General features: G+C 34.1%; 13 protein-coding genes, 1 non-coding gene and 2 pseudogenes across 31 annotated transcripts; 9 read left to right on the top strand and 7 right to left on the bottom strand.

The window, feature by feature from the left end:
• Positions 1–8803: 8803 nt before the first annotated feature.
• LOC146942565 (FBD-associated F-box protein At4g10400-like) lies at positions 8804–11926 on the top strand. Its single transcript, XM_085750047.1, has 5 exons — positions 8804–9394; positions 10698–10847; positions 10941–11108; positions 11193–11573; positions 11786–11926. The coding sequence occupies exons 1-5, from the start codon at positions 8804–8806 to the stop codon at positions 11924–11926; spliced, it is 1431 nt and encodes a 476-aa protein (XP_085606173.1).
• An 11069-nt stretch (positions 11927–22995) lies between these two features.
• LOC146942564 (uncharacterized) lies at positions 22996–26352 on the top strand. 2 transcript variants are annotated; one of them, XM_085756598.1, is made up of 3 exons: positions 22996–23641; positions 25141–25408; positions 25738–26352. In XM_085756598.1, exons 1-3 carry the CDS (start codon positions 23345–23347, stop codon positions 26121–26123), a joined length of 951 nt encoding a protein of 316 aa, XP_085612724.1. In that variant the 5' UTR covers positions 22996–23344; the 3' UTR covers positions 26124–26352. The 2 variants fall into 2 exon arrangements, with proteins under 2 accessions (XP_085612724.1, XP_085612723.1); XM_085756597.1 differs by having other exon boundaries at positions 25735–26352.
• Positions 26353–33418: 7066 nt separating this feature from the next.
• On the top strand, positions 33419–36230 carry LOC146942563 (uncharacterized). Its single transcript, XM_085756596.1, has 3 exons — positions 33419–34081; positions 34973–35243; positions 35576–36230. Exons 1-3 carry the CDS (start codon positions 33782–33784, stop codon positions 35929–35931), a joined length of 927 nt encoding a protein of 308 aa, XP_085612722.1. The 5' UTR covers positions 33419–33781; the 3' UTR covers positions 35932–36230.
• Positions 36231–38027: 1797 nt separating this feature from the next.
• LOC146942562 (protein TIC236, chloroplastic-like) lies at positions 38028–52869 on the top strand. Of its 7 annotated transcripts, none has more exons than XR_015032763.1 (23): positions 38028–39593; positions 40446–40644; positions 40748–40807; positions 41099–41203; positions 41566–41706; positions 42709–42771; positions 43059–43289; positions 43548–43631; positions 44224–44381; positions 44605–45124; positions 45672–45842; positions 45987–46046; positions 46351–46473; positions 47078–47353; positions 47606–47671; positions 47845–47976; positions 48063–48884; positions 48970–49250; positions 49494–49650; positions 50511–50752; positions 50987–51160; positions 51573–51845; positions 52313–52725. XR_015032763.1 is itself a non-coding variant. In XM_085756593.1 (23 exons), exons 1-23 carry the CDS (start codon positions 38149–38151, stop codon positions 52451–52453), a joined length of 6015 nt encoding a protein of 2004 aa, XP_085612719.1. In that variant the 5' UTR covers positions 38033–38148; the 3' UTR covers positions 52454–52869. The 7 variants fall into 7 exon arrangements, 3 of the variants coding, with proteins under 3 accessions (XP_085612720.1, XP_085612719.1, XP_085612718.1); XR_015032764.1 differs by having other exon boundaries at positions 51548–51845; positions 52313–52674; XR_015032762.1 differs by having other exon boundaries at positions 38031–39593; positions 49394–49650; positions 50520–50752; positions 51548–51845.
• Positions 52830–56141, bottom strand: LOC146942561 (Pentatricopeptide repeat (PPR) superfamily protein). The gene is made up of 2 exons (XM_085756595.1): positions 53881–56141; positions 52830–53063 (listed from the first exon to the last, which is right to left on the bottom strand). The coding sequence occupies exon 1, from the start codon at positions 55435–55437 to the stop codon at positions 54112–54114; it is 1326 nt and encodes a 441-aa protein (XP_085612721.1). The 5' UTR covers positions 55438–56141; the 3' UTR covers positions 52830–53063; positions 53881–54111.
• An 8355-nt stretch (positions 56142–64496) lies between these two features.
• On the bottom strand, positions 64497–68625 carry PPD5 (PsbP domain protein (Mog1/PsbP/DUF1795-like photosystem II reaction center PsbP family protein)). 2 transcript variants are annotated; one of them, XM_085756590.1, is made up of 10 exons: positions 68360–68625; positions 68162–68285; positions 67310–67359; positions 66977–67044; positions 66787–66885; positions 66034–66093; positions 65730–65789; positions 65584–65638; positions 65249–65298; positions 64497–64724 (listed from the first exon to the last, which is right to left on the bottom strand). In XM_085756590.1, exons 1-10 carry the CDS (start codon positions 68595–68597, stop codon positions 64626–64628), a joined length of 903 nt encoding a protein of 300 aa, XP_085612716.1. In that variant the 5' UTR covers positions 68598–68625; the 3' UTR covers positions 64497–64625. The 2 variants fall into 2 exon arrangements, with proteins under 2 accessions (XP_085612716.1, XP_085612717.1); XM_085756591.1 differs by lacking the exon at positions 66787–66885.
• Positions 68626–69642: 1017 nt separating this feature from the next.
• TRNAR-UCU (transfer RNA arginine (anticodon UCU)) lies at positions 69643–69715 on the bottom strand. The gene has a single exon. It is a non-coding gene; the product is annotated as a tRNA-Arg (tRNA).
• A 191-nt stretch (positions 69716–69906) lies between these two features.
• Positions 69907–72145, top strand: LOC146942558 (DNAJ heat shock family protein). The gene is made up of 3 exons (XM_085756589.1): positions 69907–70309; positions 70649–71028; positions 71536–72145. Exons 1-3 carry the CDS (start codon positions 70145–70147, stop codon positions 71972–71974), a joined length of 984 nt encoding a protein of 327 aa, XP_085612715.1. The 5' UTR covers positions 69907–70144; the 3' UTR covers positions 71975–72145.
• Positions 72146–72355: 210 nt separating this feature from the next.
• On the bottom strand, positions 72356–78571 carry LOC146942557 (SPOC domain / Transcription elongation factor S-II protein). The gene is made up of 5 exons (XM_085756588.1): positions 78466–78571; positions 75794–78109; positions 74500–74620; positions 73609–73665; positions 72356–73523 (listed from the first exon to the last, which is right to left on the bottom strand). Exons 2-5 carry the CDS (start codon positions 78058–78060, stop codon positions 72567–72569), a joined length of 3402 nt encoding a protein of 1133 aa, XP_085612714.1. The 5' UTR covers positions 78061–78109; positions 78466–78571; the 3' UTR covers positions 72356–72566.
• A 2956-nt stretch (positions 78572–81527) lies between these two features.
• LOC146942556 (E3 ubiquitin-protein ligase At1g12760-like) lies at positions 81528–84916 on the bottom strand. Of its 5 annotated transcripts, none has more exons than XM_085756583.1 (5): positions 84445–84916; positions 83764–84352; positions 83000–83125; positions 82625–82913; positions 81528–82114 (listed from the first exon to the last, which is right to left on the bottom strand). In XM_085756583.1, exons 2-5 carry the CDS (start codon positions 84279–84281, stop codon positions 81881–81883), a joined length of 1167 nt encoding a protein of 388 aa, XP_085612709.1. In that variant the 5' UTR covers positions 84282–84352; positions 84445–84916; the 3' UTR covers positions 81528–81880. The 5 variants fall into 5 exon arrangements, with proteins under 5 accessions (XP_085612709.1, XP_085612711.1, XP_085612707.1 ...); XM_085756585.1 differs by having other exon boundaries at positions 81528–82037; positions 84445–84812; XM_085756581.1 differs by having other exon boundaries at positions 83000–83128; positions 84445–84744.
• A 2791-nt stretch (positions 84917–87707) lies between these two features.
• LOC146942555 (uncharacterized) lies at positions 87708–88967 on the top strand (annotated as a pseudogene).
• Positions 88968–89359: 392 nt separating this feature from the next.
• LOC146942554 (uncharacterized) lies at positions 89360–90629 on the top strand (annotated as a pseudogene).
• An 803-nt stretch (positions 90630–91432) lies between these two features.
• On the top strand, positions 91433–94745 carry LOC146942553 (serine/threonine protein phosphatase 2A 57 kDa regulatory subunit B' kappa isoform-like). The gene is made up of 2 exons (XM_085756580.1): positions 91433–93326; positions 94115–94745. Exons 1-2 carry the CDS (start codon positions 92166–92168, stop codon positions 94451–94453), a joined length of 1500 nt encoding a protein of 499 aa, XP_085612706.1. The 5' UTR covers positions 91433–92165; the 3' UTR covers positions 94454–94745.
• Positions 94746–97764: 3019 nt separating this feature from the next.
• Positions 97765–103592, bottom strand: LOC146942552 (cyclin-A2-1-like). 2 transcript variants are annotated; one of them, XM_085756579.1, is made up of 11 exons: positions 103504–103592; positions 102307–102645; positions 101280–101562; positions 100933–101066; positions 100514–100606; positions 100100–100233; positions 99592–99744; positions 99467–99500; positions 98979–99128; positions 98758–98892; positions 97765–98114 (listed from the first exon to the last, which is right to left on the bottom strand). In XM_085756579.1, exons 2-11 carry the CDS (start codon positions 102571–102573, stop codon positions 98052–98054), a joined length of 1446 nt encoding a protein of 481 aa, XP_085612705.1. In that variant the 5' UTR covers positions 102574–102645; positions 103504–103592; the 3' UTR covers positions 97765–98051. The 2 variants fall into 2 exon arrangements, with proteins under 2 accessions (XP_085612705.1, XP_085612704.1); XM_085756578.1 differs by lacking the exon at positions 103504–103592 and adding an exon at positions 103381–103432.
• A 2417-nt stretch (positions 103593–106009) lies between these two features.
• LOC146942551 (histone acetyltransferase HAC12-like) lies at positions 106010–112451 on the bottom strand. Of its 4 annotated transcripts, none has more exons than XM_085756575.1 (16): positions 112252–112451; positions 111748–111980; positions 111570–111642; positions 111151–111429; positions 110185–110985; positions 109535–109813; positions 109167–109448; positions 108933–109061; positions 108630–108830; positions 108395–108540; positions 107933–108236; positions 107600–107739; positions 107407–107464; positions 106920–107321; positions 106606–106832; positions 106010–106423 (listed from the first exon to the last, which is right to left on the bottom strand). In XM_085756575.1, the coding sequence occupies exons 2-16, from the start codon at positions 111948–111950 to the stop codon at positions 106327–106329; spliced, it is 3621 nt and encodes a 1206-aa protein (XP_085612701.1). In that variant the 5' UTR covers positions 111951–111980; positions 112252–112451; the 3' UTR covers positions 106010–106326. The 4 variants fall into 4 exon arrangements, with proteins under 4 accessions (XP_085612701.1, XP_085612703.1, XP_085612700.1 ...); XM_085756577.1 differs by having other exon boundaries at positions 110185–110984; positions 111186–111429; XM_085756574.1 differs by having other exon boundaries at positions 112387–112451.
• Positions 112452–115900: 3449 nt separating this feature from the next.
• TIFY8 (TIFY domain protein 8) lies at positions 115901–120712 on the top strand. Of its 2 annotated transcripts, none has more exons than XM_085756573.1 (6): positions 115901–116356; positions 116930–117117; positions 117235–117671; positions 117791–117878; positions 119687–119915; positions 120396–120712. In XM_085756573.1, exons 1-6 carry the CDS (start codon positions 116152–116154, stop codon positions 120485–120487), a joined length of 1239 nt encoding a protein of 412 aa, XP_085612699.1. In that variant the 5' UTR covers positions 115901–116151; the 3' UTR covers positions 120488–120712. The 2 variants fall into 2 exon arrangements, with proteins under 2 accessions (XP_085612699.1, XP_085612698.1); XM_085756572.1 differs by having other exon boundaries at positions 117788–117878.
• The last annotated feature ends 3619 nt before the right edge of the window (positions 120713–124331 follow it).

Here is a 124331-nt window from a genome sequence, read left to right as displayed (position 1 = left end):
GAAAGTAAAAATATGATATGGACAATGGACAGTAGCTGGAATCTAATCTGGTTTGTATATTATGTCCACATGATCTCTCTAAAGTACATGTTACATATATATGATTAATAGCCAACGGTAATACACATGATATAAGGAAATATACATTATAAGTAGCTTTATGGCTATTATTTGCTTTTGATAAGCCAACGGTAATAAACCAATATATAAGGAAATATACTTAAGTGCCTCTATTTGGTTTGACTCCATGTATCAAGGCATTGCATTCACACATATTGATTTCCAATGGTTTATCTTGATTTGATTCATTAAGAGAGGAATCTTCATTATTCTTTACACCCCCCTTCAAGGTTGGTAGAGAATGTGAATGAACGCCAAGCTTGTATCGAAAAGTGGAAAAAGAATCTTTTCCTAGTGCTTTGGTGAACACATCTCCAATTTGTTGAGTCGTAGGCACATACTGAAGTTGAAGATGACCGTTAGTAACTTTTTCTCGGATGAAATGACAGTCAAGTGAATTGCACTTTTGTTATCACAAAGGAGGAGGGGACGCCGTTCAAGTTTGATGTCGAGGTCATGAAGAAGATGTTGGAGCCATGTTAATTCAGCAGCTGTGGTTGCTAACGACCTATATTCAGCTTTGGTGCTCGAACGAGAGACCGTGGGTTGCTTCTTTGAGGCCCAAGATATACAATTTGATCCAAGAAAAATGCAATAACCGGTAGTGCTTCTCCGAGTAAGTGGACATCCTGCCCAATCTGCATCACAAAAAGCATTAAGAGTTAGAGAACTTTGAGATAAATACCTAAGACCGTGTGTTAAAGTTCCTTTGATGTAACGCAAAATGCGTTTGACTGCACGCGTGTCCTTTTTTTGTTGGATTTTGAAAATGTTGGCACACAACATTGACTGCATGTGTAATGTCTGGTCTCGTGAATGTAAGATACTAGAGAGAGCCACATAAACGACGATAATCAGTAGAGTCCACAGTGTCATAATCATCAGATAGTTCAATCGCTTTGTGAGCAATAGGTGTGTTGATTTTTGAAGCTTCGACCATTTTGGCTTTTGCTAGAAGATCTCGAGCATATTTTGTTTGGGAGATTGTGATACCACCAGGAAAATATCTAACTTCAAGACCTAAGAAATAATGTAGCTGGCCTAAGTCTTTGAGAGCAAAGTCTTTGCTGAGACGTCGAGTAAGACCAGATATGAAAGATGGATTGTTGCCTGTAATAATAACATCATCTACATAGACAAGCAAAAGAATAAAGTTAGTGTCACAACGATAAATGAAGAGTGAAGAATCAGCTTTACTGCACGTAAATTCAATAGAAAAAAGGCAATTAGATAATTTATCAAACCAAGCACACGGTGCTTGTTTGAGACCGTAAATGGATTTATGGAGAAGGCAGACATGATTAGGATGTTGTGAGTGTACAAATCCTGGAGGTTGTTCCATGTAGACACGTTCATTTAGTGTTCCATGCAAGAATGCATTCTTCACATCTAATTGTTTAAGGGGCCATTTGAAACGCACAGCTAAAGAAAGAATAACACGAATTATAGGAGCTTTGACAACTGGACTGAAAGTTTCCCCAAAATCAAGGCCAGGAATTTGTGTATATCCTTTCGCAACCAATCGAGCTTTAAACCTGTCAACAGTGCCATCTTTTTTCATTTTTGTTCGAAATACCCATTTAGAACCCACAACATTGGCACCAGGAGGTTGAGGGACAAGAGACCAAGTACGGTTGTGATGTAGGGCTTCAATTTCATCGTGCATAGCGGTTCTCCAATTTGTGTATTTAAGTGACAGTTTTAAAAGTCTTAGGTTTTTCAATTGAGATGAGGAGGGCATCGTGAGAATGTGGAGGTTTTTTGATAGTTGGACAATCATATATTTCTAGGTAAGATGGAGGGTGTTTGTCTCGAGTTGGTCGACTAATAGTTGAGGTAGGATTAACATGGTTATTGGATGGAGACGGTACATTATTAACTGAAGGAGGGTCAACCATTGTAGGAGATGAATGAGATGGTGGAGAAGATGTGCTTGCCTCAGAGTTAGAGGTAACATGGTCTTGGTTGGTGGGAGTTAAGGGCGGTGGGGTTGAATTAAGTGAAGAAGGGTCAATTTCATCCAAGATCAGAGGTTTTGATGTTATGATTGATGAGTCTTTGGGTGCTAAGGTATCATCTGTGTTTCCTGAAAACCATTCATCAAAGTTAGGAAAAGTAGTAATAGATGAATCATAAGATTGTGACTGTATGGAATTTGTACGAGATAAATAAGGAAAATCATTTTCATTAAAAACTACATGGCGTGAAATGTAAACACGATGAGTATTTGTATCAAGACAACGATATCCTTTATGAAGTGGACTATATCCTAAAAAAACACAAGAAGCAGTTTTTCTAGAAAACTTATGCATTCCAGGTGTCTTTAAATATGGAAAACATTGACATCCAAAAATTCTAAGTCCAGAATAGTCAGGATGTTTAGCAAAAAGTTTAAAATATGGAGTATCCTTACCAATAGATGAAAGAGGTAGGCGATTAATAAGATAAACAGAAGTCAAGAAAGCATCAACCCAAAATTTTAAAGGAACATTTGCATGAAAAAGTAAAGTTAACCCTATTTCCACGATGTGTCGATGTTTTCGTTCGGCAAGACCATTTTGCTCTGGTGTGTAAGGACAAGATAATTGTTGAGAAATACCACTATAGGCAAGATGATTCACAAACTCATTGGAGGTGAATTCTCCACCACCGTCGCTTTGAAATATTTTGATCTTCCTGTCAAAATGATTCTTAACAAAAACTTGAAATTTAAGAAAACATGTGTAAAAATCAGATTTATTTCTCAAAGGATATAACCATGTATATAGAGTAAAATCATCAATAAAAATTACATAATACTGAAACTTTTGAGAGGAAATTGTGGGGGCTGGTCCCCATAAATCACTATGAATTTTTTCTAAAGGAAAATGTGAAGTTGAATTTGATTTATTAAATGGAAGTTTACAACGTTTTCCAAACTGACAACTGGTACATAAAGTATTTTTTGTTAACCAATTTGAAACGTTGATGACTTGCTTATTGTCTAACGTTTGCAAAAATTTAAAATTTGGGTGTCCTAAGCGAGCATGCCATATCTCAGGAGATGCTTCTTTAACAGTAGAAAGAGCTTCAAAATTTTCCCCCTTTAGAGCATAGAGGTTGCCTTATCTATGTTCTTCGGCTAAGATTCTTTGTTTCTGATCCTTAATAACAAAACCATTAGAGTTAAATTCAAAAATACAATCATTATCATTAGTAAGTTGACTCACTGATAATAAGTTCTTTTTAAGATTAGGCACTACCAAAACATTGTTTAGATGGAGCTTACCTTATGTAGTTTTAAGAAAAAATTTACCTTTATGAGTTATAGGTAAAGCTTGTCCATTTCCAACAAAAACTTTGTCAGTGCAAAAATAAGGTTTAAGGTTTTTGAAGTTACCTCCTTGGTTTGTCATGTGAGTGGTTGCTCCCGAGTCAACGTAGAAATTATTATCATTATCATCATTCAAGTACAATGATGTTAACGCTTCTTGGGAGCTTTCCTCTACATTATTGTATTCATACCTGTAATAGCACTTGGTGGCAATGTGGTTTGTCCTACCACATATTTGGCAAGCTTCCTTGTTTTGTTGCTTTGATGGTGCTTTCCAATTGGTGTTGGAATTTGGTGGAAATCTTGAGTTAGAGGCTTGAAAGTTGTGACTTTTATTCGGACGGCTTTGAGTATAATTATGTGAGGCACGTCCTCTAAAGTTGCCTCTACCTCCACGCATATTACTTCCTTTTCCTCTAAAGCCAAAAAAGGCTTGATTTTGATCAATGGATGGCTTTTCTTCAACGAGATAAACCTGTTCAAAATTTTGCAATGACACAATAAATTGATTAAATGAAGGATATGGTGGTTTTGATAAAACCGCAATGCGAAATTCCTTGTACTTGTTTCCAAGTCCTTTTGAAATTTGAAAAACTTTGTCGACATCTGAAAGTGACTTTCCAATGGCTGAGAGTTTGTCACACAATTCCTTGAATTTTCTGATGTATTCATCCAAGGATAGACTCCCCTTTGTCATAGCATAGAGACTGTCTTTTAGTTGGGCTTCACCATCTTCGGTGTTGGGCAACAGCTGTTCATGGAGTGAACTCCAAATATAGTGGGCTGTATCCCCTCCAAGGATCATGCTAAGAGTTTCCTCTTTCATGTTTGCAAGGAGCCATGAGGTGAGCAATCCATCATTCAATATCCATTGCTCTGCATTTGGATTTTTTGTTTTGGTTCCAGATGAATCAGTGATCTCATCATCTGGTTTGAAAGTGCTAGTAATATGGTGTTCAAGGCCCAAACTTCTAATCAAAGGTAACATTTGGGATTTCCAGAGAAGGAAATTTGAGGTGGAAAGTTTGATAGAAACAAGGCTTGAACATTGGTGAAATGATTGAATAGTGAGTTTAGGTTCAACGGAAGATGAAGATGCAACTGATACCATAATGAAAGTAAAAATATGATATGGACAATGGACAGTAGCTGGAATGTAATCTGGTTTGTATATTATGTCCACATGATCTCTCTAAAGTACATGTTACATATATATGATTAATAGCCAACAGTAATACGCATGATACAAGGAAATATACATTAAGTAGCTTTATGGCTATTATTTGCTTTTTATATAAGGAAATATACTTAAGTGCCTCTATTTGGTTTGACTCCATGTATCAAGGCATTGCATTCACACATATTGATTTCCAATGGTTTATCTTGATCTGATTCATTAAGAGAGGAATCTTCATTATTCTTTACAACTAGAACATCTATAAAATTAATGTGACATAAATTGTATACTGAGTGGAAATTGCAAGCAATACTGTTAATTGACTAGCCCTCAGAACTTATATTCTTATTTCTTATTTTATAATTATACCTAATTATACACATGCAGCTACAATATTAATCACTAAGTTTCTCCTCAATGATATGTCATGCAATTACTACATTTTACGGAGCAGTGTATTTTTGGCAGATTATTTGCCTATGCTTACTGATTATTCCTTTTGTATCTAATAACCTATTGTCATTAAAACCAATTATTCAAAAATATCATACAAGAAAAAACTAAATCAATTAATGATATTTTTTTCTTAATTTGTGCACGGAGAATATGTTTACAATGGCCTACATAACCAGCTCATAGTTCATCAAATCACCAAATCCAACAATTGCAAGGTGGAAGCTAATGAAACAAAAGAGAGAAGAGAGAAACTACTGCTACTTACATAATCATATACTTATCAAAGGAAGGCTAGCAACACTCTCTTTTGAATACTCTGTCAAACACTCACTCTTTTATGGGTAAAATCAATGTATGTCTCACCACTTTATGTGGGTTCCATTTTCAAAACGTAGTTCCCACGTTGATTTGAGCCAATTAGAAAGTGAGTATTAGAGAGAGTGTTCAAAAGAGAGTGTTGCTAGAACTACTCACGTTATCAATTGAAGTTGACATGTTGGAGAAGCCCTTGGACATGAGGATAACTCTTTTTTTATTTCATTCCATTTCCCGTAGCACTGGATTGACATAGTTTCTAAGATTCTTGCATTCTCCAGAATAAATATTGCTAACATAATGTGAGAACTCTGTTGGCCTGCAAATGCAAAGTCCCGCATAGTACAAGTTGTAAGGTTTGATGAAAGGCAACTTGGAACAAATTTTGGAGGAACCCAGTTTTCTTGATCCACCCAGTCTTCTCTTAACAACTTCTCATTTGAAGCTGTTTTTAGATTTTTTTTTTTTAGATTCTAATATTTTTTAAAAGTTGTAACAAACGGATACAATAGTTTTAAAAATGATTTTTTTTAAAAGTTAAAACAAACGAGCTCTAAGACTAACAAAAATAAAGAGGTCTTTGGTGGATCATACTGTAGTTGGTCCACCTTAGACATTAGGGTTAAAAAAGATAATGAAAACATTAATTTGAATGACATAATGTAATGTTAAAGGATATAAACTAAATATTAATTAATTAGGAGACCACCATAAAAACTCTAAATAAATTTTCTTCAAAAAAAAAAAAAGAACTCTAAATATATATTTTTTGGTACTAAAGAGGGCCAAAGGCCCAAAAGAAAACTAAAAAATCAGTCGAACATTCCTAGACATAGAAGCGCCGGAGATGTCATAAAAAAGAAGTCTACGGAGCTCACTGGACAAATTGTCCATACAGTTAAAAAGTCTAGAGAAAAGTTAAAGTTAGCCAACCAATCAGCACATTGATTACCCTTGTAACACCCCGTTTTCCCAACATAAAAATTTCTTAATAAAAATTAGAGTTTAACAACTTAAACGGAATGCTACACTTCTTAAAAATCATAAATGGAATAAATAATAATTTATCCTTCAAAACGTTCAACAACATAATATTTAAAACTTCGCAGCGGAATAGTTTGACAACTTAAATAATCTTTGGCACAAGGGCCTCAATATAAAATCTCATAAAACTTAGTTCAACATCAATTCTTGGAAGATTCATAAAGTAATACGTAAGGAACAGAAAGTAAAGACATAATCCCATCCCGTTACGTATCAGAGCACCTAAGACACACACACTTGTGAGGAGTCCACTCACGACCGCAACTAATCTTGGTTACCTGCAAGTTACCCATACGAAGAGCAACATTTTCAAGCAGAAGGGGTGAGATTTCACAAGCAACAATATTAAGCATATAACTCATCAATTACATTTAACAACATAAACTTCATATAATTCAACAATTATATTCAAATACATCGTTATCATCAATTCATCTTAACAATGTATATCTAACACCTTAACTTCATTGATTAGGATCACTATTCATCATATGACAGTCTTAATCATCATCACATACCATCAATAACATCATCACATATCATCATTATTAATCATAACATCATCACATATCATCATTAATAATCATAACATCATCACATATCATCATTAATAATCATAACACCATCACATATCATCATTAATAATCATAACAACATCACATATCATCATTAATAATCATAACATCATCACAAGGTAATTCGTTAAAACATCACAACTTAACAACTTGACTTGACAATGCATCTAGACTCGACTATGCAACTCTTAACGTCTTAAACCATCTCGAATCATCATGAAATGCAAATGCATGTGGTACCATTCTAGGGCATAAGCCCTCATCGTCGTTGAGCATAAATATACTCATAGGGCATAAGCCCTCATCGTCGTTGAGCAAAAGCTCCTAGGGCATGAGCCCTCGTCGTCGTTGAGCAAAAGCTCCAGGGCATGAGCCCTCATCGTCGTTGAGCAAAAGCTTCAGGGCATGAGCCCTCATCTTTAAATGAGTATGCATGGACTCAACATCTTACGTCTTAGAAACTTCATGAACATCTTACAACTCTTTGACTTAGATCGACATTTACATCTTAATAAAGATTAACAGCAACATATGCAGCACATATTAATTCATATCGTATCAGTATCATGGTACAACAGCATCAAACGATAAACATCAACATCTTAAACATCGCATCAACATAAGCATCATAAATAACACATATAGTGCATATACGATTATATATATCATCAGTAACAACATTAAATCATCTTATAACAACTTCACAGATCATCATTAATATTATATTCAAACATCAACAATTTATCATATAACATTGTATTCAAACATCAACAATTCATCATATATCATCGTATTCAAGTATCAACAATTCATCATGCATCTTTGTAAGAACATAAATAATCATGCACAACATATTTTCATGTCAAACCAAGGCTACTGGAAAGATATCACAATTATCAACAACTTTCATGTTTACAACAAAGATCAATTCAAAACAGAAACATATGAACAAAAAGCAAAAACATGAAACAGAGAATGCTGTCACCGTACAATTTCGCTAAGACCTCCTTGGAGTATTTTCATCATAACTCAAAAACTAAAAATCATATTCACGTCAAACCAAAGCCACTGGAAAGCTAACAAAATTATCTAAAACTTTTATGTTTATGCCTAAGACCAATTCTGTACCGATCAATACCAGTTTTCATTTTAAATTCGGAAAAGTTGTGCTGAAAGTCCATAAAAATTCACTGTGACCTACGTGCAGTAATTTGACCATAACTCAAGTTCTATAAATTCTTTTGAAGTCAAACCAACGGCATTAGAAAGCTAACATTCATACCTACAACTTTCGTGTTTACACCTAAGACCAATTCAAAACTGAAATGTGTGAAAAAGATGCAAAAACATGAAACAGAGAAATATGAATGAATATGGGTGATTAATCAAAATGAAAACAAATCCCCTTAAAAAAATATCAAATCAAATATTTGTTTTCACCTATAGGTGAAAATATAGGTGAAAACAAATATTTTTGTTCTTTTTTTTATATATTGTAAAATAAAAAAACAAATCCCCTTAAAAAAATATCAAATCAAATATTTTAAAAGTTCAATGAAATTATTAAGAGCTCTATTTTGTTTCAGGATCATGTAAAAATATTTACTTTTTAAATATTATACAAATCAAGGAAAGAAGATCCCCTTAAAAAAAAATCAAGGAAAGAATGTAATAGTTGGGCTTTGTCTTTGAATCTACGATGACATGCATGTCTGTGTGTATATATGCGAGACACCAAATTCTAAAATTGTTCTGACCTTTCACTACTAAGTAGGTTTAACTTGTGTTGCAATCCTCCCCACAATGTGGCAGCCGCCGCAGCTTTCAATTCCAAACGAAGACAGAATCAGTGCTTTGCCGGACTCACTTCTTTATCATGTTCTTTCCTTTCTTACTACTAAAGACGGTGCCGCCACAAGCATCCTCTCAAAGAGGTGGAAACCACTTTGGATCTCACAACTCATCCTCCGCTTCGATGACCAACCCTTTCAAGATGCTTTAACCTTTTCCAATTTCGTCAACTCCGTCATCGCCAATCGAGATAAAACCCTACCTATCCGCTCGTTCTACCTTAAGTGCTGCTTCCTTAATAGAGATATCCATGATTTTCTTTATACTGCTGTAAAAAGCGGAGTTGAAAACCTCATCATTGATCTCTGCAACTCAGGATACTCCATAATGACATTGCCTTCTTTCATTCTTAGTACTAAAACCTTGTCAGTCCTCAAATTAGATAGGACCACATTGAATGAAATCCCATACTTTTATCTTCCCTCACTCAAAGTCCTTCACTTGAATATCGTCAAATTCAGATATTATGAATATCTCTTGAAGCTTTTATCTGGCTGCCCGATTCTACAAGATTTGGAAACCGAATTTTTAAGCGTACATCCTGTTGGAACATGTGTGGAAATTGAGTAAAAAGACTAAACACAAATTCCCATGTTGGGTAGAACTAGTGTTGTGTGAATTGAAAAAAGTGGAAGTCCCACATCGGATGGAACACACACATTAGTAGTGTTTATATAGTGGGGGTGTACCTCTAATTAATGGGGGTACATAAGCACTGGAGAAAAAATATATATTGATATATATTTTATTATTTGGAAATGATAAATTAAATAATTAATTTAATCATTATTAGAAAGTGCTTTCTTAGTCCCCAAGTTTTGCTAAAATATTTTGGAACGCAATCTAGAATATTTTGGAACACAATTTAATATATTTTAGTACTCAATTAAGATATTTTTGTACTAGATCTAATATGTGAATTACTTAATCGCAAAGTAATATGTTACTTGTTCCCAAAGTTTCTCATATTACTTGTTCCCAAAGTTTCTCACTTATTAGTTGTGAATTTTCCCTATAAATAGAGAACTCACATAGTGCATTCCACACACCAAAGAGTTTCATTGAGTTGTCGGGAACTCTTTCTCTCTTCTCCCTTTTTTGACTTGTGTTGACGAGTCTTTCATCTCTTCTCCCTCCCTCCCTTTTTTGACTTGTGTTGACGAGTCTTTCATCTCTTCTCCCTCCTTCGACTTGTTTGACAAGTCCTTCACCTTTTTCTACTCCTTTCTGTCCCTTCGGAATTAAGAGTGTTCTTAAGACCATAGTCCTTTTTCGGTTTAATGTCCCTTCGGAATTAAGAATGGTCTTAAGTTCATAGTCCCTTCGATAATATATGTCCCTTCGGAATAAAGAGTACTTTTAAGATCATAGTCCCTATTTGGAATAAACAATGTCCCGTCGGTATCAAGAATGATCTTAACGGTATATAAAAAATTATTCAATATTTTTATTTGAGGAGAAATGGTGGTAACACCATATTTGAGTGGTCGTAGTGCCATATTGATACTTTGGAGAAATTAAGGTTAGAATGGTGGTAACACCATAGTTGAGTGGTCTTAGCACCATAATAGAGTGGTAACAATACCATATTAAAGTGGTTTCAGTATTAAAGAGTGGTCTTAGTACCATATTTGAGGGTGTAATTCTCGAACGGTTTTCTACGGTGCAGTAGTTAACCGCACAGTTGTAGCTGGACTTGTTTTATCCTGGAGGCGGCGTGGTTGATAGTCTACCTTGCACAATTTTGGGTAGTGCCACGAAACGTCTTACAGAGAGCGATCTGGTCGTGACTCAACCTAGTAACAACTTCGGTAGATAATAGAATTTGGAAATCCAAATACAACAGTTTGGAAATCCAAAAACAACATATCCACCGTATTCAAAAGAAGAGAGGAAAATTATAAGTTTATCCAATTTGATCACAGCAAATATTTGTAATGTTTTTATTCCTACCGAGTTTGATTGGTTTCACAACGTGGAGCGTTTGCGTGTGGAGGTATGAATATCAATATACTTATATACACCTCCCCCTTGAATAAGTACTCATAGAAAGAATTGGTGATTAATTTATAATATTTTGTTTTTGTAGCTTATGGTTGATGAGAAGGTTCCCGGTACACTTGACAACATTGTCATGTTTCACAATTTAACCCGCATGGAGCTGATCTTCCGTGCTCAAAATCCTCTATTGACATTTAAGTGTCTCATGAAGTTGCTTCAATATTGTCCCAAACTTCAAATTCTTATCATTGATGAGGTTTGTAATAATGTTAAGTAATTTTTTTTTTAGTTGCATTCCGTATATAATATACATTTGACTGTGTATGTGTATGGTTTTCAGGTTATTACACCAAGTGAACGTTTGCATGACAAAGATTGGGAGGAACCACAAATTGTTCCAAAATGTCTTTTATCCCATCTATCAACATGCTCACTTAGAAATTATAGGGGCATCACTTGTGAGCTACACTTTGCAAAATATATTATGAAGAATTCAAGAGTACTTAGCGCCATGAAAATTCAGAGTGCCAAATTCCTAGATACAACTGCAAAGCTCCAAATGAAAAAGGAATTATCTTTGTGCCTAAAGAATTCAACCACATGTAAACTTTTATTTATTTTGACTGCTACATATGTGCATTATGATATGTTTACACTACAAGTGTTGAACTACTATCTTGATTTGACTGCTTCATGTGTTTGGGTGGCAATGAAATTAATTGTTTGTTCCTCTTCCTCCTCTTTTGAACTGCAATTACTTTTGTCAACTTTTTTTGAATGAAAAATGTTAGTAATTAATTGTTATATTAATCTTTACTCATTCGTCCGAGTTTGAACCAAGCAGGAACCAGTTGAGCTGAATTAAAATCGGTGACATATTGATCGGTAATTGGAACCAAGCTTTATGTAGAGCTGGACAATTCTTAACTTTAGAATGGTGGATTAGATGAAGTTAAATTAGCAAAACTTGATGAGCTTAATAAGAATGCATCGCAAAATCAGTTGCAATTTCCAGCAAAGAAAAAATCTGTTTTACTGACGGACCTAGTTGCAATGGATGAAGTGCGAAAGTAAAATGCTCAGTTGAAGATGCTTCGGCTAATGTTGAATGTTTATATATGATCTTAATCCTGTGAGTTTGTTAAATTTGGATAGTTTATAAATGCTCGTTACTTTTGCCAGGCAAATTACATGGTGGGATTTTTGTTCTTCCCAACCCAATGGCTTAAACTCTAAGATTCTACTTTATGCAACATCTCACCCTTTAATCTTTATGATATATTTATAATCATGTTATAGTTAGCAGAATATATGTTAAAGAATTTGTATATGCGGTTATTGATAGAGAGAGTCTAAGTAGGTATTTATGCTCTAGAATAACAATTATTATACTTGCAAGACAAGTTAGGGATATATTGTTAGGGACCTAGGCCGTGGTATTGATAGGTGAGTTGGGAAAAGAGAGGAACTGAGGTCTAATAGGGAGTTGGAGGAGGGAGTTAACTGACTTGTTTGTAAGGCAGTTGTTGAGAAGGGAGTTGTCGTATGGAAAAGCAATCACACTTTGAATTTGGTCGATTTCATCAGTTCTTTTTCTTCTTATTCTTTTCATCTATCTCCCGCGTATAATTTCAGAACTTATTATCGTTGAAATTGGTGAGAAGTATGCTTGAGTTCTTTTCCCAATACTTTTATTGCAAAATATGCTTGAACTTTTGGGTGAAGAAGTAAAAAGGTAGTTAGAGAATCATCATGTTTGCCTATTTCCTCAATTCAATTATGTTGTGTTATTTTTCTTGTTTGATATATATAGAGTTATTTCGATGCTTTGGAAAAGGATCCTTCTATTTTGGATCACTAAAAAGATGAGGTCTAGCTTGGACCTACCATTGTGACCATAGATATATCATCCTATGACTTATTTCCGCAATACCCTTGTCGTTTAAATTATAATCTAAATATATACATAGCATAAATACCACCACGACAAAATAATAAATCTCTTATTATGTTTCTCCCATATCTCTTCTCTTCTCTCACTCGGTTATCAAAATCGGGACATTATTTAAGTCGAAAGGGAGTAGCAAAATCGGGACTCGTAAAATCGCAATCAAAATCGAAGGATTTTACTCAAGAATTTTTGTAGAATCGATATAGGATAGCAAAGTTGGGACTCGTAAAATCGTAATCAAAATCGAGGATTCTACCAAAACAAAAATAATGCAAAATATATGTTATAAATTGCATATAGTCATAAATGACTAAAATTCAAAATCCACAAAATACATATACACTCAAGCCTAGATACTGTGATAGTTTATAAAGCAGTGAGGACTTAAAAAGATATGAATTATTTGATTTTACGGTGGATTACGTATTGTCTTCTGGGAGTTATCTTTATGGTAGATATAGTGATAGCAATTAAGTTTGTTGACATGTTCAACAGTTTGGAATTTGGTTAGGAACTAGAGTTGAATTAATCACGCGATGATACATATTGTATATGTTTTTTGCATCAAGCTTTATGTAGAATCAGACATGTCCAAACTTTAGAATGGTGAATTAGATGAAGGTAAATTAGCAACACATGAGTTGAATAAGAATGTCATTTTGCTAAAGGAAAAATCTGCTTTAGTGGACAGAGCTAGTTGCAATGAATGAAGTGCAGCAGATGGGAAATATTTTCTGGAAGGTGCTTCAGGTAATGTTGAATGGTTGTGTTCTTATGAGTTCTTTTATCTCGACGTTAAAAATTTCAGTTATTTTTTGTGCAAATTATTTGGTGGGATTTTTTTATTCACTGTAGCCTAAACTATAATGTTCTACTTTATAAATTCATTCTTAATCTTGAGATTGTTTGCGACATATGTGGAACTTGTCTTTTAATTTTTATGATGTATGCATAACCACGTTGTAATTATCAGCAAATGAAGTGTTGTTGCGGGATCATGTTACCCTATTTTTCTCTCTTCTAGTTTTCATCTTTCTCTCACTTCAACAGTGAAAAAATTATAAGGTTGGGCCAAGATTATCCCCCTACGAAGAAGGATGGAGACATTTGTTTTTCAATGCGTCAGCAAAGATCCACAACAAAAATTGATGTTCTAATCAAGTTTTCCATTTCTTTTTCTATAAATACTCAATCAAAACCGCATTTATATGGAACATTGTCCATTTTTTTTTTTTTGATGGAGGAACATTGTCCATTTTGTGTAGCAATTCAATTAAGGTTGTGAAAATTGAAAATTTCGAGACTTTAACAACGAAACAATTGATTGTTTTATTATAATTTGGTTAAACATTTGAAAAGAAAAAGGTTTGAGATTATTGGCTATTTGTATTTGTAATAGATAAATGAGGACAAAAAACGAAGGTTCAAGATAATGAGAATAAAATAGAACAGGAGCTTGTGAATGCTCAAAAAGATCATAAAGAAACCATTCAGAAAATGAGGGAATTTGAACACGTTAGTTCTACAACTCATAAAATGTGAAAAAGTGTTTTTTTTTTCTTTTCTGGCCAATACTTCAGTTTTATAAATTGATTTAGTTTCCCAGTGTCGTCATTGTTAGAGTAAAACAGAAGGGAATTTTTGTCTATCTTATTCAAGTGCAAAAGAGTAGCTATTTAACATAGCTTTACAGAGAGATAAAACAAACTGAAAAATGACTCCACTAACTAAACGTGAATAGTGGAACAACTAAGTCAATCCCACTATCCCTTCCTAACAAATAGGAATTATTAACTACATGATAGGAACAAATACTAACAGCTATCACAACTAATTAAAACACGTTCAACACTCCCTCCCTTAAACTATTTGCACTATTGCAATTAGTTTATGTATCTGGCATAAAACACATTCCAAGCAGTCCACGTAGCTTCTCAAATACTTCCAGCTTTAATGGCTTTGTCATGATATCTGCTATTTGATGCTGAGAGTTACAGTGAACTAGCTCTAATGTTCCATCATTGGAAAGATCACGGAGGAAGTGGAAGCGAACATCAATATGTTTGCTACGACCATGAAGCACCGGGTTCTTTGAAAGCTTTATTGTTGAGCTGTTGTCGCAATACACGGTGATGCTTCCAGATTGAGTGTGACCAAGTTTCTCGAGAACTCTTCGCATCCAAACACTTTGACAAGCACAGAAGGAAGCTGCAATAAATTCTGCTTCAGTTGTCGATAAAGTGACCACCGGTTGCTTTTTAGACGACCATGAGACTGCACCTGAACTAAGCATAAATACATATCCGGAAGTACTTTTTCTATCATCTAAATCACCTGCATAATCACTATCTGTGTATGCCTCCAGCTTCTCACTTCCATCCCTCTTATACATAATCCCCAAATTAATTGTGCCATTGAGATATCTGAGTACTCTTTTTACTGCATGCATGTGTAACTCAGTTGGACAATTCATGAACCTGCTAATTAGACTTAACACATACATCAGATCAGGTCTTGTGGCTGCTAAGTACATCAGACAACCAACAATTTGCTTATACTTTGTAGCATCCACCTTCACACCATTTTCATCTTTAATCAACTTGCACCCAGGAGCAATAGGATTCCTAGACAAATTACTTTTCTCCATGCCAAACCTTTCTAGTAAGTCAGTTACATATTTCCTTTGACAAATATAAATTCCTTCCTCATTTTGAATTACTTCAACTCCAAGGAAATAGTGCATCTTACCAAGGTCTGACATGTTAAATTCCTTCTCCATAGATTTCTTAAACTCCTTAAACATATTCTCATCATTACCAGTGAATATTAAATCATCAACATAAAGACTAACAATGAGAATATTACCTCTTTCACTCAGCTTCACAAATAAGGTGTGCTCATATGGACATCTCTCAAATCCTTCCTTTGTGAAATAGGTTTCAATGCGGCTGTACCATGCTCGTGGTGCCTGTTTAAGGCCATACAATGCCCTTCTCAGTTTATACACCTTCGACTCATCACCCTTCTTCACATAACCTTGTGGTTGATCAACAAAAACTTCTTCATTCAGCTCGCCGTGCAAGAAAGCGCTTTTAACATCTAACTGGTACACATTCCATCCTTTTTGGGCAGCAAGAGCGATTACCATTCGAATGGTGTCCCATCTAGCCACTGGTGCAAATACTTCAGTGTAATCAACTCCATATTGTTGAGAGTATCCTTTGGCTACAAGTCTAGCCTTGTACTTTTCAACCTCTCCATTCTCATTCAACTTTGTTTTAAAAATCCATTTGAGGCCAATAGTTTTTGCACCTGCCGGTAAGTTAGTCAACTCCCAAGTATTATTATTCTCTATTGCATCCATCTCATTATTCATTGCAATCCTCCATTTCTCACTTTTGACAGCTTCTTCAAATGTAGTTGGATCAGATGTTATAGTAAACATCACAAAATTCTGTGTCTCTTCTTCTTCTGATAACCCTTCTCCACTCACGTAATCTTTCATCCATACTGGTGGTTGTCTCACCCTTCCTTCTTCTAGAGCCTCTGCTGATGAATGACTTGAAGAAGAGCCCATTTCTTCTCCACCTTCTGAATTTTCGTTTTCTTCTTCACTGTGAGGGGAATCATGCCTTTCTTCTTCACTTTCACCCCAAACTAATATACTTGATTTCTGATTTTCTAGACTTTTTTCCCAATCCCAGCACTCATTTTCTTCAAAAATCACATCTTTGCTAATCACAATACGTTTGGTAGTTGGATCAAAAAGTCTATATGCTTTGGATTCATCACTTACCCCTAACATCACACATTGAAAGCTCTTGGGATCAAGCTTCTTTCTCTTGGCATCTGGTATGTGAACATGTGCAACACAACCAAAAACTTTAAAATAATGAACTGATGGCTTAATGTCACTCCACACTTCTTCAGGTGTCTTATCTTTCACTGCCAAGGTTGGGCTTCTATTCAGGATGTGAACAGCCCAATTTACTGCCTCTGCCCACAAGAACTTCGGGACATGTTTTTCTGACAGCATTGAACGAACCATATTCATAATAGTCCGATTTTTCCTTTCCGCGACTCCGTTTTGTTGAGGTGTAAAAGCTGCTGTCAATTGTCTTTTAATGCCATGTAAGCTGCAAAAAGAATTGAATTCTTTAGAGGTGAATTCTCCTCCCCTATCTGTTCGAAGGCACTGAATTGAAGCCCCTATTTCTTTCTCAACCAAGCTTTTAAAAATTTTAAATGAAGTAAATGCTTGAGACTTTTCAGATAACAATGACACCCAAATCTTTCTACTGTAATCGTCTATGAAAGTAATCAAGTACCTTTTTCCACTGCTTGATGAGGGTGTGATTGGCCCACAGATATCAGAGTGCACCAATTGGAGTTTGTGTGTAGCTCTCCACAAACTTTTCTTTGGCATAGACTTCCTTTGTTGCTTACCCATGACACAATCCTTGCACAACTTGCTTGGTGTCCTTATTTCCGGCAGCCCTGTTACCATCTTCTTAGATTGAAGTGTTTTCAGTCCCTTGAAATTTAGATGGCCATAACGACAGTGCCAAAGATGTGTTTCATCTTCTGAGACAGTCTTGAAGCATGTTGAAACTTGAGACATCGGAGTTGCATGAAATACAAACATTCTATTTGTTGACATCTTTGTTTGCAAAAACAGACCTTCCTTTGAATGATAGCAACGACATTCTCCATTTTGAATCAACACAGAAACTCCCTTCTCTATCAATTGTCCAATGCTAATCAAGTTGTTTTTTAACTCAGGAACATAGTACACATTAGTGATTACTTGTGTAATTCCATTAGCATGCAATCTAATATTACCTTTCCCGACTACAGCCATCTTGGAGTTGTTTCCGAGCTTGACAGATTGTTGATATTGCTCATCTATGTCTGTGAACCACTGTTTGTTTCCTGTCATGTGATTGCTGCATCCGGAGTCAAGAAACCAAATCTCAGCACTCTTCTCATCATCACACTCGTCATGAGCCATTAGGAGCATCTCTTCTGTTTCATCTAATTCAGCATAGTGTGCATTCTTTTCCCAATCAGGGCACTCATATTGAAAGTGCCCCAATTTTTGACACTTGTAACACTCAACTAATGCTCTGTTGTATTGTTGTCTACCCCGACCTCTTCCTCGGCCTCTAAAGCCTCCTCTGCCTCGACCTCTTCCACCATTTCGGTCACCATCTTTCCTTCCAGCACTGTCATCAAATGCCACTTTCAGCACCTGTTCTTCTCTAATGTGGGATTGCATTCTCTGCTCATGAACAAGCAGACTGCTTTGAAGTTCATCGATAGTCATTGTGTTGAGATCGTTGGATTCCTCTATGGCAGCCACAACATAATCAAATTGTCTAGTCATAGACCTTAGTATCTTCTCCACAATCACCAATTGATCCATGCGCTCTCCATGTGTCTTCATTTTGTTGGCAATGGATAAGGTTCGAGAAAAATATTCATCCACTTTCTCTCCATCTTTCATGCCGAGCACCTCAAACTCCCTCCGGAGAGCTTGCAATTGAGCTCTCTTCACCTTCGTGGACCCTTGATATTTTTGCTTCATCGAGTCCCAAATATCCTTGGCCGTGTCGCGGTTAAGAATTGTTTCCATGATGTTTCTGTCAATAGCTTGTTAAAGATAGTTTTTTGCTTTAAGATCCTTTAACTTTGCTTCCTCAATTACCTTGCTTTGTTGTTCTGTTGGTTGAACTCCTGCTGCTACAGTTGGAATCCCGCTCTCCACCAAGCTCCAGTACTCTTTCGATCTCAAGAGATTTTCCATCAACATAGACCAATGATCATAATGACCATCAAATCTAGGTATGGCAGGTTGAACAAAATTGTTGTTCTCTGTTGTCATATTTGTTCTCTTCTCAAATTTTGGGTTTCTCTCACACTTAGTCTCTTGTGTTTCACTCACTGAAATGGTTACTCTTTCTAAGAAAACTGCAGTTTCTTAGCTCTCAAATTCCCAAATCACCAGGCCCCGTGAGAAGCTCTGATGCCACAATTGTTAGAGTAAAACAGAAGGGAATTTTTGTCTATCTTATTCAAGTGCAAAAGAGTAGCTATTTAACATAGCTTTACAGAGAGATAAAACAAACTGAAAAATGACTCCACTAACTAAACGTGAATAGTGGAACAACTAAGTCAATCCCACTATCCCTTCCTAACAAATAGGAATTATTAACTACATGATAGGAACAAATACTAACAGCTATCACAACTAATTAAAACACGTTCAACAGTCATTGGTGTTTGTCTTTCAATTCTACTGCATCTTATTGAACCATTATAAACTGTGATGGTTCATGTGCGTGATTTTGTGCATGTTTACCTTCTTCGGGGAGTTTCATGGCATGGTCAGACCTACTGCTCACATCCATTGTGATCTCATGGTTCAAATTCAGAATTCCTCAATTGATAGTTTATACTAATATAAATCCTCAATAAGGTTGGTAGGTCTCTATGACCTTGCATGGATGTGTGTTTTCCCTAACATTGAATCAATTTTGTTCTTTCTACTAAAACAAATCTTTAAATATCCACCACACTTACTTCAATACTGCTAGAAAAATTGAAAAACGTTTGAGTTGGATGTGTCTATTTTGATTTCAATTAATTAACAAGATATTTAAGACGTTTCCAATTTTAACTCCTTCTTTAAGTTTAAACCCATGACTTTTAACTCCTTATCACTTAGTTCAATTGAGGAATTCTCAAAAAAAACAATTACACAATAACTACTTAATAACTAACTAATCTAGTATACCTAAAATCCCATTCTAAACTAAACTACCTAAACTACATGAACTATTATTTTATCATTATTATGAATCCTGTCATAGACCTCTCAAATACTCCGTGTAGTTTAGACTTTTTTGGATCCTGATTACATAACTTTAAGGCAGGAAAAGTCATGCGACTTTGCCTCCATTTCCATCCTTGGATTAATCTAATGGTCCAGAATTTGACATGTGTTTCAGTCCTTTTTTAAAAAAATAAAAAACAAATCAGATTGAGACCCATTTCTAATATCCATAACCCGAACATCAACCGAGTACATCCAATTCTGAAAAATTAGGATAACAAAGCCAAACACCATCAAAAGCCATGAATATGAATCAATACATCCAAATCTGAAAAATTCTCTGCAATTTTTTTAAAGATTCAGGTCAAAATATACAAAGCAACAGAAGGTTGAAGTGATTTTGCAAATAAGGAACCAATACATCCAAATCCAAGCTCCATCGAAGCCATAAACAAGTAAATTCAAATCTACAATTTTAACCTAATCTGAAACCTCCTTCTTGATCTAAAATACTGCAACTAAAATCCAAGGAACAGAAGCAGAGAAATAAAAAACTGGGAAATGGTACGCGACGGTACAACAAGTAACAGGTTGAGAGGAGGAAGACGACGCTATGAACAATTCAACGGCAAGAGGGACGGCGGTCAACGGCGGTCTTAAGGCGGAGGTTTGTGGAAGGGGTGATGGGTCATGACTATGGGTTGTTGGAGATGGGTACTGGGTCTTTGTGATGGGATCTCAATCTATTTTTACTTTTGTTTTTTAATTCAATTAAAGGTTGGAATATGTGTCAAAATCTGATCCAAAAGATTAAACCAAGGGTGGATATTGAGCAAAGTCACATGACTTTTCCCTCTCAAAAATTACTGAATCCGGATCCGACTTTTTTGTGTTGGTCTGGGCAAAAAAGACTTTGCCACTAAAAAACTTCACCTTGCCAGGACCAGGAGAAATTGGTTGTTTAAAAGGCCTTCCCAAAATACAAGTACAAACAAGGCTGGTCCAATTTATCCATTTTTCTTCGTTGTATTGGCATTCTGAGTTTGTTTCAGGTTGGGTTGACTTATATCTTCAAATCCAATTTCATATATTTTATTCACAACAACATTTTTAAGAAGCAGGTAGATGGGGAGAGTCAACCATTGCTGCAACAGCATCAGTAGGAGGTAGTTATGTTGCATTCACATTCTTTACTATTATATACGAACTTACACCGTTCATAAGTAATTCTTTGACCAGATGAAACCTGTGCTAGTTATTAGCCTTAAGAATTGAGATGAGCTAGGGCTTTGATTTTAATTAGCTTGCATTATTTGTTGCAAACCATCGCCCTGGTTTGCTTGTTACGTGTGGGAGATGATTTGATCACCATAAGTTTGTGGTCCATGTTTGATTTCAAGTGCTTGTTTGTCTGTTTGTTGAGCAGAGAAACTTCTTGCATAAGAGTTTAGCTGATACACCATCCGTTCCATTTTAAGTGTCTTAGTTTGGTCATTTGTGATCATATATCAAGACAGTATAATTAGAATTGCATCAGCACACAAAGACTAAATCTGTTTATACATGAATAACTTATTTAGAACTATATATAACCATCATAACCCCTCCCTTGTGTTTCAAGTCATTGTTAGTTGTTCCCGTCGCGTCACTGAAAATCCGATTTTTAAGTTATTTGATTGGATTGCTCTTAAACTTGCTAAAAAAATCAAAAAAAATTCAAGGATCAAAATTCACATGGAATGGTATTTTCAGATTTTATAGTCTGAAAATCCTTAAAAAAAAGTTCAGATTATATAATCTAAATAAAAGAAATTTTCTTAAAAAAATTATGTTGAGTGGGAAACGCATAGAGAGAGGAAAGTAGTAGTCATACAATAATTTAACCAAATCCTTCAAAAACAAAATTAATCAAAGTAATGTAGCACAATTGGTAGTTAGACCCGATAACCATATGGCCTGAGGTTTGAACCATGGCTAGTGCATATGGAGGAGTATTTGTTAAAAGATGTCGGCATTTGCACACGGAAAATACATTTGGTTTACTAAAAAAATATTAATTTATTAAAACTTTTTTTGAAGGAATTAATTTATTAAAGCTTGTTCATTATTGTGTTTAATTTTTTTTTTATAAAGTTAATTAGTTTCATCAAATGACAAATTGCTCGTGAGAACCTGAGTTATGACACAGCCGAGCTAAACGTCTCTTCCTCTAAAAACTGAAGGGTTAATACAAAAAAAAAATGAATAAAAATTTAATTGATATTTGTCAAAAAAAATAATTGATATTATGAATTAAGAATGTTCTTTTAAAATAAATTTATGTTAAATTGAGAATGTCTTTTATATCTTTTATCAATTAATGGAAACGTTAACTTGCCTAAACATTTAGCAATTTTTATCAATCAGTTATAAACTATCACTTATCCGCAATTTTTATCAAAGAGCATCCACCTTTTTTTTTTTTTTTCTTTCTCCTTAATGGCTAGAACTCACGCAATTTTTTCTCCTTGAATAGGAAATGAGTTGTCATTTTAGGGTCCGTTTGATGGTCAGGATATGATAGATGCAGTATATGATATAAAGCTGGATAGAGATAAGATATGATAAGGACATGATAAACATTAATCATATCATGTGTTTGATGCGCACATGATAACAAACATGATATCATTATAATTAAATGAAAAAATTGCTCTCATACTTAATTAAATATTATAAAAATGACATGTAATTAATTATAATAGAAAATAGGTGCTATCATTATTTTAAAAATGACAATATTTTAAAAATGGCAGAATATCAGGATAATAAATAAAGAATGATCTTATAATCCCATCAGGATAATTTCTAACCCAGCCTATACTCAGGATAGAAATTACAAAGGAAAGACATGATATGATAGGAAAATGATTTATTTTATCCTATCTCATTGGTGCATCAAACATGAAATTTAAGCAGGATATGATTAATGTATCATATCCTGACCATCAAACGCACCCTTAGTCCCTGAATGCAGATAAATTGCAAAATAGTCGCTGAATGTAAACTTTGTTGGTCAATTTCAAGGACTAAAGTGACTAACGGAGTCTACATTCAGGGACTAAATAAATTGCATTTAGTCCTTAAATGCAGACTCCGTTATTTAGTCCCTGAATGTAGACTCCGTTAGTCACTTTAATCCATGAAATTGACCAACAGAGTTTACATTCAGGGATTGTTTTGCAATTTCTCTACATTCAGAGACTAAAGAGACTACTCATTTCGGACTAAAGTGATTAATTCAAAAAAAAAAAATTTAAAAAGTTGAACAAAAAATGAACCGCCCTATAAAAGCTGGGTGCCGAAGCAGCGTCTTTCGTTTCGTTATCCTCTTCTGAGTTTTGATATAACCCTACCTTTCAACAAACAATCAAACAAACAATCTTTTACATTCTCACCTCCTCTGTTTTGTTTATCTCCAAACCCTAATCTCTATTTTTCTGTCTTCCTATAATACCAGATCTCAAATTGATTAAATTAATTCATACAACAGGGTAGATTATTTTTTTATTTTTTTTTCATTTTATTGTATTTTATATCATAATAATCGTTTCGCGTTTTTGAACCGACAATTTAGCGGCGAGGTTAAGCGTTAAACTTTGAATATATTAGTACTGTAATTAAACACTAAAATCGGTTTTTGTTGGTGGTGAATTTGTGATTAACAATGGTTGGTGGTGGAAGCCGAAGGGATGAGGGTTCGTTGGTAATTTCCAACACCAACGTTTTTGCAGCGCTCGATACTCTGAAGAAGAAGAAGAAATCAGACAAGGACAAGAAGAATAAAGGTTCTTCCAAATCGAGCAAATCGGAATCGGAATCGCAGGCGTTTTGGGCTCCGGCGCCGTTGAATGCAACCTCATGGGCTGATGTTGATGACGATGATGATGATTATTATCTGACCACCGCACCGCCTCAATTTTCTAACCCTCAACCCAGTGAGGACAAACCGGAGCATTTTGAGGTTTGCTCATTTTTTTTTAAATCTATTTAATTATTGTTTATTTATACCTTTCTGTTTGTTTGGATTCAATTGCTTTATTGTGTTAGGAAACATGGTGGAATCAGGATATTAGTGGCTGAAATCATTTTGAACATTGTTTTTGTATTGACATATTCTTTGTGTATTGGTTTCATATGAATCATATAGCTGTCCTTTTTTTGTTGGTACTGCAGATATTATATTGTAATCACTCATATTAAGTGTTTATACATTTTTTTTTTTTTTCATTTTATAATTGAGAAGTGAATGAGATAAAATTCTACATATGTATAAGCTGTTTGTATAGACTAACCTGGGAGTTTATGAAATTAAGTTGAAACGTTACATCATATCATAATGGGAAATTCAAAAAGTTACGACAGGAACACCATCGAAAGCGACAAAATGCACTGAGTTAAAGCCGTTATTACATAGTTACGACAGGAACACCATCGAAAAGCTACAAAATGCACTGATTTAAAGCTGTTATTACATTTCTGTCCTCCATTTATTTCCTATTTTCCCACACCACCCTTGTATGGTAAGTGTATACAAACTGTCGTCAAATTTCGTCGGTTGCGGTTTGTACCGCATAGCATGGCTCTATCATAATATACTTTAATAAGCTCGTCAAATACAATTGCAGAAGTGCTTCTGTTGTTGCCATGAAATAAATCCAAAGCAACTCATCCAAACATTTCTTCTATTTTACATGTTTTATCCTGTTGTGCATGTGCATACTTGGTTATGCCTATTTTTGTCATAAAACCTATATTTGGTGATGCTAGTAATGTTTTGTTTTACATGAGTGTAGTCTTGTAAAGAATAGCTGGTTTCTTTCTATATGTTGTTTCATTTTTTTAAGACCATATATTAGCAGATTTAAAATCCTTTGAATGGTAATAGTAACTTAGGAATGTCTGTCACATGATTTTTGTGTGGGATATTTGTAAGTGATGGAACCAGGCAGACAGCATAGCAAACAACGTTACAATAGCAGTATCTGTCTTATGATATTTATGTTTAGGAAGTAATAGCAGAATTGTGTAATAGGCAGCCATTATTAGGAAGTTCAATGGCAGTTATGTTGGTAACTTGTGCAGTATGCATATCAGAAAGGAATAATAGTGATTGTGGTTGTTATTCTGTATGTTGGACAGAGAATACCATCTGTAGGAAACAGTCTCTGGAACAGCAAGTGTGTTACTGTAATTTCTGTAGGAGGATAACTACTATGTGGGATAACAATTGTTGTATTGCTGTATTTTCTGTAATTTGGTATTTGGTATGATAATCCTATTTCTGTTCAAATTAGTGTTCTATCATTGTTCAGTCCTATTTTCTTATATTTAAATAGCTGTTTTATCAGTTTGCAAGACAAGTTTATAGTGATTTACCTCTGTTTGTTTGGTGTGGCTATCGGTTGAATGGTTAGCAAATTCTTATGCTGTTCCAGATTTGATACGTTTCAGTTTTAACAGGATACTGAGAGCGAGGAAGATATTTTAGATGACGGTGATGAAGAGGAGGAAGAGCAAGATCATGAACCAGAACCAGAGCATGCTGTGAAGACTGAACCTGAGGTTAAGAAGCACGCTGAAGTTCCTGTGGTGCCAAAGGAGGCAGAGCGACAACTCTCCAAAAAGGAAAGGAAGAAAAAGGAACTTGAAGAGCTTGAGGCTCTTTTAGCTGATTTTGGAGTCACTCAGAAAGAAAGTAATGATGGTCAAGCTCAAGATGAGTCGCAAGGTAGTTATTTAGTGCTCTATATTACATTATTTGCAGGATTGTTCTTTATTTTTGCGTGAGTTCATGTTATTGTTTGGCCGTCACTCGTACCTTTGCTCTACACTATTGGCATTTTTTGGTTGGAAAATTTCCTGCTTTTGCTCACAGATTTACCCATTTTCCCCTCTTTTTGCACTAGCTGGTTTTTCTATTTAACTGGGAATTGTGATATTTGAGTTTTTTAATAATCTTTTATCAAAGAGAAGTAAAATTTCTGTACATATGTAGTACAATCACTTGAGGCAGATTATTGTTGTTGATTTGTTCAAATTGCAAAATTGTATTAGCAGGAGTACCTCAGGATAAGAAAGGTGTTGAAGGGGATGTTGATGGAGAAAAGAAAGAAATTGCTCCCGAGTCCAAGAATGCCAAGAAGAAGAAAAAGAAGGATAAAGCTTCCAAGGAGGTGAAAGAATCTAATGGCCATCCCAACAGCTCAGAAACAAACAATGGGACTGATATGGCTACAGGCACCGAAAATTCGGAGGAGGATCTTTCTGTTGTTGACATGAAAGAACGTCTTAAGAAAGTTGCTTCTATGAAGAAGAAGAAATCAAGTAAAGAAATGGATGCTGCAGCTAGAGCTGCTGCTCAAGAAGCTGCTGCTAGGAATGCAAGGCTTGCTGCAGCAAAGAAAAAGGAGAAGAACCATTATAACCAACAACCAGTGCGGTAAAGGAACCTTGCTCTCCTTTACATCAATACAGGAATTTGTATTTCTTGTTTATATTATAATGTCGAATAAATTGTTGGCTTTAGGCTCCGGTGACTCTAGTCGTATTCCAATAGACTTGATATATTGTCTTATGCTTTTTTTTCTGGGTTAGTGTTGTTTAATTTTTATAGACTATGACATTTTGGCACAGAATTTTATCTTTAAAAATTACATGAACTATGTTATTGTACACCGGGGTTCTTATGCCGTGTATGATCAACTACATCCCATGAGAGTAGTTGAAGTTTACTCTGGAAAGTGTAGTCGCTTCTATGGAGTAATGTGTAGAGTTTGGGAAATTGACCTAATTTATTTAACCGTTGTTATTTTTGGGTTCAATCGTAGTAATAGCAGTTGTTTTGGTCGCATCGATCTCAAATGATCACAGTGCCCAAAGCAATGCTTGATCTCAAATAGACATTTTTGAGCCACCCCCAATATATTCACTTCCTTTATCAATATACCAATTTCAAATGCTACATGAATAGATTGAATTGTGTCCCGCATATTGATTCAAAAAATTCACTATAGGAAAATATAGCTATTTAGAAGAATCCAGAAATCATAGTATCCAGGTGAGACAAACTATGCCATCTTTGATTTCTATCGTTGCCATAATACTGATCGAGAATTTGTCCCCACAAGCCACAACATCCAATCTATTCTCTTCCCGTGACCACTTGATCATCACCCAAAAAAAATCTCATCATTTGAGAAGGAATTAAAAAAGTACTCGTACAGTAAACCAAAATGGCTTTAAGAAGTACCTTCACCCTTTTAGATAAAAGTATTCCACCTCGGCATTCTATTCTATAATTTTGAAATGAGAAGGCAGATGTATGACACGACTGCAGCCTACCATTGATAGCCAATCACGATATTTTTCCTTTTCCCAAAAATGCTTGCACATCAATAATTAACTCCCAGTCTCCCTTGTGTTCCTCAATACTACCTCCGTTCCTTTTTAACTGTCACTTTTTGACATTTTACACAAATCAAGATACTCAATAAATGTTACTTTTTCTTATACAACAATATATACTTTTACTATAATAGCCTTAGTCATTTAATATCTTAATTCATATATTTCTCTCTCCGCAATAAATAACTAAGGGTAATGTTGGTAAAACAACATTTATTGTTGCATTGAACTTTGAAAGTGACAGTTAAATAGGAACAAAATTTTTCTCAAAAAGTGACACTTAAAAAGAAACGGAGGTAGTAACATTTTTACTGAAAAATAATCTCGATTTTGTAGATTAAATAACTTGGTCAGAAGCCTTGTCATCATAGTATATAAAACTAATGTTAACTTGTGTCGGGCACCAGTTAAGAAGTTTAAAAAGGAAATTAAAAATAAATTTTATATTGAAAGTATAACTTTTGCAACTTTTAAGACATTGAATGCACAAGTTCCAAGAAAAACTTTCTACATTTGCCTTCTTAACTTATGTCCCAAGGGCACAAGTTAACATTTCCAATAAAACTAAAGTATCCTCATGATTAATGTTTCGTCTCCCTTGTGTTCCTCAATAACATTTTTACTGAAAAATAATCTCGATTTTGTAGATTAAATAACTTGGTCAGAAGCCTTGTCATCATAGTATATAAAACTAAAGTATCCTCATGATTAATGTTTCGTTCCAGGTTTCTCTGAAAAGTAATTTGTCATATATACAGATATAAGATAAGATGTGAAACATTTATTTGCCTTATTTCCCTTTAATAAGAAGAGTAGAAAATCTGACTGTCTTAATGCCTATCAACCTCTCAAAGTCCCTCACCCTATACCAAAAACCCGTCTTATACTTTTAGGGTCATGTTAACCAGTGTCCCGGGGGGCACTGGTTAAGGAAGCCAAAAGTGGAAATTTTAAGTCAAAAAGACCACTTTTTAAGCTTTTAATGCAATGACAGCACAACTTTCAATGTAAGATACTACTATGTTTAACTCCTTAACCAGTGTTCCGGGGGCACTGGTTAACATTTCCCATACCTTTAATATCATAGCTACTCCCTCCGGTCACATTTATAAGCAAAAAATGACTTTTTAGGTACATTGAATAATTAATGTTTCCGGTCACATTTATGGGTTAGATACATTAATTATTTGATGTACCTAAAAAATTGTTTTTTGCTTATAAATGTGACCGTAGGGAGTATAAGAAATCTTCAATTTACTTTTTCATATGCTATGCTGATATGTCAATGAATCTTTATAGCCATCTCTACTTGCTCTCCTTTAATCCTACACTTCATGTAATAAACAAGATAGTTAGCCATGAAAACATGTAAAGGATAAGGCAAACTGACACAATTGTCTGCTCTCCTGAAATGCTCTTATGAAGTTCCTTTTTCAATCTGTTGGCAATGATGGCTTTTGAAAGAAATTTGTAAATGACATTGCACGTGATAAAAGATTGAAATTCTAAAGGATATAAGCCGCCGATCGTTCAACTATAATAGTGTCATTAACTTAGTGAGGGAGGGTGCCATTTATCAAATGACAACAAGCATTAAATATGTCTTCACCACAAAGCGAAACGAACTCTTATAGAAAATCTGATCAAGTTGTTCTAATTTGATTTTAATATCGAATGGTTGATTATCTCCACCGTATTTACCTGGAAGTTGCAATAACTCACTTCATCCATCTGAGATTGGCATATGAAAGAGTGCAAACGTAAGCTCGTATTTATTTTTTGTATGTATGTCTGATTTTGAACGTGGATATTTAAAAGTTGTAAAGGATAGAGGCAAAATATTTTGAAGCAACTTAGGATAGATAAGGTGGGGGTGTGGTTAGAAGATACGAATAAAAATAAACGGTGTTAGAGAGGCAGTAGGAGGTGAAGTGAGGGAGAACGATGGCTCCCCTTTTACTGAAGGATTGATAAAACCATCCTCATTAATTGGTCACGCATATGGCGTTGTGGATAATTAGCATATATTTGAGTGTGTTTGTATTATGAAATATTTTGAGACAATGTATTATTTGGATGATTAATTTGAAAAATTTTTAAAATGACAAAAATTTATGAAGTGTTTTAAGGCTTAATATAAGAAATTTCAAATGCCATCTAAACACTAAAAAATTGAAATTCCTTCTTTACTCTATAATGTAAATGTTAAATTGATCTTTTAATTTTTTTTCAAATATTGTAAGGTGGTCTCCATATTTTAAATTGACCCCTATAAATTTTTAAATTCGCATATAGATTCATCCTTTTTCTTTCGCTCTTTTAAATTTTATCTTCTAACATCCTTCAAAAACCAATATCTCACAAATTCATGCAGCTCTACGAGATTCAACTGCAATGTGGCTATGATGGAGGGAATGCAAAGTAACTAGAAAACATAGGGTAAATTTTCACTATACAAATTTTGATTGGTTCTGAGAAAAAGTTGTAAAGAGACAAAGATGAAGATAATATATGTGAAGAGAGAAATAGATAAAAATATAAAATAAAATATAAGATCATGTTAACTTGTGTCTCAAGACCATCTCTGATAGAGGATAATTGACTCTTTAAGCATTAGTACTAAATAGGTACCTTCGTTTGGGTGAATATTACTAGTGTTTGTGGAGCAAGAGTATTCAACTAAGCTCTCTCTCTCTCTCTCTCTCTCTCTCTCTCTCTCTCTCTCTCTCTCTCTCTCTCTCTCTCTCTCTCTCTCCAACATATATAGAATAAACTGAAAGAAAAGACTGACCTATTTAGTTACTTTCGCATATGATTAGTTTCTAAACTTATACACAAAAGACACAAGTTAACATTTGCCACAAATATATAGTAAAATTAATGTATGTTTGGAGTAAAAGAAAAAAAAAACGAAAATTAGTGTTCTCTCACTTTTTTTTTGTTTAGTTGACTAGAAATTGAGAAGAGAGAGATGAAATAACTGATTAACGTGTTAAACCAAGTTTCCATGAAGCTACATAAAGTTATCTCTCTTTATATCATAGCAAAGCTCTGTTATAACTGATTAACCGTGTTAAACAACTCTTTTACTTTTGAGAACTTTTTTTTTTTGACAAAAGCAAAACGATATTCATTCATTCAAATCGATAGAGTACATCAGATACAAACATCGCTAAAAACGTAAATGATGAATCTGCGAACAAACTCACAACACCCAAGTTAATAGCATACAACGGCAAATTGCATACAAATAATATGATAAAATATAAGTCACCGAAATACCCATGCTTTCGGATCTGCAACGTTGACGCCCAAATCATTGGTTGAATTTGTAATTGACTGATGTAGATCTTTCAATAGGAATTAAACGAACGCCGCGAAAAGACGATAAATCAAACGCCGCACAAGACGACGAACAACACAACGCCGCACTTAGACGGCAAAATCACAAAAAACACAAAAGGAAAAACTCGATATATGTGAAAACCACTTATTTAGATTGAAAGAAAAGGGGAAAAAAGATGTAGAGGGATGATTCTATGTCAAAAAATGACCTAAAACCACCCCTCCTCGATGAACAAAGGAGAAAGAAAGTTTAGAGAGAAGTTTGAGTTTCTCTCACTAGAAAACTATGACTTTTTTGGAAAAACTCTGACTGCACGGGTCTTTTACTTTTGAGAACTTATAAATCTTTTTAACTGCTTTCCTAAACTGTTATTGTTTTTAATCTTTACTTTATGGTTGTGACACCAAATGACTTATTTTATTTTGTTGCAAACAAGTTTACCACTAAAATTTATGAGAAGCTGTAGTGCCCCCAGTCCCTGTGAGTTCAATCTTTTAGACTATTATTTGAACAATGTATACCCGCACTTAGAAAACCACCGGGAAATACGCAATGCTTTTAGACGTACCAATATCGTAAATGTATCATTTGTCCATTGTTGCTGATGACAACGAGCTCAAAGTGCATACATATAATGACAACCCAAAATATTATAGTTGTCGTCTATGTTTTATGACCATGAGGAGAGGCGCATGAAGTCCAATATGAACATATTGACAATTTTTGTTGTTACTATGGTAAGCTATGGCACATTGGGGTTATAACAAAACTATATTACTCCTAGATTTGATGACGGTGTTAGAGTACGGGGTGCATATCTGTGTGCAAACAATACAATTGTAAGTAGAAATTGTTGTTACTAGTGACTTTGAGATTAAAGCCAATGGACATGGGGTATCATCATTGGTGTAACTGACAAGACGATCAATTATGGCAAAATCATAGAAATTGATGCCTAGAGTTCACCTCCCAGAAACAGTCAAACGAACATACTTAAAACCCCCAAGTTTATTGTTGCAATTAATTCCTCATAATGTGTCCTTTCTGATATTAATATTCTCCATATAATTCCTCATAATGTGTCCTTTCTGATATTAATATTCTCCATAATCACGATGAAGATACTACAATCAAATACTAGCTAACACAAATTTCAAAAAGCCGGCCCTAGTTTTCTAGTGAGAGAAACTCCAACTTCTCTCTAAACTTTCTTTCCCCTTCGTTCATCGAGGAGGGGTGGTTTTAGGTCATTTTTTGACCTAGAATCACTCCTCTACATCTTTTTTCTCTTTTCTTTCAATCTAAATAAGTGGTTTTCACATAGATCAAGTTTCTTCTTTTGTGTTTTTTTTTTGTGATTTCGTCGTCTAAGTGCGGCGTTGTGTTGTTCGTCGTCTTGTGCGGCGTTTGTTTCCGCGTCTTGTCGCGGTGTTCGTTTAATTCCTATTGAAAGATCGACATCAGTCAATTACAAATTCAACAAATGATTTGGGCGTCAACGTTGCAGATCCGGAAGCATGTGAATTTCGGTGACTTAGGTTTTATCATATTTTTTGTAGGCATTTTGCCGTTTTATGCTATTAACTTGGGTGATGTGAGTTTGTTCACAGATTCACCCTTTACGTTTTTAGCGATGTTTGTATCTGATGTACACTATCAATTTGAATGAATGAATATCGTTTTGTTTTTGTCAAAAAAAAAAATCACGATGAAGACAACCTTAATGCTGAAATTATTGTATGCACCAACAAATGCATATACCCCTTAACTATTACACAACTTTGCACTAATCAAGGCAACAACAATGGAAATAAGAATGTGATAACTCAACCAACTCCAATCACTATTACTTGCATTCGCATATCCTTTACAATCAAGACTATTTGTAGAACATTAGGTCTTTTTTTCAGGTTACACAAAAAATTGAGGAATTCTCGTTCATGTATGGCACCGATATGAATACATAAGTCATAATCTCCCATATGTTATCCATTGGACAACATATCACATATCAACTAAAGTTGTATATTCACCTGACAATGTGGATGACAAAATGTTTAATAAAAAAATACCAATACGTATAGGAGTCTATTATTTTTAAAATTTATGATTAATTTGCTTTCTTTCTCAACTCTTTACTATAATCTTTTTAAGGTGAAAAATATGTACAATAACTCACAAAATAGTAAGGGAAATGTTAACTTGTGCCCTTAGAGCATAAGTTAAGAAGACAAATGTGGAAGTTTTTGCTTGGAAATTGTGCATTCAATACCTTAAAAGTTTCAAAAGTTATATTTTCAATATAAAAATTATTTTTAATTTCCATTTTAAGCTCCTTAACTTGTGCCCTAAGGGCACAAATTTCTGTCGCGTCATTTTTCGGAGATCAAGGCTATTTGATTAGCTTTTGACTGACTAATTTACTTCACGACTGAACATTTTAATTTTTTAGAAAAGGGGAAAAAAAGTTCAAACACCCCATTTTGAAAAGATTTTAGGTTCGGGGGTTAGTTACATAAAGGGAAGGTATTAACACCCTTTATGTTCGTAGTACTTTACGGGAACCTCTTGGTTTTTATTTAAATAATGTGCTATAACTTGCTTATTTTTTGAAGAAAAAAAGAATTTGAAATGATCAATAAAGACCCAAATAGTAAACACAACTACATACTCTTTACTATAATCTTTTTAAGGTGAAAAATATGTGTAATAACTGACAAAATTGTAAACATAACATTGATATTCTTAGAAGGTAAAAAAACCATCAAAACTATTGATGATCTACAATGAAGTTGAACTTGAATCCAAGTCATAATTGTTGAATCCAAGTCATAACAATTGGGATGTTAGTTTTTCTAAAAGAAGATAGAAAGAAAATGGGTTAAAAAAGAAAGAAAAATTACTACATGGGTTAAAAAAAAAAATTAGAGAATAAAACAGTGAAAAAAAATCCATATAAAAGGTATGTTATGTTATCTTCTCCGTCTTGTGATATAACCCTAGCTAGCTGGGAAGAGAACAGCACCTCTCTCTCTCTCTCTCGCACCTCTATATCCCATTCTCCGCCTCTCACTCTTTTCTTACATTTTCTCCAAACCCTAATCTCGATTTCCCCCCCAATCCCAGATCTCAATCTCCTTTATTTATTTATTTATATAATTTAATTGTAAAATTAGATTCAAATTTCAATCTCAATAGAATCGTTTATCGATTTTTTTGTTCATTTTAGAGATAGATAATAATAAAACTGCGAGCTTAATTAAGCGTTAAAGCTTCGATTTTGAGTTATAGATTAATAGTGTATTAAACACTGTAAACGATTTTTGCTGTTGTTGAATCGCGTTGTTAAGAATGGTTGGTGGTGGAAGCAGAAGAGATGAGGGTTCGTTGGTAATTTCCAACACCAACGTTTTTGCAGCGCTTGATACTTTGAAGAAGAAGAAGAAATCGGACAAGGACAAGAAGAATAATAAGGGTTCTTCCAAATCAACCAAATCGGAATCGGAATCGCAGGCGTTTTGGGCTCCGGCACCGTTGAATGCAACCTCATGGGCTGATGTGGATGACGACGATGATGATTATTATCTGACCACCGCACCGCCTCAATTTTCCGACCCTCAACCCAGTGAGGACAAACCCGAGCATTTTGAGGTTTGTTCATTTTTTTAATCTATTTAATTATTATAATTGTTGTTGTTTATTGATTCCTGGATGTTTTTTTGTTATTGTCCTGTTGCTCACTTTATGTGCTTAGCTAAGGATTATGTCATTTTTCTGTTTGTTTGGATTCAATTTCTTTATGCTAAAATGATGTTTTTATATTGTTATATAGTTTTAATTTGTAAATTGCTAGTACTGTTGATGACTATTGAGATTAAGGGTAGTTTGATTAGTCATCTTAATTACGTTTTCAATACTCTGCTTATTACAAGATTTTATTAATGTTATTGTTTTTACAAACAAGCTCTTATGTATAAGTGATTTTCAATTGAAGATGTAATAACTGAAATTCAGCACAAGTTGTGTATAAGCTGTTTCTGCAACTAATTAAGAGAGTTTATTCTGCAACTAATTAAGAGAGTTTATGAACACAAGTTGAAAATAAGGTATAGGTATTTCATAAGAGATTCCGAAAAGCTTTTCAAATACTTACCAACATGTTTTATCCTAAGATAAATCTTCAAAATGTTTTTGTGTGATATGTTTTTTATGTGCTTACTTTGCTTTGGTTATGCCTGTTCTTATTAGGATACCTGATCTTTTTGATAATTGTGTTTCTTTGAGGCAGTGTTTTTGTCTATGCGATAAATAAATAGGTTTTGTTACATGGGTGCGCATTTTGGTTTGCTATAGTGTTATGTATTGTCAAATTAGAGTTCCTTTGAATAGTAATGATAAACTTTGGACTGTCTATCACATGCGCTAAATGTCAACGTTTAAAGTGTGTAGTGATTTATCTGTGTTTTCTTTGTGTGGTTATTGCTTGAATGGTTTGAAAAATCTTTTGATGTTCCAGATTTTTTACTTTGCAATTTTTAACAGGAATCTGAGAGTGAAGAAGATATTTTAGATGAAGGTGACGAGGAGGTAGAGGAAGAGCAAGATCATGAATCAGAACCAGAGCACACTGTGAAACCTGAACCTGAGGTCAAGAAGAATGCTGAAGTTCCAGCTGCACCAAAGGAGGCCGAACGTCAACTCTCCAAAAAGGAAAGGAAGAAGAAGGAACTTGAAGAGCTTGAGGCTCTTTTAGCTGATTTTGGAGTCACACAGAATGAAAGCAATGATGGTCAAGGCCAAGATGAATCCCAAGGTATTTATTATCCAGAGCTGCATCTTACATTATTTGTAGGATTATGGTTTATTTTTGAGTTCAGGATATTGATTAGCCGTTGCTCATGCATTCGTTCTACACTACTGGTCTTTCTTTCTCTGTTTGGATATTTCCTGCTTTTGCTCAAAGATCTAGCTCCATTTTCATCTTTTTTCGCTGACAGGTTTTCTGATTTGACTATGAATGAATTGTTGTATTCCAGCATTTATAATTTTTTTCATAGAATAAATTATTTGTGCATGTCAATCTAGATGCAGGCACTTGATGAAACTTATTGATGACGTGTTCAATTCGCAAAATTGTATTTGCAGGTGCACCTCAGGATAAGAAAGGTGTAGATGGGGATGTAGATGGCGAAAAGAAAGAAATCACTGCTGAGTCCAAGAATGCCAAGAAGAAGAAAAAGAAGGATAAAGCTTCCAAGGAGGTGAAAGAGTCTAACGGTCAGCCCAACACTTCTGATGTTGAAAATGCAGAGGAGGATTCATCTGTTGTTGATGTGAAAGAGCGTCTTAAGAAAGTTGCTTCTATGAGGAAGAAAAAATCCAGTAAAGAAATGGACGCTGCTGCTAGAGCTGCTGCTCAAGAGGCTGCTGCAAGGAACGCAAGGCTTGCTGCCGCTAAGAAGAAAGAGAAGAACCATTACAACCAACAACCTGTGCGGTAAAAGAACCTTGCTCTCCTTTACATCAATACAGGAATTTGTATTCCTTGTTCATATGATGATGCCGAATAAACAGTTGGCTTTAGCTCTTGGTTACTATTACTAGTCGTATTCCAATGGACTTGAGATATTGTCTTAAAACTTTTTTGGATTTGTGCTGTCAATTGTTATAGACTGACATTTCAGCACAGAAAATTTTAGCTTTAAAAATTTACATGAACTACTTTTTGTGTACTGGGGTTGTTTTGGCTTTATGGCGGATTAATTAGTTTTGGATTGAGAAGTTGAAGTTTACTCTTGAATGTGCTGTGTTGCTACTTATATGGAGTAATGATAACTTTGTGAAATTAATCCAATTTATTTTTAACTGTTTTTGGTTCAATCGCAAAAATAGATTGATAATGTAGAACTGTTTTGGTAATCATCTAAATACATATTAGTGTGAAACTTGTTTTCAAACTCTATATTCTAGCTCTGAACATGTTTTTAACATTTTATATATGTCAATATTAATTTAGAAAATATTCAAGGTTATGGAAGAAATAGAAAGTTACAACAGCTATGATAAAATGTTTTGTTTATTGTATGTCGGTGAGTCAAGGAAACTCGTCATTAGTTTAATTAATAATATAAAATTATAAAACATATGATGGAATGGCACAGACAGGTGTTTCAAAGGTTGAAATTAAATCATAGCGTGGATGACGACATCAAACACTGCCGAGAAGGGAAAACAAGCTGTATTCCCTTATATCAGATAAAGTTAAAGACGGATTCGAATGAGATCTATGTTCTGAATATTCACTGAGAGTGACAAAACTCATACCAATGATTCAGAGACTGATTGTCCTTTTGACCCAAATAAAAAAGAGAATGATTTTCATGCTTATTTTCCGCCATTTGAGTGAACCTCTTCCAAGTTTCAATTAAATATGATGAAGAATAAGATATGACTGGTAAAACATCGATTTCATCATAGTGGGTAAATTGTCTGATTTTCCTATGGTGTGGGTAAATAGTGAATCTATCCATTCAAATCGGAAAAAGATCCTCTCCCATATACGGGAGACAGTCTACTGTCCAAATCCACCTTTAATTATTATTATTTTTTAAATAAATAGATAAAAGTGCCATTGGTAAAAATAAAAATAAAAATAAAAATAAAAAAAGGAATTGATGAGATTTCACTTCAGGAAAATGCCACCGGAGAAAATGAACTCTATGAAGAAAATACTATGGAAGCATAATCGTTTCTTCCACTGCTCGGACCATTCTCGAATGTAAAATGTGGTCTCAATGAGAATCATTGCGAGGCTCCTGAAGACACAGAGTTTTCTTTTTGCATTGCAATACATGAAGTGTGTTTGGATAAAAGGTTTAGAAAGGAGAGGAAGACTTAACTTTTTGTTTTTAAATTACAAACACTATAAAATGTGTTTTATTTTTAGGGTCATGTTAACTTGTGCCCTTAGGGCATAAGTTAAGAAACTAAAAATGAAATTAAAAGATAACTTTTGCATTGAAAATATAAAATTTTAAACTTTTAATAGAATTAATGTATTTTTAATATTGTTGGTACTTTTAAATAGAAAAATAAGCTATCCCCTCTCTTTCCCTTCTAAACCCTCAATTCAAATACATCATAGTAATCATTTCATATTATGTCATCGTTTAGGTCAATGTGTGGCCTCATTGGCCAATTTTTTTCACGAGAAATCATGTTTAAATTGTCATTATTTAGTTCATAGGTCTTAGCTCAATTGATAAAATGTCGAAATTGTTGGGTCGAATGCCTTGATCGGGGTTAGAACCCCGACATCTCCACTTATGTGTATGAATTTATAACGGCTTTGCTATTTCGTCTATCTACTTAAAAAAATTGCTATTATTAAAAATCGTAATCAAGTGCATATTTAAATTAAGTTAACCATAACATTTGAGTTAGAGTTCTATCTACATGTAAGTAAACGACAACGTTTAGAAAGTGCATGTTATTCCATTTGCATCAAAACAAGCAACACAATATTCACCTTGTCTTGTTCTTTTCTTCCCACCTTTGAAAACAAAAAACAACATACAATTCAAGTTCGAATCTCTTCAAAACCAACAAGTTTCATTTCTCACACTCAAAAGTGACATCAAAATGGATTCTAAAATTCCCAGTTTCCTAATGCACTAGCACTTATGCATCGTTAGGGAACTAAGAAGGAGAAGAAGATAATGAACACCTCTTTCTTCGGAATCAAGCTTCATTCTTCTTTCAATGTTTACAACACTATCACTATCAATAGTAACAATCATTTGGAGTTGTTGGAGAGGATAAGATTATTGCAGAAAAGCAAAAGGTGGTGCACCGTATCTGCGAAACATGGACGCTCAATAAGGCAAGTTTTTAGTTTTTGTTGTCAAAATGTAAACTTGTGGAGGATACACCATGTTTCCGTAAGCGGGTCTAGGTTGAAATGTACTAATAAGGAATCACGTTTTTCTCCTTTCTTCGCTCCATTGTGGAAAGAAGGGATTTTTTTGATGAGGGTATGTGTTTACACTGTTGTTATCTCTGGTTTGTGTCTGTTGGTTTGGTTTGGAAGTAATAAAGTTAAGGGTTATGTCGAAGACAAACTATTGCCTTCTGTTTGTTTGGTAATCAGTGAGCGGATTCAGCGTGATTTTCAGTTTGGAAAGGTTAGAAGAATCTCTCCATTGAGTTTGACATTGGAGTCATGTTCATTTGGGCCTCATAAGGAGGAATTTTCTTGTGGTGAGGTTCCTATTGTTAAGATTCATATTCATCCTTTTGCTAGTTTGATGAGAGGAAAAGTTGTGGTTGATGCAGTTTTGTCACATCCAAGTGTACTGATTGTGCAGAAGAAGGATTATAGTTGGTTAGGGATACCAAACAATGAAGCTGGTATAAAGAGGCACTTGTCTACTGAAGAAGGGATTGACCATCGAACTAGAACGAGGAGGCTTGCACGAGAGGAAGCCGCGGTTCGGTCAGCGGCAGAACGGGACTATGCAGCCAGGGAAGCTGCAGAGTTGAGTTACTTTGTTTCTGAGTCCTCCAAAGTGGATGATTTAAAGGAGAATGTAGTTCATTCAAGAGGAGCAACCGATTCAAACTCCTTTTTCTGCATGAGTGAAGGAAAACATGATCATCAGTGTGTAGACTCGGGTGTTGATTATGATATGAAACATGCTGATTTGGAAAAGCCATTTAGAGTGAAGTTTCCAGGTTCAGGACTTCAGTTTTGGTCTAGAGTTATAAAAAGGCATTGGAAACACAAATTTAAGAGGAAGTCAAAGAGGAGTGATATGGCTGCATCTGGTGTTGCCATCAAAAGAAGAATTCTCGAATGCAGTGCATCGGCAGCACGTGCATACTTTCGCGGTCAATCACAGGGAAAGTCTGGAGAGCCTCCATCGTCTTCTGAATGCTTTCGTTCTACAAATCTTGATACACATTTGGTAAACGATGACGTTGACAAAGTTACAGAATATGTTGCCAATGGAGATGATGATAACGATATTGTTGCAGAACATGTAGATGGGGTAGATGCTCTGCAGCCTGAAGACCTCGCAAGGACTCTTCCTGTTATGTTGGATTCTGTTCATTTCAGAGGTGCAACTGTGATGCTACTTGCATATGGAGATAGTGAAGTTAGGTGAGAACTATTATCACCTATTACTTTATCATTCTGTTTATGAAATCTGAAACCAAAATTATAATTCAAAGTCTTTATTCTTTCTCTTCACTTTTTATTTGAAATCATATAACTTCAACTGCCTATGACTTTAGATTCTAAAATGTTATTTAGTATCTTAGTTCTCACTTCAAGTCCTGAAATAAAAAATGTAATTGTGATTTGATTTCTGTTAGTTTAACTGCACAATATCTTACTTAAGTTGCACACACTTTTACTGCATTTGATAGATTCTGAAGTTTGGCCTGTCATGCTAGGATAGCTGAACGTTTTCCTGTTTTATCCAATTGTGTATCTTGGATTGGATTTGTGAAAATCAATGTAGAATTTTTAAATTTGGTATGGGTTGAACTAATGTACTTAATATTCATATTGTAATCGGTGTTGCTAAAAAGCAGCTATAGCAGCGCTATACTGCTAGAGCATAGCAGAATTTGGAAAAACCGTTATTGTTCCACAATACGTGATTTCGTACAAAATATTGTCAAATAGCTGCTATAGTGGTGCTATGGCACTAATGCGTAGTGGAATTTTAGCAATCCGCTATTTTCCGCAATCCACGATTGACAACATTGATTGTAATATGGAAGGTGAAGATCTGTTTTTTTAAAAGTAGAATCATTTTGATTATTGAGTTTAATCCTAAGGCTTGGGTATGAAGTAATAGTAGTCGTAACTTGTAAATACTAATTAGATGCTTCTTTTTTGATAGAAGTAGTTAAATACTTCTATGTTTGAAATTTGGAACCCGAAATCTTATTTGAAAAATGGTAATCTGCGTGAATTTAGATGTTCTATATGTCTTACTTTCAGGGAGATGGAGAATGTCAATGGCCATGTGAAGTTTCATAACAACTACAATCATATGAATGTACAGATGAGTGGAAATTGTAAACCGTGGAGATCAGATGTTACATGCATAGATGGTGGTTGGTTGTCTGCAAATGTTTTTGTTGACACTACTGAGGAGAAATGGCATGCTAATTTGAAAGTTGACAATCTTTATGTTCCGGTATATAGTAACTTACAGTTCCAAAGTTTTGTCAACTTTCTATTTCGCCATATATCCTGTATGGATGCTTAAACAGTTTATGTCTGGCTTGAGTTCTATGCAGCTATTTGAAAGGATCCTAGAAATTCCAATTACATGGTCTAAAGGGAGGGCAAGTGGTGAGGTGCTTCTTTAACCTAAGTTCTTTACTTTCATGATCTATTTGTAACCATGGTAAGATTGTTTTTAGTTTCAGTTGTGGGAAAGTTTATTTGTGGAATTCTAAAATGATTGGTAAATAACACTGGTTATAGCTTTTGGCTTAAGTTCTGGAACTTTGTAGATCTCATGTTACATCAACTTTCTTCAAACAGATAATATAATTATCATGGCATGAGCATGCCACTACTTGCCAGTTATTCTTGATAATTGATATTGCTCCATCTGTTTGAGATATTGTTTTCTTGTGTTACAGGTTCACTTGTGCATGTCTAAGGGTGAAACTTTTCCAAACCTTCACGGACAGCTTGATGTGACGGGATTGAACTTCCAATTATTAGATGCTCCATCGTATTTCTCTGTATGTTTTCGACATTTCGGTATTAAAATGCTTTGCGCAATCCCCTTTTGATATGTTTCATTTGTAATTCTCTTGAAAAGCAACCGAGCCATTGCATATGCACTGTATGCACTGTATTTTTATTGTTCACCAAACAATACTTATATTAAAAGTGTCATATGACTAATGAGCTTTATATTCATTAGGTACTTTTCTATCATAAAGAAATAATGCATATGAAATATTAGAAAATCTACATATGAAGTTAAACATTCTGTGTTGATTTTCTTTCCTCTTTGTCAAAAGAGGGTAAGCTGTAAATAAGCATTTCCAAAGATGATTTAAATAGCTTTCAAGGTGATAAAATAGTTTGGTTTTTCCAGAACATATCAGCAAGTTTGTGTTTTCGTGTTCAAAGAATATTTTTACACAATGCATGTGGCTGGTTTGGCAGCATCCCTCTAGAAGCATCAGGAGATTTTGGCATTCACCCTGAGGAAGGAAAATTAAATATTATGTGCCAGGTACTTATAATCGTATTTATGTTTGTATACTTGTTTGTATAATTATTTATTTGTGGAAGTACTTATTAAGCAATTCCAAAATCATTTTTTTGAAAGGTAGAGATAATATTTCACTACTGGAAAGTTCTTCTGTAAATTAGAGTCACAAGTCACAGTAGATTTGTTTTCCAGATGCGAGAGAATCAGATATGTCGGGAAGTTGGGTTTAAGTTATCCTCCGATGTTCCGCTCATTGAAAAGCCTTTGGGCTTAAATCATGGTCCCACCTTAGTTTGCAAGGAAAGTTTTATTTAAAATTATAAAGATTTGTGGCAGCAAGCGTTGAATTCTTGAGCACTAGTGAATAGATGCTTTGAATCCATCGCGATCCCCGAGCCTCTATGACCGAGAATCACAACGAATGCCACGTCAAGGAACCAACTGCCATAAAACCTTGATATTGATGGAATGGATGATATGGAAAGACATTACTAGTTGTTACTTGGATTATTTAAAATAAGGTGGAATGGAGCTCAACAGAATCTATTCCATTTCATACAACACACCTTTTTTCTTTTTTCTTTCTCCTCTCTTGATTTTGGAGTCGTTGGATGGAACCAGCAGCCAACTTAATGTTAACTAATCTCCTTACCATGCTGTTCACTGACAAATAACGAAATGGAAAACTTCCTTTATTCTATCATAAAATATCCTATAAAATTATATGTTATTTTTATTGAATCCTATTCTATTCCATTGAGTGTGGTTATATTGCACTCACCTCCCTTGTTGTGTCCTAGTATTTTATGTTGTTGAGAGCTGAACTTGAACGAGTCCTGTTATGTAAAGTAAAGACAGTCCACTATATGAGCAAAATGAAGTTGATATTGCTTATATAGCTGTTCGATGAGAGAATGTTGTAAACATTCAGTCCAAATTGCACATATTCCACATCTCTGAATTTCACAGAAGATAATTAGTTTTTTTACCTTTCTGACAATACTTTGTTGATCAAATTTCCAGGTACCTGGTGTTGAAGTGAATTCCTTGATGCGAACTTTCAACACGAAATCTTTCTCGTTCCCTGTATGTTATTGTTTTGTAACCCGATCATTTCCATCTTTTCTTTTCTTTCTGTATCTTGTATTTGTTAATTTTGAAAACAGGAATATTGAGTTTTATGCAAACTTACCTTCTAACCTACCCTAGAATTCTTTCAATTCGCTTCATTATTTCTTTCATATTTTTGAAGTACCATCATTTCTGGATACACGTTACAGAATCCTCACTAAGAGAGAGTGATACTTACTTATCCAATATCAGACATTGTGTTTTTCATATCTATTTCAATAATTAAGGTTTATTGATTGCAGCTAGCAGGATCAGTAACTGCTCTTTTTAACTGCCAAGGCCCCCTGGACTCTCCTATATTTGTAGGCACTGGAATGGTTTCTAGGACGCTATCTTCTTTATACGTTGACACTCCTGCAACTGTAGCATCTGAAGCACTTGCTAAAAGTAAAGAGGCTGGTGCACTAGCCGCATTTGATCGCGTACCAATTTCATATGCATCTGCCAATTTTACTTTCAACACTGATAACTGCGTAAGTTGAAAGTAGTAATAAATTTTGTTGGAAATTTTGTTGGATCAGTAACTAGTTTCAAGTAGGATTGAAATTTGAAACCTTGGTATTCTTGGAAATGCTTTCTTCTTATTTACTATCACCTTTTAAACTATTCTTTGATGTGTATATAATCCTTAGTATGCCGAGTGCAACTCATTCAAGAAATATCTTAAATCCTCTATGTTTTTCAGTCTCCAAGATATTATATTCTGTTAACCCTTACACTGCATAGCACAGGTTGCTGATTTATATGGAATTAGGGCAATCCTTGTGGATGGTGGTGAAATTAGAGGGGCTGGAACTGCATGGATATGCCCAGAGGTATATGGCCTGTAAACTATTACAAAGCCTTTATTCAATACTTAATCATGATATGGCATTCTATTGTGAAGAAAATATTTTCCTTCTGTTTTCTAGAATACATGGAAGCATTACCATAGTCATTTAATGTTGGATCATCATTGTTTATGCTCCCTTTACAACCCTTTTTTTTTTATTTTGTTTCTAATTATCTGGGAATGGGGGGAGGGGAGAGACTTCATGGAAGCATTAGCATATTCATGTAGTTTTTTTAAACACCATATTCACTCTGACTTATGATTCTTTTATGGGAAAGTGTATTTTAATATCTTCTTATCAATAGATATTTGCATTTTTGGTCATCTGTTTGCTGAGGATGCTGATTTATTCCTTATGAGCTTTAAGATCCACCAAATGACACAATAAGTGATAATTACACACCAAATACCAGTGATTCTCTCACTCGCAGATCAGGAAATAGTAGGTCCTATTGATTTGGCTAAAACAAACTTCAGAATATGAATATCTTTTCCGAATTGTTTGTTTTCCCCACATTTCTCTCTGGATTCTGTCCCTCTACCCATGCTTCTAATATATAATATTTTGTTCTCAGGGTGAGGAGGATGAGACAGCAGTTGATGTTAGCTTTTCTGGAAATTTGGCCATTGAAAAAATCTTGCTCAATTACATTCCCAATTATCATAGTTTGATGCCATTCAAACTAGGGGTATTACATGGAGAGACAAAAGTTTCGGGATCTCTTTCAAGACCGTAAGTCAGTCCCCTTTTCAGTTTTGATGAATGGTTTTAATTGATAATACATCGATGACATTTTTTGCTTATTATATATACAATTAAATTATCTGCATTTTCATTCCTTTCCTTCCTCACCATGGCTGTCTCTTCAAGTTGTCTTACCAATATTTCTTTCTCGTCTCGTCTCTAATATGATTTGTTTTATAAAAATTGTTTTCTCATTTTATATTCCATGCAGATTGCTCGACATACACTGGACTGCACCTTTGGCAGAAGGGTCTTTTAGTGATGCTAGAGGAGATGTCATAATCTCACACGATTTCGTTACGGTTAACTCTGCTTCAGCTGCATTTGATTTGTATATGAAAGTTCCAACATCTCATTCTGATGATATTTCTCTTACAAGAGAAGAGTTTTGTCCAAAAGCCATTCCGTTTACTGTTGATGGGATTGAGTTTGATCTGCATATGCATGAGTTTGAATTCTTCCGCTTGGTTACTACTTATACATTGGATTTTCCAAGACCTTTGCTTCTGAAAGCAACCGGAAGAGTGAAGTTTCAAGGAAAGCTTATAGAACCTAGTTGCGCTATGATGGAACAATATTTTGACAAAAATGGGAAGCATCTACACATATTGGAGAAAGGAAGTGCAGATTGTCTCGTTGGTGAAGTTTCAATCTCTGGTCTCAAACTGAATCAATTGATGCTTGCACCTCAGCTTTCTGGGTTGTTGAGAGTTTCTCCCGAGTGTATCAAGGTGACGAATAAAACTCTCTTCCTAAACAAATGTTCAGTTTTGAGATGCTATGAAATTGTTTAACAGACTGCTAGGCAGTAACTCATTGCGATACAATCATGGACAAGAATTCTAATAAAGAATTTGAATTTAATAATTGTGGAAAAGGAAAATCTTTGTTAAATTTTATTCTAATTCGTGAGATTTAGCTTCTGAATTGACTCACAATGTTCAAGAGCGGTTAATATGCAATCACTTATTGACTTAACCATAATCAGTTAGATGGTTAGTTGTTTAACTTCTTTTTGTACCAGAAATATTTATTGCAAGAATCCCATTTTGCAAGTTTTCCTTCAATATTACCCATTTTCCCAAAGGATGAACCTGTTATTCACGTAACCTCAAAGAAAAGGAAAGAAAATCAATTTTGGGATGTTTGACATGGTAAACCTGGTTACAAGCTTCCCTGGACAAATAAGAAAAACTAATCTAACAACTAATTTACTAATATTTGCCGTTCAAAAAAATATACAATTGTTTTGTAACTTCCTTTTTTTATGGATTGCAGTTGGATGCCTCTGGTAGGCCCGATGAAAGTCTTGAAGTGGAGTTTAATGGGCCACTACAGTCCAGTCATGAAGATGGTACTAACGGCGGACAACTGTTGTCCATTTCACTTCAAAAGGGGAAATTGGGGGCCAATGTCAGTATCCAACAAAATCATTCGGCTAGCTTGGAGGTAGCCCTATTCAAATTCTGGGTCCAGTGTTTGTTTCTCAGCTGCCGCAGTTTTTGATCAATTCATACTTAACCAAAAGATAATATTGAAATAAACTGAAAAACATTAGTCTATTTTTTTTGCTTACATGGAATGTACCTGTAGATACACAATTTTCCACTTGATGAGCTGGAGCTTGCTTCTCTCAGGGGAACTATTCAGAGGGTAAGCAATCATATTAACCTATTTCCTATTTGAGTCCATTGTGTTTCTGCCATTGTTGTCCTTATCTACACCCTCCTCCTATCCACATTTGGATCATAATGAGGTTGACCTTAGGGAAGATTAGACAAGGTTTGCCCCATCACAGTGTGCGAATTTTGACATTACATCGACTTTGTTGCTTTTTATCTCTTCACCTCTGTTTTTCTGTTCAGTTCTGCCTGAATTATGACTTGGTCGAGGCATTATATAATGGTTGTGTAAGGGAAATAATATATGATGTTTTTTGGCTGGTATTTTCTTTCAGGCAGAAGTCGAGCTTAATCTTCAAAAAAGAAAAGGACATGGAATCCTATCTGTACTTAAGCCAAAATTCATTGGTGTTCTTGGTAAATCCCTAGATATGGCGGCTAAGTGGAGTGGAGATGTTGTGAGTAACTAGGACTGTCCCGTATACTTTTGAACCTGAATTTAAGTTACAACCTATTGCTATCCTATGTATCAACATAGAAGTATGTTTAGCATGACCATTGCCGAACTTGAATATGATGTTAGAAACTCTAGTTGTTTACATTTTATTTGTCATAAATGTTTTTTAGGACATCAGACACCGTATTCCTATCATATTATACACGGTTTCCGATTTTATATTAATTCTTTCTCTCTCTTCAGAATCCGAACACACTGAAACTGAGTGTATTTTATACGTTGTCGAAATTGTGTCCAAATATAAGTGTGGTTTATTTATCACTCGAGGTTGTGATAAGTCCAGGAATCTCATTCTTTTCATAATTGAATCATTGAAATGACTCTTTAATCTTGAAAAAAAAAATATATGGGTGCTTGTTTGATTATCCTGGTTTTCACTCCTCATTGATGTCCACTATAATGAACTTTAACATTGTTATAGTAATCACAAGTTCACAACAGTTCATTGACTTCCATTCCATTATATGAAATCAATGTTTGGCCATAGTAATGACATCGTGCTTTTGTATATTGTACTGAATGTCTGTTGATGTGCTATTGTTCAGATCACTATTGAAAAAATTATCTTTGAACAAAGCAACAGTCATTATGAACTTCAAGGTGAATATGTATTGCCAGGAGCCAGCGATCGCAGCCTTAATGATGAAAAATGGGAAGGCATTTTGAAAAGGCTAATGTCTGGGCATCTTAGCAGTGTTATATCCTTGATGGGCAGGTGGAGAATGAAACTTGAAGTATGTCGAGCGGAGATTGCTGAGATGCTTCCTCTTGCAAGGCTTCTTTCTCGAAGCACGGATCCAAATGTTTTATCAAGATCAAAGGTGGTATTATGCTTTATATCTTGGGTGGTTTCATCTTATTGTATTCAAATTTTGGAGTGTAATCAGTTGATTACTTGATTATGATGCATGTCTAATGGCTTAAATATGTTTGTAATTAACTTTTGCTTTTAAAAGAATGCTTTAACACTTGTGAGTTATCCTTTCACCTAAAAATCTGTTGCTCATCCTGTATTCTTATTTATTGAAGCAAATGAAGCTGATTATGCATATCGCCATGTTACATGTTTGTAGGATTTTTTTATTCAAAGTTTACAGTCGGTGGGGTTATATTCAAAAAGCTCTCAACAACTGCTGGAGGTATTATCAAGGGATCACTATAACTTATTTTCCTTTCAATAGCCACAATACTTGCTTCATCTAATTTGTGCTAACAACCTTAAGTGTTCATGCCACGTTAATTTTTTTATGATCCTAATGATATCCAATGCAAACGCTGAAGTTTCTTTGTCTGTAATGGTGTTCAATTGCAGTTAATAAGGGGGCACGATACTCCATCGCATGGTGCTGTTCTGGAAGATTTAAATCTGCCTGATTTATTTGATATCAAAGGTCACTGGCATGGCTCTCTGGATGCAAGTGGTGGAGGGAATGGTGACACCCTGGTTAAAACCTATTTTGTATTACTATTACTTGGAGTTAGCATTGTCAACTTAATGAAGATTGACTTTATTTTTTGATGTCATTTTAGGCAAAATTTGACCTTCATGGGGAGGATTGGGAGTGGGAAGACAACAAAACTCAACGTATCTTGGCAGTTGGTACTTACACTAATGATAATGGTATGCACCTGGAGAATTTTTTTATCCAGAATGATAATGCTACTGTTCATGCTGATGGAACTTTGTTGGGGCCTAAAACCAACCTTCATTTTGCCGTCTTAAACTTTCCGGTTAGTCTGGTCCCAACTGTTGCTCAGCTAGTTGAATCTACAGCAACGGGTGTTGTTCATTCTTTGGAGCCATCGTTGGCACCTATTAAGGGAATCTTGCACATGGAAGGAGATCTTAGAGGAAGTTTAACAAAACCACAATGTGATGTGCAAATAAGACTCCTCGATGGTTCCATTGGTGGAATTGATCTTGAGCTAGCAGAAGTTGTTGCTTCCCTAACATCAACCGGCCGTTTTCTATTCAATGCAAAATTTGAGCCTATAATCCAAAATGGTCATGTATTAATTCAGGGAAGCATTCCTGTTACTTTTGTTCAAAGTAGCATGTTACAACAAGATGAAGAATTAGATAAGGGTGAGGCTTCATTGGTTCCTGATTGGGTGAGGGATAAAAATAGAGGGACCACTGTTGATGCAAGCAACAAGCACATTTTTCGAGACAGAAATGAAGAATTCTGGAATACTCAGTTAGCAGACAGCCTTGAAGGTTTATATTCACAAATTTTAGATGTTGGAGAAGTCATAGTGGATGCTGATATAAAAGATGGGGGTATGATGCTAGTAACAGCTTTATCCCCTTATGCCAATTGGCTTCATGGAAATGCCCATGTCATGCTTGAGGTTGGTGTCGTCGATACAATTTTTTCATCTAATTATTTGATTTTACTCACTTCTAAAAATCTTGTTCCATGTATTGATTTAATAGGTGAGAGGCACAGTTGATCAACCACTGCTTAATGGCTATGCAATGTTTCACAGGGCGTCTATATCTTCACCGGTGTTTCGTAAGCCACTAACTGGTTTTGGTGGTACTGTTTACATGAAATCAAACAGATTATCCATCACCTCACTGGAGAGTAGGCTAGGCAGAAAAGGAAAACTGCTTGTAAAAGGGAACCTTCCTCTCAGAACTAGTGAAGCAGCCCTTGATGACAAAATTGAATTGAAGTGTGATGTTCTAGAAGTGCATGCGAAAAATATTTTAAGGTTTCTTTCTTAGTCATTGGTGTATGTAGATATGATCATTGGATCTAAAATATTACTGAGTTTTGGCAAAAAAAAAATTCTTTTTATTTATATTTTTGTTTACACATTATCCTTATTTAAAAAAAATATCACACTTTTGTCAGTGGCCAGGTTGACTCCCAGTTGCAAATAACTGGTTCAGTATTGCAACCAATCATTTCTGGAAGCGTTAAACTTAGTAATGGAGAAGTATATTTGCCACAGGATGGGGGTAATGGTGATAGTCAAACAATTGTTTCAAATCAGTCTGCACTTTCTGATGGTGGTGATAGTCAAGCATTCGCTTCAAGATATATTTCCCAGTTTTTTAGCTCAAGATATGCTTCTTTGACGACCAAATCTTCTCAAACGTCTAGCTCTGGTAATACTTTACATAGCAATTTAGTGTTGGATCTTCTCCCTTTTACTTATAAGAATGCTCTACTATAAAAGTTTGGTCCATGTAGCCGACCTCACTTAGTGGGATAAAGCTTGATTGTTGTTGTTGCAATGCTCTACTATAAAAGTTGACTATAAATGTAAAACTCTAGCGCACCTTTCAATAACATTATAGTTGCCTCTCCATTTCTTCACTGGTGCATATTCAACCTCAAAAACAAATAGATGGGAATTCCTAATTTGGAGAATTTTTGTCAAGGGTGGTGTATACTTCTAAGGGTAGTATAAAGCACAATGAAAGTGTTGGAAGGGGCCCAAGGTGGCCTGTAATGAAGGAGACTAAGGTTATGATGTAGAAGCAGTCTTTTAAGGGAGCTTTGATATCAACCTGAAAGGGAAATGATGTAATAAAGTTGAATAATATATTTTGTGATTTTGAAAGTACAGGCTATGACCAATGTTTGAAAGCACCTATCTCTCTGCATAGCCGAAAAAAACCTTTCTAAATTCTAAAATAGTCACTAGCCAAACATCCCAAACGAAATAATAAGACCACTTTATCCCAGATAAGCAGTGTTAGCTAGCAAACAAATTATGGGATTCTGTCCAATCAATGATTGTTGCATGCATAAAAATCTGCAACAAACCACCATTAGTATTAGAATTACTCTGAAGAGTACTGTCGACTATTTTTGTTGTGCCAGGATCTATTATTTGATTACTTGATCATATAAATTTGCTTATGTTGTTGCTCATTTAGTTGAGCTCAATAGGTTATATTATTCAGAAATATTTCTCTACAAGTATATTATGATATCTCTTCTGGAAAATAAAACATGGCAGTGAATGCAGCAAATCATGTAGACAAGGACATGGAGAAAATGCTGATAAAACCAAGTATAGAAACCCGCCTTAGTGATTTGAAGCTTGTGCTTGGGCCAGAATTGAAGATGGTGTATCCTCTGATTCTTATATTTACTGTTAGTGGAGAGCTCGAGTTGAATGGTCTCACCCATCCCAAATGCATAACACCTAAGGGCATATTGGTATTCGACAACGGTGAAGTTGAGCTACTTGCAACACAGGTTTGTGAAGGGTTTGGTTTATGCCCCCATGTTTTCTTTGTATTCTATTTACTTTTCTGAATAATAATTTGGTATGCTACAGATGATTGGTACAGGCAATGATGCCAACCTAGTTTGGAGTAGTGTTTCTATAGGGATGTTTTTTCTTTTCTATTTTGCTTTAAAAGAAACTCCTAGGCTAGTTCTATGTTGGTTTGGCATTGATCATGTTGATAAAATCCATTTCAAATGCAGGTGAGGTTAAAACAGGAACATCTGAATATTGCAAAGTTTGAGCCTGAGTATGGACTAGATCCAATGCTAGATATAGCCTTGGTTGGATCTCAGTGCCAATATAAGATTCAAGGACGGGCTAGCAATTGGCAGGGCAGTGTGGAACAGGATACACCTTCACTTTCACCAAATGAGGTAAAAGATACTACTATCTATTATCTTGCTTGATAAATTTCGAGGTCAAAACTTTGGTCTGTGTCCAACTAAAGGAAATAAATACAAAAACAAATATAGAGGATATCCCTATTACATAATATGATATGCCTATACAATAAATGCAAAGATCATAATATATCATATGCACCAATATATATAACTAATTTGAGAACCTCTCAAAGGTTTAGTGAAGACATCCACCAATTGATCATTGGATGGCCATCTTAACAGATGCACTGTGCTAAGGTTACATAAAACCTCCATTTGCTGCTGAATCAAAATATTGCTCTTAATTAATTTTAATTTGTGAAGTTAGTCAATAGTTTCATCTGAGAAAGGGCAATGCTTATGTCATTCAATCTTCAGGCAGCATGGTTTTCTCACTATGCAGGCTGTCAGAAAATTAGAGAGTCAGTTAGCAGAATCCATTTTAAAAGGCGATGGTCAGCTTGCCCTTGGGAAGCTTGCAACAGCTACTCTTGAAAAATTAATGCCACGGATAGAAGGGAAGGGTGAACTTGGCAAAGCTAGGTGGAGGATAGTGTACTCACCTCAGATTCCTAGTTCCAAATCTGCTGGTACTACTTTGGATACTTTCGAGTTTCTTGCCAATAATTTAACATTTGGAACAAATGTTGAAGTTCAGCTTGGGAAACGTCTTCAGGTATCACAATAAAACTAGTCCATCTTTCAAAGTATTGCTTCTTCCCAGGAATAGGTTCTTAATACTCTATGACACAGACACGAAATTGACACAAAGACACCGGTAAAAATTTGAGAAATGATGCAATTGAATGTAACCCACATATGTCGGTGTCATATTGGTGTCGGTGATGTCAACCGACTTCTCTTGTCAATCAACATTGTATCATCAGGGACAAAAACAATAGTAAATTAGTAATATTTCTTCATAAATAAAGTAATAGATATGAAAAACTATATTTTGATCATAATGGTTAAATAATGGAGGGGAAAGCAAAATAAAAGGAATTCCTGATAAAAATGTTCTGTTAGGGAACACAAGTGGTTACTCAATAAGCCACTTATTGGAAATTAAACATGGTCAATTGGCTGAGTAAATAATATCTACTATTACTGTTACTCATTGGTAAATCAATTGTTTTGTTGCAGGCCAGAGTCATTAGGCAAATGAAGGAGTCAGAGATGGCAACACAATGGTCCTTGAGCTATCAACTCACAAGTCGCTTGCATCTACGCCTACAGTCCTCTCCATTACTATGCATATTTTTTGAATATTATGCTACAACATAGGGCTTCTTGTTGTTACCTTAGGTTTAGGTATGTAAAACTTGCACCTTTACTTTAAAAGAAAAGGTGTGCGTAAAAAGTAAATAGACGCATATTATTCTTCGGCTCAGATTGAGCTTGTTAATAGGATAGCTGCTGAATTCAAAGACGTTCTTACTTTTTATATTGATGAAAGAAAGTTGAAAGAAAGTATAGCAATATTAGACAGAATGATAGATCGACTACAAGTATAAATTTCTCATTTGTATACCTTCAAGTTCAAGTTCAAGCTTTTAGGTATTTATTGGTGACATGATTAGAGCAACTATGACTATGTAAAAAGAGGGATTTTATCTACAGAGACAAGTTGGAGATAATCATTTGAGCAGGGATCTGGAAATTGCTGAAATAACTCAACGAATAAGGGATGCCATTTCAAATTTTACTCTTCAAAAAACATAATATGGTTACATGAATTTCACTCCACAAAGGTTACTTATTACATGAATACATTAAGAACAAAATTTGAGTTTTCACCAAAAAATTCCAGGGATCTTTGTAAGAAGGAACATAGTTTTCTCTTGGACTAACAAGGCGGGAACTCACACACTGTCTTTTCAAATAAAGGCCCCATCTGCATAAAAAATATTAGAATGTTAAAGTTTCAGAAAAAAGAATAGAAAAATAAATAAATAATAAATTCGTTAATTTCAAATGAAGTGTGATCATTTGAATTATATTTTGATCTGAAGATGATTTGAAATAGTCTGATGTTTACAATTTGTAAAATTTCAGTAGAAAATAAAAACTTGGAGATTTTAGATAACGATATATTGATGAAAAAACTTATTGAAATGAGTCAAAATTTAAAAAAATGAAAAAATAATATTGAAGAATCAAAATCTCACATTAATCGTAGCAAAAGACTCCAAGTGTAAATAAATAAAAAAATAGAAATGCAGTCTAGTCTACTGCTCAATTACTACCAGAAAATGACTGCAAGCATTGAAAATTTCATCTTTCCATATTATCCTAGTAGTAATTGAGAATTGGAGGTGAAATTTTACTGAGGTACCAAAGTCATTCGATCAAATGTTGGAAAAAATAAACCGTCTACTTTTGATACCTCATCAAAAGGACATATCACATGGGTTTAGAAAAAGAGAGAAAAAAAAAAAACATTGTTGCTATTAATTTTTCAGGTTCTACAATTCCCTTGTCTTAAAAAGTTTTCCCTGTCATCCAGTATTTATGTGATCATTTCATTAGTTTCTAAATAGAGATAATCACTAGTGATTGATGGGTGATGACTAAATATTTGAATTTCAAAAAATACTTGGAGAAACAGTAGCTATTGCTTGGGGTTAGAATTGATTCCAATAAGTATAACTTCTTTTCCAATAAGAATAGCATGAGCCAAAAAAATACATTAGAAAGGAGCGACAAGTTACCAGTGACGATTTGTCAGCTAAAACTGAATCAGCAACACCTTTTGCAGTCCAGTAGCTAAGGCTTGAATATGGGATACCTGCTCATCAGCTGACATTGTTTCCATATGTAGAGTCTTTCTACTCAAAGCATTTGCAACTATATTTGCTTTTACCAGATGATATTGCAGTGCAAAATCATAATCATTTATGAAATTCATCCATCTTCTTTGCCTTGTGTTTAACTCCTTTTGGTCAAACAGGTACTTCCAACTCAGGATACCCTTTGCGAGTCATAACCGGTTTTACTTTCATGGTTCGCTTGTACCTTTCCAATATGCCACATTTTATCCTCTGGTGCACTTCACCACTCAGCAACTCATCCTCTCCTTTCAAACGAAGTCCATCACAAACCAGCTTATAAGTATACTCTCGAGGCACCGAGCCATTATCAACCAACTCAACAAGAATACTCCAAGCATCAACGACTCTCCCAGCCTCACAAAGCGCATGAATAATGGGCGTGTAAGAACTACAACTAGCCATTATCCCATTCCCACCATCATAATTCGACCTCTGCATCTCCCTCAAAAATTCAACAGCCTTATCAATCTCATTCACAACACTATAGTATCTTATAAAAGAATCATAAGTAACACGGTTCGGGACACAACCTCTTTTCTTCATATCATCAAACAACTCCAAAGCTCTTCCAACACGGTACGTTTTACAACAACCATCAATCAATGCATTATAAGCAACAACATCAGGCACAATACCTTTAAAAACCATAATCCGAAAGAGACGATTTGCTTCATATAATCTCCTTCGGACTGCCTTCCTGCATCCACTAATCTTCACACCGTACCTACAGTACGAAGTTATCAAAATAGTGTAAGTGAAAACATCAGGAGGAGAATGAAACCCAGGAAGTTCCATCTGTTGAAGCAAGTGTCTTGCTTTGGTGAAATTCCCAACACTACACATAGCATTAATCAATGCGTTATAAGCTTGTACGTCAGGTTTGCAACGGAATTGTCTCATTCGGTAAAAAGTAAGTAAAGCATCTTTCGCTAAGCCTTGTTCACCTAGGAGTTTTATCAAACAGGTAACGGTCGCGGTGGTAACAAGAGTATTACTAGTATTGTTGTCTGTGTTAATATTAGCGTGATGTTTGAGGAAAGTCCAGAGGGCATTGGTGTTGTGAGATTTAGCGATGAGGATGGCCATTTCGCGAGAAGTGGATTGGGTGTGGAGGAAGTTGAAGTGGGAATGGATCCAATGAAGAAATTCATGGGATTTACGGAGAGCGAGGTTGGTTAAGTAAGGGTTAGTGTGGGGGTGTTTGAAGTTGGAAATGGGTAAAGAGCGGTGGCGGAAGAGGTTGTTTTGACAGCGTCGGGAGATGGATTGGAAGGAGTAACGGGAGATGGAACGGAGGAGTTCGACGACGGCGTCGGGAGTCCAAATGAGATTTGAAGGAGAAGAAGTGTCGAATGGAATGTCTTTGATGACTGCTACAAGTGCTTGTTTTGCGAGGAGGCGTTTGTCGTAAGGACGCAACTTCATCATCATCATCATGCATAACACACAGCTACTAGGTGTAACATAGATTGTCAACTTTATGAAGATTGATTTGGCTTTTTTTATTATGTCACTTCAGGCAAAATTTGGTTTGGCGGCAGTGGATTGTAATCAGATCATACTTTATTGATGAAGTGTAATTTTAGAAGGAAAATTACTAACTATTTAAATTTGTCTATGTTAGATGATGATATATATTTCATTTTGAAGATCTTCGTAGTAGAATTTGAAATAGAAGACTTTTCCTTGAAACAAGTAACAAGTATGAGTGGATGTAGATCTGCTGATACTTTCATGGATCCAAATGCAAAACTTTAAGAGAACGAGGACATACACAGAAAGATAGATAACATAGGTTAGTTGAGAGAAATTGATCTACTTGACATGTACACAACTTGGCATTACTCTTTGTTATTTTGCATGCATCTTATGAACAACACATTGACACCGTCTATAGAACTCTGAGAAATTTGAATACCCCGAAAAGTCCTATTCTTTGTAAAAATCAGCGATAAGAATGTGGCTATGTTTACTGATGTTGATTGATTTGACAGGATTTATTACAGATGGAAAGTCGACTACACTCGGCAATATAAGAAGAAGTAGGGATTGGTTGCTAGAAGCAATGCAAAGGTTGGGCTTAGAGCAATGGTCCAAGAAATTTGTGAGGGTCTTTTGATTTAACGAGTTCTAAATGAGGTAGAACTTCCATTGAGATTATAGTGTGATAACAAGGTTGCAATAAGCATATCCCATAATCCAAGCCAACATGATTGAACAAAACATATTGAAATTGATCGCCGCTTTATAAAAGAGAAAATAGAATCTGGAATACTCTGTCTATCTTTTGTGCTTTCAAATCAGCAAACAACATATATTTTGACCAAGAGTTTAGCAAGAATAAATTTTGAGCATCTCATAAGCAAGTTGAACATTATTGATATCTATGCACCAATTTGAACAATGTTGAAGTATATTATTTCCTTTATTATTACTAGCGAAAAGACTGGCACTCATGTGCATGTCTTTCCGCTCTTTATTACGCTAACGTTTGTAAATTATGAACGATATTTTATAGAAATTTTGTGTGTAAATTAGAAACTATATTTTATATAAAAAAAATTATTTATTGCGCTAACATTTGTAAATTATGAACGATATTTTATATAAATTTTTTGATATAGATAAAAAAAATTATAAGTATAGATATTTGTGACTTTGAAATGTAACAAACTTAACAAACCATATTTATATTTTTCAATGACAACAATAATATAACAAATTGTTTTTTATCTTTTTTAATAACACCAACAATATAATATTATTATATAAAAAATTATTTAAGGGTATAATTGGAATAAAAAAAATCAGTTCAAAATCTTCATGAAACCCCCTATTTTCTTTATATATAGTATAAATTATTATTACCTAGTTGTTTATCTACCCACTATATCACTACTTAAATTAACTAGCTGATTGCTTGTATTCTCTTCAATAAAAATATCACTTTTTTCATTGAAATGAAACACTCACAAATTATAGAGTAATTTCTACGCTACACAGTATTCCGTAGAGCGCCTGTATAGGATTGTTCCTGACAATTTAGAGGTTCAGTTGTAATCTTCGTAATTTTCAATTAAAAAATTGGAAAAAAATACTTGCTTTGGTCTCATATATAAGAAAATTTTCAAAAAAAAAAAATGGTCATATTCATAAGAAATATATAAGAAAATTTTCAAAAAAAAAAAAATTGGTCATATTCATAAGAAAATATCACAACTTTTAAGGTATGGTTATTGCTTAAAAGACTTTTCTGCCCTTATTTAATGTTTGTCTTTTTAATATTAGTGAGTGTATTTAATGCTTCACAATTTTTCATGAGGGTATATTTGTAAAAATATTCAAAAAGTTACACTAATTAATGAGTGTATTGGTTTTGATGTTTTTTTTTCTTCTTATAATAAGGATCAGAGGGAGTATTTAATATCACTTATAGTGATAAATAATTAAGTTGTAGTTAAATATATGAGTATTGGTTTAACCATGACTTATAGTGATAAATAATTAAGTTGTAGTTAAATATATAGGCATTGATAAATAATTAAAAAAAACACAAACCAACTATATGCATGGAGCCACCAATATATTTATAAGAGAAATTATATTTGTACAACCATTTTGTGACAACTTTTGGACAATTTTCTCTCTCATACTCACATGTTGTTCTTTTCCTCTCTCTTTCTTTTTTTTCTCTCCATTGTTTTTTTACCAATAAGAAGATAGAAAAACAAGATTGTCATCAAAATTGTCTTCAAATGGATGTACATATCACTACTCTATTTTTAAAAATAATATATTCATCTTAATTCTTCATGTGTCAAGCAAGTATGACTCATGGAGTCATTCATTTCATGTGATAATGAATTTTGAATGTTTAGAAATATAAAATAACTATAAATTACAACCTCTATTACATTCATGTATTATGAATTTATTAAAGAAATGATCAAAACACATAATACATCGTTAAGTTTAAATTAAAAAATTAATTTTTGAATATTAGATAAATCATATACAATTGATTTTCCACTGCTCTCATATATTAAATATGACTTTTGAAATCATGTGTATCAACCACCAAGAGAATAATCAACTGACTACATACATGATACCCCAATATATTTTTAAAACGAATCAATTCTCCATAATTTTGTATGTATTAAATATGACTCTTTGAGTCATACATGTCATATGATGATGAATATATGTTTCTACATACACTGTTCTCTTCTTCTCTTTTTATGATTTTGTGCCTTTTTAATTATTTTCTTTTTTAAAGTATACAAATTAATACCATTAAAAAAATTAAGTATAATCAAACAAATTTTAATTTAATAGAAACTAAAACTACATGTTGAAATTTCTAACGTTAAATTATCTACTAATTTATTAGGAACAATTACTTAATGATATTAATTTGTCAAAAAATATTTATTAAGACAAGTGGAAATATTATAGGGTTTATGTTCATAGTATAAAATTTTTACACAAGTGGAAATATTATAGAGAGAAAAATAAAAAACTGATAACTACATATTCATAGCTCGTTTTTTATTGATTTTTTAAGAAAAAAAATCACTTTTAAGAGTATTGTATTCGTTTGTTACAGATTTAGAAAAAAAAAATCAAAATCTGAAGAAAAAACTCTAAAAACAGCTTCAAATGAGAAACTACTTGGCCTGTTTGTTACGGATTAAATTAAAAGTGATTTTGGGTCTGTTTGGATTGAGCTTATTTTGAGCTTATGCAAATAATTAAACTTTTATGTTAATTCATAAGATCTTACTAACGAAAATTGTATATTCATAAATTACCTTAACAAACTTATAAATAATACATTAATGTTTATTTATTTGCATAAGCTATTTTACATAATCTCTAAAATAAGACAATCCAAATAGACCCACGTAACATAATTTAGAGATTATTTTTTAGAGATTTTATGAAAAATCAGAATCTACTTTGCGTTTGTTTACCGTAGTCAAATCATTTTAAAAAAATCTAGTTTATTTGGATACAACTATATAAAAGAGATTTTTTATTACAAACTTAGTTCAATCTTTTGACCCATATTTTTTCTCCCTCTCCTCTATTTTTTTTTGGGATAACATACCACAGAAACTAACACCATTACAAATACAATCAAATCAAAATCATTATCTAAGAAGCATATATCATTAAGTACCAATCAAAACACACTCACACACTCACGATAAACACACTCCCCATAAAAACAAATACTCACAACACACTCACATTCCACAAACTCACACTCCCCATAAACACATAAGCACACGCACACACTCGATCCCTTTCAATAAACGTGCACGCTAAGTCGTCCAATCACCCACCTTTCCTCGAAGACCGAATTGCACATGTCACATAAACTCAATTCTCGCTTTTGTAAGGGAAAAAACCGTTGATCTATAGATCGATTGTCGATCTATTTTCAAATTTATTCTATATAGTTAAAAAAAAATTACAAAATCATTGATCCATCAGTTCATCTAATTTAGTTCTTCGAAGATTGATATGTAAATATTATTGTTTTTTTTTTCTTCTTACAAATGCAAATAAGGGATATATCACAAAGACCATAACAATAACTAGGCCATCAAGAATTGCAAAATTCCCAACAAAGAACGGAAAATTATGTATCAATCGAAACACCAGATCAGTGCGTCTTGTTTCGCGACCCGAAGCAATCCTCTATATACAATAACAACGGATATAACGAAGTAAAAAATGTTCCATTTGTAACATTGATGAACGAATAATTAAGGAAAGTTTGAGAAGCAAGTTACATAAACGTGAATTAGTTTCCGGAGTTGGGCGTCTATCCGACGGGAGCGCGCCGGAAGCCGCACTGTCACGACGTGTCCATTATGGTGGAGGACCAATTATGTCTGTCAGCATCAGAAAACTGTAATTTAAGTAAGAATTAAAGTTCTCTCTTAAATTATTTGTAGCGTTGTGGTTGAATTAACAAGAGAGTCAATAGAAAGTTCCTCTTTATAAATCAGTATCACGACTCTCTAATTTCAAATAAGCCATTCATTTTCTTGTAAATTGTATCCATTAATCCTTGATAGTTGGCGATTCTCGAATAAATATATATGAGCAACTTTTTTAAAGAAATTTCTTTCTGCCACAAGAATAGACGATGAAGTGTTTGTGGAAATATCTTAGCAACCGCATCTCCAATACCTAAATCCTGGTACGTTATCATAGATACCATTATTTTATTTTTTTTCATTCATTGCCTGAAGCCATGTTTCAAATAACCACGTAAAAGATATCTCAAACTCGTCTTGTAATAATGCACAACCAAATACAATTGATTGAAGGTAATGGTTTGTTGGAACATTGGTGTGAAATCAGAAGGAAAGTTTCGCTACAATTGATTGAAAGTGATGGTTTGTTGAAACATTGGTGTGAAATCAAAGGAAAGTTTCGCGGTCACATTTTATTGCATAGAAAATCTTCATTCAAACATTTCTCGTGATTCCAACCGTCCCTATCAAAAAACGTTAAATCACTGTTGTTAATTAAACATTGTAGCAACCTTTCCGGTGGGAAAACAAAGAGTAAATAGGCAATTACCCCCTTGATATTGTAAGTTTCGTCAATTACCCCCTTGAAATTAACAAAACTTCAATTACCCCTCTGAAATTGCACAACTTAATCAATTTACCCCCTCCGTCAAATTCTTTTGTTAGTCTACATGACGTTTTGCAAATACCCCCTGAAGTTTTGCACTTATGTGCAAAATGCCCCCCAAACTTGAAATTTTGTATAAATTTTTTTTCTCATCCTTGTCTCAAAAGATATTAGAGGCAAACAATTAACGGTTAACTTTAATATTTTAAACTCTACATTCTTCGCTTTTATTTTTTGAAAAAACCCATGTATTTTATGAATAAACTATTCAACTTACAATGTGTACCATGAATAAAAACATGAGTACAAATATGAACAACAAACTAAACAACTAATCTTAGCTTATTTGATTATGTAAATGATTGATCCGCTAGTTGTTTTTATAATCCCATTAATCATCAAAAGAAATAAGGAGGCAAAGGCGCAGTCTTTTTTTTTTCCATCTGTGTCTCATAAGCTTGCATGAAGTACATGGTGAATTTCCATCCATTTTTTTTCTTCAAAAGAAAATTATAAAACAAGAGAAACAAAGGAAGTTTATAGAAGACAAAACAAAGGAACATAGCATACAATGTTAGCAAAATGTTGCAGGTACCTCTTGCTTTTTGTTTAGTGTTTCTTTTAATTTCTTTGATGATCAATTGGATTATAAAAACAACTAGTGGATCAATCATTTGAATAATCAAATAAGCCAAGATAAGTAGTTTACTTTGTTGTTCTGTTTTGTACTCATGTTCATATTCATGGTACACCTTCTAGGTTGAATAGTTTGTCAATAAAAAAAGCCAAGAATGTAAAGCTTAAAATATTAAAGTTAATCGTTAATTGTTTGCTTTTAATATCATTTGTGTCAAGAATAAGAAAAAAATATATAAATTTTTAAGTTCAGGGGGTATTTTGCACATAAGTGCAAAACTTCAGGGGGGTATTTCCAAAATGTCATGTTGACTAACAGAATAATTTGACGGAAGGGGTAAATTGATTAACGTTGTGCAATTTCAGGAGGTAATTGACGAAACTTACAATTTTAAGGGGGTAATTGCCTATTTACTCGGAAAACAAATAAGTTACACTTTTGGGACTAGCCATGACATGATGAGTAATTCTTAGTTGGTCACATGACCAAACCATTTGCCATTGGTCACAACCAACCAATAACTGACACTTCATCACATTTAAAGAGAGAAGAGAGAGGAAATGGAAAATGTGAAAGAAGAAGAAAAACATAAGAGAGAGTGATCAAATGTCATTTCTTGGTCCTGTGACCATCCAAGACCTTCTCTGACATGATTGTGATTATTGTTAAAAGATTTTATAGCTTACATGTCTCCATTCTTTTCTTTTGATACAATGAGTGATGCTTGACATCCCATGCGCATGGTCGAACATTTCTTCTTCACTTCCATGTTGCCCACATGTCTTCAATTCTCAATAGAGAAAGTTATTCACGTTTAATGTAGACACGTTATGAATAGAATATTATCTCCGGTTAAAGAAACCCATGAGAAACAAAAAAGAACATTTTTAATTAAAATTGTTTTTTTTTTTTTTTTAAATTACCCACTCCGTCGCATAAGTTTGAGCCTGAGTATGAACTAGATCCAATGCTAGATATAGCCTTGGTTGGATCTCGGTGCCAATATAGGATTCAAGGACGGGCTAGCAATTGGAAGGGGGGCAGTGTGGAACAAGATACACTTTCACTTTCACCTAATGTGGTAAAAGATACTATCTATTATCTTGCTTGATAAATTTCGAGTTCAAAACTTTGGCATGTGTCCAACTATAATATGTATTGAGACTGTTAGATACAAACACAAATAAGGTGTGTCACATACTGATACTTAAGAATTACAGTTATCCTGTAAGTTTAACTGTCATTTTTATCTACAGACAAAAACACGCAAAGAGATGTATACACTTTTTAAGGGAAGGGAAGATGTACTTAAAGCCCTCTGATGGCTTTATTTGCATGTAATAATTGTTTTTTGGATTAAATATTTCTTGGTTTCTGAAAACATAACTTTTTAGTTGTTTTATTCTATAGTATATGTAGTTTTGTTATTTAGTTCATCCCTTGATATTTGTTGAATTTGAAGAAGAAAAAAATAGAAAGACATGGTGAAAGTGTGTATGAACAACACAAATCGCGGGATCAATTGTATATATAACCTCAAGATAATAAAAAGAAAGATAAATATAGGAGATAATATCTCTATTTACATAATATATGCGCCTATACAATAAATACAAAGATCATGATATATTTTCAACACTCCTGCTCAAGCTGGAGTATATAAATCATAATAACCAAATTCGAGGACTTTCAAAGATTTGGTGAAAACATCCACCGATTGATTATTGGATGACCATCTTAACAGATGAACTGTGCTAAGCTTACATAAAACCTCCATTTGCTGCTTAATCAAAATATTGCTCTTAACTAATTTTAATTTGTGAAGTCGGTCAATCGTTTCATCCGTGAAAGGCGATGCTCTTGGCATTCAATCATCAGGCAGCATAGTCTTCGTAGTATTTTCTATCTATGCAGTCTGTCAGAAAATTAGAGTCAGTTAGCAGAATCCATTTTAAAAGGCAATTGTCAACCCATCCTGCTCTTGAAATGCCACGGGATAGAAGGGAAGGGTGAGTTTGGCAAGGCTAGGAGTGTACTCACCTCAGATTCCTGGTTTGAAATCTGTTAGTACTACGGTAGATACTTTTGAGTTTTTTGACAATAATTTAACATTTGGAACAGATGTTAAAGTTCAGCTTGGAAAACGTCTTCAGGTAATCACAATAAAACTAGTCTATCTTCAAAAGTTTTGCTTCTTCCCAAAAATAGGTCTTAATCCAGCATTAATGTCAACCGACTTCTCTAGTCAATCGACATTGTATCAACAGAGGGAAAATAATAATTCTAACATTTCTTCATAAATAAAATAATAGATGACAGAAACTCTATTTTGACCATAATGGTTAAATGATGGAGGGGAAAGAAACATTGAAGGAATTCTTGATAAAAAAGTTTTTTTAAGGAAGGACAAAGGATTGGGATTCTCTTCCGTGGATTTTTCACCGAAGGAAGTCCGGTGTAAATCTCCATTATTCAATGGTTTTTTAATGATTTTGACCATCATGGTACAGCCAAATCAGTGGCTGAAGTTCCACAGGACCCTCCGGTCACCAGAAAGGATCCATGTCCAACAAGTGGTTACTCAATAAGCTTGGAATTTAAACATGGTCAATTGGATGAGTAATTAACTATTGTTACTCATTGGTAAAGCAATTGTTTTGTTGCAGGCCAGAGTCATTAGACAAATGAAGGAGTCAGAGATGACAACACAATGGTCCTTGAGCTATAAACTCACAAGTCGCTTGCATCTACGCCTACAATCCTCTTCATTACTATTTTTTAATGTTATGCTACAACATAGGGCTTATTGCCGTTACCTTGGGTTTAGGTATATAAAACTTGCACATTTGCTTTAAAGGAAAGGGTCTGTGTAAAAGGTAAATAGATGCATATAATTCTTTTGCTCAGATTGAGCTTGTTAATAGGATAGCTGCTGAATTAAAAGACACTCTTAAATTTGTATATTGATGAAAGAAAGTATAGAAAGATTAGATAGAATGACAGAGATGGAATGCAAGTATAAAATTCCTCATTCATATGCAGCCATTTAAATTTCAAGTTTTTCACTATTTCTTAAGAGTTGTTGATGACATAATTAGAACCACTATGACTAGGTATTTAAGATTTAACTTTTGTCATCATCATTCTATCAAAAGGGTTTTTCCCTAAAGAGACAACCGTTTCAGTAGGGATTTGGAAATTACTGAAATAACTCAATGAATATGAGATGCCATTAAAAATTTCACTCTTCAAAGAACATAATATGGCTACATGAATTTCACCCCACAAAGGTTACTACATGAATACAATAAGAACAAAATTTGATTTTTCACCAAAATCTCCAGGGATCTTTGTATGGAGGAACATAATTTTCTGTAGGACTGACAAGTCGAAACGAACTCACAGTCTTTTCAAGTAAAGGCCCCATCTGCATAAAAAATTATTAGAATGTCAAGGTTTCAGAAAAAGAAAAAAGAATAATAAATTCGTTAATTTTCAAATGAAGGTGATCCTTTGAACAATATTTTGATGGGAAGATGATTTGAAATAGTATGTCAGGTACAAATTCTAAAATTTCAGTAGAAAATGAAGACTTGGAGACATTAGTTAAAAAGACGCACTATATATATGCTATCAACTTCTCAGCTTTTACAATCCCATTGATAGATGAATAATTTTTTCCTTTATTCTTTTCCAAAAAAGAACCGTCACATGTTCTCAGTAAGAATTTATATGGATGACCAAACTATTGTCAAGTCAACTTAATGAGCTAGACGCAGTTGATCAGTGGCGGAGGAAATGCTGGATATTTGTTAACTATGTTTTGATGCTAATCTCATTTAGATGAATGTGATATGTAAATGAGCATACACGCAAACACCATATGAGAGAGAGAGAGAGAGAGAGAGAGAGAGAGAGAGAGAGAGAGAGAGAGAGAGAGAGGGAGGGTACTTTTTTCCACTGTGGACTGAGGGTCGAAGCGCTGATGGAGTACAAATAACCTGAAATCAAGCACAATTATTAACAGTTAATACTTTATGTGAATTTCTAAAAAGCTACACCAATACAAATATTTATTATTTTTAGCCTTATTTTTTTTCTATGGATCTTTCCTTTTATCTCTGGAACAAGTATGACTCTGATTGAAGGGAAGAGGCAAAAAAATTATTTCCAACAAGAGCTTTCAAGCAATATTATGCAGAGGATAAATTCACATTAGAATGCACAAGGTAATCTATACATGCACGTTTGCAATACTAAAGTAGGAATAATTTGAGAGGGCATACCATCTCTTTCTGCTGTTGAAGCAACATAATGCCGGTAAATTCCTGATTCTTCAGACTGTACAACCATCAGTCACAAGTCCAAAGTAAAAATCACATACACCACAACTTCCTTAAAAAAAGAAAATGCACCAAGAGGAAATACTTACCATTGAATTAGGTGATTTACGAATGAGGTATTCATAATACCAGTAAGGTTCGCCTCCAATCTGTGAGGAGACAATAAGCTCAGCAATGCATACTCTTTATCCAAAATATGTAAATTTGTAACAATTTTCAATCTCTGAAACATTTTTGTTATCATAACAAACAAATCACATGTTTTGGGATATTTTTCTTATTTGAAGATATCTTTTTATAGTGAATTCATTTCATAAACAGTCATATATATGATGCTACATGCTCACGTGTCTGTGTTGGAAACAATAAGTAATGATAATGTGTGAAGCTTACTTCATCAGAATGTGCATCGAGAACTGAACTCTCGGCTGAGCGCTGAACTGAGGTAACTCGCTGCGAAATATTGTAAATATCAGAAATAAATTTAAAGGATTTACACTACAGATCACAGGTAAAACACCTTTGTGACGTAAACAGTTGGATGCCAATCCTGCCTAAAGAATACAACTTCAAAGGCTATGTTACCTTGCATATACAAGTGCTCAAATAAACCATTAGAAACATTGTTCTCGGCAACATAACACATTTTAACATTGACACCCAAAAGCTAAAAAGGCTTGACTAATATGTAAATAGTTTTAGGATGTTACACTTCCCTTCATTCTTGTATCCAATATTACATCAAAACTTCTAAGTTCAATGTTTAAGCTATGCTGCAAACATCAACTATAGTTTAACCATGTGGGGCACCATTCTTAACTCTCTGGTCTGTGAAAATGTTTGAAACTAAAAGAAGAAAAAAAATATTGATTTAACATGTTGGCTTATCATCTATCTTAAAAAAAAGTTGCATGTCATCCAGTATTTTTTATGATCATTTTATATCGCTTATCTGGTTCTCCTATGCTTCCCAATTAGAGATAATATCTAGTGAGTAATGGGTGATTACGACTAAATATATGAATTTCAATCAATACTTGAAGAAACAGTAGCTATCGGGTATTGCTCGGGGTTAGAATTGATTCAGATTAGTCAAACATTAGTCAAACATAGTTTCCAATAAGAATAGCATGAGTAACAAGTTACCAGTGAAGATTTGTCAGCTAAAACTGAATCCACAACATCTTTTGCAGTCCATTTGCTCTTATCCTTCAAGTTTATAAGGTTTGCACTTGGAGGGCCTATCTGAATTTAATGGGAAAAAAGAAAAGAAAATGATAAAGCATTGAATGGTTAAATAAAACTTGATGCAACAAGTTTGAGATTGAGGAAATACCGTGACGGAAATGATGAGATTGTCAAAGAGATCAACACGTTCAGACACAATACGCAGCCGCGCATTAGCTGCAAGGAATTTACAGAGCAATTTTAATCCAGAAAAAGGAAACTACAAAGCAATCATACAGTATCATTATGCACAAAATCAGTATAGTGACAACTTCATATCTTTCAGATATCAATTCACGACTTCCTATCTTTTAAAAGAGCTTATATGAATTAACTTAAAATGTAGTGATAAGAAGTTTGCTTGCAACAAAACACAGTCTTAATTCTGAAACTCGTTGATAAGATAAACTCTTGCCTTGCAAAGGAAGACAAAAAAACTTACGAGAAAGTGGTGCAGCCGATGAATATCGTTCTGGCTTTCGAGATTCTACCCTTTAATTATATGGAAAGAGTTAGTTTCCTACAACAATCAATGAAAACTTGCAGGCAACAAGAGGGGTTGTAAACTAAACCAACTAGTTTAATTATAGTTTTGTTGGCACTAGTGATCCCACATCTATGGCCAAAGCATTATTTACTCTTGCTAATAATTTGAAGATGTGTTAATGGCTAGTTATATGGTCGACATACTTATAATAACCCATTCAACAATATCAATAACATGTTTAATGAACTTCTTTTCTCAATTGGACTAACATAGTGTGCCAATTTATAACAACTATAAATAAAGAAATAAGGGTCTCTTTGATTTTTGTTTTAACTTTTGATTTTAAAATTGTTACCTTTTTTTTCAATTTGTTTCCAGTTTAAGCGGGCAACAAGCTGCGCCGCTGGGCCTTTTTGGATGGCAAGAGAGAAAACAAAACAGGTAAACAACAACAACAATCAAGTCTTATCCCATTAAGTGTGGTCGGCTACATTGATCAAATTATGCTATAATTTTCTATCATAAACCACCAACTCATTAATCTTTAAATCTTTCTTAACAGTTTCTTTTTCTCTAATGATCTGACTATCCTCCATCTAATCTACTCTCCTTACTACATAATCTACAAGCCTACTCTTCTCTCTACATGAAAGTGGGAAAAGAGGCTTTAATAGTTTCTGTTATAGCTTTTCTAGGTAAACAATACAAGAATTTGACAATTCAAAGTGATAACATAAAATGAACGTTCAAGTTAAAGAAAACGAAAATAAAATAAAATGGCAGGCAAAGGCATACATACATACATACCATTTGAAGACAAAATTTTTAGAGGGAAGCTCAAGAGGGTAAAGATAAGAATAGGCATTGACTTCATCCAAAAAAGAAGCCATTTTGGGGTCTTGTTGAACTTCTTCATCTCCAGCAAGAGCCACTGCAAGACAAGACAGAATAGCAAAGTCAGTCTCAATTGTAGGTAGCAGCAAATGAAGAAAAAGAGGAATTTACCAGAAAAAGGAACGCATGTTGTTAGAGATAGTGAAGTGAGGCCTCCTAACAGCACAAAATCCCTTCTAGAAGAAGAAGAAGAAGAAGATGATGAAAAATCTCTTTTATCATCGGATTGTTGGAAGGAGCATTTGGTTTGGTTTTGGTTAAGGATTACCCTCCTGAAGATAAGGTTGTTATTGGGAAGAATAAGAGCTGGATTGTTGGAAGGACATAGCCATAGAGAGTGTAAAACCATTGCTAGCTCCAGTTAGTTTCACCACTTCGCTATTTCCAATTCCATCACCCCACCTATAACATTATCTCACTTTCATCACCTTATTTTCCTTTTTTTTTTTTTTTTTATTTATTTGATACGACCATTTTAAAACAATTTTTCATAATGTTAAATATATTTTTCATCCATATAAAATTTACAAATTTAATTTTAAGACAAGGAAAAATAGAATCGAAAGTAACTCCTGAGCATAATTATTATATTTCTTAGCAATAAAATCAACTTGACTCTGCAATAAGTTTGGACAATGAAATTTCTCGAATTTGACAGTTGGAGAAAACAAGTAATTTCATCTCCTTCAAAAAAAAAAAGTAATTTCATCAAGGAGAGGTTCAAGAAAAAAAATGAGCTCACCTTTTTTTTTAAGGTTATATGAGCTCACATATTAACGACAATTGTATTAACCAATTTCTTTTTCGTTGAATTTTTAATAATATTTGTTAGTTTAATTTTATGAAGATTAGTCACTTTAGTCCCTTAATAGAAAATGAGTCGTCACTTTAACCCCAGCATGCAGATAAATTGTAAAATAATCCCTGAATGTAGACTCTGTTAGTCAATTTAATCCCTGAATGCAGACTCCGTTAGTCAATTTAGCCCCTGAATATGGACTCCGTTAGTCACTTTAGTCCCTGAAATTGACCAACAGAGTCTACGTACAGGGATTGTTTTACAATTTCTCTGCATTCAGGGATTAAAGTGACTACTCATTTCCCATTCAGGGATTAAAGTGACTAATTCCTCTTAATTTTATCTCTTTTTTGTATTCTTGTCATCACATCTCTCTCACATCAACATTTTAATTAAATATTAGATGTCAAAGATAAGAGAGGGATTAAAAATAAGAGAGGGATTAAAATTTCTTAATTTCAGAAATTAAGGAACCAAAATACGGATGGATAGAAGAATCAAAATTATGGATTTAAGAAAAATAAAAACTGGCTTTAGAAAAATATAAAAACTGGCTTTAGAAAAATATATAGTATTAGTATTAATCAGTAAAAAACACGCCCAGTGGGACTCGAACCCACAATCGCTTGATTAGAAGTCAAGCGCCTTATCCATTAGGCCATGGGCGCTTCGTGTTAAACTCTATATACTATGAATATTTAAAGAATGACTAATAAAATTAATATTCTTTTTTCAACCGTCGTTCTAGGTTATTACGATTTTGTATGATCCAAAATTTTCCGCTTAGTTTCAAACCGTTGTTGGTTGGTCTGTTATTAACAAGATAATAAAAATAATGCATGCACACCAAATCGTGGCGCTGTAACATTCAAATATTTTCCAATGCAAAGCCAATGAAAAATCTCTCATATTTCTGAATTGTTTAATCAACCAATTTTTGTTTGCTTTGTTGATCACAACGTTATCAACTTTGCATGAAGAATTGTTGATTTTACGATTTTGGTATCCAACAAAAGAATCTAAATCTCAAGATTTTTATATCCTAACATTTGCAATATTAATTCAGATTCTCAAAGAAAGAAAGAAAGAAAAAGAAAATGGGTGTGGATTACTATAACATTTTGAAGGTGGATAAAAATGCTACGGAAGATGATTTGAAAAAAGCATATAGAAAATTGGCTATGAAATGGCACCCTGACAAGAACCCTAACAATAAAAAAGAAGCTGAAGCCCGTTTCAAACAGATCTCTGAGGCTTATGCGGTAACAAAATCATTCCCCATCTTTTCTTTTTTTCAATTTTCCTTTATTAGGGAATTTAATTATAATTTATAATGACACCTAATGTGTTGCATTTTCTTGATCATGAATGTTGATATTATTTTGCAATACATGGAGGGTTTAGTTTTATGTCATGGTAGAAATTGGAATTGAAATGGTGATAAATGAATCACAAAATGTTAGGGTTTTTTTCATATAGGAAAATGTTAATGGTTAATTTGTTAGGGTTATTTTGTGTGGATTCCGTATCAAAGAAGTTATATACCCTCTTGTTTATTAACGACATGAATCTCAATCTTGAGAAATTTTTATGAATTTTAGGTATTGAGTGATCCTCAAAGAAGGAATGTTTATGATCAGCTTGGAGAACAAGGGTTAAAAGAAAGGCCATCACCAGAAACTGAGTCACCAAGTGGATTTTATCCAAGAAGTGCAGAAGATATCTTTGCAGAATTCTTTGGAAGTAGTCCCTTGAATTTTGGATCATCTGGACCAGGGAGGTCCAAAAGATTTCCATCTGATGGTGGAGCAGGAAATGGTGGATTCAGCGGAGATTTTAATTCTAGAACACATAGCGAAAGAGCGAATACACCAAAGAAACCACCGCCTGTTGAGACTAAATTGCCTTGTAGTTTGGAGGAGTTGTATTCTGGTTCTACAAGGAAAATGAAGATCTCAAGGACAGTAGTGGATTCCTACGGGTACGTTTCGTTTATCATCGTTTGGATCCTCTGCAAGGCTGCTGCAATGGTACAACCATTCAGTGGAGATCCCAATCCAACTTATTATATGAACCTTTATTGTTGTGTTTTTTGTTGTTTATATAATATGCTTGGGTTGGTTTATTTGAGCTTATCTACTAACATTGTGAGCTTATGAAAACAACATATAACAAGTCACATAACCTATTTTCAACTTGTTTTCATAAGTTTGTCATGATAGCTTACGAAAACGCTTATAGTTTATATGAAAATGGCATGACCTTATCTTATCTTTTGTTATAAAATAGTTTATACATAAATGCTTATATAATAAGAGTTTACGCTTAGTTAAACTGATTATCCAAACAAGGTCTAGGTTAGAGATATAAGGACAAAAGTTACTGCCTATTAATTTAATCATGAGTATTAGTAATGACACAAGATGTTTGTTTGTTTTATGGGTCAATTGTTCTAAGGTGTCTTTGTTTATGATGACGAAAATTGCAGAAGGGAAATTAAAGAAACAGAGATATTAAGCATTGAAGTAAAGCCGGGATGGAAGAAAGGAACAAAGATAACATTCCCAGATAAAGGGAATCAACTAATTAACCAACTTCCAGCAGATCTTGTATTTGTGATTGATGAGAAGCCTCATGAATTGTTCAAGAGAGATGGGAATGACCTTATTGTGAATCAAAAGATATCACTAGCAGAAGCTATTGGTGGAACTTCAATAAATATCAAAACACTTTACAAACGTAGTTTAAGTGTCCCGGTGAAAAACATTGTGAGTCCTGGTTATGAGCTTGTTGTTGCTAATGAAGGAATGCCAATAACAAAGGAACCCGGTCATAGGGGTGATTTGAGGATCATATTTGAGGTTAAGTTCCCAACAAAATTGACACCAGAACAACGTGCTGCACTGAAGCGAGCATTGGGTGGTTAATCTACTAGGATTATACTTTTTTTTTTTCTTCTTTTTCATTTGTCATGTAACTTTTCGTACATAGTTTTTGGTGTAACACTAACATGGCCCTTCTTAATATTGTATTCTCTGGTAAAACAGTAATATGTAAACAGTACAATACTAATATACATATGTTATAAATTTCACATATATCAGTTAGAAGCGAATTTTCCATACAACTGTTTATCGTGCCTCCAACCTTTCGTAGAACATATAGATGTATATGTCCTAAAGACCCAAGTACGAATATTACAGAGTAATAAAGTAGTTAGCAATAGTAACGCTCACATGGGTTGCATTACATATAAAGCATACAACGTAACGAAAGCAACGTGGAAATTAAAAACTCTTAAAATAAAATTGAAGGAATATTCTATCGTCCATCGTATTTATTCACCGCAAACTAAAACAGTAGAAGAGAATAAAAGTCATTGGCACCGTTTACTACCACAACAGGGTATTGATGTTGCAAAAAGATGAAAACAGTCTGACACTAATAAGTTTACATGGCTACAACTGTAAAAAAAGATCTAAAAAAAAAGTAAAATAAACGGAACTGAAATGAGAGAAACTAAAGTCTTCTACTTCTAGAAACATGTTGAGACCACGGAGTAGTTCCTTGTGTAGGTGTTCCATAGGGTGGTGCAGCACTTGGTTGTGTGTTGTTACCCTGAATAGAAGGAACCCACTGAGGGCCAAAATTTTGCTGTACATGTGTCACATTCATAGGGGGTTGCAGATATTGTGTCGGCATAATTGGTTGCTGGGGTAAACCCGGAAATGATTGATTCACAACATGAGGTCTAAGATGAAAATTATTCATTGTTTGTTGGGGCGGAAACTGATTCTGGTTGTTGATTTGAGGTTGCCATTCTGGTATATCATCATCATCGTCATTCCAGGGTTGAATTGACCCCCCAAATTTGTCCTGCCAGTTTACCGAGGTTACAGTTGTTTTGTTTTGCCCATATTTGTGTACAAGTTCTCTCATTTGTTGTGCAGGACGTGATGGGGTTTGAACAACCGAGTGAGATGTGACCATACTTGGTCCCATATGTTTTTGAACCAAGTGTGATGATGGATTTGAACTACCGGAAAAATTATACTCCGGGAGGTCATCCTCAACCCGGGCTACCGGTGGCCCGAATCCAGGAGGAACGTCGTCATCATCACCACTCGGAGGTTCACTAACGGTGGTCTTAAACCCCATAGAGGGCACTGCATTATGGGTAGAATTGGCATTCACATTAGTATCTTGTTGTCTTCTACTCAAGTTTTGCCTTTTAGAGCTATGTTTGTGATGTGATTGTGCGGTGGGAGATATAGACGTAGTTATATTAGTTTTTCTCCATACAATAATACCAATTAGACCATTATCAATAGAATTAACTGCTTCAATTTGTTCCTTTGGAAGTATCTTGCTGAGCATTTCAACTGTTTTCTTATGAGGTGGGCAAAAGTAAAGTTCAACTCCATGCACAGGTTCTGCAAATCCCACTCTCTCGTCCAAAATATACGAGTCAGCCACCTGCATTTCAAATTACCTAATTATAATGAACAGTCCGCAGCTAAAAATAGGGTTAAATAACCAATCTAATAATAGCCGTCATTACCTCACGGAGTGTTGCTTGCTCCTCGGGGGTCATGCCTTTGGAAATAAAATGTGAAACCTGCCATACAAAGAAACTTTGTAACTATTCATAGCACAAAAAGAAAGTTAAGTGTACAGCAAGTTTTCATCATATACACAGCTCTCTATCAGTAATTGGTAAAAATATTCAAATCAAAAAGCAAGTGGCTTCAGTCAGGCAATATATTCAAACTACTTAACTAAACTCGTTTACATTGCAACTCATCCTCAGGATACAATGCAACTCATCCACACCAACTTCGGGAGCCAGTTTTATACCCTCCCCTAAAATAAGAGTCTCATTGGGGAGATTTTTCTCATATAACTCTTCAAAATTTGTCACTAAATTCTTCGCCCCACTTTTTATTAGATGTCAAAACATTTCATACATGTGTGTATGTGCATGTATTTTTGTGATTCCATGCTTGTAAAGACATACATGCCATGAAAACGAGAAACTGTTTTACTAAATTTGCCAGACATAATGTATTTACCAACAAAAATAAAATCAATCCTGTAATCCAATTTAACAGTGACAAATGTTTTTACAATTTATACAGATCCCTATATTTGCTTTCTCCCCCATATCATATTTCTATTGTTTTATCCTGACAGCCTTAAAAACTGTGTCGGTAACATATACACTATACAACTACCAATCAACTGGCTTCTTCATCTCATCAATTAAAAAATATAAAAAGAGGAAAGCACACACTGTATCGCGATGATATCGTTTAAACACGTGATGAAAAGAAAAAATTAGCATCAAGCTGCAACAACTTTTTTCATTTTTAATGATTGTTTTATATATGGCTTGCGAGATAAACAGAAGATGATACACGAGTCTAGCACAACAAAAAAAAACTTGAGATACCATGATGGCACGACTTCTTGACTGTGGAAGCTCTCGCAGAAATTTTTCAAATGCATCCAGTCGAACCCTTCCCTTGATCTCGAGAAATCCAGGCCAGTCTTTGGTAGAAGTTTTCTCACCGCTTCACAAAGAATAAAATGTCAGATCAGAAAAAGGAAAAAAAAAATATAATAGAAATAATCCACTTCAAACAGTACATATCAAAACTATAGTTTTTTTTATGAAATAAGAAAAAATTTAAAGTGGTTTTTGGTGTGGAACACATCAACCCCACAACATAGACCTCTCCAAGCAATAAATCTAATTTCAAAACATTTTCCACCTTCTTCAAGATAAACACAGAACAGTAGTTGGGATTGTTTGTATAGACACAGAAGGCATTGAAAAGCACAAATAATCGTATATACTATGAAATAAACATGCCTGGTTACTATAGCAACAGTTACAAAAGAAGTTGGAAGAACCAACAATTTTCTAGAAGTGAATTACTCTAAAAAATAACTGAAACTAGATGCTTAAAAGAAGCTTAAAAAACAGACGAGCGGGTTGTTCCATAGTCAATTAAGAACCATGTCAAGAAACTAGAAAAAATTTAAACAGCCTGACTGAAACCGCGTTCACAAAAAGCAATTGTAATTTGCAATTTTATTTACCCAAAAAAAAAAAACACGAAACGAAACAGCTAACTTGTTCATTAGATGGCATATTGGCATGTAGGAGTAGATGAAGAAAATAAATATAAATAAGGCTTCCAAAAAAGGACCAATTAAAAAAGATTCCATGCCCTAGATGCCATTCAAAAAAATAAAAAATACATGCCCTAGATAAATCTCATCAAACTTGTTTTTCATGACATTAAATTATGCTTCAGCACAATAGCCATTGAGTTCAGCTAGAACATGAAATTTTGATCCACAGAACATAAGGGACCGCAGTAAATGTAGGATGCCACATATTTAATGCAAGATTGTTAGCAGGCTTAAACAAAATCACAAGTAAGTCAGTACCAAATAAAATCTGAAAAAAGCCATGAGCATAAAAGAATGAGAAAAGCATACACAGTTACAAATTCCAAAATCACATCCAAAGTCATTACTACCCTTGTATATGGTTGGAATACTAACTTCCATGATATTATTGATCTTTCACCTCTTTTGTATACAGTTTAAGAATTTTGCTTAACATGCTAGATGAAAAGAATTAGTCATTTTGTCACAATATTCGGATTTGAGTTTAGAGCAGAGGAACGGTTTATTATGAAGATGTAATAAAAACTGGTAGTAGAGTAGACTACCTTTTGAAGATGCTAATGACTGAATCAGTGGTTGAGATGTTTGGCTGGAGCATTCCCTCCCAGAAGCATTCACCCTTAATGGGAACTGTAGTTTTAGACATTTTATCCTTGCCATGTCTCTCTTCTGCATGAAACTGACTAGCTCTCAACTCAGCGTCATCGGAAGTTGACTTTTTGCCATCAGGTGACATTTCCTTGGTATGACCATCAGTCGGCTTTGTGTCAGATCGGCTTTCACTGTGTTTTGCATCAGACAAGATGGACCCTGCATCAGCATTAACTTTTTTTTCTTCCTCAGCATCTGTGCTTTGAAGCTTATCAGACTTACTAGCACTGACATCATCTTGCTCACTGGGAGTTAAATCAGAAGATTTTGATTTAGATCCAACCCCAGAAACATCCTCTTCCGATATAGGTGCTTTTCCAGACTCTACAGGTAAATTTTCAAACGGTGGCTCAGAATTAAGAGATTCCATGAATTCATCAAGTGATACAATTGGTGGAAGAAAGTTAGGGTCCTTCAATGCATCATCATCTGTCATAAGCCCTTCCATTGGATCAGTCCCATCATTGGAAGAAATGGTAATGGAAAATTGATTATCTGTCTGTAAGCTGCTCTTTTCATTGTCAGTGTTTACATTGCTTTTGACTACATCAGGTTTGGAAGGAGAAGTGCCTTCCACGTCCTTCTTAACCGGTTGCCTTCGAACAACAGAATTTTTGCCACCAGACACCTCTTCCACTGGAACATTGTCTTCATGTTCAACTTCCACTTGAAATTCACCTTTATGCGTTTTCCTGACTAAACGTCTAATATCAACATCTGAATCAGGTAAAACCTTGATTTTATCGAACTCCTCAGCCTTGGCTATCCTCCACTCAGAAAGCTCCTTTGAAGCAAGTTCCTCTGCAGTCATGGAACATAGTTGTTCTGGAAGAATTTTACCAAACATAACCCTTTCTCTGAGTTCAGGATTATTGCGATCTTTCAGGTTGAACAAAAGAGACCTTCCCTTCTCTTTGTATTTCTTATTCACACCTCCAAACAGTTTGAAGAGCTCTGCTTCTATCCTTGATGCTAGAAGCTCAGGTAAAGGGACCACCTCCCTACAAACTCCACCTGTTTCCTCAGGTTCCAATTTCTTCTCTATTGTAGTTTGGCTTTCACTTTGATCATCAATGACCACCATATGGTCCATATCAGATAATACCCAGGAAAGACCATTTCCCTGCAAAAGTTCATCTTTCACAAAAAAACTATCACTGAAAGGAACATCATCAGTAGTTAAAGTGTAGTTAGACTGAAAATCTTGCTTATCGGAACTCAGCATATCTTCATTGTTTGACACGTTTGTGAATCCCGCTTGATAATCCTTAGGTTTTTCAGAAAAACCTTCAGTAGATGTACTATCCAAGTGCTCTTCTCCCATCACATGGTCAACGGAATCAGCCACAGGTAAAGAGGAGTTAACAGGCTGACAAATTTCCTGCTTTTGCTCCGGAGCAGTGTCAGCGGATGCGGATGCTGAACCAGCACACTGAGAGCTATTGGCAGCATTGTTTGGTTTGTCGTCGTTTGACACCGGAGGTTTATCTTGCTGGGATACCAACGCCAGAGCAGCGGCTAATGACTCCCTCATCTTTGACCGAACACTCTCAGATGATTCAGTCTGAACCTTGGAGGATTCTTTCAACTGTGCATTCTGATTTTTAGAATTTGAGGAACGAGGAGTCGCGGGTTTTCCTGACGTGTTATCCGCTTGTGTTTTTCTTTTACCACTTGCCGCCGAATGATTCACCCTAGAAGGATTTGATGAGGATTGCATCCGTGGAGAAATTTTGGTTGATGAATTAGAACCTTGCGGCATCCAAGGTCTTTGTGGCATTGGTTTCTCCCGCTTGCTAGGTGTTATAAAGCTACCCGAAGGAAGTTCCATTGTTGCCTTTCGCTTAGGAGCTGCTGACACTTGATGTGGCCCCAAATTATTCGGCGCTGCCCCCATTTGCATGGATTGTTTGTTCTGCATAATAACCCGGTGCATTCCCATATTACCACCACCTTCATGACCACTCAACCGATTAGAAAGTGGTAAACCTTGAGACATGGGTTCACCATTTGAGGCTCCCTGATTCTGCGACACGGAATCAGTGGACACAGGACGTAAGAGAGCCATTGAGCCATCTGCCTTGTTCATTGTAGGCTCCAATTGAGCCATCTGACTGCTTGTTACTGACTCCGAAACCAAATTATTCGACATTCCAACCATTAGAATTAATCAACAACCATAGAGTACACAATTACAAACAAAATCCCACCTGAAATAATTCACATGACAATACAAACTCAATCATTCAACAAATACTCAGATCAAAACAGATAAACCACTTAGACATAGTCTTTAATTCGACATAAAAACAAAAAATCATCTCAAAAAAACAAAATTCTTACACTTAACAATTATACAGTGAAGAACCTAAAGCAGCAATTGAATTGAATGAAATGAAAGAAACCATTGATTATGAATTAATTGAATAAAAGCAAAGGTGAATAAGATGTGCTAATTTTCGACAAATTAATCAGCGGAATTAACAAGTGTTAGTAATTCTAATTGTTTCTCCAATGAAACGAAAAGGATAATTGGAATTGGAATGAAATGGATCGATAACATTACCTTGGGAGAAGAATATTGGGGGGGTGCTGAAAGTGAAGAGAGAGTGCGAACTGAAAACCCTAAGAGGAGGAAGAAGACGATAACGATATCGAAAGAGAGAAATAACCAAATTTCAGCGTTCGTGATTCTTCTATCGATTTTATCCCCCCTAAACGCAGCGTTGCAACACACTTTTTTTTTTTTTTTTTCTAACAATAACCAGTTTTTGTTTTTTATTTATTTATAAAAAAAATTAAGCTAAGCAAATCTGATTAACACACGTATATTAATTTAATTCTTTTTTGAAGGATTTTAATTTAATTCTTTATTATTCATCTAAATCATTTTTTGACAAATTCAACTAATTCTGTTATACTTTTTTGTTTTTACCAAATCATGTATTTTGGATCACTACAAAAAAAAGTCATGTATTTCGGACACAATGAATAATAATCATCTTTTTTTTTTTAAGGAATAATCATCTTTTTTTTTTAACAAAATCATGTATATCGGACACAATGAATAATAATTATCTTTTTGTTTTTTGCCAAAATGAACAAATCATGTTGTACTTTCACTTCATAAAGATATTACATATTATCTGTATTCAAAAAAAAAATTACATATTATCTTTATGTCACGATGACCGGTATTTAGAACCTTTAATAGGTAAAAATATTAAAATTGTTAAGCCAAATAGGACAAGAATTTAATGCGTTTTGACTAAAATATTTTTTAAAATATAATTAAAAATAAATTGTCATACTAAATAATATTATTGATCAAAGTGTAAATTATTTGATAAATAAAAAAATAAATTGGATTTTTATTCATGATTATAATTATAATATTTATTTTTACTTTGTATTTGGAAACCTAATTTAAATCATGTATACGTATGTTCTCGTGAGCTTACCTCAGTTGGTAGGACAATGCATAATATATGCAAGGTTCGGGGTTCAAACATCGGTCACCACCAAAAAAACCATATATACGTATTATGCAAACAGGTTATTGAAAACTATTTTATCATGCTTCTATCGTGACATCCTATGTAAGTTGGTAAGGACAATGCATAATATATACAAGTTCGAGGTTCAAACCCCGGTCACCACCAAAAAAAATATTTAAATCAATATATTTTTTTTAGTAAATCAATATTCTAACCACTAGCTTTGATAAAACTTTTATCCATAAGGAAAAAAAAAACTTTTTGATTACTTTTTCAATATACCAGGCACAGACAAGTTCTAAGAATTATACGTTTGGTTGTACTTTTAGAGAGGTCTAAATGAGTGTATAATTAATTTTTACATGTTCGATTGTTTTTTAAGAGACTTAATTTTGCCTCTAGAATCGATTATTCTTGAAATAAATTAAAGTTTTTTATTCTATAATGATTCTAATGTTCAAATTTATAGGTCAACCTGATTTTATTAAATGTATTCAAACATAAATCATTTTACTTTCAATCCATTTTCAGCATAGTCAATTTTACATAATCAATTCACTCAAAACTATTTTTTTCCAACGCATAACCAAACATACGTGATGACAATGACTTAAATAAAATCGAGGGTAACTAGAAAGTTATATGAATTTAACATCAAATTAGGGCAGCATAATACAACACGCTCATGCTTAAAAAAAATACTAATACTAAAATTCCAAATCCAAACATCTTGAAACAAAAGTACCTAATTTTTCGTAGCAGTGTCCTCGCTGAGAGGCAATGACTTGAAGTTACAAACCCGAAATAATGAGTCATTCGTCTTCGATGTAATGTGTGATGAATGTATATTTGAATATTGTTAATTTCTAACCATGGAAATAAAATAGTGGTTTGCACAATCACGTAACATAAGACAATAATACATCATGAGTGTTAACTTAAAGATTAACCGTACAAACAAAATGTAATGCAAATTGATAAGTTTTTAGTTGTCCAACACCACCGCATAGATATACAAATATATCTTGAAGGATGTGGTGCATGTACTTGTTCAAAGTTTTTAATTTTTTTAGTCGTAGTATAATATGGTAGTGGTAATAATTAACATTTTTACCACATGACCCACCCATATCATAGAACCTTTATCTCTTGGCCCACACCTATCAATCGCGACACAATTTTTATGACTTTCAAACATAAGAAAATTATATTAAAATCAAATAAAATAAAAACAAAAATCAATCAGGTAGAGATACTACAAAAAAAATAGGAAAGGCTACAAAACTTGTTGTGTACCCATTGATATATTTGCGTTTGGAGTTATATTTGATATCACATCTAACAACTGCAACGGCTAAAAGAGTTTTTATTATTGTGAACATTGTTATGAATCGGATGCAAAATCACATGTGAGATGAATAGTTAAATGGTAGTTTAGTTACTTATTTATATAGAGACGTATCTTTATTGAAATTGAAATATTCAATGTTGTAAAATATGAAAAAATGTAAAGATTTTTTTTTTGCAGTTTTAACAAATATACATATCTTTAAACCTAATATAAATTCTTCAATTGTGTTATATAAATTAGGTATATGAATTGTAACAAAAAAAAAATAGGTCTATGAATTTTATTGTTTGCTGCATATTAAGAGAGAGCAACGAATGTGTTAATGAATAGATATTTTTGTTTCGTTACGAGCTGCGACAACAATCTTGTTTATATCTTAATAATTTACTAGATAAAGTATGTATAAAGTTGCTTCAAAATTATAAATACATAAGGGTATGTATAAAATGTATGACTGAATCTACCAAAAACCAGTTAACTTTATAAGTTGAATTTTCACTAAAATTTGTTGACAACTGTTTAATAAATCATACGCCAACAATATGTTTGCGGAACAACGAAGACTTATTAGTTTCATTATCCTCTAGATTGTCCACATGTTCGTGAAATATCTTTTTGCGTGTTACGAGTTAGCATCACCAAAAACTAATTGTTCTTCGTGTATAATACTTCTTAGTTATTAGAATCAATAACCAAAGAAAAAAAGAAGAAGAAACAACCTCAGAGATACACAGTTGAACTGCTATATCTCTCTGTCTTTCTATTATTATATTATTAATATTTTCCCTCCAATCAAAGCCTATATAAGCATAATTTCCATTCACATATAACTTTAGTAACAATGAGGCGTATGATTGATATAAATACAATATAACATTAACAGAATGACTGAACTAAGTGCAACATATTTGGAATAACGGTGATTTTGATATAATCACGACATGCCACTGCAATTTTGACATAAATTATACTTTGAAGATTCAACAAAATCTGGTGCGTCACCATAATATCATTAAACACACCGTAATTCCAAAGATGTACTAAGATTCAGACATTGGTCCAAGGAAAAAAGTGGACAAACAGGATGGAAAAGAGTCACCATAAAAATGCAAAGTGTATAATATTCATTTATATTATGACGAGGTACTGGCAAGACCATTCTCAACCCTATTTTCACCCCTTTGTTGGTTGGCATTTTCCTCAATAATTGGTCCTGTTACATTCTCGCCAATTTCACTCTTGCAAAGGGGGCATAATGCATTTATCTTCAACCACTTGTCTACGCACTCTCTGTGAAAAAGATGTGAACATGGTAACTCTCTTAACTCATCGTCGTTTTCATAGTTTGCTATGCATATGCAGCAAACCTGAACACAAACACACAAATTACAATAATATCACAGTCATCGCCGATAGACAAACTCATCAAACACAAACAACGGCTAAAGTCAACATAAGAATTAAAAATAATTGAAGTCCTAAAATGCATACAGTGATGTAAGACCTCTAAGAGACTAACTGGTAGAAACTTGACAATTAGGAGTACGACATCATTAAACTACTTATTAATGATGAAACAAACCAGCTTGATGTTATTGTAACAAAAAAATGGCTTGATGCTCGGATTATCATATATGATTTTGCAAACTAAGCAATGATATTAAAATAAAAATTTATGTGAAATTAACAAAAGTTGATCGCAACAACATTATCAACATCAAATGAAAGTTCACCGCCTAAAAATTAGACATATATGATAAAAATATTTTTAGATCAATTGTCAAATAAAGGTTCCTAACTATAATGTATTTAAAGAACTAGCATAAATGTCATGGTTACTCGTGTATTATGAATAAATAAATATAGTTTATACTTACAGCATCTTCTCCAGAGATCATGCGTTCCTTTTCAGTTCCTTCAGCCACGATTCCACCTTCAATAACTGGAGTGTTGTCAGATTCATCATTGTTTTTACTTTTCATCGTTTTGAATATGCGAGTTGGTAAAGCATTAATGGATTCAGAGGTTGCGCCTCGGGTTTGTGCCAAATCCTCTGTGACCCCAAGGGTGGATATTATACAAGGAAGGCAACAACATATTGTTAAGCATAGAATGAAGGGCATTGCGTAACCGATACAACTGAAAGTAAGAAACACTATACATAACCTGTAAAACAAAAAGGAAGGAGATATAATAATGCACACATTTATATTAATATCAAATATAAAGAGTTCCTGAAAGGCTATACATACCGATACAAATTAGGAGCATCGTTGGCGGATGCATGTCCTCCAAAAATCCACACATTTCCAACAACAAACCATATTGCAAAAAATAAATCTAAGGCGGTTTTGAAGTATTCCATGAGTAGCTTCGGTCTGCTAATTAAACGAGGGTAAGAAAGAGCTTAGAGACTTGATAAACTTCTTACTAACGCATCTAATAGTGATTGAATAATGAATTGACAAAAGAAAAAACCAAATAGGGAAATTCAACATACTATCTTAAATTGTTTCCTTCAGATGGATTATTAAGTCTCTTTACTTTTTGGGCTATGATTATATTATATATGGTCAAGAATTGCCTTACCACACAAATACACAAAAAGTCTCATCTTCTAAATTTACGCAGTATGCAGAGATGTGATGCAAAATAACATTGCAGACCTTATTCTTAATTAGATTTTTTAATACGTGTGAAATGTCCAAAACGTTGTATAATTTGGGACAGAGAGAGTATGTGATTTCAAGATAAAAGAAAACAACAAGTACCAATCCATTTGAATTAACTTATTTAGGTTTATCTACTGAAATAAAATTTAAAAGTCTGTTTATGAGAGCTAATGGAAACATCTCATGACATATCCATAAAGTTTTTTCATCTTACTTGCGTAAGCACTCCAGAATAGCTTGTCAAATCAGCTCATAACTTATGAAAATAGTTTGACTCACACATAAGCGTCTAATTAATTTGTTTAACCAAACAAGTCCAAAGAACAACAACAATAATGTTGTACCTTCCATTCATCGGCCGTGATGGAGCTCGATTATTTCTGGAGGAAGCGGAGGCAACAACAGGAACATCATCTTCGCCATGAATTGCGGTTGAATTAGAAATAAGTGTCCCAGAAGGATCATCAGTCCTTGAATTGGTTTGAGATGAACTTTGGTCTCTAGAAAAATATCGCCAAAGGAGCAAAGGAAGGGAAACAACGCAACCGGAAGCATAACCAACTATCCAAGCGAACAATGGAGCATGTGGATGCTCATCTCTTGATGAATTAAGAACAATAACAGAAGCAATAATTTGAGATAATGTGAAAATAAATTCAAAAGAAATCCAAAATCCTGAATTCAATGGGCTCCTACTATTCCGCCCGCCTCCTCGTCGTGGCGATGATGAATGATTTGAAGTTTGAAGCGAAACACGCAATCTACCATCATCATCAACATCGTGTAATTGATGACGAGGAAGAGTGGTTGTTTCAGAAGTTGTTGCTACATCAATGATGACATGGTGAGTATTGTTTGCCATCAACAATGATCCTTCGGAGGAATCATTGGAATTTCTTAATTAACTTTGTTTATGCCTCAACCAAGTGTTTTCTGTGTTAATTAAGAACAAAAACTTTCAAAGTTATGAATGAAATATAATATTAATTCAACGTCGATGCTTGTTTAAGATTAAAAGGTTATACCTGAACCCGAGGGTGATTAATTAACATAAGAGAGAGAGAGAGAGGTTAATTATAATTAGGTAATTAGGATGAGAGATACATGTTTTATTTGATTGTTGGATTAAAGGGAGGAAATCGTTGACTGAAATTGCAAAAACAATGAATGAAGCATTCAAAGAATCCAAATGGTAGAAGAAAAGAAACCAAAAAAAAAAAAAAAGGAGGAAGTGGGGCCTTTATCTCTTCCTCTCAAACAGAGAAGGAAAGAGCAAAGGCAGAGAGAAATGAATGAATGGAGTCTCTCAAACTCAACTCATGAATGAAAATCCTTGCACCACCATACATTTCGTAATGCCCACACTTTTTTTATCTTTGATTTGGGGTATCATTCAATTTTTTAGATCTTTTTCCATCTTTATGGAAGCAATTTTTAAGATCTTCGATTTATATTCCTAAAAAGAAAATTAATCTTCCGATTTATTAGTTAAAGCATACATACATTTACAAGATCTTTTTAGTTACTAGTCATACATAAAGTAGTGAGTGACGTGGCTAAAACTAGTGAGTCATGACCTATAAGCTCGACTATTTTAAAATTAGAGACATGTTTATTATAGAATAGCTACGCACATGGATGAATCTAAAAATCAAATGGATGAGGTGAGATTTCTTTTCAATTATAAATAAATAATATATAAAAATTAAAACAAGATAACTTTTATACAAAAACATAAATAATACACACGTGTGTATATATACATATATATTATTGGCTTAAATATGGAAATGGTCCCTGCAAATATCTGGCGTTTTGGTTTTAGTCCCTATAAAAATATTTTTTTGGTTTTAGTCCCTGCAAATATAAAATATTTGGTTTTGGTCCTTGGTATTTTGTTTTAACCCTTGTAAAATCATTTCATATTGAAATTGGTCCCTATAATATTCATTTTAGTCCTCATTTTGAGGGACTAAAATCAAATATTCTACATATTACAAGGACCAAATCCAATATGGATCAATTTTACAAGGACTAAAACAAAATACCAAGGACCAAAACCAAATTTTTTATATTTGCAGGGACTAAAACCAAAAAAATATATTTACAGGGACTAAAACCAAAATGTCAGATATTTGCAAGGACTATTTTCATATTTAAGCCTATATTATTTTGCTATTGACATATCGACCATTATATACTCAAACTAACACAGATGGGAAAATACGGAAACCTGTGAAAGATGTCACCATATATATATATATATATATATATATATATATGTGTGTGTGTGTGTGTGTGTGTGTGTGTGTGTATGCGCGCATGTTAGTGTTGCTGGAGGTCCTTGCTTGCTCCCCTTCAATCCGCCTCTGCTTATAAAATACTTAATAGATACACACAAATATTTATAAAATATTCCATGGATACATATTGTATAAAAGATAAATGTAAAAAAAAAGTGATAGAAAATTGTGATAATTTAGTGGAGATGTGGATTTTTTAATTCAATGTATGAATAAGTAGAGTTGTCTCTTAAGACTTAAAACATTGCGACTCATCATATTCCAACAAACATGTTTTTTTTATGTATAGATAAAATCACAAATACTATTTAAAATTCACAAATAATTTTGAGATTCTAAATTTAAATATGAGAGAATATAAATATGTCTATCCTAATAATATTGTATTATTATGCATCCTTACGAACAAAAAACCCATTATTTATTGTCTGAATAAATGAATTTGCAGTTTTTAAGGAAGTGTATGTTTTGTCGGATCAATTCAAAGTAGAGAAAAAAAAACGTATAAATAGCCGGCTTGTGCATTATGACTTGACTCATCACATAAAAGAGTCAATAATAGAATATGTAAAAGAGTCCATGAAAAACAAAAGACACAATATAAAAAATATGGGCTTAAACAACAACAAAGTCCTCTCTTATTCTTCTCTCTTGTGAACCGTGACCAAAACCCTAATTTTTTTTTTCTTCATCCATCAAAGAGGGGTGATTTAGGGTCAATTTTTGACCCAAAATCACCCCTCTAACTCGTTTTTCTCTTTCTCTTTTATTGAAATAAGTGATTTTTACATCTATTTCGTTTTTTCTTTCGTGATTTCGTCGTCTTAGTGTGATGTTGCGTTGTTCGTCGTCTTTGTGCGGCGTTGTTTGTTTGTCTTATTTTGTTCAGGTATTTGTTCGGTTCAGATTGTCAGATCAGCTTAGATCCAGTGCAGATCCAATCAATGACTTTGGCGTCGTCAACGTTGCAGATCCGGAGACATGAGTATTCTGGAGACTTGAATATAGTCATATGTGTAGGCTTTTGTACTTTGCCGTTTTATGCTATTAACATGGATTTTGTAAGTTTGTTCGCAGATTCATCATTTTTGTTTTTAGCGAATTTGCATTGCATCGATGCACTCTTTCAATTTGAATGAATGAATATCATTTATTTTTGTCAAAAAACAAATATAGCCTTAATACATCATTTCGTCCCTTAACTTGTTTTTTGTTTTCACTTTGGTCCCCTAACTGTAAAATATTTCAATTTGGTCCCATAAATCGTTTGTCATTTACTATTTTGATCATATCCGTTAGAAAATGCTAACAAGTGCTTCAAGGTACTTGTTAAGAAATTCAAAAAAGAAATTTTATCTTAAAAGATTCATTTAATACATTAAAACTTTAAAAAATAACATTTTTTTTACATAAAATATATCAATTATTTTATTTATTGAATCCTTATGGGAAAAAAAAAATTGTATAATATCCAGGCGCAGCAAACCTAAGACTATGTGCAATGGTTTGTTTAATCTGACAATCAGCAAGTAAAAGTAGTGCAGTGGTTTGTTGAATGCATGTTGAATGTAGTGTTGGAGGAGAGAGATGATGAAGCCGTTCAACACAATTGAAACTGCCATCCGATGCCACGTGGCGACGAACCATTCTGCCAAACAGGCACGTGAAGCACACGCGCAGACAACAGCGTGTGAGCTGCAGACCGGATGAGAGAGGATTTGCTTTTTGGATAAGCTTGCATACGTGTCTCGTTCTGATTGGTCCTCCTGATTCTTATCATTTTAATTATTTAAATCAACTATTTAGTTGTAAATTAATTTTAAAAAAAAAAATATACCAAAATTCATGATTTTTTTCTCTATAAATAGAGACTTGGTTCATTTGATTTGGACACAGAAAAAAAAACCAAGTTTTTCACTATCTTCATCTTATTATTATCTTTCTATTAGCAAATTAAGTGAAGTTTTAATCTTCTTTTTAGTGAAATGGATCCCAATAATAACCCTTTCAACAACCAAAATTCTTTTAATTTCCCATTTAACTACAAAAATCCCAACAATTATTCAAATCCAAATCAATTTTTCAACCAATGTCCTCGAAACATACCTCAAAACGTACCTAATTTTGGGTTTTCACCAAATTTCAACCAGTCATCCTCTGTTCCAAACTTTCATGGATATTATGGATCTATGATGAGATATCCATCTTAAACACCCCCGTTTAATGGTTATATGCCAATGGAGAATGAAAATTTTCCCAGTGGTAGTGCATCTCAATATCCTAAATTTTCAACACAAATAACTCCTGGTGGCATGGCAGTTGCTAATGAAGTCACTCCAGAAGATTCAACTCCTAAGAGCAGGAAAAGTAAGGAACCAGCATGGAACACTCAACAAAATTTGGTGCTAATTAGTGCATGGATTAAATATGGAACAAGCAGTGTTGTCGGGAGAAACTAGAGAGGAGAAACATATTGGGGTAAAATTGCTGAGTATTGTAATGAGTATTGCTCATTTGATTCTCCCCGCGATCTAGTTGCATGCCGAAACCGTTTTAATTATATGAACAAAGTAATAAATAAATGGGTTGGTGCTTATGATGGTGCTAAGCGTTTGCAAGGAAGCGGTTGGTCGGAAGATGATGTGGAGGCAAAAGCCCAGGAATTATATGCATGTGGGAAGAATGTTCAATTTAATTTAAAGGAAGAATGGCGCGTTCTCTGTGATCAACCACGTTATGTTAGTCAAGTAGGAGGAAATGTTGGCTCAGGAAGTAGTGGATTTAAGAGATCTCACGAGGACTCTGTAGGATCCAGTGCTCGTCCAATGGGTAGGGAGGCAGCTAAAAAAAAGGAAAAAAGAAAAGCAAGGACGCTGCCTTGGAGGAGGTGGAAAAGGAGTGGGTTCAATTCAAAGAAATCAAGGTGCAAGAGATTGAACAAATGAAAGAGTACACCGCAGTACAACAGGAGAAAAACAGATTGAAGAAAATGAAATTGTACCTAAAGTTAACTTTCGAAGAGCATCTCGATGACCGGAAAAAATATCTGTTGGAAAACTTGGTGCGTGAGCTGTTTGGAAATTAATTTCACTGTAATATTTGTTTGTATTCGGTCAAAATTGTCAGTGTTGTCTAGTCCCCAGTGTTTACTTTAATAATTGTCAGTGTTGTTTAGTACTCAGTGATAGTCCCTAGTGTTGTCTAGTCCCCCGTGACTTATTTCACAAACTATTTGCTTTAATAATTATGCCTACTGTGTGCCCATTATTTCACCTACTATTTGCTTTAATCAGTCCTACTATTTGCTTTAATCAGTCATACTATTTGCTTTACCAATTATACGTGACTTTAATTTCACATACTATTTGAAGGTCTTCCTCACTGTGTGCCCATTAATAATTATTTGCAAAGTGTCCACCACTGTCCACCACACACTATTTGCCCATAATAATTATACGTGACTTTAATTATCCTCATTGTCCACCACACAATGTACTTATATATAGGGACTCATATCTACTTCTAATATCACAAATCTCATTCATATCTACTACCAATATCACAAATTGCATTCAGATCTACTTCCAATATCACAAATCTCATTCATATCTACTTCCAATATCACCAAAAACTATCAATGGATCCTTTTGATATGGAAGCCTACTTCAAAAATCGTGACGTTGAAGACACTTATATCGTCAACCGATTTATTCAGCGTCGAAAACAAATAGAGGAAGGTAGTGGATCTCGTAGTAGAAAATATTTAAATAGAGATCATTCAGCGGCAAACCAAAGACTCATTGACGACTGCCTACATACGACGATGCAATATTTCGTCATCGGTTTCGGATGCAAAAGCACGTTTTCCTTCGAATCGTTGGAGACCTTTCAAGTAGTGATAACTACTTCATCCAGCGAGTTGATACTGCCAACAAAGAAGGTATATCACCCTTAGCAAAATGTACCACAACAATGCGAATGTTGGCATATGGTGTAGTAGCAGATGCGGTCGATGAATACATCAAAATAGGAGGTACTACAACATTGGAGTGCTTACGTAGATTCTGTAAAGGAATCATACGATTGTATGAGCAAGTGTACCTGAGAGCACCAACCCAAGATGACCTTCAAAGAATACTACATGTTAGTGAAATGCGGGGGTTCCCAGGGATGATCGGGAGTATTGACTACATGCACTGGGAGTGGAAAAATTGTCCTAAAGCATGGGAAGGTCAATTTACTAGGGGGGATAAGGGAACCACCACAGTTATTCTTGAAGTAGTTGCATCTCATGATCTATGGATCTGTCATGCCTTTTTTGGACGTCCAGGAACGTTGAACGATATCAACGTTCTAGACCGGTCACCAGTGTTTGATGATATGGAACAGGGAAAGACTCCAAGGGTGAATTTCTTTGTGAATCAACGTCCTTATAATATGGCATACTATCTAGCTGATGGTATCTACCCTTCTTATCCAACTTTCGTCAAATCGATTAGACTTCCTCAAAGTGAACCCGATAAGTTATTTGCAAAACAATAGGAAAGCTGTCAAAAAGGACATCGAACGTGCTTTTGGAGTGCTTCAAGCTCGATTTAAAATCATCCGTGAACCAGCTCGCTTGTGGGACATAGCCGATTTGGGTATCATCATGAGGTCATGCATCATATTACATAATATGATTGTTGAGGATGAACGAGATACATATGCTCAACGTTGGACCGATTTTGAGCAATCTGAGGGAAGTGGATCTAGTACACCGCAACCATACTCTACCGAGGTGTTACCCACCTTTGCAAATCATGTGCGTGCTAGATCCGAGTTGCGTGATCCAAATGTTCATCACGAATTGCAAGCAGATCTAGTGAAGCACATATGGACAAAGTTTGGAATGTTTCGTGATTGAAGATGATTTGTATCGGACTAAATAAATTAGTTGTGTGTTGTGTGCTTGTTTGTTGTCTTACATTTTAAGCTATTTGTGTGTCGCGTGCATAGTTTGTTGTATTGCATTTTAAGTTAAGAAAATAAAAATAAATTAGTTTACAAAATTTGTTTTTCCATAAAAAACTAAAAAATAAATTGTTAATTGTATTATTTTAATTTAATTATAATCGATAATTATAATTTTATGTAATTATAAAAACAAAAATTAAATAAGAATAAGAAATAAAAAGTGGTGGGGTAGGGTGTTGAATGAAAACCATTGGAGAGGTAAAAATTGAATGAGTGTTGAATTAAAAGAAAGAAAATGATGTGGAGGGTTGAGAATTGAAAAAATGGGTGTTGAAGGTTGTTGAATGGTATTAACCATTGTACTCCCTCCGTCCCTAATTACAAGCAAATTTGACTTTTTTGGTTCATTCATTTAATGATGTATGTGGTCTATAATATGAACAACGTACATAAATAATTACTCCCTCCGATCCTATTTACAAGAGACAATTTACTTTTTAGATACATTAAATAATTTATGTATTTGGTTTAGGTTCTTGACTAGATACATACATTATTCAATATATCTAAAACGTCAACTTTCTCTTGTAAATAGGACCGGAAGGAGTAAATGAACAAAAAAAAGTCAAATTTGCTTGGAGGGAGTACATGGTTTAACAAGGTCAACTGTCTTGTCAAAGTTTTTACAGCTCACATGCTCACTTACACGTGTTTGTTTGTTCTGTCCAAAATCCACTCACCCTTCTTTCAATTTAGATTATTTGGAGTATTTATTTTTGGCTCTAAATTTTCCATTAATCTACGAAAAGCAAGATCCAATTCTTTCTCCATTATTACAACTTGATTTGATTATTAATTATCTTTTTGTCCATAAACTAAGGAAAAAAGAAGTTAAAAACCCCATATGCCTCATTGTACTTTTTTCTCTTTTCTTTATTTCAGAAGCATAGTGCATCACATTATTCATCATCAACAAAAGACAGAAAATAACAGCTCAAGATAGTTTCATTTCATTTCATTTCCCAAAATCATACCCAAACCATAAAACTTTCTTAATCTACATCATCACATTCCTCTTTTCATTCTTTCCCTACAATTTTCATTTCTCTTTTCTCATTCCCGAGAAAAAATTCAGAAAATGTTGATTTTCATATGTTAATTTAATCAATCATTATTCTTCCCCTTTTTGCCTATAACCCATAACCTTAAATATTCGATTTTTCACAATGCATGATACAAAATCTCGAATTTCCTTCGACCCATTTAAATTCACCATTTTAATTTCATGTAGCTTCTCTCACATTGTTCAGAATTCACGGTTTTCTTCCATGACCGAGATCTAGGGTTTCTTAACCCTGTTCCTCCCACATTGTTCCTTTTCACGGTTCTTCTACAACAAATCAACGTTTTCTGGTACATTGATTGTTTTTCCTTCATGGGTTCCCTCTAAAGCTTCAAAATTTGTAGATTTCACCTACTGGGTCACCATGTTGAAGCAATTTCTAAGCAAACTTCCTCGCAAAACATCAAAACATGACTCGGATGAGTTGTGCAGAGTCGATTTGCACGATTCGTCTCGAGTCGCCGGTAAAAACAACCGTTCACAAGGTGGCAACGATGGGGGTAAAGCCAACGCCGCGAAAAGGAATTCATCCGCTGCGGTTTTCCCGACAAGCACCGTGTCGTTGATTGAACCGTTGGTGCCGTTTAAGGATGTTCCTAGCTCGGAGAAAATGAACCTTTTTGTAAGCAAGTTGAGTCTTTGTTGCGTTGCGTTTGATTTCACCGATCCTGGTAAGAACGTTGTGGAGAAAGATGTGAAGAGAAAAACGTTGGTTGAACTTGTTGATTTCGTTTCTTCTTTTGGGTCTGCAAAGTTTAGTGAGCCAGCTATTCTTGCAATGTGTAGAATGTGTGCTATTAATCTCTTTCGCGTTTTCCCGCCAAATTATAGGGCTCATAATCGAATTGGTGGCGGTGAGAATGATGATGATGAACCAGCTTTTGATCCTGCTTGGCCTCATCTTCAACTTGTTTACGAATTGTTGCTTAAATTTATAACATCTTCTTGTCTTGATGCTAAGGTGGCTAAAAAGTATTTTGATCATTCGTTTATTTCGACATTGTTGGAGTTGTTTAATTCAGAGGATCCTAGGGAAAGGGATTGTTTGAAGACAATTATGCATAGGGTTTATGGAAAATTCATGGTTCATAGACCTTATATTCGGAAATCGATTAACTATATGTTTTATAGGTTTGTGTTTGAGACTGAGAAACATAATGGGATTGCTGAGTTGTTGGAGATTTTTGGGAGTATCATAAGTGGATTCGCATTGCCATTGAAAGAAGAACACAAAATTTTCTTGTGGAGAGTTTTGATCCCTTTGCATAAGCCTAGATCTATGGGGGTTTACTTCCAACAATTGTCTTATTGTGTTACACAGTTTATAGAGAAGGAGCCTAAGTTGGCAAGCATCGTGATAAGGGGTTTGTTGAAATATTGGCCAATAACACATAGTCAGAAAGAGGTAATGTTCCTTGGTGAACTTGAAGAAATTTTGGAAACAATTAACATGGTTGAATTTCAAAGGGTCATGGTACCATTGTTTTGGCGAATTGGATACTGCATGAGCAGTTTACACTTTCAGGTAATCTTACATTAATCCATTTGATAAAAAAAAACCTCATTATTTGGGCATTCCTATTATTCCAATGTTATTTTTATTCCAATAGATTCATGCTCTAAATCTATAGTTGGTCTAGTTGCAACTTGGTGCTCTATATAGTCATTTTCTGGCATAATAGTATGAAGCAAAGTAGCTAAGACCCTCTTGTAGAAGTCTGAGGTCACTGATAGAGTGTGAAAGTAGTATATGTTATTTCCTGTTTGAGTAAAGCTAAATACTCAATTTGGTCCTTGAAATTGTAAGATTGTATCACCCTAATCCCCCATATTATCAATATTCCAAAAATGATCTCCAAAATTGCGAAGTGTTAATCAAATTTGTCCATCCGTTGATATTTTGTACGAACTATAATGATACTTAGTTGATAATACACGGGATGAATTTTACATTAAGTGGATAATGTATGTATTTGATAACAGATCCAGGCAAAGGGAAAAACTTGAATACAAATTTGCAATTTCTGTGATCATTTTGGAATATTTATAACGTGAAGGACTAGGTTGATAAAGTTCTGCAATTTCAGTGACCAACTTAGGCATTTACCCTTTCTCGCTTCTTTGGAGCCCCCTATATTTTCTACAAGTATATATTTAATTGCTATTTCCAAATAAATGACTAAAGTGCTGCAAATTTTCTCTATTTTCCTTTGAGAATCAACGGGTTCCTTTGATTTGCTTTGGTTCCTTTGACTTGCTTGTTAGTAATTGCTAAAAGACACCCTTTTTAAAATTCAACATGGATTGTTTCAGGTATCTGAAAGAGCCCTTTACTTATGGAACAATGACCACATTGTCAATTTGATTGCTCACAACCGTCAAGTGATACTACCTATCATATTTCCAGCCCTAGAGAAGAATTTTCACAGCCATTGGAATCCAGCAGTGCTCAACTTAACTCATAATGTTCGAAAGATGTTCAAGGAAATGGATGAGAATCTGTTCCTTACTTGTCGTTCTCAGTGTAAGGAGGAAGAAGCAATGCTAAACTCAGAATCCGAGAAACGGAATGAAGCATGGAAAAAATTAGAACATGCAGCCAGTCTCAAGCCTGCAGTCGGAAACACCGCTGTTTTAGTCTCTCCGATTTGATAACCGGAACTTTTGTATGTATGAGTATGATACAATCCAAATCAATTTTTATCTCTTTCCACATGTTATGGTGGAAAACCACGAGAGATGTGGTAAATGGTTGTTACTGGGAGTAGAATTTTCATTTTTGGGTCATATATATGCCTTTGATGCTTCTAGCAGCCAAATGTTGTAACATAATTTTGATTGATGACTGTACGGTAGCAACCTGTCTCCTCAAGATAAGTTATGATGAGAAGGACCATGCAGTAGATTAATCAAACCATTTTTCTGTATAAGCTAATTTCCAAAATCTGCAGTGTGTATGATCCTCCTTTACTCCTCGGTAGTTTTACTATTAATCTCGATTCTCAAACAATGCGAGACTGTTCGATCTATGAAAATAATATGAATAATAATAATAAAAAAGGAAAATAAGAGGTTTGAAGTCAGGCAAGATTAAAGACGTTCCTTTCCTTTCAGCTCAGAAGAAAAAAGCAAGGCTGTTTGATATGCAGTACTTATTTGGTCCCAGAAAAAGCATGGCTATAAAGGCTCTCCTGTGTAACCTTGGAGAAAAGTAGTATTGCCTAACACTGTGTTAGGATATGAAAAAGAAAATAAAAGGAAAAGGAGGTGAAAGGAAAGAAAGTATAAAGAAAGAAAAAGAGTACAAAGTCTACACCACCCAATATTACCACGGAAGCTAGTGTTACTTTGGGGTAGGCGACCCCATTTTTCAATTTTTTTCATAATAAAATAGGTCACTTATTAGAGTTTGATTTGAATCCTAAATCTCCTTTTCAAATTCGTTTGAATGTTTTAGTTCCACCGCCTGAACTGCACGGCGCCTTCTAGGGTGAGTGACCTTGATAGGTCTCTCACGGTGAGAGAGTATTATTAACCGTTAGATTGTAAGCTTTCAAGATTGTTATGATGCACTACCAACACCTTATCAATTTCCATTCTCACTCTTCTCTTTGTCCTTCTTCAACTACTTTAGTTTTCCACAACAAATCTTTCTCCTTCCTTGCGGTAATCAATCCATAATCAATTGTGAAAATTGACAAGGAATTGGAAAACAAAGGAAGGGGGTTTGTCCCAGTTCAAGATTAATATAATGAAAGGAAATTGTAAAAGAAAAAATAAATAAGCTAGCTAATTAACTTGCGTTCCTTTATTAATATCCAAACAATGAATTTTCTGCTTGTTCAATAATTTGCTTGCATCTTCTGCATAAAAGAAAAATGGTGTTTGCTTGCAGTTCCTAAAAGCCCCAAAAGGTGGTTGAGAGGTTTGAAAGATGTGTGAAGCTTTCGAAAAATCAAAATTTTGTCACTAAATTCATTTCTTTTTTCTTTCTTAAACTATTAAAACTTGAATCTTTCACACTTAAATTGGTTAAATAAATTCATTAAGTTTTTTTAAAAAAATTATCTCATTACTCTTTCATGGAAGCGTGTTGGTATTTCAAAGAAAAATATATTGGTTTCAATGGCAGAGCTCCAGATCAACGGAAGATGTGTTCGACCAAGCTTATATGTGAACTCTGTTTGAAACTCATGTTGCTGATCTGAATTTTTGGGTGAGAAACAGAGAAAGAAGGTTGAAGATGGAGAAGAGAGAACAAAGTGAGAATTTAAAAGTATCCGGTGTTGTTGGTGTATGTTAACAATCATAGAATTTTAATATCTGACCGTCAAAAGTTGTTTTTTTCACTTGCTCACGGTGGGAGACCTATCAAGCTCTCCCACCCTAGCCTGAGCCGAACTGGCCATTGGAGACTTCAATTATGTTTGGAAAACTGAACAAAAATGGTTAAAGCTGGAATATGTTTTCAAATAACCAAACCTACCTTTTGAAGAATTGTGGTCCCAATCAACCAATTAAAATTAGTTAAATGAATAAATATGCAACTGGTATGGTATCCACAAACTAACTTTCATTTACTTCTAAAATTAGTTAAATGAATAAACATAGTGGTATCCACAAACTAACTTTTATTTATTTGTATATTTGTTCATGTAGCTAATTTTGATTGATCGGTGATCAAATTACCCACAATTCTTCAAAGACAATTTAGAAAAAACCTTTATAAAACAACATTAAAAATAACTTATTGAACCATGATTTTAGTTAGTCCAGTCGTACACAAACCCTAAACTATGACTAAACAAACTAGTTTTTTTCATCTTAGTCTGCAGAAAAGGTGAGAAAGAACAATAGCTCTTCTTTTTATTCAAAAATAAATGAATTAGCTTTTCTACATTTATTTTTTCTCAGTACCATATGACAAGTGAACTTATTATCCAATTCAGCTTTACCAAATATTTTTCTTCCAGTAATGAAAAAGTTTAGCTCTTCTTTGTATTCGGAATTGATTAACTTTTCCAAAGTCTCTGATGTCTTCTTATTCAAATATCTGATCATGTAGGTTTCATTTGAGAGATGTGACAATATCATTTAGTTAATATAGCGGATCATACAATAAATTCTCTTTTTTTTTTGTGACAGAACTCAAAAGAATTTAAAGACCCGTAGAATGATAATAAATAATTAATTACATGCAAAACTGTGAAATTAAGTTTTCTATTTTTGGTAACTGACGGAAAAAAATAAGTACAGTAAAACATAAAGTAATTAAATTAAATTCATAATAACTACACTACCAAAAAAAAAAATCATAATAACTGCGTACCATTTGCAATCATTAGTTTTTAAAGAGAAAGTATAGTTGTCTTTAATAAGTACAGTAAAACATAAAGTAATTCATAATAACTATATTAAATTTTAAATAAATACTATTTTCTGTCATATCTGTAACAGATATTAAATTCAATATAAATTGATGTATTTTGGTTTAAATTTTTAACCAAATACATCAACATTTATTAATTAAATAAGACCGAATAATAGTACTAATAATCTTGTAAAAAAGTAATAGTACTAATATTGACACGTGCCAATTTAAAGACAACCTACAATTTCCATATCTATAACCACCTCATATTTTCAATGGTAATTTCTTTTGCCACTAGAGTTTCTTTCTTTTTACTTGCCCACTAATGTTAAATCCTCGTTAAGCTTGCATTTAAATTCACTGCTACGAGTACTTGTTTGGTATTGCAGTGAGATTAACAAATTAATGTTGAGACATCGTGATACCAAACATGCACTATTTTTAAAAAAAAGTTAAACTAGTTCACCTTAAAGAGGACCACATTGCAAAGTCTTAAAGTAACACCATCAGACCAACCCAAACAAGTCTCCAATCATGCTATATAAATATTGTAAAAGACTAAAAAGAAAGAAAAGTAAAGTAAAACTGCAAGTAATTCCAAAAGCAGCTACATGGCTTTGTTGAATTATAACGGCGACCTCAAAATGAAGTATTCTACTTCACCTCAGTACTTCAACTCACTGTTTGAGTTGTATCAACATGTTACATGGAGATCTAGAAGAACAAAAAATTGATATCATCTTACATGTTACAACTACATGAATGTTACAACTACGTAACTAATGAGTAAAGGGTAAACAATATGACGACTGATGATAAAAACACCCTCATTGTACAGGAAATTCCGAGTCATGATCGAGTCCTTAGAAATGCATAAATTTACACTTGAGCCTGGAACAGTGACTGCACCGGTTTTGGAGACAGTTTTGCCACACCATTGAACTGTCACATGAAGCAAAAGTCAATTTTGTGTAATTATGTATATACCTTTTTTTTCAATAAAGCTATGGATAGGACAGCATATTATTTTGCCGGTTTATGAACCTCAATCAGATGCAAAAGATGTTTCCTCTAAAGGGTACAATACAACTGGAGAAGTACTTGTACACACGGTCTAGCACTCTCTTTTCATTACTCTTTTAGTGAAATTCATGTGTCTCATCACTTTATGCAAGACTTATTTTTAAAATGACGAAACTTACATGAATTTCACTCAATAATTGAGAATGTTGGAATTAAAAAGAGTGTATTGCTATTGCTGCTCCTATATACTATCTCTGTTCCTATTTATAAGCACTATTTGGAGAGAAAAAAGTGTCCCTGAATGTAAGTCATCTTTCAAACTACTAGATAGATTTTTGTTATTTTTAAAATATATCTCATATTAATACTACTAATTATAATGGATAATTTAGTGATAGTCATACACAGAATATACATCAATCACACTATCAACTTTCTTAATATATGTGAAAAGTGTCAAAGATGCTTATAAAAAGGCACCGATGGAGTAGCATTTTCAGTGTGACTAGTGGATTTAAAACATTGGTCAACTGAAAAAAGGATAAGAGTTTGTTATTCTAACCTTCTCATGTTTATATTTCTCACGTATAGCATGGAGAGAACAACCTTTGGTATTAAGTTGCAGATCTTCCAGTGCAAGAACAACTGGTTTTAGCTCTGAAGCTTTGTAGTTGGTAAAATGCTCCAGAGTTGTAGTCTGCATATATAAATGCATGCGACTCTTCAAATTTCTATTTATATCTTCTAAACAAAGGTAACTTGATACTAGTCAACATTTCATACCCATGGATGTTCTGAGTGGTTGAGGGTCCATCTGGCAAGGAATACAGCAGAAGCAGCCACACGAGAAGGTAGAAACTGTAAGAAGCTGTATTCAACAAGAGCGAGCTCTGCTAAATAATTTGCCAGGAATTCCAGTTCAGCAAGAGGAACCTGTATAACAAGATAAAGTTTAACGCATTGAGTTGCATTTTTCCTGTCAGCATAAAATAATCCAGCGTGTTTGATTTTGCAATGTCAAAAATCGATTCTAGACGTAAGTTGAACAGCAAATTTGTATGTAAAAATCACATTTAGAGTCAAAAGCTATAAATCCTAGCTTTTGGTTAGAATCACTTCTTGAGGCAAAAAAAAATAAAAATCAATTACAACTGACATCCATCAAACATGTCAAAATCCATTTTGTGTCTAGAACCACTTTTGGTTATCTCTACCACGAAACCAAACACATACTAAGTTAAATTGTAGATAGTGGATAACAACTATAGTACCTTGTAAGAAGATTGTGCTGCTTGGATGAATCTCCTGAAAGACAATAATAGATCAACTTAGTTCAATGAAGTTTTAAGTAGTATTTTCTAACAAAGTGTTAATAAATAAACAGTACACTACATACCTGAGAAATGTTTTGGTTGTGGGAACAGATAACTGAAAACGCAGAAGGTTTAAAACTTCCTTCTCCATTTTTACTACCTCTTCTTTTGTGTATGTATTATCTGTGATGAAGCAAAATTCTTCCACTCGAGGAGCACACATCTCTTCATATTTTCTTTAAGCCATGAAGAAAAGAAGTGCATCTTAGACCGAATGATATTGGGAAAAAACATACATGATATCTTAGATAATAGATAATCACTTGTAACTATCACCAAATGCATTCGGATTAAATGATTCATGAATAATCAACAAATACAAGTTAAAGAGAAAAGTAGCATTTTGGAAAATAATTATCATCTCCACAGTAAACTGAGGATCGAAAGGTGATTGACATTATCTGCTTTATCATTTTGAAAGCCTAGATATCCTTAGTTCATAGTTCAAAAAGAAGACATATCATCTAGAATTCTAACTCTGAGCAACGGGAACTTATGTTAACCAGGACCATTACAAAAAATAGTACTTACGATGCAATGAACATGCAAGTAACACCAAGCAACTGGAGCCTGTGTTTCTGAATCAAACTTGTTGAGAGAAACCGATCAATGAGGTTCACAGTAAGGTAAAGAGTGTCTGGAACCAGCTTATATTCCTCAGAAACCTGAAAAGGAATAGGACACCTTTAGCAAAGCCACAACAAAAGCTTGATGGTAAACTTCAACAAACTGTAATTAAGGATTCTCCATTTCAAATGCAACTATAACCTGATCATCATAAAGAGTTGTAGTTATCCATCACATTGTATATATCCTATCATTCAACTATGTTTTTGATTGAAAGGCGGTAGATGAGAATTCTTTGATAAGGTTATGGACAAAAAGGAAAAGCTAAAGATTGCTCAAATATATAAATGTACACGAAGCCAATGCCACAAGACTGACCTCCACAAGCCAATCAATCAGAATTCCACGCATGCTTGGAGAAATATCTTGCTGCAACTTCTCCATGTAATTGGTTGATGGTCTTTTCTCAAGCTGAAGAGATTTCACCAAAACTTATCATCAATGTTTTTGTAGTGAACCTAATGATTCTGCTCTATTCTTAGTACAAAAATAGGATTACTTTGGAATGTTCTCTTATGCAGCAAAACTGACATTATAATAATATAAAATATTGCAAAATGAAATATGCTCCTGGCTATCCTAGAATACTTGCTTACATTGAAAGTTATACTCTAAAACTGAAGAACCCTATTATAAAGTAATAATAATAATAATGCAGTCAGATTATGACAAAGAAGAAAGCAGAAGCAGTTGAGATGTGCAGCATAAGATTGTTTAATAATGAATTACGGACAAACCTCGGTGACTCGAACTTTGTTGTATATATCAGGGGCATAAGCACTCCAAATTTGAGAATCCTTTAACTTTTTATCGATGTCTACAAAGGTCAGGCGATCCGAGGCTCCTACCTTCTCACAAATCATATTTATGTCTGCACAATACAATCAAGACAACATGACAGTAATTATGGTATCCAAACTTCTAAGATATTTCACCTTTCTAGTGAGTTAGTGGCTTACACCTAGTAACTTTTTTTATATTATCCAAAGGGCAATCTTATGACATTGCAATTTAGCATATGGTATTATATACCTAAAACATGTTTTATACTAGTAGTAAAATATATGAGATTATTGAAATAAACCTTTGTTTGGACTTGGAGAGGTAGCGAGTTCACCAGAGTTCACACATTCTTGCATTGAAAGTGTGGTGTCTGTCATAACATGGTCACTTATGTTGTTGGACATACAATGTTCAGTTGGTTCATCAACCAAAGTTACTGCAGCAATGGTGTCTTTTGACTCTACCATCTTTATGGTAGACAATTCTTCAGCTACCTTCTCTTTAACATCCTCTTGTGCTGATGAAACTTCAATGGAGACATCTGAAGTTAGCTTTGTGTTTTTCTTTTGGTAAACTCCTTTGGCCTGTAAAATGGATAACTAATCGGCATTAACAATCACAGCAACAAAGTTTTCTACTAAGTAACAATTATGTCATAGTGTTCTATTGTGAATCATGTCTAAAAACAAACTATTTCGATCTGTTGTGAGTTATTTGCAATAGTTCTCTTCACCTCTTAACTATTGGACAATCTTTTGTCTAACCTACTCTCTTTACTAGGGTCTCTGCTTCCACACACGTCTCTACCACCTAAGATGAGATTCTACAATTTATATAAAATTGAGAGCATTTTGTATCTTTCATATAACATTGCAAGTCTTATAGCTGTGTAATGAAAATTTTATGTTTTGGGTACTAAACCCCTCTAGCAATTTCAGCTGACTTACATACCCAACTTTGAAGGCAAATCTATTAAGAGTTTGCTCGACCAAGTTCAATTGGTACATTTTATTTTATGGCATATATGACACTAATAATTTTTCATTCCAATTACCTAGATAGATCAATCTGCATGTTTGTAAAAAAAAAAAAAAAAACTATCATTTCCTAATGATATGGTGATAACAACAACCAAGCTTTTTTCAACTAAGTGGGGTCGGCTACCAGGATCAAATTACGCCATAATGTTCTATTCTATCATAAACCATATTTTAGTCCAACTCATTAATTTCAAATCTTTCTGATAGTTTTTAGGTCTTCTTCCTAATTATATGGTGATATTGATATAATTTAAAACATGAATTTGGTGACAAAATTGGGATTTATACCTGAAAATTGGATTGTTTAACACGTTTATCATGTGGTTTTGCAGTGATGTTAGTTACATCAGTAAGCCCTGCCCTTCTTTTACGGTGAGGAACATCAGGAACAGCAACACATGTTTTATTCTCAGAAGAAACAACCTTTTTGGAAGCTGTTGCTCTTTTCCCTTCATTTTCCGAAGAGGGTCCTCCCAAAACCTTTGCCCTTGATCTGGTAATTCTGAGTGGACGCTCTTCATCTTTGGCACACAATGTACTATTTGCTTTACTCATAATGCTTGTGCCTTGAAGAAGAAGAAGAAGAGCAACCCAATTCTAATTCAAACGCAAATCATACACTCACACCTGTTTTTCAAACAAGACATTAACATTAATATAAGTTACACAAACTCAACAAATAGACCAACAAAACAATGCTACTATTATACTTTAATGTAACATTGCATGTCAACCGTATTTCTTCTTCGTTATTATTTTTATCTAGTCAACATATATATCAGAAACCCCAAATCTTGACTTTTAGAAAATCTGAGTTCGAATCATGGCTAAACAATTCTTGTTGTCTCGACCGAACTTCAGATTACAGGGTCTTTTCTCATTAATCATGAACCCCAGGGTTAAAAATGTTGATTTCTTTAATTATCTCATGTCATGATTTTCTTGAGTGATAAAATGTAAAAAATTGTTGGAGGTGCAGAAATAAAAATAATGGTAAATAAAGAACGAGGTTGCTGTGAATGCAACCATGTTGAACCAATCAATCAATCAAATTAATTAAATAAATAGTTAGTAAAAGAAAAACACAATTTTGAACTCCAAAGTCCAACCAAACACGTTAAAAAAACCAAGCATTTTCATTTCATGCTTTAAAAAAAAAAAAAAAAATTTGGTTGATTTGATTTTGACCCCCTTTCTACAGATGGAAGGAAGAAAGGATGAAAAAAACAAGAGATGTTCCTGAAAATACAATGTAATGTAGCTCAATCTCAGATCTAGACAACAAAATTGGATAGAATTTGAGAATTAGAGGAGTGAAATTGAGAATGAAAGTATGAAGATGTGAGAGTCAAAGATCATCACCTAGAGAGAGAGAGAGAGAGAGAGAGAGAGAGAGAGAGAAGGAAGTAGGGTTAGAAAAAAGAGAGTAATTGGGATGGTAGTAATATAAGATAGAGTTGAGTTGAGGAGCGTCACTACACTTACACGCTCACTCGGACTCCTCACTGAGCGGGACGGAGCCACAGTTCAAAACTTTAAATTACATTACATTACAGCTACATTACAAAAACGTTATTTTCATTCCTCTTTTTCATTTTTTTCCCATTTAATTTAATACAACTAACGTCACCACCACAAAATATTCTTTTCTATTCTACTCAGTCAAAACTTACCTTTTTTATTTATTTTATTTATTCCAAAATAGTTACTAATTTGAATAATTGATTAGTGAAAATATGAAATGGGAAAGGAAAAAAAAACACTATTGTTAATTGTGTGTGCACTCCATTTGAAAAGATTAATTCTACCTTTCCTACTTATTTTGTAAACAATCATAGTTATTTGAATATTGGACCACTCTTATAGAAAGAAGAAATCTCAATCTTTGCGTTCAAACATTACTATTTTTTAAGAGATGCATTCAAACAATCTTATATATTGTGTATTTAAATTATTATTATTATTATTATTATTATTATTATTATACTATTAATTAGTTGAACGGTGTGACTTGAATATCGGACAATCGATATAAAAAGAAGAAATGTGAATCATCTCATTCAAAGTTTATTATATAGTATATTTAAATTTTTAGAAAATTAAATTTAACTCAATTAATTGTTTCCCAAAAGAATTACTATCATTCCTATACATAATTAAAAAAAATTATGGAGAAAATCATTTAAGATATTGACTTGAAGGAAAAAGGAGTGGTAAAAAAAATATATTATATTACCTTCCCTGCTCTTTTATTTTTCTCTAAAAAGTTCAAGTAAAAAATTAATATAAATTTGGTGTTACATAATTTTTGTGTTTTTTTGTGTCGACAAAATATAATCTTTTGACTTTTGTTGTATAGCTCTCTCTTCTTACCTCATCACCATTCAAACATTAGGCTATCAATTGTGGTTTTAATGAGTTTTGACATTTTAGTTCCTATCTTTAATTTAATTATTTTCTTGTTTCCTTTGCCATCATAGCCTAATTGGCACTATTTCGTTTGATGAAAAAGGAAACTTAGGAAAGCACAGCTTCAAGAAAAAATCCAGGAGCGATGCGATGTTTAACTTAAATTCAACTTGTAATTATTGGGAGATTCATAAGTAATACTAATAAATGTAAAATTGATGTGCTTAATGTACGATGAATTGGTATAGCTAAAATGGAATTTTGTTTTTTTTCATGATAATTCAATGCGAATTTATATTGTCTCCTTTTAAATTAGATTTCCTTATTACGTGATTTTTTTTTTTTTTTGGGTACAAAAGAGCCTCATTAAATCTTTTTATGAGATTTCCCGGAAAATAGGATCTTGTTGCTCCACCTATTCATTTTCTTTTAAGAGGGTTCCACCTATTCATGTTGATGTTGAAAGAAATATAAATAGAAATGGGAAGAATTATATTTACGGATTTTTCATGTGATTTTTCATCTGCCACCTTGGTAAATTTTTTATTTTTTAAAATAGTCCCTGGACCCACTTTCATGTTGATTTGGCTGATTTTTGGTTAGGTGGCAGATGCTGACCGTGACATTTAACTTATTTTAAACATTTTATAAATCAATTTAATTTTTTTTTTTTGACAATTTAATTAAAATAAAATTTGTTTGTCAAAATTAAAAAAGAGGAGGGTTTCCAATTTCCCCATTCTTCTTCGTCAGTCTTGAACCCTCCATCACTCTTCTTCATTTTCTAAATCCCTGTATCCACCACACCACCCCACCCCACCCCACCTTTAGCCTTTATTCTTCAATCCAAATCCAATCCCTGTATCCCTTTATTCTTCTTCACTTCTTAATCCCTCTCTACTATTTTAAATCCTCCTTAAATCAAATGGTAACAGCAAACAAATATCAGTAAACAAATCAAATCGAATCCAATTTAAAGGATTGATTATGATTTGATGATTGATGTGTGTGTAATGGGTTGTATATCTAGATCTGAGAATTTAAAATACAGGGATGAAGATGAATATGTTAGTGATGTTTATGCCCTTTTCTCTTTTAGTACAGATAATTGGAGTTTCTGGAATGGGTTGAAGATGAAGAGAGGGGAAAAAGAGTGAAGTTTTGTCTGGAACTGAAGTTTTGGGGAAAGAAGTTATGGGAAAAAAATGAACGTGCTCACTCTCTCAGTTTTGATTTTTTCTTTTTGTTCCATCAGATAAACATTTTTAGATTTAATTAAAATAACTTTTTGTAATTTTAAATACTGAAAATTAATTTTTGTAATTTAAAAATCTGCTTTTTTATTTTAATAATAATAGGATGTTTAAAAATATAAAATTATAATTAAAATAAACAAAAACCAATTTCTGATTTATTATTTTATTTTATAAATATTTAAATTAATTTAAATGCCACGTGTATCAACCTATGTACAGTCAGTAACTGACACCTAAGCAAAATGGTGCCAAATCATCAAGTTTATGGGTTCAGGGACTATTTTAAAAAACAAAAAATTTTGCAGGGATGAAATTCAAAAAAAAAATTTACCAGTGACCAAAACCCAAACTCACTATATTTGCAGGGACCAAAAACATATTTTAGCCCAAAGAATAAAGGCAATGCTAATCTTTGTATATACATGATCAAAATTATATACACAAAAAAGGAAAGATGAAAATCTCAACACTTATGTTGAACTATATTTTTTTTATATACACTAGCTTCAACGAAATTTAATATGCTTCATCAAAGCTTACAAAAATTGGCAACTAATTGCTATCGATAAGCTTATTAACTAATTAATTGAAAGCTGTATAGTAGCTTATTGTTGTTGACTGTGAACTCTATATTCACAAAGATTCATTGATCAACGACTGCTGTGTCGCTTTCAATAACTGCAGCTCCACGCCAAGATTCGGAATGCGTTGCTTTCGATTCTATATGCTTCTTCAGATCCCTGCAAAATCAAAATAAATATAAAGAAATAGGTATTTATGCATAGTTTAGCCACAAAAAAATGACTGTTGTGAAAGGAATAAGTAGATTTATGCATACTTTAGCCAAAAAATAAATCAGAAAGGAGAATATCCAAATTCTCTCAAATTCTATAGGTAGTGTAGAATTCTAACAGTCACACACCTGCAACGTGGTATTCTACATTCCGAGTCTTTGCAATTCCTGGAGTGGGCAGTTAGTATAAACCATATCTTTTTACAGTGCTGGCATCCCCGATTTACTCGAATTTTGCACCTACGAGCATGAGAGAATAGCTTCTTGATTTGAGAACAGTTTGGATAAGAGCATGGTTCAGCATTAGTTGCGGAACATTGAGATGCATGCTTCAAAACATCCAGCAGTTTCAGCATCTGCGTGTGTGTAAGTCAGCAAATATGAACAATAATAAAAAACAATCGAGTAATGAAAACAGTAAATCCTGAGAATTAAGTTCATACCGTTTTCTCATTTGACTCACGATTCCCAAATTGACATAGTGGTGTTGAATAATTTTGAGTCAATGTGAGTTCATTTTGAGTCAACTTGTGTTCATGGCAGTTAGCACCTCTATCCTTATAGCAAGCAGAGCAAATGGTACATTCTGGACAAATCTCACATTTCCAGCACTTTTGAAATATATTGTGTGCATAACAAATGCTACATTTTCCAACAGTCACCAGAGTAGGGTTGTTTAAATGGTAGAGGATCATCATTGATGAATACTTGGCACGGCGGAGTATGTCAAACTGAAATTGATACTTCTGGCAAAAACTCAAAAGGCTGTTCCTATTTTCAAATAATCCACTCTCAAGGATGATATCATTATGCTTAGTGTTGGAGGGAATATCATCAACAACAGCCTGAAAACAGCACACAATCCAATGTTTTGCATGAAATTACTAATGATGAGAAAATCATATGAAAACTTCAGGTTTAGGTTGTTACCTGACATAGTGTATGCACCTCGCCATTCTTTGAAATGTGTGCATCAGAACTATGGCATCTGAAATATGTTGATATGAAAGTCAATCAAAAAAGCCTTTTTTATTGCACTCAATGCAAAACCAGTTCAAGTATGTATTCATTTCAAAGGGAGGTGAAAAACAAACAGTTCAAATATGTATTTAAGTTATCATACCTTTCACACTCCTGAAATTTCTTGCATTCAGTGCAAAACCATCGCTTCCCAGATGCTATCACTTCATGGCAGTGCATGCATGAATACTGCAAGTGAGCTATGATGAAGTTTTCCCTGGTAGGCAATATCTTTTGGCCAACCTAATGAAAATTGGGGGGAAAAAAGAAAAGGAAGAAGGTTCATATTACACATATACATATCATGTAAATAACTTAAACTGGTCTATAATAAGAACACTGCAACGTTTCATTCACTCAAGTATAAAAGAATATATCCCATTGGGTGACTATAAAGGGAAGACGTTGATGAAAGTAAAAGACAAGGTAGACATACTTTTTGCATCACCAGAATGTCTTTGGCAGTGTCTTTAGAAGGATTGGCATGTCCCATGGTCTTTAAAGCTCTATTTGGCACTTGTTTCTTCAACATCTTTTCATAGTCTCCTCCGCTCTCTTTTTCAATGGTCCTGGCTGCTTCCATAACATAACCACACCAGTAGTCTCCATCAAAGTATGGCAAACGAGAAGTTGTCACCTTGGAGTTCCCTTTTTCAGTAGGAACAAAGAAATGATCATATACGTTGGTTAAACCAACAATAATATTTTCTTCAGTAGCCTTTTTTATCATAGAAAGATACCTGCATAAACAAACAATATAAAGATTCAGTGGTTACATGGCAGTACTAGTTATCGAAAACAAAGAAGATAAAAGAAGGAAAATGTACTCTCAAATTCTCAATGTAATGTAGCTCACAAAATTCAACACAGAGACACATAAGGAGAAAGAAAGACTGACCAACGGCGTAGCTTATCATTCTTCGGAGTCTTTTGCTCTTCAGGATGACAATATAGTATATAATCATCCCCTTTTCTTGAAGGAGCACAGGCCCATATGTAGCAAGTTGAGAAACCCCGTTTCTTACAAAAATCAAGGTATCCAATCTGATGATAGGAAGAATAAAACATAAATAGAAAGAATGGAATTTTATTAGTTCTATTGCCATAGAAATAGAGTTTAAAAAGAAAAATACCAATATCTCATGGTAAACAAAGGTACGAAGGGCTTCTCCACTCTTTGTTCTTCTCTCAGGCCTAAAATACTTGACAGAATCAAGATATGAAATGTGTACACAACGCTGATTTGGATTGCCGCATTCGGAGCCGAACTCCTGGGCGTACATTCCAAAAATGCATATATCTACTCCTTCAATCTGCTGAAACAGAAGAATAACCTGAAAATACAGACATAATAGAGTAGACATCAAGAGAAATTTAGTTCTGAAGATGCAATTTGTGGTATATTTATTTATTCAATAATAAACCACTGAACTTACTCTTGATCTATAAGAGAATTCGGCAGGGTAATTTTCCTCTGGAATGATGTCCAGAAACAGCTTATTCACTTTCAATTGTTTGTCGACAGATAACACTTCTCTAATAGAAAGACTTTCTGCTGCTGAAACCTACAATTTTGCAGAAATTCAAGGCACATACGTAAATAATCTAGAATTTTCAAATCAATATATATTTGAAGTTAATGTGCATACATGCTGATTTCTCAGTATTACCTTATCAAGATTCTCGTTCCCTTCAACTTTTTCCCAGTTTGCTCTCTCTTCCATAAGACGCTCAAAAAGTCTTTTTTCTAAGTGGTCACTGAGCATGGTTCTTGGCAAGTCCTTGGCACCAAAATTAGCAGCTTTTGGTAAAGGAACATGAATTCCGTTTTTAATTTCTTTTAAGCGGCATACAGGACATATATACTCAGCACTGCAATCCAAATCTCTTTTGTTGTTGTAGAGTGCACATATTTGATGCTGCCATCTTTTGCATTTATTGCATTCAACCCACTAGAAGAAACAACAGTCATAAAGAGTTAGTATATAGTTCTCTGTATATCAAGCTGAATTATATAGTAATCGATATTGAAACTTACAGGTTCTTCAAAAACTTCATCGTTATTCTTTTTTTCGAGATTTGTCTTAGAAACAAATGCCCCATTGAACGTAATTTTCCCACCTTTAGAATTCTTATAACACACGGTGCAAATGCAACCCTGTGCATCAAATTCTTCTTCCTTTCTACAAAAATAGGTTCTCCTGATGCGTACGCCACAACATGAACAAAAAATTGGCACTGGTGCAAAGTAAAGCTTTTTCCTTTGACATAATTGGCATGTGTTTGCATCAATTCCTGCTTCCTCCTCAGATGTAATCTGTGTTAATAAAATTGTTAACTTCTATATGGCTTAAAAATTCAAAAGCAAAAAGAAATATGTATATATGTAAATTGCAGAAATAGAAAATGTAATTTTAACAAAAATCACAAACTAATTTTTTTTTTTTTTTTGTTGCAGAAATTGACAAATGTAAATAAAATCTGTCAGCTGAGCATGCACGCAAATACAGACATTCAAAGTTTCACGATAACATGCATACATAACATCCAATGATTAAAAGAAGAACCATTCATGAGCTTTAACCAAATAGCTTTACCTTTTGGAATAGTTGGTTCATGACATAAATCATAACAGTCATACGTAAACAGATCAAGGTAATTGAAAACACTGGCAGGTGGTGTACTAACCTGAACAGATTCCTTTCTCAGACTACTAATATGTTCTTCTATTTGATCACGTGTGAACAAATCAATCAAGGAAACAGCCTCAATTATTGTATTTGGGGATTTTGTTTGCTTCTCTTGATCATCTTTTGACTCGATGATTTCTTTTTTATCGTTTATCCCATCCTGGTTGAATCCGGTTCTGCCTTGAATGTCCTCTTCACCCTCATGAACAATAATAAGTTCTTTTTTAGCATTTACCCCCGCCTGGATGAATCCAGTTCTGCCTTGTATGTCCTCTTCATCGTCATCAATATCTTTAAGTTCCTTCCTGAGAGTAGGCCTACTGTTGATTTCCATTGAGTTTCTGCTGTATTTCATGCCAGATTCTAAGCCTTTCGAGGGAATCATTCCAGACTCGATAGTCTCTAACTGTTGCTGCACTTCTGAAAGTGTTTCAAAAGAACAAGGTTGAGCCTTCTTGTAAGTCGATTGATCAGAACTTGCATCATTAACCCAAGAAACGTCAAAAGCAAACTCCGTCATTTTCCGTCTTTTCGTAGGTTGTAGCATGGCATGAGTGAAACTGTTCTGAAAATCCAACTCCTGGGGTTTATTTCGCCCTGTATCTTCCAATTCTAAGCATGAACTCGTGCTAGGAAAAAGATTGGATTGTTCCGAAATATCCGCTGAAACAAGTTTAGGGAATGTCGAATGTAAATCTTCAAATTGAATGGACTTTCCCATTGAAGTAGGAAAACTCATAGACTCGTTATTCTGGATAAACCCCAAACAATCTCTCTGTTTTGACAGATTCACCTCCACTGCATAAGTAGCAAATTAAATGGGTAAAGCAATGCATTTGTTAAAAACAAAAATAATTCAAGCAAAGAAAGAAGCTCAAAGTCGGTAATATGCAAAGACAAAATCAATGTTGCACGAATAAGGATTAAAAATTGGGGCGAAATCGCAGTCTAATTTAAACATATCATTATTTGCGTGTTTCAAAGGAAAATAGTTGCTACTTGATCTGGTGTTGGCATCCAGATTGCTTCCACCATATGAAACGGGTAAGTTACGAAGCACACACATATCAGCAAGTAGGGGGGTTGATGAACCATCATCAGGAGAGCAAGGCAGGTCATGAACAATAAAAGGGTCAGATAGTCTCCCTTCTGGAACGCCATAATAACCAGCGGCATCAGACTTAGAAACACCCACTAGAGCTTGCATACGCTGATTCAACGTCTCCAGGTTCATATATTCCTCCTGCCAAATTCGTAGAAAAACAACTGTGCTTAATTGACAGAATACAGGTATAGTTTGCATTTTATACTATTATATGCAAGTGTTATTAGCAAAAAAAAAAAAGCACTTTATGTTCAGACACGACATTTCAAGAAACAAACCTTTGAAGCAGCAGTGGTAAGTAGTAATAATTCCAGCATAGGGGCAAATTGCTCATTCTGAATGATTTCAAAACTGAATAAAATTTATAGTTAGTATAATCTCGATTCAATTTCAATCTTAAGTTGAAGCAAATGCAAGCAACAAAATTTCTATGAAAATTAAATCACTTTCACCTACATTCTTTTTCTTATCCAGTGACGGTTGTATGTCATTTCGGGATGATAACGCCAGTCCGTGGAGAATCCTACTGGATTACTTACATGTGGACTGGATAATTTATCAAAACATCTCTTTTGCGGAGTGTTTGAGACAACTGATGAAGAATTTCTTGGCAATTCTCTCCAAATATTCCCACCAAGTTCAGAACCCTTCGCAAGCATCTTTTCAGCTTATCAGAAACAATTCACATTCTGAAGCCACAAGAAATAATAAACAAATATCAGTTAGAGGAAAATTCCAACAATGTTCTTGACGCGCCATAAAGAGGGAAAACATGATTATCATAACTTTAAACAAGCTCACAGTTCAATTTGTCAAGAATTTATAAAGAATTCGTTTATTAAGAACCCGCATTTATTTGTTAATTCATTCAGGTTAAGAATGTGAATTAAATGGATTAATGAAAACAGAAATTAAGAACAAGATTGAAGTTATTATGATCAATTTGATAACAATACCGACATTGATAAACGATGAATTGATTAAGGAGTGCGCTAAAAAGAAAAATCCCAATTACAATGAATGAAATTAGGGTTAGGGTTTAAGAATTGGGGATAACACTATAGAACACAAAGATAACGTTAGAGAGAGAACAACCTGTATCGCTGACGCTGTTGTTGTTGTGGTCCCTCCTTTGTGTCTCTTTCTTTATTCCTCTGCTTAACTTCTTACAGGAAGGAGGGGTATTTATATTTTTAGTTTAGGGTGATCTTGTCTTGTTTAATTTAAGATGAAAACAACAAGATAAATACGAAATTAATGTGATCCTCCTGCTTTGTAATAGTGATCATTGATTAGTTTAATAGTGGTTTTTGTTTGTTGACAACTTTTTGATCTGATGGTTGTTTGTTCTTAACTTCTCAACAGTATTTATTTTTTGTTTTTATTTAAGTTTAACGGTTATTTTTTTTTAAAATGTTAAAGAATGCATTTAGAGCAATGGTTAAAACGGTCAAAATAAAAATATTGTATTGAAAAATGGTGAAAATTGATGGATTTAACTTTTTAAAGTTAAAATATTATTGAATCCGGTGTAAATCTACTAATTTTTGTTTACTTTACAAACGTCATAAGGGCGCTTGTTGACATAACAATTTTTTATTTACAAGAGATTGAGATAAATCTTCGATGTTAATATAGGAAAATGATAAATGTTGTGATAAAGAGTATTTTAGACACGTGATCTGTTTGATCTATTAAAAAATAATACTTCATAGAATATGCATAACAACACTTACACAACATAAAACATAATAACACACGATAAACTTTTAATGCATTAAACAATTTTTTATTTTATATGATGTTTAATAAAAAAAATATATTTTTGTATTTTTAAACCTGTACTTGAACAAAAAATAATAGTGTTATGATATAGCGATGAACAAAATTTTCTATTTTTGTTGGGCCTATAGTTTACTATATCCCGAGAACAATTTTAAATTTAAACATAATATTAACTAAGAGACTCTCTAACTAAAGTTGTTTTACTAACAAACAAAAAACTAAATGTGAAATAATTAGCAAGTTCTCGATAGAAGGAATCGTTTAGTAGAACTTAAGTTTAATCTTGAATAGAATAATTCTTCATGCTTTACTTACTTCTGGATGAATTTCAAATTACCAGATCTCGAAAACAGGACGATCAGTGCAAAATAAATTGTCTTATTCCTTAATTTTTTTAGCATATGAAATGTATTCTATAACTTTATTTAAGACAAAACATTTAGAAATTTTGTTGAGTGAGGTTGCATATTAGTAACTAATGCCTTTCCGTCATTTTCGAATTATTAATAATCATCATTGTCAAATTTGCACAAAGAAACAAATAATCATTGTCAAATTATTATTATTATATTCTTATTGTCATTGTCAATTTTTTTTATAGCGGGTCTTGACTTTTAGGGACACATTACAAATAATTATAGTTTGAATTTTGTTAACAAGCGCTTTAAAGACAACATTTAAAAAACGAGTGTCATATTATACTATTTAAGTATTTTAAATTAAGTAGTAATTATTCTTTAAAAATATCAAAGTTTTCAATTTTCAATATACTTCCTCCGTCCTTATATATAACCCCGTTTTGCTTTTTTCACATTTCTTAAGAGTTTTGCTTTTTTCACATTTCTTAAGAAAAGTTGTTAATGCAATTAATGTGTCTATTTTATGTGTTAATGTTACCAAATTATCCTTTGTTTGTATGTGTGTTAAATTTGACTTTTCATATTCCAAAATAAGTTAGCAGTATTAATTAGGGGTATATTTAGGAATAAAGTAATAAATGCATCTAGTAATTTGAAAAGGGGTTTATATTGAGGGACAATTTTTTAGTCAAATGGGTGGTTATATATAGGGATGGAGGGAGTACTTTATTACACAAATTTTCACATCAAGTTACCATTTAAGGTCATTAACTAGTGCTCTAGGGGCAGTAGTTAACATTTCCCTTTAAAGAACCCATAAAAAATAGGCAAATGTTAACTTGTGCCCTCAAGGGCATATGTTAAGGAGCTTAAGTCGTGCAGTCAACTTCTTAAAAGTTAAATTATCATATTTTCCAATGCAAAGTTGCTCATTTTGGATTCCTTAACATGTGCCCTTAAGGCACAAGTTAGCATGACCATAAAAAATAAATTTTATCTTTAAAATAGTAAGTCAGACACATGTAAAAATCATAACTATGTATTTTTTACATCAAAATTATTAATTTTGAATGATTAAACAATACTCTAAAAATACTTGTTAGCATTTTTCTCACACTTACTATTCATTTTGGTATACGTCGAGTGTGGAAGTTAAAATACATTGCTGCTCTATAATTTTATTTGTCAATAAAAAAACTAAATTTTTATAGAACTTCACCAAACGTATGAGTATAACAATTTTTTTTTTAAATTCTAACAAATATCGTTCAGATGGTTAATTCGTTTGTTGGTTTGGGAGGATGAGTTGGTAAGGAAGTGCTCGATGATTGTTTCAAACATTCATTTGCAGGTTGATGTGACTGATAAATGGCATTGGCTGCTGGATAGAAGTGGAGTATACTCTATCTAAGGGGTATATCATTATCTTACTGGCCTGCAAATGCATCAGGCAGGAGTCGTTTCCGAGTTGATATGGCATGATGATGTTCTTTTTGCAGATTTTCGTTTTAGCTTGGCGCCTCCTTTGAACATGTTGCCTACCAAAGATAATTTAGGTAGACATGGTGTCTTAATCGACGAGGGTTCTCTGTGTGTTTTTGGATGTGGTGGGGTGGAATCGGTTCACCATTTGTTTTTAAATTGTAATATTTTTGGCTTTTTATGGTACTTGGTTCGTGATTGGGTGGGGGTCTCGACAGTTGATCCAAATTCTATAGTGGATAATTTCCATCATTATGCTCATCTGTGAGGTGGTTCGAAAAAGCGGCAAGCTTTTATGCGCTTACTATGCCTTGCTACAACCCGTGTGATTTGGCAAGAAAGAAATGATAGAATCTTTAATAATAAGGCAAAATCTATGTCTCACTTGTTGGATAAGGTCAAGTATTTATCGATGTGGTGGCTGAAGGTAATTATTGTAACTGTTTCTATTGAGTTATTTGGGTGGTAACAACGTCCTTTAGATTGTTTGGACGCTGATCATATGTTTTTACTTTGCTCCTTCTTATCGGTGAAGTGTTCTATTTAAACTTTGTTGCTCTTCCTTGACACCCCTTATGTTGAGAAGAGCATCTTTTATCCTTTAATATAAGTTTCATTTTTCCTTTGTTTAGGAAAAAATGTCATCCGCAAATTTGAAAATAAATCTTTTTAAAAATTGTTTATTTAACACATTGAAGCTTTGATGACTAAACTAGACAATATCATTGTGTAATGTCCAATATAGTTTAAATCAAGTAATCTTCTTCTCATCCTCAAAGATTGTTGTTATTGATGCGTTTAATCAAGAGTTTCTGATTGCATTCGAGGCTGCATTTGAATTAGTCATTTACTATATAGTGCATAAAAAAAGTACAGTACAAATTAAATTATATTTTAACCTGTGAGGGGTCTGAAAGTAAAAGTAAGAGGAAAAGCTGACAAAGGTCCCCAATTGAATTGAATTGAATTGAATTGAATTGATTACAGCTCAACTCAAACAAACGTTAGAGACACAAAGAGAGTGTGTGAGAATGAAATGAGAGAAGTTTTTGTTCAAAAAAGACAAACATGCATCCATTAAAATCAACCAACAACAGAAAACTCCACAACTACATTTTCTAACAACTCAAACAAAGAACCTTTTGCTTTTTCACTCTGAAAACGATTGATTCATTCCTCTCTCTCTCTCTCTCTCGTGCTTCACAGCTATGCAGCAGAGTGAAATGGGTAATCAATGGCGGTGCTGAGAATGGTTCACTCACACTCACAGTCTCAACACAACAACAACAACATCAGTGGGACCCAACACTTCCTCCATGATTTTCTCGGCATGAAGCCCACTGATACTTCCACCGACGTTAGGTTACCGGAGGCATCAGCATCAGCCTCCTCCGCCGGTGCTCGTGGCCCTTTCTCCTCCACCTCCGAAACCGTTTCTGGTAAGCACTATTAAACAACTAAACTTTTCATTTTTAGCTACATTTCCCCCTTGTTTGATTTTTTTTATTGAGTTTATTCTCATCCACTAAAGTTCTTTACTTTCCATTTTTTCTTCTCTCAGTGGGTATCAATTTATTCCCTCAATTTTTTTTTTTTTTTTTTGTGTCTATGGATTTGGTTTGTTTCAAGTTAGTTGGAGTTGATTGTTTCCCCCTGGTATGCAAATTTATGGTCATGATTTTGGACTTTATTTTGATTTGTAGTATGGTGTATGATTTGATTATTTGTTTCCATGGAAATAATTTAAAGTGAGAGAATTGAATTTAATCATTTTATACTGAAAATACCATTTTTTGAACACAAAACTTTGTTATGTCATGTGAATGTTTGTGCATTGGGAAATATAATGATATGAATTTTTAGGTTTTAGCATAATTTTTGTCTGATTTTTCTTTTCTTGGTTTCTTACTTATTCTGGAAAAAGTTATAATTGTAAACACACATTGTTTATAGTAAGTTTCTATGTTTTCTTTAAATGGAATGTAATGTTTTTCCCCTTATCAATTTGGTAGAAAAGCAGGTATCGAATCATCTCGAGGGAGTTCCATTCTATGGCCCAAGAAGTGATTTTTCTGGCACTGAGATAAGTAACAGACTAGTGGGGAATAAGAGAAGTAATTCTGATTCCTCATTTATGGGTTCCTCCAGAGATGCCTTTCAAATGGTCCCTGATTCCTTTCAAAACTCACATTTGATGAAGGTTACTTTATATTATCACTTAATTCTTATCCTCCAACATATTCAATAGCCAAAAGAAGAAAAACACTTTTGCTTTTATATTATTTTCTTTGATGTCTCAAGTCCTGTTTTTGTACAGGTCCTCCGAAATGCGTCTGGAGGAGAGAGATCTAGAAGGCCTAATGACGACGAAGTGTTACTTGGTATGCAGTCAATGAAGCCATCTTCTAGTTCTCAGATATTTCATCCTCCCGCCAACACTAAGATTGATGCGAATAAATGGGAACGATCTATTCTCATGAATGCTGGCCCTTCCATGCAGCATCCTCCGCGTGGAGGACAGTTGACTCCTTTTGCACACCAACTAACTTCAAACAAGCTTAGGGATACCATTGCCGGCCCTTCATTTATCTCTCAGCCTGCCGCTGATGAAGGATCTAGAACTGGAATCAAAGGCCCCGGAATTTTAAGTTCCATAAACACCGCTGCTACTGATAAAATTTCATCTGTGGTGTTGCTCGGTGGAAGCAGACCAAAACCTCTAACTAATATAATAGAATCATCCACGCCCCCAAGGTAAATCTATCTTATATATACAGTTGCTCAATTCACCTTGATTCTATTTATTTTCACTCCCTTTACGTTGGCAAAAGGAGAAGTTAATCGACGTTATGCATTTTGGCATTGAACAGCAGTCAACATGGGCCAACACCTGCCAGCCGCCAGATGACTATCTTTTATGGAGGTCAAGCTCATGTTTTTGATGATGTCCACCAACATAAGGTCTGACCTCGTATTCTTAACGTGTCATATCTGTTTACTGCATTTAGTGAAATTAGGCCTGAAATTAGTTTGTATCTATGAATTTAAAAAATTCGGTCTGCAGTTCATCCGTGGTTGATTTAAGGATCATTCAATCTACTTACAGTTAAATTTAAACTCATCAGGTTTCAGCCGAAATATGGTATTGATAGTCGGAGTTAATTTCCGTACAACACTTATGTTGCTGTTTCTACAGCCTATTTGGATAGTCATTGCACAATATGGTGGATGTGCTGAACCTATAATATTTAATAGAAAAAGACTTCATAGCAACCAATAATACATTTGCTTAAGCTTTGGGTACACTGGCAGAGTCACTTTTGAAAACAGTCTTTTTCTCTTACTGGTTTAAACAGTTAAGAATATATATTCTGTTTTTTATACTGAATGTATTTGGATGATAGTTTCTATGGATTTAGTTAAGACATTACTAGTATATAAAGTCAGCTTAGGGAGTGTTCTTCATCTTATTTTTTCTAGGATTTTTTTCTTGATCTTTTCAATATGTTTCCCCGCTGAAATTTGGAAGTTTTCAAAATTCTCTAAAAAAATGTTTGGCTTTCCAAACACATTGCTGATGCTAAGTTAAAGTTGAATTCACTTGTGTATGTGTGTTAGTAAGTAGCATTCTTTCATATACATTTTATTTCACCAGCATTTTGCATCGAACACGAATCCATCAAGAAATTTAAGGCTGACTTAAAAATTAACAGAGTTGGCATTTGTAGTGAAGATTGTGTTAGACATGCACTCAGAGTGGCCAGTTGATTAGCTGTCTGTTCGTATAAAATTTCACTGAATGCAACCTATGTTGTATTGAAGGAGCAATAAAGCCCCTTTCGTTGAGAGTGCATAGGAATGTGACAAAATAGTAATCTGCATTCCCTGAAATCTTAACCAAGCAGGGTCTTGACTCAAGCATTGCATTTAAGTTACATTTGGAAGAGCTCATTTGAGCTTATCTTATCACCTAGTCATTTGTATAAGTATTTGGAATTAACTTATAAAAATAGTATGCTATACCTATAAGTTGTTTTCAGCTTATTTTTGTAATCGTCATGATAGCTTATAGATGTGAAGCCTGCCCTGAGACCCCTCTTTGATTCTCATTCAGCCCAAACTCTAGTCTTATAGTAGTGAAAACAAGTATTAAAACCCAATAGATTTTTTAACATGTATACCCAAGACAGTAGGGTGCAGGGAATATTCTGATTTCTAAGTGGGGTAAAAAAAAACTGTAGTGGCCATCAATCACTTCAACTGTGAAATATCCATTTCAATAAAACGAGAAAGAAATCTGCTTGAAGTCCTTCGAAATGCGAGATGTGTTGCTTGATATTGCTTATTGGTTCCGAAAGTGTTGATCATCAGTTGTTTCCGAGTGTTACTGTTAGACTTGATGTATAAATATTGGACAATCAGAAACATCATTGTTTTAATTTTTAATCAAAATCCAGTGAGGATCAGTTAAATTGTTATATCCTAAATTCTGACTTGAGTTGGCTACATGGATCAATCAATGCCTTTGGGCTTTATCAAAAACCAATTTTTCATTAAAATCATTTAGGGCAAACTCATTTTTATAGGTTCACCTATTTATTTTCTTTGATCTTTCTTTGTCTAGTTCTTGTAATGGAATTTTTTCGAAGAGACGCATAGTTTGTCTTGGGCTTGAAATCTTCACATGTCATAACAGAAGGTCTTTTATCTTTCGTTCTGTTAAGTCATTCAGCTTATCATGACAATTGCACGCGCTTTGGCGTATGCAGGCAGATGTTATAATGGCTTTGGCTGGGTCAAATGGTGGATCTTGGTCGACAGCATTCTCACCGAAATCTACTGCAAAGCTGGTCAATGATAGTAACTTGCATAGTGGAGAAAATGAAACAGGGTTAGTGAGTAATGTGGCATTCCCACAAGAGCTTCATGGGAAGTTGTCTGCTACTGGCAGTTCTAGCCGTGCCGTTGGACCTGTTGACCGTGTATCTACTCCAACCGGTAATCCTCAAGCATACTACATAGTTTGATCTGGATACTTTATAGTTTATACTGTATTATCATACCTTCAAATTGGCAGTGATTGAAAGAATACAATATCTTTTACCCCAAAAATATCGCCTGCAGTATCCCACACAGTTTGACGCAGTAAACGATCTCGGCCGTTAATATGAGATCGGACAACTCAAATTACACAATACCAAAATTAGCTTTGAACAATCAGTTGAGATTGAAAACTGCGCACAGTTTCTCTACCAATTCCACCGATCCTTTTTGTGTCATCCTTTTCTTTACCTTACATGCCTTGCTTTCTAAATTCATTAGAATATTGGTCACACTATTTCCTTTAGACCTTGCCCGAACCAACTCGAATATTTTCTTGATTTTGATTGTGACATGATCCATATGAAATTTCTCGTCTTCTTTAAGTTGAAGTTTAATTTCTTTTGAACTGTTTAATTTTTTATTATCCGGTTGTAGGGGTACATCAAGGAAGCATTTTTGCTAAAGATACTAGAAATCCGGCGGTTCAAGCAGCAGATCCCAGTTCCGAAGACAAAAGAGCGCAGTGACTAGAGTTTGAAGCTGAAATGTTTTTATGTTCATATTCAATGGGAGTCCCAAGAGCTTTCTCTTATTTCTGATTATTTATTGGGTATCATCCTCTTTTGTCAAATTTTCTCATGATCTTTCAAGTCCTTGAAAAAAAAAGATTATGTGGGAAACAAGAGTAGGATGATTGTGTAAGGTCTAACAGATACATCAGCTATATTTATGAAGTGTTACCGTAAAAAACATTTTATATTGCAGTTTCTAAACCAGTCACCGTATCAGGTCAAGCAGCTTCTTGATATGAAAAGAATAACAACTTTACAAATATTGATCAATAGTTAGAATCAGAACGATAGGAGAGAATGAATATAACAATTTTTGGTTTAAAAAATGGAGCTACCAAGCTAACTTATTCTATGTTATATATTATATGAAGATTTAGTCAATATTCTAAATTTATCTTGCAACATGTTCAATCGTGCGAAGAACAGAAGTTGCACCATGAGATGAGATGAGATAGGAACAAACAAATATGACTGGTCATTTATCATTGATGTCTAAATTATTCTTTGGATTTTCAAAAAATTCACGTGTCTGTTTATGCTTTTAGTCTAAATATTCAATAAATAATATAGTGTGATACACTGATTCTTGAGAAAGTTTTACATAGATACAAACACAAATCAAATTATTTAGGCACACATACAACAATAAAGAAAATTAAATGATAAATAAATTAGTCACATCATTCAACACTATTAAATCAATTTATCTTTTAAAAAAAATATTTGTGAGTGTGTCCAAACTTTTTGCATTTGGGTTTGTTCCTATACAAGTATTTCTCTTGATTTCTAAGAATAACTTCAGTCTTAGTCATACTACATATGTTTATGTACACATTTCAGATAAATATTATCTACTCTTTTAGAAAAAAATATAAAAATTAGTTGCAACAACTAAAATAAACATTACATAGACCAATTTCAATATTAACAAGTTTTATAAAGGACTAAATAAAACAACAAAGACCAAATCCCCCTCAAAAAAAAAAAAAAGACCAAAATAAAAAAGTTGTATGTTTATGAGGACCAAAAACAAACAAATGTTTTTTATATGGAGCAAAAAATTGTATATTATATAGACAAAATATATTTAAACCAAAATTCTATTTTATTATATTTTTGGTGAATTAAGCCAAAGTTCTGTTATCCTAAGGAGCGATTTGATTATCCTCATTTGCTTGAAAGCTCCGGAATGAAGTGAATATACATGTTATTGATAAAAATAACATTTTTTTTTATCATAGCAAATACATAACTACAAGGTCAAACTCCTTGGAGAAACAAGTTTATTTATGAATAAAGTTTGCTTCCAAACTTTTTTTTTTGTAGTATCCAGAGTTCCAACCCCGAACCTTGCTTCCAAACTTTTGATCGCACCATGATGGATTTGATGAGAAAAGTAGATAAAGAAAATCTAAAGAAACCATTTGGTGGAAAAGTTGTTGTATTGGGAGGAGATTTTGGACAAATATTGCATATGTTATTAGAAAAGGTTGAAGCACAAATACCATTCAAGCAATCATTAATTATGCATTGGTTTGAAGAGTTTTTAAGCTTTTGATGCTTACTAAAAATATGCGGTTGAAAGGTCATCGTACAACACACTACTCTTCAATTGAAATTAAAAATTTTGCTGATTGCATTTTGAAATTTGGAAGGTGATGAAAGCGGAACAAGTCAAATTGACATACCAGAAGAATTGAGCATAGCCTCTTTCAAGGAAAAACAATCCTTTCTCCAACTTTAGAGTATGTATTGTTTTTCGGTATAAGCTCTATTGTGGATGCGTCCAATCAGTTATAATTCCAGCTAAAACTTGGCTTTCAAGGAAATTCTTTTTAGTTTTGTTTGTTGTCCTTGCGACCATTTTTTCGTTCATTTCAAAACTTGGCTGTTTTGTCACCCTAATTCCAGCTATTGTTATATTATTGCGATGATTTCCTCACCCAGCACCGCAATTTCACGGCGGAGACATCGACGGAAAGACAGAATCAGCTGTCTGCCGGACGCACTTCTTTATCATATTCTTTCCTTTCTTCCGATGAAAGACGCTGCCGCCACAACCATCCTCTCAAAAAGGTGGAAACCCCTCTGGATCTCACAACTCATACTCAACATGGAAGACAAACCCTTTCCAAACCCTTCCACCTTTCGCAAATTTTTCAACACCTTCATCGCCACCCGAGATAACACTCTGCCCATTATTTCATTCCACCTCAAATGTCGCCAGCGCCGCTACTCCCAAAACGATATCACCCATTTTGTTTATACCGCAGCTCAACAACGAGTTCAAAACCTAACCATCGATCTCAGCCTTTACTCCAAAACCACATTGCCTAATTTCGTTCTTACTACCAAAACCTTGACAGTCCTCAAATTGAAGAGGTTAACATTGGACCACGTTCCACAAGTTCATCTTCCCTTGCTCAAAGTTCTCCACTTGAAATCTGTTACTTTCATATATTATGAACATTTCTTGAAGCTTTTCTACGGTTCTCCCATTCTGGAGGAGTTGGAAACAAAGGATTTAAGCTTAAAGAAAAATAATTATAGAGGCCTAAAGGTGGTTTTAAGCCTATCCAATTTGTTAAGAGCAAACGTTTCTGATAATCTTATTGAGTATGTATTAGAATAATATTGGAGACTAATTTAGTTGATACTCATTTATTGTCTTTAACGTGTAATTATTTGTTTTCAATTGCTTTCAACTATATTTCCCTCTTTAGATGATTTCCAGGGATTTGGTGTAATTACCCTGATGTAGAACAAGTTGTACATTGTGTATATAAATCAGCCTTTGAGCATCAATACAGAACACAGATTCTGCCTCATCCTATTTCTTTATGGCATCAGAGCAAGGTCCTGAGAACAGTATGGCAGGGAAAAAGGATGATGGCAGCAAAGATGAAAGTGGGTATCAATTGAAGAAACAGATCTCTCCCTACGATCTGTATTCAAATGATAACCCAGGAAATATCATAACCCAGGTACAATTGAAGGGTGAAAATTATGACGAATGGGCTCGCGCAGTCCGAGGCTCTTTGAGGGCAAGACGAAAATTTCGATTCGTAGACGGATCGATTGAAAAACCTGATGATGCTGCTCCTGAGATTGATGATTGGTGGACAGTCAATTCCATGATTGTTTCATGGATTCTCAATACGATTGAACCGAAACTTCGATCGACAATCACATACAGGGAAAATGCGAAAGAATTGTGGGATGATATTGAACAGAGGTTTTCAATTTCAAATGGACCTCGCATCCAACAATTAAAGTCTGAATTGGCGAATTGCAAGCAGAATGGAGACCCGATTGTGACCTATTTTGGACGACTTAAGAAGCTGTGGGATGAATTGAATGATCTCGACAAAATACCCGTTTGCACATGCAATGGGTGTAATTGCGGCATGTCTGCAGCGCTGAACAAGAAGAGAGAAGAGGAGAAGCTTCACCAATTTTTGATGGGTCTTGATGATTCTCAGTTCAGGACTGTGCGGTCTAATGTCTTGAGTCTAGACCCGCTGCCAAATCTGAATAGAGCATACCAGATGGTGGTGCAAGAGGAGAGAGTTGGCATGATGATGCGAGGTAAGGAAGAACGTGGAGATCCAATCGCCTTTGCTGTCAAGTCTGGAAGAACATCAGGATGGGAAAAGAAATCTCATACGGGGCCGCAGAGACCATGCTCACATTGCAAACGTCTTGGGCATGATGTCGACACATGTTTCCAGGTGGTGGGCTATCCAGATTGGTGGGGAGATAGACCACGATATGAAGGTCGCGAGCTTGGACGTGGAAA

This window comes from Medicago sativa, chromosome 3 (assembly GCF_051527215.1).
Source record: "Medicago sativa cultivar Bolivia chromosome 3, Bolivia_mono, whole genome shotgun sequence".
NCBI classification, from domain to species: domain Eukaryota; kingdom Viridiplantae; phylum Streptophyta; class Magnoliopsida; order Fabales; family Fabaceae; genus Medicago; species Medicago sativa.
The sequence above is the reverse complement of the archived record's forward strand: the minus strand, read 5'-3'. Positions and strand labels throughout refer to the sequence as shown.

Excerpts from the sequence above, each read along its gene's own strand:
- LOC146942565 (XM_085750047.1), top strand. The coding sequence starts at position 8,804 with ATGTGGCAGCCGCCGCAGCTTTCAATTCCAAACGAAGACAGAATCAGT. Across the intron at positions 10,848-10,940 it reads TGGAGCGTTTGCGTGTGGAG|CTTATGGTTGATGAGAAGGT; the intron begins GTATGAATATCA and ends TTGTTTTTGTAG. Across the intron at positions 11,574-11,785 it reads GGGTGGCAATGAAATTAATT|AATGGTGGATTAGATGAAGT; the intron begins GTTTGTTCCTCT and ends TCTTAACTTTAG.
- LOC146942564 (XM_085756597.1), top strand. The coding sequence starts at position 23,345 with ATGGTTGGTGGTGGAAGCCGAAGGGATGAGGGTTCGTTGGTAATTTCC. Across the intron at positions 23,642-25,140 it reads ACAAACCGGAGCATTTTGAG|GATACTGAGAGCGAGGAAGA; the intron begins GTTTGCTCATTT and ends CAGTTTTAACAG. Across the intron at positions 25,409-25,734 it reads AGCTCAAGATGAGTCGCAAG|CAGGAGTACCTCAGGATAAG; the intron begins GTAGTTATTTAG and ends AAATTGTATTAG.
- LOC146942563 (XM_085756596.1), top strand. The coding sequence starts at position 33,782 with ATGGTTGGTGGTGGAAGCAGAAGAGATGAGGGTTCGTTGGTAATTTCC. Across the intron at positions 34,082-34,972 it reads ACAAACCCGAGCATTTTGAG|GAATCTGAGAGTGAAGAAGA; the intron begins GTTTGTTCATTT and ends AATTTTTAACAG. Across the intron at positions 35,244-35,575 it reads AGGCCAAGATGAATCCCAAG|GTGCACCTCAGGATAAGAAA; the intron begins GTATTTATTATC and ends TTGTATTTGCAG.
- LOC146942562 (XM_085756592.1), top strand. The coding sequence starts at position 38,149 with ATGAACACCTCTTTCTTCGGAATCAAGCTTCATTCTTCTTTCAATGTT. Across the intron at positions 45,125-45,671 it reads TTTCTCCCGAGTGTATCAAG|TTGGATGCCTCTGGTAGGCC; the intron begins GTGACGAATAAA and ends TATGGATTGCAG. Across the intron at positions 45,843-45,986 it reads ATCATTCGGCTAGCTTGGAG|ATACACAATTTTCCACTTGA; the intron begins GTAGCCCTATTC and ends ATGTACCTGTAG.
- LOC146942561 (XM_085756595.1), bottom strand. The coding sequence starts at position 55,437 with ATGATGATGATGATGAAGTTGCGTCCTTACGACAAACGCCTCCTCGCA.
- PPD5 (XM_085756590.1), bottom strand. The coding sequence starts at position 68,597 with ATGGTTTTACACTCTCTATGGCTATGTCCTTCCAACAATCCAGCTCTT. Across the intron at positions 67,045-67,309 it reads ATCGGCTGCACCACTTTCTC|CTAATGCGCGGCTGCGTATT; the intron begins GTAAGTTTTTTT and ends AATTCCTTGCAG. Across the intron at positions 66,094-66,786 it reads TAGCTGACAAATCTTCACTG|CGAGTTACCTCAGTTCAGCG; the intron begins GTAACTTGTTAC and ends AATATTTCGCAG.
- LOC146942558 (XM_085756589.1), top strand. The coding sequence starts at position 70,145 with ATGGGTGTGGATTACTATAACATTTTGAAGGTGGATAAAAATGCTACG. Across the intron at positions 70,310-70,648 it reads AGATCTCTGAGGCTTATGCG|GTATTGAGTGATCCTCAAAG; the intron begins GTAACAAAATCA and ends TATGAATTTTAG. Across the intron at positions 71,029-71,535 it reads ACAGTAGTGGATTCCTACGG|AAGGGAAATTAAAGAAACAG; the intron begins GTACGTTTCGTT and ends CGAAAATTGCAG.
- LOC146942557 (XM_085756588.1), bottom strand. The coding sequence starts at position 78,060 with ATGGTTGGAATGTCGAATAATTTGGTTTCGGAGTCAGTAACAAGCAGT. Across the intron at positions 73,666-74,499 it reads CAAGAAGTCGTGCCATCATG|GTTTCACATTTTATTTCCAA; the intron begins GTATCTCAAGTT and ends TTTGTATGGCAG. Across the intron at positions 73,524-73,608 it reads AGCAAGCAACACTCCGTGAG|GTGGCTGACTCGTATATTTT; the intron begins GTAATGACGGCT and ends TTTGAAATGCAG.
- LOC146942556 (XM_085756581.1), bottom strand. The coding sequence starts at position 84,281 with ATGGCAAACAATACTCACCATGTCATCATTGATGTAGCAACAACTTCT. Across the intron at positions 83,129-83,763 it reads TCACGGCCGATGAATGGAAG|CAGACCGAAGCTACTCATGG; the intron begins GTACAACATTAT and ends TCGTTTAATTAG. Across the intron at positions 82,914-82,999 it reads GATGCTCCTAATTTGTATCG|GTTATGTATAGTGTTTCTTA; the intron begins GTATGTATAGCC and ends TTTGTTTTACAG.
- LOC146942553 (XM_085756580.1), top strand. The coding sequence starts at position 92,166 with ATGTTGAAGCAATTTCTAAGCAAACTTCCTCGCAAAACATCAAAACAT. Across the intron at positions 93,327-94,114 it reads TGAGCAGTTTACACTTTCAG|GTATCTGAAAGAGCCCTTTA; the intron begins GTAATCTTACAT and ends GGATTGTTTCAG.
- LOC146942552 (XM_085756579.1), bottom strand. The coding sequence starts at position 102,573 with ATGAGTAAAGCAAATAGTACATTGTGTGCCAAAGATGAAGAGCGTCCA. Across the intron at positions 101,563-102,306 it reads TTAAACAATCCAATTTTCAG|GCCAAAGGAGTTTACCAAAA; the intron begins GTATAAATCCCA and ends TCCATTTTACAG. Across the intron at positions 99,501-99,591 it reads ACAACCAAAACATTTCTCAG|GAGATTCATCCAAGCAGCAC; the intron begins GTATGTAGTGTA and ends ATTGTCTTTCAG.
- LOC146942551 (XM_085756575.1), bottom strand. The coding sequence starts at position 111,950 with ATGCTTGCGAAGGGTTCTGAACTTGGTGGGAATATTTGGAGAGAATTG. Across the intron at positions 108,237-108,394 it reads AATGATAAGCTACGCCGTTG|GTATCTTTCTATGATAAAAA; the intron begins GTCAGTCTTTCT and ends TTGTTTATGCAG. Across the intron at positions 107,322-107,406 it reads AGGTGCATACACTATGTCAG|GCTGTTGTTGATGATATTCC; the intron begins GTAACAACCTAA and ends TGCTGTTTTCAG.
- TIFY8 (XM_085756572.1), top strand. The coding sequence starts at position 116,152 with ATGGCGGTGCTGAGAATGGTTCACTCACACTCACAGTCTCAACACAAC. Across the intron at positions 117,118-117,234 it reads AAAACTCACATTTGATGAAG|GTCCTCCGAAATGCGTCTGG; the intron begins GTTACTTTATAT and ends GTTTTTGTACAG. Across the intron at positions 117,879-119,686 it reads ATGATGTCCACCAACATAAG|GCAGATGTTATAATGGCTTT; the intron begins GTCTGACCTCGT and ends TGGCGTATGCAG.